Source organism: Lycium barbarum, chromosome 8, assembly GCF_019175385.1.
Source record: "Lycium barbarum isolate Lr01 chromosome 8, ASM1917538v2, whole genome shotgun sequence".
NCBI classification, from domain to species: domain Eukaryota; kingdom Viridiplantae; phylum Streptophyta; class Magnoliopsida; order Solanales; family Solanaceae; genus Lycium; species Lycium barbarum.
In genome coordinates, this window is record NC_083344.1 from 53,799,236 (window position 1) to 53,943,414 (window position 144,179).

At 40.7% G+C, this 144,179-nt stretch overlaps 1 pseudogene; it reads left to right on the forward strand.

Moving 5' to 3' along the window:
- Window positions 1-1,215: 1,215 nt before the first annotated feature.
- Window positions 1,216-6,880, forward strand: LOC132607822 (uncharacterized; annotated as a pseudogene).
- Window positions 6,881-144,179: the final 137,299 nt, after the last annotated feature.

Sequence of the window (144,179 nt, forward strand, 5' to 3'; positions counted from 1 at the left end):
TCTGAACAAGTTACATGAGAAGACAAGTTTCATAGGCTATGGAATGCCAAAGTGGAGTCCTCAAATCAATCATTTATCTTATGCTGATGATACAATCTTATTCTGTTCTGGGGATGGATATTCTTTAAAGAAAAGGATGAGGAGATTGAGGAATTATGAGAAGGCTTCAGGACAGCTGGTCAATACTGATAAAAGCTGTTACTATATCCATCACAAGGTTTCTGCCAAAGTTAATAGCAGGATTAAAAGACATACTAAGATGAGAAATGGATCCTTTCTTTTCACATATTTAGGCTGTCCAGTGTTTTATGGAAGAAGGAAACTGATATATTATGAGGATTTGATCAAAAAAATGATGAAAAGGATTATGTCTTGGCAAAACAGACTGTTATCTTTTGGGGGTAGATATGTGCTGGTCAATCATGTGTTGCAAACCATGCCAGTAAATTTACTGTCAGCCATGAATCCTCCTTCTGGGGTGATAAGGCAGCTGCATAAGATTTTTGCAAAATTCTTTTGGAGCAATACAGTGGGGGTGAAAAGCAAACATTGGGTGGCATGGGACAAATTATGTCTACCAAAGGATGAAGGAGGGATTGGTCTTAGATCACTAACTGATATATCTAATGCATTATTTGCTAAGTTGTGGTGGAATTTCAGATGTGGAAGAAGCTTATGGGGTAGCTACATGTGGAACAAATACTGCAAGAAATGGCATCCTACTGTGGCAGTAGATAGAGGAGGATCTCACACTTGGAAGAAGATGGTGAATATAAGAGATGCAGTTGAGCCACAAATCTTTTGGTATCTGAGAAATGGAACTTCAAGTTTCTGGTATGAGAACTGGACAAGACTTGGGGCATTATATTATATCATTTCTGATGCTGCTAGAGAAGAAGAAATAGAGGTTAGACAGTTTGTGAAGAATAGGGAATGGAACATGGAACTGTTAATAGTCACTCTAGATCAGGAATTGGCTCAACATATCAAGGAAAATATCAAAGTACCAGTTGAGGATGAAGATGATGAACCATGTTGGATGTTGAAACAAATGGCATATTCTCAGTTAAATCTGCATGGGAGTTTCTCAGACACAGAGAGAGTAAACAAACAAGTTATAAGTTCATGTGGGAGAAAGGTTTTACAATCAAGATAAGTTTTTTCATGTGGAGAGTGTGGAAAGGGAGAATATCTACAGATGATATGTTGAAAAGGATGATGATCAATATACCATCAAGATGCTGGTGCTGTGAGGAGCATAAGGAGGAAACTGTGGGTCATTTATTTCTAACATCTTCCATAGCTATCAAGTTATGGAAGTTCTTTGCTTCTTGTGCAGGTATTCCCACAGATGGAGTTGGTTTACATCAAATGATAATGGCATGGTGGTCTGCTGAGACAAAGCCAAAATTGCAGCCTATGTATAGAGCAATGCCTGCAGTGATCATGTGGTCATTATGGAAGAGAAGAAACTCCATTAAACATGGAGGATCAGTTACTTTCTACAGACTGAAACAACAAGTACAACACATACTACATCAACTGACAAGGAAGAGATTCCCATGGCTGCAGAATATATCTGGTGATTGGGAAAATATGCATCAGCACCTTAGTAGATATAAACCAAAAGTTTATTATGCTAAGGTGGTGTTATACCCCGTATTTTTGTACGTCGAATTATTTGTAAGCTAATCGACGTAAGTTTAAGGACGAGATTAATTTTTGGGATATGAGACAAGGGCTTTTAACCCCCGATTTTTTTTATTACGAGTGCACGATTGCTTGTAAATTTAATTGGTGTAGAAATATTAGTGGAGATTAGGAATTAATTAACCATTATTAGATTATTAAGTGAAGATTAGTTATTAATTAAGATTAATTAAGTTAATTAATTATACCACTAAGTGGGCCCCACAACACATGGCTGAATTTGATTGGTGATTAAATTAAAAGTGGACACATGTCATAAGAGTGGACATGATACAATTCGGGCGGCATCAAGACCCTTTACAAGGAGCCAAGCGAGGGAACTTCAAGCTATGCAAGCATTGTTCATGAGGAGGGACATACTTGAATACACTCTAGCACCTTTCCGGGGATTTCAAGTGTTCATGATAGCATGGGAGGATGGTTTGGAGAAGAGGGTTGAAGATGGTCATACTTGCAATGTGGCTATTACTTGACGATTTGCAAATTCAAGCTTTGTTCCCAAAAGAAGACACCCAAACAAGGCCCTTACTTCATTAAGGGTAAAAGTGTAATAGTGTAGTTGTCTCCTTTTGAGCCTTAGTATAAGTAGTAGTTTCTTTCATTTTAGAAGACTTAGATTATTTTGATTATTATTACTTGATATTTGGATATTGTAACTCTTGAGAGTTGAGTGATTGTTAGCCTTGGATTGGGTGTTTGTTGAGAGGATAGGTTATTAGGGATTTTAATCCCTCTTGGTCATCCTAAGAATTTGGTTGCTTCTTGTTCTTCAATTTAGAGGTCTTAGTTTTCTATAACTTGAGTTGCTAAATTAAGTCTAAGTTGTGTCAAATTATCTATCTCTTTTATTTCTTGCATTTTCCTTGTTGTTTCGTTTCCAATATTGTATCAATTGGTATCAGAGCTTAGTTTAAGTTTGTTCCACCAAATCTAATCTTGGGTTTTGATTCAAAAAAAAAAATCGAAATTCAAAAAAAAAATCGAATTTTCTTATTGATTTTGTTGAACCTAGTGTTAGATTAGAGTTTCCTAGTGTTTCTAGAGTCTAAATCTTCAATTTCGAGTCAATTTGGAGTTAGGGTTTGTGTTCCACCATTGTTGAGCTTCAAAGCTTCAAGAACTTGAAAGTGGGTCTTGTTGAAGAAGGTGAAATTGAAGGTTGAAACCTATTGGGCTTTGTTCTCTACATTAAAGAGAACTTAAATCCGAAATTTGAGCCAATTTGGAGTTGATTTGAGGGTAGTTGAATTTTTGAATTGTGCTTGTGTTCTTGAAGACCTTCAAATCTTCATGAGGAAGAAGACTCTCCAAAGGGCCATTTGATCCAAAAGTTGTCAAATAAAGTTGTGAAAAAGTGTTTGTGGGCCCAACAAAAAAAAAATAAAATCAGAAATACTTAGTCTAAATTTCTGATTTTGCAAAAAAAAAAAAAAAAAAAAGAAGCATCGAATTGGCCCATATGCGACACTACATGCGACACATGCGAGTCGCAGGTGGTGTCGCACCTTGTGACAGAGAGTTGAACACTTTGAGAGCATCATCCGCGAGACGCAGATCACCATCGCAGGTAGAACCTACTAGTCGCGGGTGGTGTCGCACCTTGTGACAGAGAGTTGAACATTTTGGGGTGCATCATCTGCGAGACGCAGATCACCATCGCAGGCAGAACCTGCTAGTCGCAGGTGGTGTCGCACCCTGTGACAGAGAGTTGACATTTTGGCTGCATAATCCGCGAGCCGCGGATCACCTTCGCAGGTTGCACCCGCGAGTAGCATGTGCTGCACAGGCATAGCATGTTGCGCAGTTCAGGTTTTTCAACTCTAATTCTCTTTGATTCCATTCCTAATCCTTTTCTTTGATTCTTACAACTAATTAACAACTAGTAATCAACCTTATTAGTTGCTAATTAGTTCTTGTGTCCGCATTTCTTTCGTGCCAATTCTTTCGTGCTTTTCGTCGTTTTGCTTCGTTGTTAATTTCTTGGTTCAAGTCCGTTAGATTGAATTGAGTCGTCCGTCTTTCTTAGTCTAACAAGAATCTATTCCGACCAAGAGTAGAATTTGAACCCTTGTGACTAGTCGACATTAACAAGTACACAATCTTTGGCGGAAGCAATTTGTAAGGCAATCAAAGGTGCGCATACTTGAGCGATTGTGAGTTGATTTTACTAATCTAACGTGTTTTCTTGTTTTGTTGAGTGTCTTAATAGGTCCCATGGCTACGGAGGATGAAACTCGAGTTCCCACCGGGGAACTCACACTAGCTGATGTAATGAGGGCCTTACAAGCCTTGAACGATAAGGTGGATAGTATGGGTGGTCGAATGGAAAACATGGATGGTCGAATGGAAAACATGGGTGGTCGAATGGAAAACTTGGGAAGTAGGGTGGAAGCAATTGAGGGAGGTAGTAGGGAGGTCTCATATTCGCCCCGAGTGCAATACCAAGGTGGCACAAGTGGAGCTACTCGAAGCACTTCACTTACATTGTCACCCGGCACCTTCCATCATCTATATAACCCCACTCCCCAGAACACTCCTCAAAACACAACTCTCACCCCACCAAACAACATTCCCATAGGCCAACGGAACAACCCACCCCCACAAGATCAAACTCCAAATGACCCACCCCTAAATGCACCAATGCCACCCCAAAACCGTCCAAACATCCAACAACCAAATGAGGACGAGATAGAGGAAGCTATACTTGAGCACGAACATTATGGTGACCAAGGTTGGAGGCCACGAGGGCAAGCACAAGGAGTTTATCGAGGGAGGGGTGGAAGGCATGGTCCTAACCCTCACATGGGTAGGCAAAGAGGGTACCAAGCTCGTGAAGGGTACCAAGGTCGTGACCATCAAGGTTATGATGACGATGGAGATTTCAATGGGAATTATGGTTATGGAGGAGGGCGAGACACGGGTCTCAATTCCATCAAGGTTACTCTCCCAACCTTCAAAGGAAGTAGTGATCCCGACACATTCCTAGATTGGGTGATGCATTGTGATAGAATCTTCTTGACGAATTACATGTCCGAGGTGAAAAAGGCGTCTTACGCCATTGCTCAATTCGAAGGTTATGCCTCCACATGGTGGGAAACTCAAGTGAAAGCAAGAAGAATTATTGGACTCCCGCCCACACCTACTTGGGATGAATTGAAGGAGGCCATGCGGCGTAAGTATGTCACCGAACGCTACAAACAAGAACAACTCAAGAAGGTGTATACCTTAAGGCAAAACAAAAAGAGTGTGGAAGAATACTATGATGAGTTCCAAATTGTCAAGATGAGAATCGACTTTGACGAGGATGAGTTAAATGCTATGACTCGGTTCCGAGCCGGGTTAAATGGTGACATTGTCTCCCAAATGAGAATCCACAACTATGGGCGCATTGAAGAAACCCTTCAAGCGGCTATTGAAATAGAGGAGGGTCTCAAGGAAGACAAAATCAATAAGTCAAGGGGCTATGTGAGTTCATGAAACAATAACAAAGAATGAGGAGCCTTCTCCTCCAATTGGCAAAAGAATAAGGGCCCCATGCAAGAAGCCAAGAAACCATTTGTGAAGAATGCTCAAGTTGAGAAGCAAGTTGACAAACAACCTCTGAAATTTGCTCTAAAAGAAGGAGGTACGAAAACTCCTATTCAATGTTTTAAATGTCATGGCTTCGGTCATAGAGCAAGCGAGTGCCCTAATCGTAGAGTGTTTATTTTGAGAGACACTTATAGTGAGGATGAGGAAGAATGTGAGGAAGGGGATGATGAGGGCAATCATGAGAATTAACTTCATGATAGTGAAGGGGATGGAGTTGAAGGTGATGATGAGCCTATTGTACCTCTCTATGTGGTGCGACGGACCATGCTAAGCAAAGCAATGGATGACCCAAGTCAACGGGAAAATCTCTTCCATTCCAAGTGCATCATTAACCAAAAACACTAGCATCATGATCATTAATAGTGGGAGTTGTGCCAATGTTGCTAGTACCACCCTTGTTGATTTCTTGAAACTTCCCACCACCCGCCATGAAAACTCGTACAAACTTCAATGGCTCAATGAATGTGGTGAGTTGAAGGTGACTAGGCAAGCTATCATCAAATTCGCGGTTGGGAAGTATCACGATGAGGTGTTATGTGATGTTGTTCCCATGCAAGCGTGTCATCTTCTACTTGGCTGACCATGGCAATATGATAGGTCCGTCAACCATAATGGGAGAACTAACCAATACACCCTTGTTCACAATGGTGTCAAACATGTCTTGAATCCCATGACCCCCTCCCAAGTGGGTGAGATCTATAACAAAATGAGGGACTTAAAGGAGAAGGGACATGGTGCATTGCAAAAGAAGAATGTGGGGGACGAGAGAGTAGAGGAGAGTAGTTCTCAAGAGTTGAGTGGAAAGAAAGGAGAGCTTAGAGGAAAAACTAAGGTGTCGCTTTTGGCGAATTGTTGGGAAATTAGGGAGGAATTAGGGGAGCGTCAACCGGTGATTCTCCTCATGCATAGGGACTATGCATTGCACACTAATGAGCTAATCCCTTCTTTTCCTAGTTCTATTTCTTCTCTTTTGCAGGAATTTGATGACGTGTTCCCAACGGAACTCCCAAAGGGGTTACCACCCTTGAGGGGAATTGAACACGAAATTGACTTTGTTCCGGGGTCTCAATTGCCAAACAAACCGGCTTATAGAGCCAACCCGGATGACACTAAGGAGCTTCAAAGGCAAGTGGATGAGCTCCTTGAAAAGGGAGTTGTGCGAGAAAGCATGAGTCCGTGTGCCGTGCCCGTGATCTTGGTGCCAAAGAAAGATGGATCATGGCGCATGTGTGTTGATTGCCGGGCCATCAACAAGATAAAGGTAAAGTATCGCCATCCCATACCTCGTCTTGACAACATGCTTGATGAGTTGAATGGTTCATGCATATTCTCTAAGGTAGATCTTAGGAGTGGGTATCATCAAATCCGGATGAAACCCGGAGATGAGTGGAAAACCGAATTCAAGACCAAGTTTGGTCTATATGAATGGTTGGTGATGCCTTTTGGTCTCACTAACGCTCCTAGTACTTTCATGCGTTTGATGAATCATGTCATGAAACCTTTTATTGGCAAATTCGTGGTTGTGTACTTTGATGATATTTTGGTGTATAGTAAAACCATGGATGAGCATGTTATTCACTTGAAATGTGTGTTTGAAGTGCTTAGACAAGAACAACTTTATGCTAATGTTGTTTAAATGCTCTTTTTGTGTTGATGAAGTTGTTTTCTTGGGTTTTGTTGTGAGTTCAAGGGGCGTTGAGGTTGATGAATCCAAAATAGACGCTATTAAGAATTGGCCAACTCCTAAATCCATTGGTGATATTAGAAGTTTTCATGGATTGGCTAGTTTTTATAGGCGGTTTGTTAAGGGGTTTAGTACCATAGCCGCTCCTTTGACCGAGGTAATCCGAAAGGATAAACCTTTTTCTTGGGGTGTGGAGCAAGCAAAGGCTTTTGAAACTCTAACAAAAATGCTTAGCTCCGCCCCGTTGTTGCAATTACCCGATTTTGACAAAATCTTTGAAATTGAATGTGATGCTAGCAAAGTAGGTATTGGTGCCGTTTTGATGCAAGACCAAAAACCCATTGCCTATTTTAGTGAAAAGCTTAAGGGTGCGACGTTGAACTACTCCACCTATGATCTTGAATTGTATGCTTTGATTAGAGCTTTGGGTAATTGGAAACACTACTTGTGGCCTAAAGAGTTTGTGATTAGGACCGATCATGAGTCCTTAAAGCATCTTAAGGCCCAAGGAAAGTTGAACAAAAGGCATGCTAAATGGGTTGAATTCCTTGAAACCTTCCCTTATGTAATCCAATACAAAAAGGGAAAGGAGAATGTAGTGGCGGATGCCCTATCAAGGAAACATGTTTTGATTAATACCTTGTCTTCCAAATTGATGGGTTTTGAAAGCTTGAAGACATTGTATCTCGATGACCCCATCTTTGCAAAAATCTTTCTAGATTATGAAGAGTGGGAAAGGGAGAGGTAGATTAAGGATAGGTCTTCTACTCCCTATTCTAGGTTTGATGGTTTCTTGTTCAAAAACAAGCGTTTGTGTGTGCCCATGAGCTCTTGGAGAGAATTATTTGTGAGGGAGGCACACAATGGGGGATTGATGGGACATTTTGGGATTGATAAAACTTTGGGAATTCTTGAGGAACAATTTTATTGGCCTCATATGCAGAGGGATGTGGCTAAGATTTGTGGCCAATGCATTGAATGTCGCGGCGCCAAGTCTAGACTCCTTCCCCATGGTTTGTATACCCCTCTCCCCACCCCTCAACAACCTTGGGTTGATATTTCGATGGATTTTGTGTTGGGTTTGCCTAGAACCAAAAGGGGTAAAGATAGCATCTTTGTTGTGGTTCATCGATTTTCTAAAATGGCTCATTTCATTGCTTGTCATAAAGTTGATGATGCTCCTCATGTTGCCTCTTTGTTTGTTGAACATGTGGTAAAGTTGCATGGTATTCCCAAAACCATTGTGAGCGATAGGGATCCAAAATTCCTTAGCCACTTTTGGAAAGAATTGTGGGGACGACTTGGTACCAAATTGTTGTTTTCTACCTCTTGTCACCCACAAACCGATGGCCAAACTGAAGTTGTCAATAGGACCTTGGGTTCTATGCTTAGGGCCATGGTTAAAGGAAAATTAGCATCTTGGGAAGATCAATTGCCTTTGGTTGAATTTGCTTACAATAGAGTCATTCATAGCACTATTGGCATGTCACCTTTTGAAGTGGTTTATGGTTTTAACCCCTAACTCGTTTAGATCTAACCCCTTTATCTCAAGATGTTGTGTTGAGTTTAGATGGCAACAAACGAGCCGAGGCCATAAAGAAGTTGCATGAGAAGGTGAGGCTTCACCTTGAGAAAAAGAATCAAGAAACGGCCAAGAGAGCAAACAAGAGTCGCAAACGAGTTCTGCTTGAACCGGGTGATTGGGTTTGGGTACATTTCCGAAAAGAGAGGTTTCCCAACAAAATAAAGACCAAGTTGATACCTAGAGGAGAAGGTCCATTTGAAGTACTTGAACGACTCAATGATAATGCATACAAAATTGATCTCCCACCCGAATACCAAGTTCATAACACCTTCAATGTGTGTGATCTCTCTCCTATGGTGGTGCAAGATGATGACCCCTTAAATTTGAGGACAAATTCTTTTCAAGAAGGGGAGAATGATACAATTCGAGTGGCATCAAGACCTTTTACAAGGAGCCAAGCGAGGGAACTTCAAGCTATGCAAGCATTGTTCATGAGGAGGGACATACTTGAATACACTCTAGCACCTTTCCGAGGATTTCAAGTGTTCGTGATAGCATGGGAGGATGGTTTGGAGAAGAGGGTTGAAGATGGTCATACTTGCAATGTGGCTATTACTTGAAGATTTGCAAATTCAAGCTTTGTTCCCAAAAGAAGACACCCAAACAAGGCCCTTACTTCATTAAGGGTAAAAGTGTAATAGTGTAGTTGTCTCCTTTTGAGCCTTAGTATAAGTAGTAGTTTCTTTCATTTTAGAAGACTTAGATTATTTTGATTATTATTACTTGATATTTGGATATTGTAACTCTTGAGAGTTGAGTGATTGTTAGCCTTGGATTGGGTGTTTGTTGAGAGGATAGGTTATTAGGGATTTTAATCCCTCTTGGTCATCCTAAGAATTTGGTTGCTTCTTGTTCTTCAATTTAGAGGTCTTAGTTTTCTATAACTTGAGTTGGTAAATTAAGTCTAAGTTGTGTCAAATTATCTATCTATTTTATTTCTTGCATTTTCCTTGTTGTTTCGTTTCCAATAATGTATCAGGACACATGTCCACTTTATAGGCAATGTAGAAAGCCATGTCTTGATGACTAATGCATCATTTATGTAATTCATTTCAACTCCAAAGTGAATTTAGAGAGAGGAAATCCTAAGCTCTTGAGAGAGAAAGAAGTCACGGCCATGGTTGCCAAGAGAAAGGCCATACGGCCAGCCCCATTTTTATGTAATTTCTTTGCAAATTTTCCTTCTTGATCATGAAGGTGATGTTGTGGAAGTGTTGGGGAGACTCCCTTTCCTCTAATAGTTAAGGTAAGAATTTAGCAATTTTTTTTCTTATGAATTCATCTTCACTTTGGAAGACTTCACCTTGAGTTCTTTTGATGTAAAGATAAAGGTCCATGTAGTGTATTTGAGGGTAAATTGTTATTGTTGGAGGGCTGGAAATATAGCTATAGATTAGTATAGGTGCTGCTATTCACGACAATATTATGCTATTTTCCGTGTGTTGTAATTTTGCGAAGTAAAGATTGAAAATCGTATTTTAATGTCGCAGTTTTGGTGGGCTGTTTCGAGCTTGTATTAGAGTGATTTTGAAACAGTTTTTTTATACATGGATGGTAGTTGATGTTGTTGTTGTGTTGCTGTTAAGGTGGCTCATAAATTTGGAAGAAAACAAGTGCATAATGTATCGTATACAAAGCGTATAATGGTCCGCTTATTGTATAATTTTAGATGTCAATGACCTAAGTTGAAAAATAATTAAGAAAAGTTATTTGGTTGCTATTGTGGTTGTTGGTATTGCTGTGCTAATCGGAGGTTGATTGGAAGTCCGGGATAGGCAAGATATATAAAGGAAATGCTGCCTAATTTCCGTCAGGTTCTTAACTAATCAAAATACTAATCAAGAAGTGTGAATTAAAGAATGATTCCTATAAGTGATTGGTTACAGATTTATAAGTTAGAAAGTACAGTTTACTAACGATAGCGTTACTTTCATATTAAAAAGGCTAAAGAGGCGACGAAGCGAACTTGATTACAATTAACCTTTAACAGGTATGTAAAGTTATCCCTTCTTTCTTTTTGGCATGATCTTTATGAAACAAACAGACGACGTATATATATATATATATATATATATATATGTGATTCCAAAGAAGCTCCTATTCTTAGAGCCACTAGAATGGCTAATGTTTTTGATTTCCAGAAGCTATTTCATTATGTCTTGATATATGTCTATCATTCAAGAAGTTCTCTTTTGATATAATCCATAGTGACATTCAAAGGGCACTTGATATGGCTGTTGTCTTGATTTTCAAATGATGGTTCATTTTGAATATTCTATTGAGTCTCAAATATGATTTAACTTGCATATGGTTGCTCACTACTCTACTCGTGCATGCCTTAATACATCTTTCACTGAGTCCCGGGCCAGGATACGTTCTCGTGCACAGTTTCGCTCCATTGTTCACCGAGTCCCTCACTAGAGGGCCAGGTATGGTATATATATATATATATATATATATACGTGTCCAGTCCATGCTTAGCATATATAAGATTAGTTGATGACTAATAAGTCATTCATTCACTACAACTCACAAGTTGAAGTAGAGAGAAGTGTTCATCTACCTTGTTGAGCTAGAGAGAGAAGGAGCACGGCAGCCATGGCAGCTTCACCAAGCCACGGCCAGCCATGGCAGCTCCACCAACTCACAACCAACCCTTTATCCATTGCATCATCTTCACACTTGGTGAATTATAAGAGTTAGAGAGAGAGAGAGTCCAGCCATGGCAGCTCACGGCCATGGCTATGCAAGTTGAGCTCGTGAATTTTGATGCCAAAAATTATTTTCCATGGTGTCCCAACCAATTGGAGGTCATATCAATATGAATTAATCATTAAAGAGGCAGCAAAAACGTTGGTGATTAAATTAATCAATTTCAGCAAATTAATGAGCCAACTTGTTAAGGTAAGGTTAAATCTTCTTTTGCATGCGTTAGGATGAATTTGGACGTGTTGTGGATGTGTAAATGTGAATTGCATGTATGAAATTATGTATGTTGGTGTTGGAGTGTTGTTGAAGCCGTAGGGGCTGTTTCAAGATGATTTGGACGTGTTTTGAATGTATAAATGTGCATTGCATGTATGAAATTATGTATGTTGATGTTGAAACATTGTGGAAGCTGTAGGGGGCTGTTTGGTGTGGAAATTGGTGAACTGATTGTAATAAATATTTTGATTGTTGTTGTCATGGATTATATGATGAGAATGAAGGAATTAAATGGTTAAAGTTGAGGTTGAATTGGTTTTGTGGGCTGTTGTAAGGATCATTGTGATATTAGTGTAGTTTCATGGCTATGAATAAGTGATGTTGTTAACGTGTGGTTGCTGTTACATTTTGCTGAAAATAGATGAAAAGATTATATGAAATAATGTGTAAGAATCGTATGTGGTTCACTTGGTATGTTCGTAAGTGTTCGCAAGATTTCCGAGCATCGTTTGTGTGATAGTTAGGGGCTATTTTGGATATGTCGTTGTTGTTATTATTGAGCTTGGGAAATTAATGATAATTAATATTATGCGTTGTGTTGTATGTTGGTTGGGCTGTTATAAAGTTAATTACATGAAAACGTTAAGGCTGCGGACTATTAGGAATAACTTGAAGACGTAGTAGTCGTATGTGGATCGTTATTGAATATTGTGAATGTGGGCTGTGTGGAATATTGCGTGGACTGTTTGGAATGTTGTGCGGGCTGTTCGGAGTGATTCTCGCATCTTGTCTTGAATAGCCTCGATATAGTACTTGAACGTATAATTATTGGCGCTAGCTTGAATATTATGTAATTAGTTGGGATGTAAGGAATCCATCGTCTAAATTGTCTAGAAAGGAGTTGCTAACGTTGGGAAACGTTTTGAATCTCCCCGTAACTTAACCATAATTCTTGACGTCTTAATACAGGTTGAGACTTTGGGCAGCGTATACGTGTTGTGTTACGAATAAACGCCGAAGGTATGTAAAGCCTATCCCTTCTTTCTTTTGGCATGATCTTTGTGAGATGAATAGACGATATATATATGATTCCAAAGAAATTCCTATTCCTAGAGCCACTAGGATGGCTAATGATCTTGATTCCCACAACTTATATTTCCTTTATGTTTTGATATGTACATATGATTCCAAATTTCTATTTTGATATAATTCACAGTGATATTCAAAAGGTATTTGATATGACTATTATCTTGAATTGCAAATGGTGGATCGTTTTGATTATTCCATTGAGTCTCAGATATGATTTAAATTGCATATAGTTTCTCACTACTCTGCTCGTGCATGCCTCAATATATCTTTCACCAAGTCCCGGGCCAGGTATGTTATCGTGCACAGTTTCACTGCATTGTTCACCGAGTCCCTCACTAGAGGGCCGGGTACGGTATATATATCTATATATATATATATATATATATGATATGATGATATGATGATATGATGATATGACGATATGATGATATGATGACATGTTATGGCGGCCAGGAGGGCATATGATGACTTTATTCACCGAGTCCCTCACTAGAGGGCCGAGTACGAAATATATGTATATGGGTTATGATATTGACAAGCATGATTATGTTTCAAAGGCAAGTGTTTTGGTATTCTGAACATTGTACTTGTTTCCTGTACTCCTTATTTCAGTTATGATTCTTTTACTGTATTTCACGCTTTACATGCTCAGTACATATTCCGTACTGACCCCCTTTCCTCGGGGGGCTGCGTTTCATGCCCGCAGGTACAGATATTCGCTTTGGTGATCCGCTAGCTTAGGATTTCCCTTCTGATATCTTGGAGAGCTCCGTTGTTCCGGAGCCTAGATTTTGGTACAGAGACTTCCTGATATGTATATATATATATATATATGTATGTTTTGTTCAGGGGTACGACGAGGCCCTGTCCCGTCATGTGTTACTGTTGATACTCTTAGGGGTCTGTAGACAAGTATGTGGGTTGTGTTCAGATGTGGTCAGTTGTGCCTGTATGGTCATTATGGATGTTCTAGCGCTGTAGCAGCCTTGCCGGCTTACATATATATTGTGATATTGCTTTATTGTGGCAGCCTTGCCGGCTTGCATATATTGTTGTTCTGTTGTAGCAGCCTTGCCGGCTTGCATATATTATCGTTTCGTAGTGGCGGCCTTGTCGGCTTGCGTAGAAGAATAATATATATACAGTGGCAGCCTCGTCGGCTTGCGTATGTCCTTATGTTGTGATTAATTTAGGACCTATAGTATCAGTCCAATTATGTTGACAAGTACATATGGGTGTCCAGCTTGGGCACTAGTCACGGCCTACGGGGTTGGGTCGTGACATTTGGTTTATGCAGAAGCACTACAAATGGGAATGGCAATACATATGGAAGCTGAAGCTGAGGCTATAAAACAGGCACTGAAGTTCTGTAAAGATCACAACATTCAACAGGTGCAACTGGAGACTGACTCACTTGTCCTTCTAAACATCTTACAAGATACATGGATCATTCTATGGGAACTGAGAAATCAGATTGAAGAGATCAAACAGGACATGAGAGCAATACAGGTACAGATTAATCATATTTTCAGAGAAGGCAACATGTTGGCAGATTTTCTGGCAAATCATGCTTTGGATCATGCAGAGATCAAAGTACATGACTTTCTACTCATGCCACCAGAAGGAAGAAGAATTCTCAATATGGACAAATCACAACTGCCTCAACTGAGGATTATAACAAGGAGGATTCAGCAGCTTGATCATCAACAATGATATTACATGTATGGATCATACTATGGTGAGTGCACAGTTTTGGACTATCATCAAAGCTGACTCAAAATGATCACAAAGTGCATACTAGCTTAGGCACACAGGATAGATATAGAGGACAGTCTCTTATGTTTTTAATTTTAGCTAGTTCATATTATAGGCATGATGTAATAGACTATTTTTTACATTATACATTTATTAATAAAAATTTCTAACAGGCCTGGCCTGCTAGAACACAATTTATTTTTAAAAAAAAAAACTCATTCTAGTTCCTTTAATTACGAATCATTTTTTCCTTCAAGGTACTTCCCTTAAATTAAATTGAAATTAGTCTAAAACTACTTTTTCAAAGAATCTCATAATTGTTCATTTAATCATGACTTACCAAACATTCGATTGTCACATTTTTCCTTCATTCTTTCTCTATAGCATAGACACTCAAACAATTCAATTTGTAAAAATTTCGGCAGAGTTTCCCCTAGACTTCTTACTGCCTCATTCTTGCACACAGCCCAGAAAACACATCCAATGCCTCACAGGGCGATCACAAATACCCATAACATCAGGCTCAAGTTCTTATATCAAAGTCAATCAATATCAATGAGGCAGAAAACAAACCTTTCTGAGTAACGACTTCAATTCTCATCAATTACCTCATAGCGGCATAATCAAATGCATATCTACAATCAAAACAATTAGGGTTAGAATCAGGACATCACATCCTATAATTTAGCTCTACGGTACAATCTAAGATGAGAAGGAAGGGACAATAGTTCCTAAATGCCCTGCAGCCTCTTGTTTATAAGTGTGGCATGCTTCACACCCATAAACAAGACTCTACTAGACACGACTCATAGACATACCCTAGGACGAACTGCTCTGATACCACTTTTGTCACGACCCAACAAGAGGGCCATGACGGGCACCCGGAGCTAACACAACGAGCATGTTACACCTTGAAATGTTGAGCTGCTGAGCGGTGAATAGACTAAGGTTAGGTAAGGTGTATATCGTGTCCCCACAAGTAAGAAGGGACACTTAATGGTTCTAATTAAGATTCCAAAGACATTTGAGGCAAGAGAAGAAAGTTCGTCAAAATGAAACTTCATTGTAGTTCTGCGAAAGGGGGGTTTGACGGTGGTTCTTTGCACCGTCGGAAGGGTCGACGCTTCGTCGCTTGTGCCATAGTATTGATTTAGCGGAAAGACCATTTGACGGAGTAGATCGACGCTCCATCGATCAATTCGACGGACCGTTCTTCTCACCGTAGAATGAAAGGAAACGAAAGATGCTCACTGGAAATTTTACGACTTCAACGGTCAGGTCGATGCCTTGTCGATCTGATCGGCGCTTCGTCGTTCGTACCGTATAACACCCGACAGGCAGCTTTTAAATTTTATATAAGGAAGACCCCAAGTTCTTGTTTTTCATTTTATTCATTATCCACACATCAATAGGGCTCCAGAACATTCTCCATGCCATCTTAACATATAGCCAAGAGAAATCAAGGGTTAAACATCAAGAGTTGGTAGAATCAAGTATTTGGATATTCACAGGGTTGCTAGAAGCTAAGCATCCCTTCGGAATTGAAGTTGGGTTTCTCTCCAAGTAAAGTATTGCCATCCAAAGCTCATTTCTACATCATCAAAGGTGAGTTTTATGTTCATTCCATGCCATTAAGAATATTGAGTGGTTGAAAGACTTGGATTATGGAAGAAAGTCTAGTATGGAGCTCAAATGTGAAAATAATGATATTTTTTTAATAGTGACTTGACTTAAATGGTAGTTCTTGACATATCATGGGTATAATCTTGTTATTAATGATATTAAGGATGTTAAAGAAGCATTATATGTGAATGAATATGACGTTGGGTGACAATTATGGTTCTGGGTGGCTTTGAGAGAGAATTTTGAGAGTTGAATAATGGCTAGCTTAGCAAAGTTTATTGATTATGATATTATGGATGTTGTTATTGATGCTGGGAGTTGTTATATTATATGGAGAAAATTGTAGAAACAGAGGAAGTGCTACCCAATTTTCGTTAGCCCTTAGTCGCCTTAGCTTAGCTTTAAGTATGTTTCTGGTTATCTAATCTTAGTACGAATTCTCTGGAATGTAGAATCGTGAACTCGGAGGGAAGCGTTTAGTCAGCAAAGTTAAAGAGACGTAAAGGTATGTAAGGATTGTCCCCCTTTTTTTCAAAGGCATGGCTCCTATGTTGTGATTTCTCTTCTATACTTCCATGACCTTCTTACATCCCAAAGGATGAAAGCTAAAGATTCTTAAGAGCTTTTTATGAGATAAAGATGAGGTATGTTCCAAGATAATGATGACGATAATGATGCTATGATGAGCTTGGTATCCTTATCTTTATGATTGCATTGATGTCACTTCTTGTTGTTGCCTCACCTCATGATATTAGTTCCTTCAAGGTGAGACACAGTGATAAGGATTATTCCATAAAATGATTGGAGGTCCCCGACCTTACGTCACTCCGATAGAATTATAACCTTTGCTTGAGTTCTCATGCATGCTTTACATTATGTATATATAAGACTACACCGTGCCTAGTTGGCCGGGCAGACACCACTACGATAGGCATAGTGGGTAGCTATGATTATGGTTACACCATCAAGATGGCATGGGCAGACACCACTAGTGGGCGGCATGAGATGTTTACCCCGAATGCTGGAGGCCCAGATGCGGGCTAATGCTGATCACACCGTACCTATATAGTCGGGAAGTTATATATGCTTATATGATATGATGTTGTTTATTATATAAGTTAGCATGCGTGACTCCGCCTTCAGGGGCAATCAGTTACAGGTTACCCCTTTATCTCATATTTCTGCATCTCTTTATCATGTTATTGTGTATGCCTTACACACTCAGCACATTATTCGTAGTGACGTCCTTTCTTTTTTGGATGATGTGTTCATGCCCACAGGTAGGCAGGGTGGCGGTACAGATTCATAGGACTCCATCAGCAGCTACACAGGAGCACTCCACTACTCCGGAGGTGCCAGTCGTTGATGCATTCTTTTGTGTACATATTTGGGTATGATGGGGTCCTGTCCCGTACTTATGTCTCAGTTGTCCAGTAGAGGCTAGTAGGTACGTATGCGTGGGTAGTATATGTTTCATGAATACACCAGTGTATATTTTGTATATTATATTTGCAGCCGTGAGGGCTTATGCATATATATATATATATATATATATATATATATTGCCTAGGAGATTATGTGTATACAGGTTGGGTGATTGTTAGCATGATGAGTGGTGCTCGGTAGACTGCTCCGGGTACCCGTCATGGCCCACTAGTTGGGTCATGACAAAAGTGGTATCAGAGCAGTTCCGTCCTAGGGTGTGTCTACGAGCCGTGTCCAGTAGGGTCTTATTTATGGGTGTGAAGTGCACTACACTTATAAACAAGAGGCTGCGGAGCATTTAGGAAAAATGACCGTCTTTCTTCTTATTAGATCGTGTGATAGAGCCATGTTATAAGATTTCCTTCTTCCTTAATTATGTGTTATGATTTCAGCAATGCCGGTAAAGAGGAAAGTCACAGCAGCACAGAAGAGAAAGGCTACGACAGCAAGACTGACGGAAAGGGAGTCACCAACGAATCTAGAAGAAGGTGAATCCCATAATGAGGCTCCATTCCATACCTCCCATACTCAGCCTATTCTAGAAGAACAACAAGGGGTCTCTACTCCAGGTCCTGTGCCTCCAGTTCCTCCGCCGGGTGCTTCGGGTCAACAGATGACCGAGGCTATTCAGCTATTGATTCAATTGGTTGCCGCTCAGGCTCAACGACAGAGTACGGGCCCAAGTGAGCAGGCGGTTAGTGCCAGGGCTCGTGATTTTATGAGCTTAAATCCTCCAGAATTTTTTGGTTCAAAGCCAGATGAAGACCCGCAAGGCTTTATAGATGAGATATTGAGGACGTTAAGGATTATCCATGCATCAGATACCAAGTCAGTGGAGCTGGTATCTTATAGGTTGCGGGATGTTGTTGTTCTATAGTATAACAATTTGATTTCTTCAAGAGGGGAAAATGCACCTCCCCCGGTTTGGCAAGAATTTGTAGATGCGTTCTTTCGTCATTATTTGCCACCCGAGGTTCGAAGGGCCCGAGCTGATAGGTTTCTGAATCTAAAGCAAGGAAATATGAGCGCTTGGGAGTATAGTCTCCGCTTTAACTCATTGGCTAGATACGCTCCCACTATGGTAGCCGATATGGGAGACAAAGTACGTAGATTTGTTAGTGGCTTAAGGCCACATTTGTTCAAAGATTGCTTGGCAACTTCACTACAGGAGGGGATGGACATCTCCCGTATTCAAGCCCACGCCCAGAATTTAGAAGAGCAGAAACAACCACAAAGGGGTGAGCGCGATATTGATAGAGGGCAGAGTAAGAGGGCCAGATCTGTCGATGCTAGTATTCCAGATATTCGGTCCAGTCCGCGACTATTGTACCTCCTCAGTTTGTAGGCAGGAGATTTGGTTGCCCCATTTATTCCGGTCCGATTCAAAGTTCGAAGGTTTTAGGTCCTCAGTTTGGAGGTGATCCTAGTCAGAGGAGACCACCGGTGCCGCGATATAGTCAGTGCGGTAGATTACATTCAAGCCAGTGTCGCCGAGGTTCATATGCTTGCAATGCCTGTGGTCAGGTTTGGCATATGATGCATGATTATCCATCAATGGGTGGTATAGTTGAGGCCCAGCCCACAGGATCAGTAGCCGATTCTTCCTCGTCCGTGCGCTCGGTAGGGCAGACTCCCCAGACTCCAGTAGGCCGTGGTAGGGGCAGAGGAGGAACATGCAGTTCAGGTGGCACCCAGCCCCGTATTTATGCTTGAGCCGGATGTTAGGATCTTGTGTCCTCCCTTATCGTATATTACCCTGTATATCGCTGATCTTATTTGGGTGAAACCTGAGCTAATAAAGCCTTTTGAGGTATCCACTCCTGTTGTGTGATTGTGGTATGTAATCATCAAACTATAGCTCATTTGGATGAGCTGGAAATGCTAGATTTTTATGGGATCATGGGCATGGATTGGTTGGCCTCTTGTTAAGTCTAATGTGGATTGCCGAACAAAGATGGTTTGATTCCAATTTCCAGAAGAACCAGTACTTGAATGGAAAGGTAACACAACATCTCCAAGGGGTAAGTTTATTTCCTACCTCAAAGCGAGGAAAATGATCGCTAAAGGCTAAATTTATCATTTAGACCGAGTTCATGACACCGAAGCAAAGCCGCCAACTCTTCAATCTATCCCGGTAATAAATGAGTTTCCGCATGGATTTCTTGATGAACTTCCAGGCCTTCCACCAGAGTGGGAGATTGATTTTGCTGTTTTATGTGCTGCCGGATACCAAACCTATATCTATTCCTCTTGACAGAATGGCTCCTGCGGAATTGAAAGAGTTAAAGGCACATCTAAAGGATTTTCTTGAGAAGGGATTCACTAGACCCAATTCATCGCCATAGGGAGCACCTGTCTTGTTCGTAAGAAAGAAACATGGATCTTTACAAATGTGCATCGACTATAGGCAGCTGAACAAGGTGACAATAAAGAACAAATATCCGCTCCCGAGAATAAATGATTTGTTCAATCAATTACATGGTGCCAAGTGGTTTTCCAAGGTAAATCTGAGATCAGGGTACCATCAAGTCTGGGTTAGAGAAAAAGACATTCCGAAAATGGCTTTCAGAACTAGATATGACCATTATGAATTTCGGGTGATGTCATTTGGGTTAACTAACGCACCGGCAGTGTTCATGAATTTGATGAATAATATTTTTAGGCCTTTTCTAGATCTATTTGTGATCGTGTTTATCGACGATATTCTAGTATATTCTCGATCGAAAGCGGAGCATGCAGACCATTTGCGTACCGTCCTTGGCATTCTTCGGGCTCGTGAATTGTATGCTAAATTTTTGAAATGTGAGTTCTGGCTGAATTCTATAACTTTTCTAGGCCATATTATCTCAGCTGATAACATTCGAGTAGATATTCAGAAAATTGAGGCTGTGAAGACTTGGCCAAGGCCTACAACCCCTGCAGAGGTTCGAAGCTTTCTGGGTTTAGCAGGCTATTATAGAAGAGTTGTGGAAGGGTTTTCTTCTATTTCAGAACCATTAACGAAGCTAACTCAGAAATTAACACAATTTCAGTGGACCGATGGTTATGTTGTTTATTGTGATGCCTCCGGTGTCGAATTGAGCCGTGTGTTGATGCAGCACAGTAAAGTCATTGTCTATGCTTCCCGGCAGTTGCAGAAATATGAAAAGAGCTATCCGACCCGTGACCTTGAATTAGCTGCGGTTATCCATGCGCTAAAAATGTGGAGACATTACTTGTACGGTGTATATGTTGATATTTATACAGGTCACAAGAGTCTCCAATATATTTTCAAGTAGAAGGAGTTAAATCTACGACAGAGACGGATTAAAAGACTATGGTGTGAGTATTTTATATCATCCTAGAAAAATGAATATGGTGGCTGATGCACTTAGCCGCAAATCAAAGGATAGCCTACGTGATGTCCACCTGGAGGAGAAAGAATTAGTCCATGAACTCCGCCAGCTAGCTAGCCTAGGAGTTTGCTTAATGGAGTCGGGCAATACAGGAATCACTGTCCATAACCCAGCTGTTTCATCCTTAGATAGGGAGGTGCGGGAGCACCAATACGAAGATCCCCAATTGATTCATTATAGAGATACATTTCCTAAGAAAGAAAAGTCACCACTTGAGGTTTCCGCAGATAGAGTTCTCAGGTATTGAGGCAGGCTGTGTGTGCCAGATGTGGCAGGACTACGTCATCAGATTCTGGAAGAAGCTCATTACTCTCGTTATTCTTTTCATCCAGGAGAAAAAAAGATGTATCACGATCTCAAGTTAATGTATTGGTGGGATGGAATGAAAAAGGATATAGCAGAATTTGTAGCCCAGTGTCCCAATTGTTAACAAGTGAAGGTTGAACATCAGAAGATAGGAGGGTTATTACAAGCGATGAAAATTCCAACTTGGAAATGGGATGTAATTAACATGGATTTCATTGTAGGCTTGCCTCGTTCTTAGCACAGATATGACTCCATATGGGTAATTGTTGATAGACTCACGCAGTCGGCTCATTTTCTACCAGTCAGGACTACCTATGCAGCAGAAGATTATGCAAAGCTGTACCTTAAAGAAGTAGTGCAGCTTCATGGTGTCCCTTTGTCTATTATTACTGACAGAGGAGCACAATTTACGGCTAAATTCTGGAAGTCCTTTCAAGAAGGTTTGGGTACTCAAGTGAGGCTTAGCATAACATTTCACCCTCAGATAGATGGGCAAGTTGAATGCACCGTCCAGACCTTGGATGATATGCTACGGTCATGTGTGCTAGATTTCAGAAGTAGTTGGGTTAATCACTTACCTTTTATTGAGTTTGCATACAAAAACAGCTACCATTCCAGTATCCAGATGCCCCCGTATGAATCCCTATATGGAAGGAAGTGTAGATCGCCAATTGGGTGGTTTGAAGTAGGAGAGGTACAACTACTAGGTCCGGAGTTGATTCAACAAGCGGTGGAAAAGATCAAGGTTATCCGAGATCGACTGTTGACAACTCAAAGTCGCCAGAAATCTTTTGCGGACAACCGCCAGCGAGACTTAGAATTCCAAATTAATGATTGGGTATTCCTGAAGGTATCACCGATGAAGGGCGTGATGAGATTTGGCAAGAAGGGAAAATTGAGTCCTCGATATATTGGACCTTATAAGGTAGTCCACATGATAGGCCAAGTAGCTTATGAACTGGACTTACCCCCAGAACTTGAATCAGTCCACCCAGTTTTTCATGTGTCGATGCTCCGCAAATGTGTCGGAGATCCAGATAGAATCGTGCCAGTGAATGATGTTCAAGTCACCGAGAAGTTGGCTTATGAAGAGGTACCTATTACCATACTAGACAGGCAGGTACGAAAACTCAGAACTAAAGATGTAGCTTCAGTAAAGGTTCTGTGGAGGAACAATAATAGAGAAATTATGACTTGGGAAGCGGAAGAAGATATGAAGTCCAAATATCCGCATTTGTTTCTACCCCCGGAAGAGGCTCAAGATGAGCCACCATTGTCCCCAGGTATGAGATGCTTTCTTTATTCATTTTCGTGACGTGTCTGGCCATGTTTCTTGCTGTGATATTGTAGCCCTGTGTGGTAATTTTATTTTAGGTAGCTGTGATAGTATGGTAGTACCATATTATAGGGGAAACTATGGCAAAATTTTCATAGGATTCCCGAGAACTTAACATTCGAGGACGAATGTTCCTAAGGGGGGAGAGTGTTACACCTTGGAATTTCGGGTTGCTGAGCGGTGAATAGACTAACGTAAGTTAAGGTATACATGGTGTCCCTACAAGTAACAAGGGATACTTAATGGTTCTAATTAAGACTCCAAAGACATTTGAGGCAAGAGAGGAAAGTTCGTCAAAATTAAACTTCATTGCAGTTCAGTGAAAAAGGGGTTCAACGGTCGTTCTTTGCACCGTTGGAAGGGTCGACGCTTCGTCTCTTGTATTGTAGAATTGATTTAGCGCAAAGACCATTCGACGGAGCATATCGACGCTCCATCAATCAGTTCGACGGACTATCCTCCTCACCGTAGAATGAAAGGAAACGAAAGCTGCTCACTGGAAATTTTACGACTTCGATGGTCAGATCGATGCCCCGTCGATCTGAGCGACACTTCGTCGTTCGTACAGTATACCACCCGACGGGCAGCTTTTAAATTTTATATAAGGATGACCCTAAGTTCTTATTTTTTCATTATATTCATTATCCACACTTTAAGTAGGCTCTAGAATATTCTCCATACCATCTTAACAGATAGCCAAGAGAAATCAAGGGTTAAACATCAAGAGTTGGCAGAATCAAGTGTTTGGATATTCATTAGGGTTGCTAGAAGCCAAGCATCCCTTTGGAATTGAAGTTGGGTTTCTCTCCAAGTAAAGTATTGCCATCCAAAGCTCATTTCTACATCATCAAAGGTCATTCCATGCCATTAATATTATTGAGTGGTTGAAAGACTTGGAATATATGGAAGAATGTAGAGTATGGAGCTCAAATGTGAAAATAATGGTATTTTTGAATAGTGACTTGACTTGAATGATAGTTCTTGACATATCATGGGTATAATCTTATTATGAATGATATTAAGGATGTTAAAGAAGCATTATATGTGAATGAATATGACGTTGGGTGACAATTATGGTTATGGGTGGCTTTGAGAGGGAATTTTGAGAATTGAATAATGGCTAGCTTAGCAAAGTTTATTGATTATGATATTATGGATGTTTTTATTGATGTTGGGAGTTGTTATATTATATAGAGAAAATTGTAGAAATAAAGGAAGTGTTACCCAATTTTCGTTAGCCCTTAGTCGCCTTAGCTTAGCTTTAAGTATGTTTCCGGTTATCTAATCTTAGTACGAATTCTCTGGAATGTAGAATCGTGAACTCGGAGGGAAGCGTTTAGTCAGCAAAGTTAAAGAGACGTAAAGGTATGTAAGGCTAGTTCCCTTTTTTTTTTCAAAGGCATGGCTCCTATGTTGTGATTTCTCTTCTATACTTCCATGACCTTCTTACATCCCAAAGGATGAAAGCTAAAGATTCTTAAGAGCTTCTTATAAGATAGAGATGAGGTATGTTCCAAGATAATGATGACGATAATGATGCTATGATGAGCTTGGTATCCTTATCTTTATGATTGCATTGATGTCACTTCTTGTTGTTGCCTCACCTCATGATATTAGTTCCTTCAAGGTGAGACACAGTGATAAGGATTATTCCATAAAATGATTGGAGGTCCCCGACCTTACGTCACTCCGATAGAATTATAACCTTTGCTTGAGTTCTCATGCATGCTTTACATTATGTATATATAAGACTACACCGTGCCTAGTTGGCCGGGCAGACACCACTACGATAGGCATAGTGGGCAGCTATGATGATGGCTACACCATGTCTAGACGGCATGGGCAGACACCACTAGTGGGCGGCATGAGATGTTTACCCCGAATGCTGGAGGCCCAGATGCGGGCTAATGCTGATCACACCGTACCTATATAGTCGGGAAGTTATATATGCTTATATGATATGATGTTGTTTATTATATAAGTTAGCATGCGTGACTCCGCCTTCAGGGGCAATCAGTTACAGGTTACCCCTTTATCTCATATTTCTGCATCTCTTTATCATGTTATTGTGTATGCCTTACACACTCAGCACATTGTTCGTACTGATGTCCTTTCTTTTATGGACATCGTGTTCATGCCCATAGGTAGGCAGGAAGGCCGTACAGATTCGTAGGACTCAATCCGTATAGATTAGTGGAGTACACAGGAGCACTCCACTACTTCGGAGGTGCCAGTCGTTGATGCATTCTTTTGTGTACATATTTGGGTATAACGGGATCTTGTCCTGTCCTTATGTCTCAGTACTCCAGTAGAGGCTCATAGATACGTATGCGCGGGTAGTAGATGTTTCATCAATACACCAGTGTATATTTTGTATATCATTTTTGCAGCCGTGAGGGCTTATGCATATATATATATATATATATTGCCTAGGAGATTATGTGTATACAGGTTGGGTGATTGTTAGTATGATGAGTGGTGCTCGATAGTCAGCTCCGGGTACCTGTCATAGCCCACTGGTTGGGTCGTGACAAAAGTGGTATCAGACCAGTTCCGTCCTAGTATGTGTCTACGAGCCGTGTCCAGTAGAGTCTTATTTATGGGTGTGAAGCGCTCCAGACTTATAAACAAGAGGTTGCGGGGCATTTAGGAAAAATGACCATCTTTCTTCTTATTAGATCGTGCGATAGAGCCATGTTATAAGATTTCCTTCTTCCTTAATTGCGTGTTATGATTTCAGCGATTGCCGGTAAAAAGGAAAGCCACAGCCTCCCAGAAGGGAAAGGCTACGACAGCAAGGCGGACGGAAAGGGAGTCACCAACGAATCTAGAAGAAGGTGAATCCCATAATGAGGCTCCATCCCATACCTCCCACACTCAGCCTATTCTAGAAGAACAAGAAGGGGTCTCTACTCTAGCTCCTGTGCCTCCAGTTCCTCCACCGGGTGCTTCGGGTCAACAGATGACCGAGGCTATTTAGCTATTGACTCAGTTGGTTACCGCTAAGGCTCAATGACTGAGTATAGAGGGGGTGAGCGCGATATTGATAGAGGGCAGAGCAAGAGGGCCAGATCTACCGGTGCTAGTAGTGAGTACAGAGGGGGTCAGCGGCAACAATATTCCAGCTATTCGAGCCAGTCCGCTACTAGTGTACCTCTTCGATTTGCGGGTAGGAGATTTGATAGCCCCATTTATTCCGGTCTGAGTCAGAGTTCGAGGGTCTGAGGTCCTCAGTTTGGAGGTGATCCTAGTTAGAGGAGACCAGCGGTGCCGCGATGTAGTCAGTGCGGTAGATTACATTCAAGCCAGTGTCGCCGAGGTTCATATGCTTGCTATGCCTGTGGTCAGGTTGGGCATATGATACGTGATTATCCATCGATGGGTGGTAGATTTGGGGCCCAGCCCACAGGATCAGTAGCTGGTTCTTCCTCATCCGTGCGCTCGGTATGGCAAACTCCCCAGACTTCAGCAGGTTGTGGTAGGGGCAGAGGAGGAACATCCAATTCAGGTGGCACCCAGCCCCGTATTTATGCTTTAGCTGGACGTCAGGTTAGAGAAAAAGACATTCCGAAAACGGCTTTCAGAACCAGATATGGCCATTATGAATTTCGGGTGATGTTATTTAGGTTAACTAATGCACCAGCAGTGTTCATGAATTTGATGAATAATGTATTTAGGCCTTTCCTAGATCTATTTGTGATCGTGTTTATCGACGATATTCTAGTATATTCTTGGTCGGAAGCGGATCATGCAGACTATTTGTTAGACCCCGTATTTTATACGTCGAGTTATTCGCAAAAGAATCGACGTGAGATAGAAACCTCGGATTTTTAATTTCTAAACTAGAACTAATCGGTTATAAATTTTACTTAGTATAAGAATGTTGTTGGAAATTAGGAACTACTTAATTGTGGTGTTAAGTAAAAAATTAGTGGCAACAATGAGCCAATATGAACATTAACATGCCATGTCCAAAAGACGACTCAAAGTCATCTAAAATAAGACTATTATGGAAGACATACAAATATGCATTTAAATGTTGATTCACCCACTACATTTTCATCATATTGTGGACAACTAAATTGGAAGAAAAATACATGTGAATTTCGGCCAAGGTGGCTAAAAAAAAAAGAAGACATCCATGTGAGGCATGCATTTGAATATGGAAGGCATCTATTACTTTATAAAAGCATGCATTATTTTATGAAGACACACATGTTAGGAAGAATCCCTGCACACTTAAATATTGACATTCATCTTTGTATGATTGCAATGGACAAAGGTTAGTGTATGAATCATCCACTACACATGCAATTGTCTTGTAAACAATAAAAAGGAAAGGAAGAAGGAGAGACAAGGGGTAGGGGGGGGGGGGGGGGGTTCGGCCAAGGCATATAGCCGAAAGTGAGGGAGAAAAATATTGAATTTTGGTGTAAAGTTAATGGAGTGACTCATTGTCATGAGTGGAGCATGTGTCCACCTTGTAGGCATCATAATTTAACCAAATAATGACTAAGGAATCAGCCATTACAATTCATTTCAACTTCACAACACAAAGAAAGTAAACTAGAAAACCCTAGAGAGAGAGAGAGAAAGCTCACGGCCAAAGGGCTGATTCTGGAGCTCCTTGTGTGTTGATCAAAAAAATATTTATTCAATCATATCAACCCTTTAGAAGGTCCCTAGAAATGTGAAGATAGTCTTTGGAGCAACAAGAACCATTATCATTTCAATTCACAAACTCTAGCCAAGTTGAGAAGTCGGATTGTCAAGGTAAGATCTAACGTTCTTTTACATGTGTTAAGGGTGATGTAGATGTGTGAATATAAGTTTCATGCATGAAATGATGTGTGTTGATGTTGGAACATGATAGTAGACATGAACTCATATATGTTGATGTTGAAGTATGGTTGTAACTTGATGAACATGAATTGCATGCATAAGATCATGAATGTTGGTGTTGGAATGTTAATGTGGCCGTAGGGACTGTTTTAGTGGCCATGGTGGACTGATTTTCTTTAGTAATTATGGATGATGCTATCATATATTGCATGGTAAAAGGAATGAAAGTAATTGGAAGGTTAAAGGTGAAGTTGTGTTAGTATGAAAATAATTGAATCCATGATTTTATGTGTGTGATGTTGAAGCATGGTTAAGCCATGTAGTGGACTGTTTTGTGTGGAAGTTAGTGAACTGATTTTACTTGATATTTTTATTGTTATTGTCATGAATTTTATGATGGAAATAAAGGTGTTTAATGGTTGGAGTTGGAACTAAAGTCGTTTGTGAGTTGTTGTAAGGATTATAGAGATGACGATGTAGCTTAGTTGCGTATGAATTGATGATGTAGTTGTCATGTGATTGCTGGTCATAACTTACTGAAATTATATGAAAAGAAGACATGAAATAATGTGTAAGAATCATATGTGATTTGCTTAGTATGTTCGTAAATGTTTGCAAGAATTCCGAACATTGTTATGTTGTCGGTTAGGGACTGTTTTGGACGTGTTGTTGGTTAGGGACTGTTTTGGACGTGTTATTTTGGCTAAGTTGGAAAAACTAATTATAATTAAGAATACACATCATGTTGTCATAGTGGTTGGGATGTTATAGAATCGTTTCGACGAAATTTTATGACTATAGACTAACAAGAATAAATTGGACGTGTCATAATCGCATGTAGACTATTATTGGGTGTTGTAATGTACGGACTGTTTTGACACATTGTTGTGGTTCTTATTGAGCTTGGAAGATTAATGATAATTAAGGTAATGCATTATGTTGTATGTTGGATGGGCTGTTATAAAGTTGTTACATGCAAACGTTAAGGCTACAAACTATTACGAATAACTTGAGAATGTAGTAGCCGTATGTGAATCGCGATTGAATGTTGTGAATGCGGACTGTTTGGAATGTTATGTGGGCTGTCCGGATTGGTATTGAACGTATAATTATTGATGTGGGATTGGTTGTATGTAGTTGGTTTGACTACAAGAGAAAATGTCGTCTAAACATCTAGAAAGGAGTTACTAACGTTAGAATACATTTTAAATCTTCCCGTAGCTTAACCGTAGTTGTTGGCATCTTAATATAGGTTGAAGTATTATTGGGCAGCGTATAAATATTGTGTGAAAAATAAGCGCTAAAGGTATGTGAAGCTAACCCTTCTTTCTTTTTGGCATGATCGTTGTGAAATGAATATACGACTCCAAAGGAAATTCCTATTCCTAGAGCCACTAGGATGGCTATTGACCTTGATTCACATAATTTATGTTTTGCTTCATATATATTGATATGTACATATGATTTTAAAGTTCCATTTTGATATAATCCACAGGGACATCCGAAAGGTAAATGATATGACTATTATTGAAATTGCGAACGATGATTCGCATTGACTATTCTATTGAGTTCTTAAAAACGTTTTTAATTGCATATGGTTCTCACTACTCTACTCGTGCATACCTCGATGTATCTTTCACCGAGTCCCGGGCCGGGTATGTTAATGTGCACAACTTCAATGCATTGTTCACCGAGTCCCTCACTAAAGGGTCGGGTACGGTATATATGTATATGATGATATAATGACATGATGATTTGACGATAGACGATATGATGATATAATGATATGATGATATGTTATGGCGGCCAGGAGGGCATATCATGATCTTATTCACCGAGTCCCTCATTAAAGGGCCGGGTACGTTATATATAAACATGCATACGATATATGATATTGACAAGTATGACTATGTTACAAAGGCAAGTGTTTTGACATTCTGGATATTGTACACATTTACTGTACTCCATGTTTCAGTTATGATCCTTTTACTGTATTTCATGCTTTACATGCTTAGTACATATTCCGTACTGACCTCCTTTCTTCGGGGGGCTGCGTTTCATGCCCGCAGGTACAGATACACGTTTTGGTGAATCGCCAGTTTAAGACTTCCTTTCTGCTATCTTGGAGAGTTCCGTTGTTCCGGAGCCCAGACTTTGGTATAGATCCTTCTTGATCTAAATATATGCATATGTTGTTTAAGGGTACGGCGGGGCCCTGTCCCGTCATATTTCACTATTGAAAACTCTTAGGGGTCTGTGGACATGTGTGTGGGTCGTGTTCAGACGTTATCAGTATGTGTGTTCTATCGTTGTAGCAGCCTCACCGGCTTGCAGATATTATCATGTTGTGGTAGTAGCCTTGTCGGCTTGCCTTTTTATGAATATTTATGCAACAGTTCTGAGACCAAGGTTTGGTCGTTATAAGTTACATATGGTGTTTATTGTGGACTGAACATGTTGCTAACGGGATTGTATATGAGTACCCAGTTCGGGTACTTAGTCACGGCCTATGGGATTGGGTCGTGACACTATTTGCGTACTATCCTTGGGATTCTTCGGGCTCGTATTGTATGCTAAATTTTCGAAATGTTAGTTCTGGCTGAATTCTTTAACTTTTCTAGGCCATATTATCTCATTTGATGGCATTCGAGTAGATATTCAGAAAATTGAGGCTGTGAAGACTTGGTCAAGGCCTACAACCCCTACCGAGGTTCGAAGTTTTCTGGGTTTAGCAGGCTATTATAGAAGAGTTGTGGAAGGGTTTTCTTCTATTTCAGCACCATTAACGAAGTTAACTCATAAAACAGCACAATTTCAGTGGACCGATGCTTGTGAACGCAACTTCCAGGAATTGAAGGACAAATTAACTTAAGCCCCAGTCCTGACACTTCTAGAAGGACCAGATGTTTATGTTGTTTATTGTGATCCCTCCGGTGTCGAATTGGGCTGTGTGTTGATGCAACACGTGTCACGACCCCACCGGAGGGCTATGACGGGTGCCCGGTGCTAACCCACCCGGGCACCTCTTATCATACATTTACATTTACATCTAGGTGAGCCACACAGCTAAATCATACTTTATATCCATCATTCATACTAATCCCATTGGGCAACAATACATTTATATCACCATCAATTATGCCCATATCAATGTACATAAGCCGACGAGGCTAACAAATGATATACAAAAGATAAGCCGACAAGGCTAAATACATCTAACCATATACACATGTCCACGAGCCTCTAAGGAGAGTATGTCACATCATATAGGCGGGATAGGACCCCGCCATTCCCATAAGTATGTACACAAAAGATTAGATACCAAAAGTTGTAGCTCCGAATGAAATGGAGCTCTTCAACGTATTCCCTGAGTAATAAAGCTATGGATCAAGCCTATCTCCTTGGCCACCTGCGGGCATGACGCAGTGTCCACAAACAAAAAGGACGTCAGTACGAAGAATGTATTGAGTATGTAAAGCATAATCAACATCATTATAGGAGCATAAGAGACAACATAAGAATTAGCATAAGATGGGAGGTAGTAGAACCATCGTTATAAACACTTACTTGCCTTTCATAGGGACCTTCCATTTCTAATGCTTGCTTGTGTACATACACGCGAACATATCCATACATCCATATCCGTATCCATATTCGTATCCGTATTTATGTACATTTTCATATCCATATTCATATTCATAATCGTATTCATATTCACATTCATAATCGCATTCATATTCGTATCCATAGTCGTATTCATACTCGTATTCATATTCGTATTCATAGCATATCCTACCATGAAGGTTCGTTATTTCACATACCCGGCCATGGCAAGGCTCGGTGATTATACATACTTGGCCCTACCAAGGCTCAGGGTTATCCGTACCCAACTGCAGTTGTGCGCGTGCAATACATATCATACCCGGCCATATGAGCTCGGTGTTACATAATAGTCATACATAAACGCATATACATAAGAGCTCCTAAGCATCTTCGTCATCATTACTATCGCTGTCTGATTACATCTATCCTTAGAGGATCACCCATCATATAAGGAATTTAGTAGAATCGTAACCATAACGAGAATCATGAGCTTTAGTAGCTTTAAAGGTAGAATAATTTGGAGGTCAATATAGACTCATGAAAGAATTGATATATAGCTAAAGAACCATGCTTTATTGAAAGAAGGGTTAACCTTACATACCTTTTCGTTTAGCTATTCTATCACTTTAACGTTCTCCTTCAATGCTCATGTTTCTACCTTCAATAGAATTTATACTAACATTAGATAATCTATCACTTAGAATACTTGACTAAAGCTAGAGAAAATTGAGTAGCATCTCCTTTGTATAGTTACACCTTGGAAAATTCCCCGTTAACGTACAGTGAATACGCTAGCGAAGAGCGCGACGTATACGACATTCTAATAAGAAAGGAATGACGTTTGACGACCCAAATTAAGATTTCAAAGGTATTTGAGATAAGAGAAGAAAGTTTACCGAGAGAAGGCAAGGCATACGATGTGTATCAGAAAGAAATTACGAGTAACGAGTTAATGACAACCAGATAGCGCTTTAGAGAAGAGTTATAACGTCCCTTAGATGGTTAACGAGGTGATAAAAAAGTGCTAGGAAGGTTCCCTATGGGTTGGAGATCAAATGAAGTGACAAGAAAAAGATCAGTGAAAAGATGGGTTATACGGTCGATTATACGGATCGTATAATGGACCGTAGAAGTGTCACAGAATGAAGTTGCTGAAGGGTCAATTTCACGGTCAAATTATACGGACAGTATAAAATTTACAGCCCGTATAATGTGCCATCAAATTGACTCAGAGAGAGATGGTCACTGGAGCAGTTTTACGGTCAATTATACGGATCGTATAAATTTATACGGACCGCATAATGGACCGTATAATAGCGTCGGGATAGAATTCAAGTTTTAAATAAGAGACCCAAGTTCATTTATTTCATTTCCATTTTTCGTTCTCCACAACTAAAGTCTTCTCTAGAAGCTTCAACACATTTCATATACAAGAACTCATGAAAAATTGATGATCAATCTCATCAAATCAACAAAACTAAGTGTGAGAAACACATCAAAGTTCATCTAAGACAAGAAATTTCAAGAGAAGTGAACTAGGGTTTTGGTGCAAGAAGAATAACACCACTTAAGGCTTATTCCTACCATATCTAAGGTAAGTTTTATGATGTTTTCTTGATGTTTAAGATATTGAGAGGTTGAAACACTTGGATTGTAAAAGAATATAGAAAGTGGGTCATAAATGTGGGAATAGTGCTATTGTTGAGTAGTAGTTTGGCATGAAGTATGAATATTGGTATGTTATGATTGTAAATATGTTATGAATGACATTTAGAACATGGAATAAGTACTATCTGTGAGGAAATGCAGTAATGAGCTATGACCATGATTATGGAAAAATTGGAATGTAATGGCGAAATGCGGACAATGTACATGAATGACGATTGTTACATATTATATGGTGAATGTTGTTATGGTTGTTTGGGAGTTGATATGGGGTATGGGAATGGTAGTAAAAACGAAGGAAATGCTTCCTAATTTCCCTTAGCTTTAGTAGGTACGTTTAAGTAATTGGCTAGCTAATGTTAATGCGAATTCTCTTGAAGGTAGAGACGTGAATATTGAAGAGGAGGGTTCAAGCGATAGAGTAGCTAGACAAAAAGGTATGTAAGACTAATCCTTTCTTTCTAAGGCATGAATCTTTCAAATTTTCCATAATCTTCCTATTCGATGGAGACTATGAGTCCGTGAACATACCAAACTACATACGTACATGAATAAGAAAGGAAATATGATACGAGCATGATAATGATGATGATGAGATAAAGTATAGAAATTTTAGAGTTCAAGATATGATGATCCTATAACGTTAACGATGCCGTTATCGCTAACACTCACCTTATAAACTATTTCCTTCAAGGTGAGGCAGAATACTCATAGATGTTCATAATATAATCAGGGGTTCACGACCTTATGTCACCCCGACGTGGCCATAGCTTCCTTCAAAGTCTAATGTATACTCTTAATGATAGATGTATAATAATGTAAGATTATGTTATGCTTACGAGATGTGTAAAATTGATGAATGTATAATTGATAGTATAATGATATGATTCCACCGCGCCAAAATGGCCGGACATGTCACTGCTAAGACGGGCTGCATATGATTCCACCGTACCTAGATGGCCGGGCATGTCACCGCGCCTAGATGCGGGCTGCTATGTTTACACCGAGCCTAAAGGGCCGGGCATGATCACCACTAGTGGGCGGCATATGATGGTTACCCGGACGCGGGTTAACGATGAGGATTATAATGTGATGATATATGTGATGGGATGATATATGTACCATGATTATATAAATATGCGATATGTGTACAAAATGTATCCACCTATGAAACTCATGCAGGTTACAGCTTTTTCTTATGGTTCACGATCCTCTATTATATTTATTTTATTCTTGTCTTACATACTCAGTACAATGTTCGTACTGATGTCCGTTTTCTTTGGACGTTGTGTTCATGCCCACAGGTAGACAGGGAGGTGAGCTTGATCCAGACTCGTAGGAGTTGTTAGCTGATTGGAAGCACTCCTTTGTTCTGGAGGTGCTTGATTATTCTTTTGTGTACACTTGTATATGTTGGGCACAACGACTGTCCCATCCATAGAAGAAGGCGAATCACATAATTATGCCTTATCTAATACTTCCTCCACCCCGCCTAATGTGGAAAAACAAGGAGGAGCTCCAGCTCCAATTTCTCCACCGGTTGCTTCGGGTCAACAAGTGACCAAGGCCGTACATTTATTGACACAGTTGGTTGCCGCTCAGGCACAACGGCAGAATGCGGGCCCAAGTAATCGGTCAGCTAGTACCCGAGCCCGTGACTTTATGAGTTTGAATCCTCAGGAGTTTTTCGGGTCAAAGCCGGATGAAGACCCACAAGGTTTCATTGATGAGATGTTGAGGACATCCTATAGGCTCCGAGATGTGGCGGTATTATGGTATAACAATTGGATAGCATCAAGGAGAGAAAATACGCCTCCTCCCGTGTGGCAAGAATTCGTCATTATTTGCCACCTGAGGTCCGCCGAGCTAGAGCGGATAGATTTTTAAATTTGAGGCAAGGGAACATGAGTGCCCGGGAGTATAGCCTGCAATTTAATTATTTGGCTAGATATGCCCCGACTATGGTGGCCGACATGGGAGATCGGGTACATAGATTTGTGAGTGGTTTAGGGCCACACTTATTTAAAGATTGGTTGACGGCTTTGTTGCAAGACGGGATGGATATTTCCCGAATACAAGCCCATGCCCAGAATTTAGAAGGGCGACAACAACCACAAAGGGGTGACCGTGATATCAATAGAAGGCAAAGCAAGAGGGCTAGATCTATGGGGGCAGGTAGCGACAATAGTGGGGGATCGAGGCAGACTTATTTCCGACATTCAGGCGTGTCGGTGACTAGTGCGCCTCCACGATTTGCAGATAGGAGATTTGATCGCTCCTTTCCTTCGGGACAGGATCAGAGTTCAAGAGCTTCGGGTTCTCAGTTTGGGGATGATTATAGTCAGAGGAGACCAACAGTTCCACGATGTAGTAGGTGCAGGAAATTACACTCAGGGCCATGTCGCCAGGACACAGATGCTTGTTATGTTTGTGGACAGACTAGGCATTTGATGCGAGATTGTCCCTCGCGGTATAGTAGAGGTGGGGTTCAACCCACAGGTTCAGCAGCTGGTTCTTCCTCAGTGCGCCCGGTAGGGCAGACTCCCCAGATGTCAACAGGTCAAGGTAGAGGCAGAGGGGTAGCATCTACTTCAGGTACCACTCAGCCCCGTGTGTATTCTTTAGCCGGACGATAGGATCTTGAGTCCTCCCCGGATGTGGTTACAGGTACATTGTCCATATTTTCCCATGATGTGTACGCATTGATAGATCCGGGTTCTACTTTCTCTTATGTTATTCCATATGTTGCTAGTCGTATTGGGGTGAAACCTGAGCCAATCAAACCTTTTGAGCTATCGACTCCGGTTGGTGATCCCGTGATAGCTAGACAAGTATATAAAAATTATGTAATTGTGATATGTGATCGCCAGACCAAAGCTGATTTAATTGAGCTGGAAATGTTAGATTTCGATGTAATTGTGGGTATGGATTGGTTGGCATCATGTCATGCTAATGTCGATTGCCGAATGAAAGTGGTGCGATTTCAATTTTCCGGGAGAGCCCGTGCTTGAATGGAAGGGTAATACAACATCTCCAAAGGGTAGGTTTATTTCCTACCTCAAGGCAAGAGAGATAATAGCTAAAGGCTATATTTATCATCTAGTCCGAGTTCATGACACAGAAGCAAAGTCGCCAACTTTCCAATCAGTTCCGGTAGTGAATGAATTTCTGGATGTATACCCAGATGAACTTCCAGGTTTTCCTCCAGAAAGAGAAATTGACTTCTCCATTGATGTGTTGCCAGACACCAAGCCTATTTCTATTCCTCCGTATTGAATGGCTCTGGCAGAATTGAAAGAGCTAAAAGCACAGTTGAAAGATTTGCTTGAAAAGGGGTTTATTAGACCCAGTTCATAACCGTGGGGAGCACCAGCCTTGTTCGTGAGAAAGAAAGATGGCTCCTTATGGATGTGCATCGATTATATACAACTGAATAAGGTGACAATAAAGAACAAATATCCTGTTCCAAGAATTGATGATTTATTTGATCAACTACAGGGTGCCAAGTGGTTTTCTAAAATAGACTTGAGGTCGGGTTATCATCAAGTGAGGGTTAGAGAAGGAGATATTCCCAAAACAACCTTCAGAACGAGATATGGCCATTATGAATTCCGGGAGATGTTGTTTGGGTTGACTAATGCTCCGACAGTGTTCATGAATTTGATGAATAATGTATTCAGACCACTCTTTGATTTGTTCGTGATCGTATTTATTGATGACATCTTGGTATACTCTCGCACATAATCGGAACATGCATATCATTTACGTATTGTTCTTGGAATTCTTCGAGCCCGAGGATTATATGCAAAATTTTCAAAGTGTGAGTTTTGGTTGAATTCTGTAACCTTTCTGGCCATGTCATTTCAGATGATGGAATTCGAGTCGACACTCAGAAAATTGAAGCTGTGAAGACTTGCCCAAGGCCTACAATACCTACAGAAGTTCGTAGTTTTCTGGGATTGGCAGGTTATTATAGAAGATTTGTAGAGGGATTTTCCTCTATTTCAGCTCCATTAACGAAGCTAAGCTAGAAGTCAGCTAAGTTTCAATGAAATGATGCCTGTGAACGCAGCTTCCAAGAGTTGAAGGACAGGTTCACCTCAGCTCCGGTCTTAACACTCCCAGAAGGGCCAGATGGTTATGCCATGTGTTGTGATGCTTCTGGCGTTGGGCTAGGGTGTGTATTGATGCAGCATGGTAGAGTTATTGCTTATGCTTCAAGACAGCTGCGGAAACATGTAAAGAACTATCCAACTCATGATCTCGAATTGGCCGCAGTCATTCACGCCTTAAAGATGTGGAGACATTACTTGTATGGTGTACATGTTGATATCTATACAGACCACAAGAGTCTTCAATACATTTTCAAGCGAAAGGAGTTGAATCTGCGACAACGGCGGTGGTTAGAACTACTAAAAGATTATGATGTGAGTATTTTATACCACCCCGGAAAACAAATGTAATGGCTGATGCGTTTAGCCGCCGATCAATGGGCAGCCTATGCGAAGTTCCTCCGGGAAAGAAAGAGATGGTTCATGAGCTTCACCAATTAGCTAATCTCGAAGTACGAGTAATCGATTCGGGTAGTGCAGGGATTGGTATTAATGATCCCACAGTTTCATCTCTGAATATAGAAGTGAAAGAGTGTCAGTATGAAGACCCACATTTGTGTCATTACAGAGGCACATCTCATGGGAAAGAGAAGTCCCCGTTTGAAGTTTCCACAGATGGAATTCTTAGATACCGAGGCAGGCTATGTGTGCCGAATGTGGCAGAATTACGCCGGTGAATTCTAGAAGAAGCCCATTATTCTCGGTATTCTATTCACCCAGGTGCAACTAAGATGTATCATGATCTTAAATTAATATATTGGTGGGATGGCGTGAAGAGAGACATAGCAGAATTCGTATCCCAATGTCCGAATTGCCAGCAAGTAAAGATCGAACATCAAAAACCAGGGGGATTATTGCAGGCAATGGAAATCCCTACTTGAAAATGGGAAGTGATCAATATGGATTTTTTTGTGGGGTTACCTCGTTCCCGAGGAAAGTATGATTCTATATGGGTAATTGTGGACAGACTCACGAAATCAGACCATTTTTTTCCGGTTAGAACTACCTACTCAGCAGAAGGTTATGCGAGGCTATATCTCAAAGAAATCGTGCGACTCCATGGTATTCCACTATCCATTATCACAGACAGAGGAGCGCAATTTACAGCCAAGTTCTGGAAATCTTTTCAAGAAGGTCTAGGTACTCAAGTGAAGCTTAGCACGGCATTTCATCCGCAGACGGATGGACAAGCTGAGCGTACTATTCAGACCTTGGAGGATATGCTAAGAGCATGTGTTTTAGACTTTGGTGGTAGTTGGGATGATCATTTACCTTTGATTGAGTTTGCATATAACAACAACTACCATTCCATTATCCAGATGGCTCTGTATAAAGCATTATATCGGAGGAAATGCAGATCCCCAATCGGATGGTTTGAAATAGGAGAAGTACAGCTAACAGACCCTGAATTGGTTCAGCAAGCAGTAGAAAAAGACAAGGTGATTCGAGAATGATTGTTGACAGCCCAAAGTCGCCAAAAATCTTATGCGGACAATCGCCGACGAGACTTAGAATTCCAGGTTAATGACTGGGTATTTTTGAAGGTGTCGCCAATGAAGGGGGTGATAAGATTTGGCAATAAAGGGAAGTTAAGTCCTCAATACATTGGACCTTATAAAAGTTTCCGCAAGGTGGGTCATGTAGCCTACAAATTGAACTTGCCTTCGGAGCTTGAATCAATCCATCCAGTATTCCATGTTTCGATGCTCCGTAAGTGTGTTGGAGATCCCACGAGAATTGTCCCAATAGATGATGTGCAAGTGACAGAAAAGCTAGCATATGAAGAAGTGCCCATTGCCATCTTAGACAGGCAAGTACGAAGACTTCAAAATAAGGAAGTAGCTTCAGTTAAAGTTCTGTGGCGAAACAACAACCGAGAATAAATGACTTGGGTGGCGGAAGAGAAAAGGAAATCCACATATCCGCACTTATTCCAACCCTAAGGAGAGATTCGAGATGAAATCTAAACATTATAAGGTATGTATGCTTTCATTTCATGCTTTTGGTCATGTGTGGACAATTTATGTTGCTATTATGTTGTGGCCCTGTGAGGCAATTATATTATGAGTTGTTGTGACAGGAGGGTAGTGCCATATTACAGGGGAAACTCTGGCGATTTTTTTTTAGAATTCCCGAGTGTTTAACATTCGAGGACGAATGTTCCAAAAGGGGGGAAGAATGTTACACCTTGGAAAATTCCCCGTAACCGTACAGTGAATAGGCTAGCGAAGAGCGCGACGTATACGACATTCTAATAAGAAAGGAATGACATTTGACGACCCAAATTAAGATTTCAAAGGTATTTGAGATAAGAGAAGAAAGTTTGCCTAGAGAAGGCAAGGCATACGATGTGTATCGGAAAGAAATTATGAGTAACGAGTTAATGACAACAAGATAGCGCTTTAGAGAAGAGTTATAACGTCCCTTAGATGGTTAACGAGGTGATAAACAAGCCCTAGGAAGGTTCCCTATGGGTTGGAGATCAAATGAAGTGACAAGAAAAAGACCAGTTAAAAGATGGGTTATACGGTCGATTATACGGACCGTATAATGTTATACGGACCGTATAATGGACCGTAGAAGTGTCACAAAATGAAGTTGCTGAAGGGTCAATTTCACGGTCAAATTATACAGACCGTATAAAATTTATGGCCTGTATAATGTGTCGTCAAATTGACACAGAGAGGGATGGTCACTGGAGCAGTTTTACGGTCAATTATACGGACCGTATCATGGACAGTATAATGGCGTCGGGACAGATTTCAAGTTTTAACTAAGAGACCCAAGTTCATTTATTTCATTTCCATTTTTCATTCTCCACAACTCAAGACTTCTCTAGAAGCTTCCACACATTTCATATACAAGAACTCATGAAAAATTGATGACCAATCTCATCAAATCAACAAAACTAAGTGTGAGAAACACATCAAAGTTCATCTAAGCCAAGAAATTTCAAGAGAAGTGAACTAGGGTTTTGGTGCAAGAAGAATAATACCACTCAAGGCTTATTCCTACAATATCTAAGGTAAGGTTTATGATGTTTTCATGATGTTTAAGATATTGAGAGGTTGAAACACTTGGATTGTAAAAGAATATAGAAAGTGGGTCATAAATGTGGGAATAGTGCTATTGTTGAGTAGTAGTTTGGCATGAAGTATGAATATTGGTATGTTATGATTGTAAATATGTTATGAATGACATTTAGAACATGGAATAAGTACTATCTGTGAGGAAATGCAGTAATGAGCTATGACCATGATTATGGAAAAATTGGAATGTAATGGCGAAATGCGGACAATGTACATGAATGACGATTGTTACATATTATATGGTGAATGTTGTTATGGTTGTTTGGGAGTTGATATGGGGTATGGGAATGGTAGTAAAAACGAAGGAAATGCTTCCTAATTTCCCTTAGCTTTAGTAGGTACGTTTAAGTAATTGGCTAGCTAATGTTAATGCGAATTCTCTTGAAGGTAGAGACGTGAATATTGAAGAGGAGGGTTCAAGCGATAGAGTAGCTAGACAAAAAGGTATGTAAGACTAATCCTTTCTTTCTAAGGCATGAATCTTTCAAATTTTCCATAATCTTCCTATTCGATGGAGACTATGAGTCCGTGAACATACCAAACTACATACGTACATGAATAAGAAAGGAAATATGATACGAGCATGATAATGATGATGATGAGATAAAGTATAGAAATTCTAGAGGTCATGATATGATGATCCTATAACGTTAACGATGCCGTTATCGCTAACACTCACCTTATATACTATTTCCTTCAAGGTGAGGCAGAATACTCATACATGTTCATAAGATAATCGGGGGTTCACGACCTTATGTCACCTCGACATGGCCATAGCTTCCTTCGAAGTCTAACGTATACTCTTAATGGCAGATGTATAATAATGTAAGATTATGTTATGCTTATGAGATGTGTAAAAATGATGAATGTATAATTGATTATATGATGATCTGATTCCACCGCGCCAAAATGGCCGGGCATGTCACCGCTAAGACGGGCTGCATATGATTCCACCATGCCTAGATGGCCGGGCATGTCACCGCTAATGCGGGCTGCTATGTTTACACCGAGCCTAAAGGGCCGGGCATGATCACTACTAGTGGGCGGCATATGATGGTTACCCGGATGCGGGTTAACAATGAGGATTAGGATGTGATGATACATGTGATGGGATGATATAAGTACCATGATTATAGAAATATGCGATATGTGTACAAAATGTATCCACCTATGAAACTCATGCAGAATACATCTTTTTCTTATGGCTCACGATCCTCTATTATATTTATTTCATTCTTGTCTTACATACTCAGTACAATGTTCGTACTGACGTCCGTTTTCTTTGGACGCTGTGTTCATGCCCACAGGTAGACAGGGAGGTGAGCTTGATCCAGACTCGTAGGAGTTGTTAGCTGATTGGAAGCACTCCTTTGTTCCGGAGGTGCTTGATTATTCTTTTGTGTACACTTGTATATGTTGGGCACGACGGGGTCCTGTCCCGTCCATTTGTCTAGTACTCTAGTAGAGGCTCGTAGATACGCAGTGTGGGTTATATGGTCTCGCGAGGTTGCTACTAGGTATATACATTATTTTGATAGCCGCGAGGTGTTATGTCCCGTATTTTCATACGTCAGGACGTTTTAAAATAAGCGCGACAAGTTAAAGGCAAGACTATCTTAAGATATGAAGTAGAGATTTTAACTTCCGGTTTCGTGTCGAGTCACAATTTATCCACAATTTTCGTGTGGCATTAAACAATTAATGGAAAATTGGGATTAAACTAACCTTAATTGGATTAATAAGTGGGATTGGAAAGACCAAAAATCAGTCCACTTTTGGACCATGTTTGGCCGTGCCTTTCAAGGTTGTGGTCAAGGAATCTTGACTCAATTTAGTGTGATCCACATGTCCAAGTCAAGGAGGGGGGACATATAGACACAAAATTCTGATTCACTCCACTTTAGCAATTCATTTCAACACCCAAAGTTAGAGAAAGAAGAGTGTAGAGAGAGGTGCTCTCGGCTAAGAGCTAGCCGAGAGAGTGAGGTGAAATTGTGCCCAAAAATTCCAGTTTTTCTCCATCAAATTTACTCCTCATCTAGTGTATACGAAGGTGTGTTAGTTGTTGAAGATAAACAAGAAAGTGAAGAACCCAAATAGATTGAAGTTTCGGCCAAGTGAAGCACAAGATTGAAAGGTAAGAATGTTTGTTGTTTCTTGTGTTGCATGATGATTTGAATGTATAGTTCATGCAAGTTGTTGTTGGATTGTGGTTGTAGTTGAAGTAGGGAGTGCGCCGTGTGTGAGGTGAGTTCATGACTGATTTCATTGTGCATGTATTGTTGGTGAATTGAATATGTATCAACATATGTAAATGAACAAAGATTGTAGGAGTTTGGTTGTGATGTTGCATGTTGGATATTGGACTGTTTTTGCTCGAATTTAAAATGAATCATGTGTTGAAGATTCTAATGAAGTCATGCTTAATCTTGTTGAACATGTATTGGAAATGGATTGAATGCATTGTAGTTGGATAAACGGATGAAAATCATGAAATGGTGGAAGGGTGTTGTAGCCGTGTAGTAGGGACTGTTTTAGGGAGAATTAGGGACTGTTTTGGGTCACATTTCGATTGTTGTTGTTATGGACATTGTGGTGTATTGTATGCATGTTGAATATGTGAATTGGGGTGTTAAAGAAATGAATTATATTGAGGTGTAAAGGCAGTCCAAAACCGTGGACAGTTTTTGGAAGTTAGAAGTAAACAATTGTGTGTGTTGAATGTTGATTCTTGTTGCAAACATTTAGCGAATGTAAAATTCCATGATTCAAGTTAAAACTGAAATGATTGTGGGCTGTTGTAAGAATGAAAATGATGCTAAAACAGTTCCAAGATTCATGAAAGTAAAGTCATTAAAAGTGTTGTGTTGTTGCAAGTGAAAACTGGAAATTTGCTAAGTAAGAATGGAAATGCGATGTGTGTTGATTAGCCGTGTGTATGAAACTGTTTTGGATGGTGTATGGACTGCCCAAGTTCCCTAAGTCATGCTTAAACAAGTTTTGATCAATATATGAAAGAACGATTAGCAATGGTAGCTTGTAACGCTAGTTGGTCCGAATGCGAACGAAACGTCGTTTAATTGTTAGAAAGGAAGTGTGAATGTCACAAGACGTATTGAATGCCCTTGTAGACTAATTGTAGTTCTTCACATCTTGATATAGGATAAGTGTTTTTGGGCAGCAAGTACAAGTTAGAATACAACTAAACGCAAAAGGTATGTAAAGCCTATTCCTTCTTTCTTTTGGCATGTCCTAGACGTAAGAATGAAACGATATCAACCTTGGGGTAAATTCTATTCTCTAGTTTCATGTATGACTTATGATTCTATATTTCATTAAGGTTATTGTCATGTGCCTACAATATGATTGACTAATGAATAATGCATGAAAGTTCCTATACTTAAAGAATTGCACAACTAGAGACATACTTGACTTTCAAAAGCTATACCTTGTTAAAGTGATACATGTACATGAAATCTGAAATGTTTCTTGAATAGTTGTTATGAGACTTAAAATGAACTGAATATGAATATTATTTTGACACTTTAGAGCTGGTTAGTTGCTTATCCATTGAGTCTCAAAAAAGATGAATTGCGTATATGTGGTTGCCTATTATTCTGCTCGTGCTTACCGCTATATCCTTCACTGAGTCCCGGGCCAGGATACGTTTTCATGCGCATGTTTACTATATTATTCACCGAGTCCCTCATTAAAAGGCCGGGACACGTTATATATATATATATATGATGGTATGATGATGATATAATGACATAATGATATGATGATGATATGACGATATGATAATATGATGATGTGGAGATGGTGGCCAGGAGGGCATATATATATCCATTATTACCGAGTCCCTCATTAAAGGGCCGGGACACGTACATGTTTATGTTTATGATGCCATGATTATAAATACCGAGTCCCTCATAAAAAGGTCCGGGACACGTTATATATGTTATATACAGAATGACTATGCAGCTTTGATTACGAAACTATATAATGACATTGATATGAGAACGATACAGATGAAATATATTCAAAGGCAAATTTTATGAAAGTCTGGTTGTTGCATTGAATCCTATACACCTTGTCTCAATATAAGTCTATTACTATGTTTCAAGCTTTACATATTCAGTACATATTCCGTACTGACCCCCTTTCTTCGGGGGGCTGCGTTCATGCCCGCAGGTACAGACGCTCGTTTCGGAGATCCGCCAACTTAGGTCATCATTCAGCTATTTTGGACTGCTCCTTTGTTCCGGAGCTAGCTTGTGGTATAATCTCCTTATGTTGTGCTCGTATGTGTTTGTTTGGGTACGGCGGGGCCCTGTCCCGCCACATAATACGGTCATTACTCTTAGAGGTCTGTGGACATGTGTGGGTCTATTTACAGTTGTTGATGCGTTTTATGTTTTTGACTTATGTTTGGGGCGTACCCATTCCTAATGGCAGCCTTGTCGGCTTGCATATGTGTGTATGTTTGGTATTTTGTATATCGTGGCAGCCTTATCGGCTTGCTTAGGATTATATATATATATATATGTTGTTGTTTGAAAAGTGCAACTCCTCGGGAGACAGGTGACTAAGACATACAAAACTTGACGAATTTAAAATAACTCCCTATCTTTTTATATACAAATGAGATCATGACATGCTAATTGTAAATGACTATAGTTAACATATAATATGAGTGTCCAATTCGGGCACGAGTCACTGCCTACGGGGTTGGGTCGTGACACGAGGCTTATGTTTATAAACGTATTTATGGTTTCCAAATGAATGATGAGTTTCTTATAATCTGACTATGAATTTGATAAAAGAAGTGTATAATGAGCATGATGAGTAATAGAGCGAGTGGTGCTCGGTGGTTAGCCCCGGGTACCTGTCGCGGCCCCTAGTCGGGTCATGACAAAAGTGGTATCAGAGCAGTTCAATCCTAGGAAGTGTCTACGACCGTGTCTAGTAGAGTCTTGTTTATGGTGTGTTGCGCGCCACTCTAATAAACAGCAGGCTACAGGGGCATTTAGGAAAAATGACCATCTTTCTTCTTATGAGATCGTGCGTTAGAGCTGGGTATAAGATTTTATCCTCCCTAATAGTGTGTTGTGATTTCAGAAATGCCGCCAAAAGGAAAGGCTACAGCCGCACAGAAGGGCAAGACTACAGCAAAGAGGTGGGTAGAAAGAGAGCTTCCGATGAACATAGAAGAAGGCGAATCACATAATGAGGCCTTATCTAATACTTTCTCCACCCCGCCTAATATGGAAGAACAAGGAGGAGCTCCAGCTCCAATTCCTCCACCGGTTGCTTCGGGTCAACAAGTGACCGAGGCCATACATTTATTGACACAGTTGGTGCCCGCTCAGGCACAACGATAGAATGCGGGCCCAAGTGATTGGTCAGCTAGTACTCGAGCCCGTGACTTTATGAGTTTGAATCCTCCGGATTTTTTCGGCTCAAAACGGGATGAAGACCCGCAAGGTTTCATTGATGAGATGTTGAGGACATTGAAAATTATTCATGCCTCCGAGACTGAATCTGTGGAGTTGGCATCCTATAGGCTCCGAGATGTGGCTGTATTGTGGTATAACAATTGGATAGCATCAAGGAGAGAAAATGCGCCTCCTCCCGTGTGGCAAGAATTTGTAGATGCTTTCATTCGTCATTATTTTCCACCCGAGGTCCGCCGAGCTAGAGCGGATAGATTTTTAAATTTGAGGCAAGGGAATATGAGTGCCCCGGAGTATAGCCTGCAATTTAATTATTTGGCTAGATATGCCCCGACTATGGTGGCCGACATGGGAGATCGGGTACATAGGTTTGTGAGTGGCTTGGGGCCACATTTGTTCAAGGATTGTTTGACGACTTCACTACAAGAAGGGATGGATATTTCCCGAATACAAGCCCATGCCCAGAATTTAGAAGGGCGACAACAACCACAAAGGGGTGACCGTGATATTAATAGAAGGCAAAGCAAGAGGGCTAGATCTATGAGGGCAGGTAGCGACAATAGTGGGGGATCGAGGCAGACTTATTTCTGACATTCAGGCGAGTCGGTGACTAGTGCGCCTCCACGATTTGCAGATAGGAGATTTGATCACTCCTTTCCTTCGGGATAGGGTCATAGTTCGAGAGCTTCGGGTTCTCAGTTTTGGGGTGATTATAGTCAGAAGAGACCACCAGTTCCACGGTGTAGCCGGTGCAGGAAGTTACACTCAGGGCCTTGTCGCCAGGACACAGATGCTTGTTATGTTTGTGGACAGACTGGGCATTTGATAAGAGATTGTGCCTCGCGGTATTGTAGAGGTGGGGTTCAGCCCACATGTTCAGCAGCTGGTTCTTCCTCAGTGCGCCCGGTAGGGCAGACTCCCCAGATGTCAGCAGGTCGAGGTAGAGGCAGAGGGGCAGCATCTACTTCAGGTGCCTTTCAGCCTCGTGTGTATGCTTTAGCCGGACGACAGGATCTTGAGTCCTCCCCCGATGTGGTTACAGGTACATTATCCATATTTTCCCATGATATGTATGCATTGATAGATCCGGGTTCTACTTTCTCTTATATTATTCCATATGTTGCTGGTCGTATTGGGGTGAAACTTGAGCCAATCAAATCTTTTGAGGTATTTACTCCGATTGGTGATCCCGTGATAGCAAGACAAGTGTATAAAAAATATGTAATTGTGATATGTGATCGCCAGACCAAAGCTGATTTAATTGAGCTGGAAATGCTAGATTTCGATGTAATTGTGGGTATGGATTGGTTGGCATCATGTTATGCTAATGTCCATTGCCGAATGAAAGTGGTGCGATTTCAATTTTCGGGAGAGCCCGTGCTTGAATGGAAGGGTAATACAGCATCTCCAAAGGGTAGGTTTATTTCCTACCTCAAGGCAAGAAAGATGATAGCTAAAGGCTATATTTATCATCTAGTCCGAGTTCATGACACAGAAGCAAAGTCGCCAACTTTCTAATCAGTTCCGGTAGTGAATGAATTTCCGGATGTATTCCCAGATGAACTTTCAGGTCTTCCTCCAGAAAAAGAAATTGACTTCGCCATTGATGTGTTGCCGGACACCAAGCCTATTTCTATTCCTCCGTATCGAATGGCTCCGGCAGAATTGAAATAGCGAAAAGCACAGTTGAAAGATTTGCTTTAAAAGGGGTTTATTAGACCTATTTTATCATCGTGGGGAGCACCAGTCCTGTTCATGAGAAAGAAAGAGGGCTCCTTATGGATGTGCATCGATTATAGACAGCTGAATAAGGTGACAATAAAGAACAAATATCCTCTTCCAAGAGTTGATGATTTATTTGATCAACTACAGGGTGGGAAGTTGTTTTCTAAAATAGATTTGAGGTCGGGTTATCATCAAGTGAGGGTTAGAGAAGGAGATATTCCCAAAACAACCTTCAGAACGAGATATGGCCATTATGAATTACGGGTGATGTTGTTTGGGTTGACTAATGCTCCGGAAGTGTTCATGAATTTGATGAATAATGTATTCAGACCACTCTTGGATTTGTTCGTGATCGTATTTATTGATGACATCTTGGTATACTCTCGCACAGAATCGGAACATGCAGATCATTTACGTATTGTTCTTGGAATTCTTCGAGCCCGAGAATTATATGCAAAATTTTCAAATTGCGAGTTTTGGTTGAATTCTATAACCTTTCTGGGCCATGTCATTTAAGATGATGGCATTCGAGTCGACACTCAGAAAATTGAAGCTGTGAAGACTTGCCCAAGGCCTACAATGCCTACAGAAGTTCGTAGTTTTCTGGGATTGGCAGGTTATTAGAGAAGATTTGTAGAGGGATTTTCCTCTATTTCAGCTCCATTAACGAAGCTAAGCCAAAAGTCAGCTAAGTTTCAATGGAATGATGCCTGTGAACGCAGCTTCCAAGAGTTGAAGGACAGGTTCACCTCAGCTCCGGTCTTAACACTCCTAGAAATGCCAGATGGTTATTCCGTGTATTTTGATGCTTCTAGCGTTGGTCTAGGGTGTGTATTGATGCAGCATGGTAGAGTTATTGCTTATGCTTCGAGACAGCTGCGGAAACATGAAAAGAACTATCCAACTCATGATCTCGAATTGGCCGCAGTCATTCACGCCTTAAAGATATGGGGACATTACTTGTATGGTGTACATGTTGATATCTATACAGACCACAAGAGTCTTCAATATATTTTCAAGAAAAAGGAGTTGAATCTGCGGCAGAGGCGGTGGTTAGAACTACTAAAAGATTATGATGTTAGTATTTTATACCACCCCGGAAAAGCAAATGTAGTGGCTGATGCGCTTAGCCATCGATCAATGGGCAGCCTATGCGAAGTTCCTCTGGAAAAGAAAGAGATGGTTCATGAGCTTCACCAATTAGCTAATCTCGGAGTACATGTAATCGATTCGGGTAGTGTAGGGATTGGTATTAATGATCCCATAGTTTCTTCTCTGAATATAGAAGTGAAAGAGTGTCAGTATGAAGACCCTCATTTGTGTCATTACAGAGACACATCTCATGGGAAAGAGAAGTCCCCGTTTGAAGTTTCCACAGATGGAATTCTTAGATACCGAGGCAGGCTATGTGTGCCGAATGTGGCAGAATTATGCCGGCGAATTCTAGAAGAAACCAATTATTCTCGGTATTCTATTCACCCAGGTGCAACTAAGATGTATCATGATCTTAAATTAATATATTGGTGGGATGGCGTGAAGAGAGGCATAGCAGAATTTGTAGCCCAATGTCCGAATTGCCAGCAAGTAAAGATCGAACATCAAAAGCCAGGGGGATTATTGCAGGCAATGGAAATCCCTACTTGGAAATGGGAAGTGATCAATATGGATTTTATTGTGGGGTTACCTCGTTCCCGAGGCAAGTATGATTCTATATGGGTGATTGTGGACAGACTCATGAAATCAGCCCATTTTTTCCCGGTTAGAACTACCTACTCAGCAGAAGGTTATGCGAGGCTATATCTCAAAGAAATCATGTGACTCCATGGTATTCCACTATCCATTATCACAGATAGAGGAGCGCATTTTACAACCAAGTTCTGGAAATCTTTTCAAGAAGGTCTAGGTACTCAAGTGAAGCTTAGCACGACATTTAATCCGCAGACGGATGGACAAGCCAAGCGTACTATTCAGACCTTGGAGGATATGCTAAGAGCATGTGTTTTAGACTTTGGTGGTAGTTGGGATGATCATTTACCTTTGATTGAGTTTGCATATAACAACAACTACCATTCCAGTATCCAGATGGCTCCGTATGAAGCATTATATCGGTGGAAATGCAGGTCCCCAATTGGATGGTTTGAAATAGGAGAAGTACAGCTAACAGGCCCTGAATTAGTTCAGCAAGCAGTAGAAAAAGAAAAGGTGATTAGAGAACGATTGTTGACAGCCCAAAGTCGCCAAAAATCTTATGCGGACAATCGCCGACGAGACTTAGAATTCCAGGTTAATGACTGGGTATTTTTGAAGGTGTCACCAATGAAAGGGGTGATGAGATTTGGCAATAAAAGGAAGTTAATTCCTCAATACATTGGACCTTAAAATTTTTTTCGCAAGGTGGGTCATTTAGCCTATAAACTGAACTTGCCTTCGGAGCTTGAATCAGTCCATCCAGTCTTCCACGTTTCGATGCTCCGCAAGTGTGTTGGAGATTCCACAAGAATTGTCCCAATAGATGATGTGCAAGTGACAGAAAAGCTAGCATATGAAGAAGTGCCCATTGCCATCTTAGACAGGCAAGTACGAAGACTTCGAAATAAGAAAGTAGCTTCAGTCAAAGTTCTGTGGCGAAACAACAACCGAGATGTAATGACATGGGAGGCGGAAGAGAAAATAAAATCCACATATCCGCACTTATTCCAACCCTGAGGAGAGATTTGAGATAAAATGTAAATATTATAAGGTATGTATGCTTTCATTTCATGCTTTTGGTCGTGTGTGGCCAATTTATGTTGCTATTATGTTGTGGCCCTGTGAGGCAATTATATTATGAGTTGTTGTGACAGGAGGGTAGTGCCATATTACAGGGGAAACTCTGGCGAAATTTTCGTTGAATTCTCGAGTGTTTAACATTCGAGGACGAATGTTCCAAAAGGGGGGAAGAATGTTACACCTTGGAAAATTCCCCGTTAACGTACAGTGAATAGGCTAGCGAAGAGTGCGACGTATACGAAATTCTAATAAGAAAGGAATGACGTTTGACGACCCAAATTAAGATTTCAAAGGTATTTGAGATAAGAGAAGAAAGTTTGCCGAGAGAAGACAAGGCATACGATGTGTATCGGAAAGAAATTACGAGTAACGAGTTAATGACAACCAAATAGCGCTTTAGAGAAGAGTTATAACGTCCCTTAGATGGTTAACGAGGTGATAAACAAGTCCTAGGTTGGAGATCAAACGAAGTGACAAGAAAAAGATCAGTGAAAACACCCATTCGGTCGATTATACGGACCGTATAATGTTATACGGACCGTATAATGGACCGTAGAAGTGTCACAGAATGAAGTTGCTGAAGGGTCAATTTCACGGTCAAATTATACGGGCCGTATAAAATTTACGGCTCGTATAATGTGCCGTCAAATTGACACAGAGAGGGATGGTCACTGGAGCAGTTTTACGGTCAATTATATGGACCGTATAAATTTATACGGACCGTATAATGGCGTCAGGATAGATTTCAAGTTTTAAATAAGAGACCCAAGTTCATTTATTTGTCACGACCCAACAAGAGGGCCATGACAGTTGCCCAGTTTTAGCTACCGAGCACCCCTTATCATACTATCTATCGCTCTATCCGTTCAACTATAATTCCCAACATACTTGTGGTGAAATGGTCGCTAAATATTTTCACAAAACATGCATATGTGTATAAGCTCTCGAGGTGTCAAAAGTGATATACAAAAATATACACAAAGGTGATCATGAGACATCTATTACCCACACATATGTATCTACGAGCCTCTATCTAGAATACTGAACATTAGGACGGGACAGGACCCCGCCATGCCCCAAAACATGTACACAAAAAGAAGTACCAATAAGCGGTACCTCCGGAGTAGTGGAGTGCTTCTGCAAAGCTGCTGACAAGGCTCCTAGGGATCTGTACCGTCTCCTCGTCTACCTGTGGGCATGAACACAGCGTCCGTAAGAAGGGACGTCAGTACGAGTAATGTACCGAGTATATAAGGCATGAACTATCATATAATAAGGGATACAAGTATGGATGATAACAAAATGGAAATATAGAGCATATCGTAAGATAAAAGAGTAACCTGTACATATGAGTGTCTTTTAGGACGGATGCCATGCGTGCTTAGCTTTCTTTGAAAACATTTCTTGTTCATATATACAGAAAATAGAACATATCATATTGCCGAGGCATCGGCTCCGCTCCATTTAACCCCATATATCCCGCGTCCGGGCATCCCGCGTCCGGGATGATATCATGTCATTTTATACCAACTGATCAGGTGGTTACGCGTATATAACGCTCCTCCCTTTTCCCCATATTCCCCATTTACATATACATATATCATATAAGCAGCATGCAGGTGAGCCCAGAGAAAGTTATGTCTCTATCGGAGTGACGTAAGGTCGGTAACCTCCGATTACATTATGTAATAATCATCATCGCTTTGTCTCACCTTGAAGGAACAATTATTATAAGGTGAGACTATCAATGAATAATAGCATCAAGAGAAAACATAGAATAAGATCGTAAATCTCATAAGGCATCAATTCATATACTTTGGAATCTTTAAAAATAGTCGTCATCAATGAATAAAATTGGGAAATCAAGAAATAGCTCAACATTCTTATACCGTCATCGAAATCGTAAACTTGGAACCTTTAAACATGAAATCGTTCTCATAATAATTACCATAGAAAAATATTTTCATCTTTGGCATAATTGCCATCATGATAAAAACATGTCCATCCTTGTTGTCTTAAGAGCTTACAAAATCATAAACCTCTGTTTCGGAAAAATACGAATATTTTGGAAAAACATTTACGGGTTATCGGGAAAGGAATCATGCCTTGGAATCCTAGACTTTTAACTTTTGATAACAATGAGGATATGGAAACATTTATAAAATCATAACGTAGGAATCATGCCTTTGAAAGAAAGGGACGAGCCTTAACATACCTGTTCGACCTCCTATTAGCTACGCTTATTCGTCCGAGCTCGCAAGTCTACATTTAAGAGGAGTTATACTAACGTTAGACTCTTTATTGCACACTTGTTCCAGGTTTAAAATCAAACTATTCTATATTCTGCCGAAAATCGGGCAGCATCTCCCCTATTTATATGCCTAGCCCAAAATTACAATTCAGCAACCAATCAACAACAACAACAATACCAACATCAACAACACTATTATCTATACCAATATATACCATAAACGTCCTACACGATGTTTTTCAACATACAACAACAATATATACTTCCTTTCATCCCGATCAAGGAGTATAATCTCATCAAAACACCAACAATGTTAGATACTCGTATAAATCAGCCCAGCCACACGGCTACAACATGTTCAATACAACCCATAAACACAACAAATACAACACAACACTTTATGACCTTTCCTCCATAACTATTTTCACCTTTCTGGCTTGCTAAACCCTCAAATAAGTTCCACATAAGAGATAGGATGAATAACATACCTTACACTTGAAGAAACTCAGCCACATCAACTTTCTCCAATACCAAGCTTAAGTAGAAGCAAGAATAATCACCTTTCGTGGGCTAGTTTTTTGTAATCTTGTTAAATTCTTGATTTATCGGACTATAATGTTTGGGGGAGGTGTGGAGAAATTTCTAGGACTCTTTAGAATGTTTTTTGCTGAAATAAAAGGGGGTTGATGGGGGTATTTATACCCCTCCTAGGTCGGTTTCACCGACTTCCTCAAGTGGGGCCCGCGGGGCCATTTGGCATCGTAGAGTCCTGATCTTAAAACGACCGTAACTTTTGATCCCGCTATTGTGTGGGGGCCCACGACCTACGGTTGGAAAGATCTTTCAATTATCTACAACTTTCATTCTTGGAGTTTTTCCAAATTCCAAACTTATAATAGCGTTTTGTCCCCTCCAAGTCAGGTCATCCGAAAATGAACCTTTACATCATCCTTTTGGAGGCTTATGCCCATATTTGACTTAAGGGTCCTTCTTAAGATTTTCTCAATGTCCTTTACAAAATCCCGAAATGTGGGCCTCACCATAACTTATGGTTACGAGGGCTATCATCGAGTAATCGTGTTAACTGATTTACTCCATACAATATCCAAATGTCATATATATATATATATTCTTATGCTCAGATAATATAATCTTCCTCCCTAGTCCTTGTGTAACCTTTCTCCCCCTTGAGCTCATACTAAGCCGTCCACGGTCTTGATAACGCGAAATTTTCCAGGGTGTAACATCCTTCCCCCCTTAGAAACATTCGTCCTCGAATGTTGTGGTTTACAACCCACGACATCTTTTTATTTGTTAGAATAATCATTCTTCCCTTAGGGACTGATTACTGTTCACTTGGACTATAACTTGGTTCAGTCTCTTCTCATCTTCCCTTAACTTTTTCATTGCCTTCAGTCAACTTCTTTCGCTTCATCACCTTCGCGTGCATGGTTGGAAATTAACTAGCGTTTCGCTATCATTTTGCCTCCATTGTTTTGATCTTGACTTATCGCGCCATAACTATTCGTCAACCCGTGAGTATTTTTCTTTTTCCTCGTTCCTTGTTCCTTTGTTAGTGAGCTGCTACCTTTCTCTCTCAACGGCGCCCTCTTTGCGTTTACTCCTTCAGTGTCATCTCGGGCTATCCTTTTTGTACCCGTTGATCTTAGATATACGTCGTACTGATTCAAATCATTGTCTAAAAATATCGTAGTTCATCTTGGCGGAAAGTGCTCTCTTGAGTCATGTTCCATACTTTCTCCCTATGTCTACCTCATGGTACACTTATTGTCAATTCGTTTCCACGTCTTTCCGTTACCTTCTCGATATGCCAATATGCCTCAACTCTAGCCCGAGCTAATAAATCTCCTTGTTTGGGGCTTGAAACGTCATGGCTCCTTTCAAGTCTAGTATGTTCTTCCCTCCTTATTAAGAAGGTCCTTATACGCCCATAGCCTTCGAGTAACCGTCGCCTTCGATAATTATATGCCGTCCTTCACGATCTTCTTGGGGTCGGGGTTCCATCATCGTATGGTCGAACTTGTCTATCTTCTTGCTAGTTACAGTCTTGTATCCAATCAGAATACTTATAAGGGTTAGATCCAATTCTGATGCCTTCTTTTCCGTCTTTTCGCACCTCTGTCTTTTATGACTAACGGTTTTCCGGACCTGCAAGTTGATGGGGACATCGAGATTCACCACGTCCTTTATGAAGTCTCCGATTATACCTTACTCCTTGTTTTGCTATTCCCGACTTTGCTTATGACATCTCTAAAACTCCTTACCCTGAGTTCTTCTTCCATTTATGCCTATATCCTCATTTTGTCAATATTTCCGTACCCTTCCTTCCACTACTAGTCCTTCCGTCCATTTAGCCAACTTACTCATAATTCTTGTTAACTACGTGTTTGTGTTGCAACTATACATTCGAGTTTCCCGAGTGTCCTGCTACTTCTTACTTTTGGCACAGAATCCTTACAATGTACTCTCTCTCCATCCTCATTCATCGAGCCTTTATCTCTATCCTCGTTCATCGAACCTTCATCTATCTTTTTGATGCTACGGCCAGGTGGTCTTCCATATACGTTCCTTACATTTAATTCCATTTCCTCTATGATTGAATCTCTCGGCCTTCTCGTGAATTCTTATTCCATGTCATTAATTTTCTAATCAATTGTGTTGACTCATCATCATCGTCCTTTCCTCGATAAGTAATCGGTTTCCTACTGCCAACTCGTTAAAATATCCCTCTTACTCCCATGCTTAAAGTTTTCCAGTTACTTTGCTGCTAAATGCTCTCCCCCTTTTTTTCTTTGATCAATACCTTCCCTATTTTCAACCTTAACCTTCCTTAGGCTCCTTCCTCCTTGAGCGCCTTTCTTCCCTCGTTATTTACAGTATCAACCCTGAAGTTCGTGAAATATTCCCTAAAATGTGCAAATCCGTTCTATTTTTAAGTCATCTTTTAGGAAAGCTTCTCCATGTCCGAGGAAACCATACCAATATGGCTACACCTTTATCCCTTCGTAAATATATTTTTCCGAGAGTTGGAAATCTCTTAACATCGTCGAAAGGCCTAACCATTCTTTCTCTTACTTCTCATTCCTCGTCGTGGTCACTATCCTCTTAGCTTCACTCATCGAATTTTGTTCTCGAACCCCACACATTCCTCTTTTGTTCCCTAGTACCACACCTTATCCCCTTCACTCGCCTACCTTCGGATTCTTACCCAAATAGTCTCGCGTTTTACCCGTCGTCTCTCCCGAAGGCTTCGCTCACTCATGTTTCTTACTTTTTACTTTCTCAACACTTTGATCTCCTTACCTTCCATATTTTCACTTTCTTTCCTTTCCAAATGTTATTGCATTAGAGCTCTCCAAACCTATCCGGTAGTGAAAGTAAATCAGCTTACCTGGTAACGTTCTTTTGTCACTTGAACTTTATTACCCTGTTCGATTAATGCCTTCAATATGCCGCAAAGCCGGTTGCCGAGATACACGTACCGGCTGATATCACCATAAATGGGATATCATATGCATACATATGTACATTTTCTAATGCCTCGCTTGCAGGGTATTTCCAAGCGCTACTTAAACTCATCCTAATTCTAGAGCTGTAATGCACTTTCTTTCCCCTCACCGATCTAGTCTGCCTCGTTCTTTGCGATCTCTTAAGGTTTCCAACTACTCCGCATACTCTAATTTCCCTTGGGCTACTTTAGCTTCTTATTCCTGTCTTATGTCTAAATTTATAGGACTTTTAGTACACTTCCCAGGGGGTCACCCATCCTAACATTTCTCTTACCCCAGCACGCTTAACCTTGAAACTCTGATGAAATTCGGTGCGTTAATGCTGGCATGATCACATCTACCTCACCGCGTGACCTTCACCTCATAATCTAGAGCAAACTGAAGTCTTGACAGATTCCAAAACATTCTCGTACTGCCTCTCCCTCCAAATTAGAAAGGATCTCTTACTCTTCCGATCACATAATTACTATTTTTCCCTTTTCGATCCTCAATATTCACTTTTCACCTATGTGTACGACTACCTTTCATCCAGGATTTCCAGATTCCCAATAGTGGCGAAAACACCTTGGTCGCCAACAGGCATAGACATCTCAAATCGTTCGATTTGGCTCGAGTTTCAACCCAATACGTACAACAATATAAGGAGCGATATATGATAGAGTAGAACCTAGATCAATCAACGCATACACATTATAAGAGAATACCGATAGTGTACCTGTAACCGCGTTTGGGGAAGGTTCAAGATCCTGCCGTCCCGCCAGTGCATATATACGGTTCTGAGGACCACCTGAACTGGGTGCCCTTCCGCTGCCTTGGCCACGGCTTGCTGTAGCCTGGGAAGTTTGTCCAGGAGGGCGCATGGACGATGATGAACCAATTTCTGACCCGGCGGGCTGAGTTTTGTCCCCCTCATTCCTCAGTGGGCAATCACGCATCAAATGGCCAACTCGACCACAAGTAAAACAAGCACGTGTACCTAGGGGACACTGTCCAGAGTGTGGCCTGCCACACCGAGCACACCGTGGTGGGGGTGGCCTCGTCCTGCTAGAATCAGCTCTATACTGGGACCCTGAAGCTTTGGAACTCTGGTCCGGTCCTGAATAGATAGGACGATCAAATCTTTTACTCGTGAATTGAGGAGGTGCGCTGGCCGCTGATTGGCCTGAATACCTGGAATATTGCTGTGTTTGTCCCCCTCTATACTCACTTCTAGTTCCGAAAGACCTGTCCCTTTTTCTGGGCCCCCAATCAGAATAACGTTCACCTCTCTGCGGCTGCTGCTGTTCCTCCAGATTTTAGGCATGGGCCTGAATACGAGCGATATCCATTCCATCCTGGAGTGAGGCCGTCAAGCAATCCTTGACTAGATGTGGTCCCAACCCACTCACGAATCGATGCACACGATCCCCCATGTCAGCCACTATGGCTGGGGCATACCTGGCTAAAGAATTAAAACGGAGACTATATTCCCGAGCGCTCATATTCCCCTGTTTGAGATTCAGGAACTTATCAGCTCGGGCCCGTCGAACCTCTGGTGGTAAGTAATATCGAAGAATGCTTCGGTGAACTCTTGTAAAAACTGGGGCAGGTGCATTTGCTTCCCTCGAAGATATCCAAGCATTATACCACTGGACGGCTACATCCCGCAACCTATACGAAGCCAACTCTACTGACTCCGTATCCGAAGCATGTATTATCCGCAGCGTTCTCAGCATCTCATCTATGAAGCCTTGCGGGTTTTCATCGGGTTTCTATCCATAAAACTCCGGAGGATTCACAGTGATAAATCACGGGCTCTTGCACTAACCGTCCTGTCACCTTGGCCCGCACCTTGCTGCTGAGCTTGCACGGCAACCAACTAGGTCAGCAACTGAATAGCTTTTATTATCTATTGGCCCGAAGCTGCTGGCGGTGGAACTGGAGGTACTGGGGTTGGAGCTGGAACTCTTTCCTGCTCCGCCGACACGGGTGGAGTACGAGAAGTCTGAGAAGGGACTTCGTTATGAGACTCACCCTCTTCTACCTCCACTGGTGGCTCCCGTTTAACTCTTCTCCCAGCCACCATCTTGCCCTTTTGGGCCGCCGTAGATTTTCTCTTCACAGGCATCGTTGAAATCATAACACACGATTAAAAAAAAGGGAGAACCTGATAACATGGCTCTATCGCACGATCTAAGATAGGAAAGAAGGTCAGTTATTCCTAAAATGCCCAGCAGCCTCCTGCTTATGAATGTGGCGCGCTTCACACCCATAAACAGGACTCTACTGGACACGGCTCGTAGACACACCCTAGGACAGAACTGCTCTGATACCGCTTTAGTCACGACCCAACAAGAGGGCCTTGACAGGTACCCAGCTTTAGCTACCGAGCACCCCTTATCATACTATCTATCGCTCTACCTGTGCAACTATAATTCCCAACATACTTGCGGTGAAATGGTCGCTAAATATTTTCACAAGACATGCATATTTGTATAAGCTCTCGAGGTGTCAAAAGTGATATACAAAAATATACACTGAGGTGATCATGAGACATCTATTACCCACACATATGTATCTATGAGCCTCTATCTGGAATACTGAACATTAGGATGGGACAGGACCCTGCCATGCCCCAAAACATGTACACAAAACGAAGTACCAATAAGCGGCAACTCCGGAGTAGTGGAGTGCTTCTGCAAAGCTACTGACAAGGCTCCTAGGGATCTGTACTGTCTCCTCGTCCACCTGTGGGCATGAACACAACGTCCGCAAGAAGGGACGTCAGTACGTTTAATGTACTGAGTATGTAAGGCATGAACGATAATATAATAAGGGATACAAGTATGGATGATAACAAAATGGAAATATCGAGCATATCGTAAGATAAAAGACTAACCTGTACATATGAGTGCCTTTTAGGACGGATGCCATGCATGCTTAGCTTTCTTTGAAAAACATTTCTTGTTCATATATACAGAAAATAGAACATATCATATTGCCGAGGCGTCGGCTCCGCTCCATTTAACCCCATATATCCCGCGTCCGGCATGATATCATGTCATTTTATACCAAATGATCAGGTGGTTACCCGTATATAACGCTCCTCCCTTTTTCCCATATTCCCCATTTACGTATACATATATCATATAAGCAGCATGCAGGTGAGCCCAGAGAAAGTTATGTCTCTATCGGAGTGATGTAAGGTCGGTAACCTCCGATTACATTATGTAATAATCATCATCGCTTTGTCTCATCTTGAAGGAACAATTATTATAAGGTTAGACTATCAATGAATAATAGCATCAAGAGAAAACATAGAATAAGATCGTAAATCTCATAAGGCATCAATTCATATACTTTGGAATCTTTAAAAATAGTCGTCATCCATGAATAAAATTGGGAAATCAAGAAATAGCTCAACATTCTTATACCGTCATCGAAATCGTAAACTTGGAACCTTTAAACATGAAATCGTTCTCATAATAATTACCATAGAAAAATATTCTCATCTTTGGCATCATTGCCATCATGATAAAAACATGTCCATCCTTGTTGTCATAAGAGCTTACAAAATCATAAACCTCTGTTTTGGAAAAATACGAATATTTTGGAAAAACATTTACGGGTTATCGGGAAAGGAATCATGCCTTGGAATCTTAGACTTTTAACTTTTGATAACAAGGAGGATATGGAAACATTTATAAAATCATAACGTAGGAATCATGCCTTCGAAAGAAAGGGACGAGCCTTAACATACCTGTTCGACCTCCTATTAGCTACGCTTATTCGTCCGAGCTCGCAAGTCTACATTTAAGAGGAGTTATACTAACGTTAGACTCTTTATTGCACACTTGTTCCCAGTTTCAAATCAAACTATTCTATATTCTGCCGAAAATCGGGCAGCATCTCCCCTGTTTATATGCCTAGACCAAAATTACAATTCAGCAACAAATCAACAACAACAACAATACCAACATCAACAACACTATTATCTATACCAATATATACCATAAACATCCCACACGATGTTTTTCAACATACAACAACAATATACACTTCCTTTCATCCCGATCAAGGAGTATAATCTCATCAACACACCAACAATGTGAGATACCATTTCTACACGTCTAAATCAGCATAGCCACACGGCTACAACATGTTCAATACAGCCCATAAACACAACAACTACATCACAACACTTTATGACCTTTCCTCCATAACTATTTTCCCTTTTCCGGCTTGCTAAACCCTCAAATAAGTTCAACATAAGAGATAGGATGAATAACATACCTTACACTTGAAGAAACTCAGCCACATCAACTTTCTCCAATACCAAGCTTAAGTAGAAGCAAGAACAATCACCTTTCGTGGGCTAGTTTTGTGTAATCTTGTTAAATTCTTGATTTATCGGACTATAATGTTTGGGGGAGGTGTGGAGAAATTTCTAGGACTCTTTAGAATGTTGTTTGCTGAAAAAAATGGGGTTGATGGGGGTATTTATATGTCACGACCCAACCCCGTGGGCCGCGACTGGTGCCCTACTTAGGCACCCCAAACAAACTCACAACCAGATCGTCGTATTCAGACTCGTTCAAACTCAACATACGTTATCCAACTGAAAATGAACAACAGACGCCAGACACAAACATTTATCGAACACTTATCTTAAGCGGTCGCCCGTTCAGATTAGTCAAATCAAAATCAGAAACGTGGCAGAATATACGTCGCCCAAATGCACAAACACACACATCAGGAAGGGGGCGGAATGTACATCGCCCAAATGCACACACACACATACAAACTCAGAGGCCGACTTGGCCATAGTAGCGTACGGGCCGCTTAAGAACGCAAAACAGGCTCACATACAAACACACCGGACCCACGACCCACAAATGTGACTACAGGCCTCTAGACAAAACAGAACAGATGAACATATGACGGGACAGGGCCCCGCCGTACCCACACATCCACAAATGTACCGAACACATACACAACAGAAGGTATGTACCAAAAGTAGGCTCCGGATCAAGGGGAGCTCTCCAACACAGCATAATGAGTAGCCTAAACTGGAGGACCACCCAAACGAGCTTCTGTACCTGCGGGCATGAAACACAGCCCCCGAAGAAACGGGGGTCAGTACGGGAGAAGTACTGAGTATGCAAAGCAGAAGGTACAGAAATCACAAACACAGCTGGAGTCAGAAAGAACAACACAACGTCAACGTAACAAAGCAAACCTGTGCGGAAGGCAAACGTACAAATGCAAATCAAATCATGTATAGGGTTTAGGAACGTGGTCACCCCCGACGCTGGTGCCACAACACATCATAATTCAAGAAGTTTTCAAATCTCCGTACAGTCTCCAGACACATCATATCACACACACATCACATCATCAGAACATATCAAATGCCATATCACATCATAACTCCATGAACGGTAACCGGCCCTATGGCGAGGCCTCGGAAACCGTAACACATCATAACTCCCGAATATGTATAGCGCGCACGATCACAAAGTCGGCCCGGGTACCAACGAACGAAAGGATAGCAAATAGCACGAATGGAGTAGTGCAGAAACCATATGCATATCAAAAGTACATTAACGGACTCAACATATAGTTACAAATGAGCACATATCGACGCCAGAGGGCTCGGAGTAGGAATCAGATTGATCAAATTTGTGTATAACAGTTACGAAGTTCCAAACTGCCAGATTTTTAGAAAGCCGTTGATAGGTCATTTTCTGAAAATTTCACATTACTCGAAGTGCAAAACGTTCACTAACGGCATAGGAAGTTTCAAACGCACCATTAAGTCATAAACAAACGATCGCTGATCATAGCGGACACAAACGAACCAAACAAACTGAAGAAGGAAAGCCTCAGGGCTTGCGGGCCCACCTCGGGTCAAATTGAGGCGGCGAACACGAATCACAGACTTTAGGCTCCCTAGAGCTATCTACGAAAGTTTCGGAGAGTTTCGGACACAACGGCAAAAGTTATGAAGGTTCGAACATTCTTTCAACCAAATACAACGAATAGGGTTCAATTGCGCTGAATGAATAGTATCCAAACTTGAATCTAAATTTCCAAGAGGAGAGTTATCCCCGAGGGTCCGATCTTAACCTAGTACGACTAGGACATGCCAAAAGAAGGATAGGTAGGCTTTACATACCTGGTTGGCGCCTTACGCTCGTCAAATCACAATTCCCGTTTCGTCCGAAAACTGCAAATGGTCACTTTTACCAGTTACTATTCATGAGAGTTAACATTTTCATCTTTGGGGCTATACTTGGCTACCGAAATTTCGGCAGCACTTCCCCTATAACTCTAACACCCCCGAGACTTAGCTCGGCTCAAAATACAACAACAACAACAACCCAAACATCATTACACAATACAAACCACACTAGCTTCAAAATTTCACCTTAATACATAAGTTGGTAATCCTATATTCAAACTTCACAATTCCACTCATGTCCACATTATTGTATTCATTCATTCAAGATTATTCCACCACATAACATACAAGTTCCAAACCATATACAAAGTTTCTCAAAATCCATTACTTTCCCTATTTCATTCAAAACACCAAAAGTTACGACGAATATTCTAACTTGCGTCGTTTCATTCCAAATCCATCAACATCAATTATAACTCATATTTAAAGTCCTTAGTATCATAAATATACTATGATATATACAAATATACCAAAGGTATACACTTTCCGATAACGTCCGAAATCATTTTCTAATGCCAACTCAATTCTTTAATCAATCATTTACAACATAAAGATCACAACAACACAACTAACAAGCTTAAACGAAATCAATTCACATGTCCTTCCACCCCATATAGCTCACGGCCAAACACACCCCTCACACACATACACGCCATGCACACACCCACCACACTTCCATAATCTTCATGCTAATCCAATCACTAACACATATATATCCATTTCATAACATAAAAACATAGAAATCTTACCTTGATCTTAAGATTCCGATTCGCCGTAAACGTCGCCCTTTCGTCAAACTAGTTGTACCACAACGAAGAGCACCTCGAACTCATCAATCATTCCAAAAGAAACTAGGTGTTTGGATTAGAAACAAAGCCAAGATAATTTTTTTTTCTCCAATGGGGTTCTCGGCCGAGAGCTATATTGGCTCAAAGTTGAATTGTGATATATTTTCTTGATAATTCCAAAGGCTACTTAGTATATATCCATTATAGAGAGTCATGTGCATAGCACATGACATTTAAAAGATGGGTTTGGGCCACCCCCAAAGACTTGGGCCTAAATTCTAGTTCAACTTTCTTGGCCCAACTCATTAAAAGTCCCGTTTTGTAATTCCCAAAATTAATTTCCGAAATTCCAAATTTACCCTCGGCCTTCCCCGAGGTCTTAACATTAATGATTCCATAACCAACATTGTCATATTCACCAAAATCAACAATATTTCCTTATAACACACAAATCTTAATTATTTGCCGAATTCCACTTATACAAAACACGGGACATAACATTCTCCCCCCCTTAAGAACATTCGTCCTCGAATGTTGAATCGACCTTATGGGGCGCCATGCTACTTCGGGAGGGTCCTCTTCATGGTTGCCTTTCGTGGATTTTCCGACACGGCTTCTTTACCAACTTTAGGGGGCAAATTTTTCACATCACCGATTCAAATGCCTTCATAATCCCTTTTCTCATACCCTACGTAATCACCGCACCATACGCTATATTCTTGTAATGGACGAACGCTTTCCAGACATCATAGTCAATATCATTTTCTTGTCACACTCCTGAGTTTCCTTACCGCATCGTCGTAATCTCACTTTACTTCATATCAGACACTTCATGCCAAACAGATTCAGAACTAAAGCCGGACGCACATAAGCATATCGGACGGATCCATAATCGGAGGCAGACATACTCTACCATGGCGGACGGATTCGTAGTCGAAGTCAGGGGTACAAAAGTGTGTCAAACAAATCTGAGATCAGGGTCAGACGTACGAAATCACATCGGACAGATTCGAAATCAGAATCAAATATACAGAATTGTTTCATACAGAGCGGTGATCAGACAAACCGAAATGTATCAAACACACGCGCGGTCAAAATCAAACGCACAGAAGCATATCAGACGGATTTATATCCAGAGTCAGACATACAGAGGTGTGCCAAACAGAAACGGATTCAGAATCAAACGCACAAAAGGTTCATCGGACGGGGACATAATCGAGCTCAGAAATACAGAGGCGTACTAGGCAGAGCCTCATCAGAATCGGAAGTGCAGAAGCACCACAGATAGAATGTCAATTTAGAATCGAATCGTTCATATTCAGGCTCCAAGGCTTCATGGGAATTCCTCTTTACTTGCAAATTTATTTACCAAGTTGTCACACAAATTACCTTGCGTCTCGCGTATCGATTCTTTCAAAGATTCTATTTATTCACACTGCTTACCTTTCATCTTTCACAACATTAGTTGCCGGGGCTCGGCTCTTGACCCACATGGCACCAAATGAAAATCATACACACACATACACATACACATACACATACACATACACACGCTTATTCAGACCTTACTGGCGAACATCTCTGGCTGTTATTCAAGTTCGTTCAATTTCCCAAGCGGTGTTGTACCCTTTTCTTTTTGCCTATTTAGTCCGCCTCGTTCCGCGCGACTCCCGAAAGGGCACTAATTACTCCACACACATTCTATTTGCCTTTTGGTTACCCCAAATTCCCATCTACATTAATCATACTTACACTTGCGCAAAATTTTGCATTACTTCCTAGGAGGTCACCCATCCCAGAATTATTCTGGCTTGAGCACGCTTAACCCCGAAACTTTCACGCATTTTGACGCGTTAGGACTGATGTAATTTCGTCAATTGCTCCGCACGACCTTTGTCACATAATTTTAGGGCCAAACGGGGTCTTAGCAAATTTTTTTTGGAAGTTTTCGTAGCGGGTCCCACTCTGACCCAAAGAGGTCGTTTGCTTTTCTGGCTGTGTGGTTTATCGTTCTAGCCTTCCAAATTCCATATATTCGCCTCCCACATGTACAGATGCAAAAACCGATCAGCTCGCTCCCGTCGTAACTCTGGGGGCAGAAAGTGGCGGGTGAAAGCAGTCACAAACTGATCCCACGTAGCTAGAGGAGCACCCTCACCCCTGGATAACTCCCAAGTCTCATACCAGTGAGCGTGTTATGTCCCGTATTTTCGTATAACGGGAAATCAAGAAATAAATAAGACTTTGTGTGTTGAGGAAATAATTTGATTCAAGTTGCTATGCTCATGTTGATTATGAAATCATTGATGTCAAGACCTCGGGGAAGGCCGAGGGTAAATTTGGAATTTTAGAAATTAGTTTCGGGAATTACAAAACGGGACATTTCACGAATTGGGCCAAGTTTGGACAACAAGGAATTAGGCCCAAGTCTTTGGGGGTGGCCGGCCCCTAGGGAGGCCCAAACCCAGTTTTAAAGGTCATGTGCTATGCACATGACCTCTACATATGGATATATATCAATTCTCCCCTTGGACTTAGCAAGAAAAATCACAATTCAACTTGACTCCAACCAAAACCCCTCTCGGCCGTGTAGAGAAAAAGGAAAAAAAAAAAATCCCAAGCCTTGTGCTTGCTCTAAAAATCTTGAGTTTTACATAGTTGTGGAGTACTCAAGACGCTCTCCGACGTAATACAAGTAGTTTGGAGAAAGAGCGACGTTTGCGACAAGTCGGAAATTCAAGAAAAAGGTAAGATTTTTATGTTTTAATGTTATGAAATGGATATATATGTGTTAGTGATTGGATTAGTGTGAAGATTGTGGGATGAGGTTGTGTTTGTGCATGGTGTGTGTGTGTAAAAAGGGTGTGTTTGGCCGTGAGTTCCATGTGGTGCAAGCCATACGAATTTTATCTTGTTTAGTTTGAATAATGTGTTGTTGTGATCTTTATGTCGTAAAGGATCGATTAAAGAATTGAGTTGGTGCTAGCAAATAATTTCGGACGTTATCGGAAAGCGTATACATTTGGTATATTTGTGTATATCATAGTATATTTATGACACTAAAGACCTTAAATAAGATTTATGGTTGATGATAACGAATTTGGAACGAAACGACGCAAGTTAGAACATTCGTCGTAACCTTTGGTGTTTTGAATGAAAATTGGAAAGTAGTGAACTTTGGGGATGTTTGTATGTGGTTTGGAACTTGTATGTAGTGTGTTTGAATAATTGGGAATGAGTGAATGAATGGACTAAGGTGGAAATAGATTTGGAATTTTGAAGTTGAATCAAGAATTTGCCAACTTATGTATTAAAGTGAAATTTTGAAGTTAATGTAGTATGATTGTGGGTTGTATGGTTTAATGATGTTTGGGCTGTTGTTGTCGTTGTATTTTGAGCCGAGCTAAGTCTCGGGGGTGTTAGATTTATAGGGGAAGTGCTGCCGAAATTTCGGTAGCCAAATTTAGCCCAAAGACTAAAATGTTAATTCTCATGAATAGTAACTGGTAAAGGTGACCATTTGCAGTTTCTGGACGAAACGGGAATTGCGATTTGAGGAGCGTAAGGCGCCAACCAGGTATGTAAAGCCTACCTATCGTTCTTTTGGCATGTCCTAGTCATACTAGGTTAATATCGGAATCTCGGGGGTAACTCTGCTCTTGGAAATTTAGGTTCAAGTTTGGGTACTATTCATCCAGCGCAATTGAACCCTTTTGTTGCATTTGGTCCAAAGAATGTTCGAATCGTCATAACTTTTGTTGTTGTGTCCGAAACTCTCCGAAACTTTCGTAGATGGCTCTAGGGAGCCTAAAGTCTGTGATTTGCGTCCGCCGCCTCAATTTGACTCGAGGTGGGCCCGCGAGCCCCAAGGCTCCCCTTATTCGGTTTGTTTGGTTCGTTTGCGTCCGCTATGATCAGCGATCGTTTGTTTATGACCCAATGCTGCGTTTGAAACTTCCTATGCCATTAGTGAACGTTTTGTACTTTGAATAATGTGAGGTTTTCGGAACATGACCTATAAACAGTTTTCTCTAAAGATTTGGCAGTTGGAACTTCGTACCTTTTACCCGCAAAGTTTGCTTAATCTGATTCCTACTCCGAGCCTTCTGGCGTCGGTATATACCTATATGTAAACTATATGTTGAGTCCGGTAAATTATTTTTGATATGCATATGGTTTCTGCACTACTCTGTTCGTGCTGTCTGCTATGATTTCGTTCGTCGGTACTCGGGCCGACTTTGTGATCGTGCGCGCCATAACATATTCGGGAGTCATGATGTGTTACGGTTTCCGAGGCCTCGCCATAGGGCCGGTTACCGTTTATGGAGTTATGATGTGATATGGCATATGATATGTTCTGATGATGTGATGTGTGTGTGATATGATGTGTCTGGAGACTGTACGGAGATTTGAAAACTTCTGGAGTTATGATGTGTTGTGGCACCAGCGTCGGGGGGTGACCACGTTCCTAAACCCTATACATGATTTGATTGCATTTGTACGTTCGCCTCTCGCACAGGTTTGCTTTGTTTACGTTGATGGTGTGTTTGTTCTTTCTGACTCCAGCTGTGTTGTGATTTCTGTACCTTCTGCTTTACATACTCAGTACTTCTCCCGTACTGACCCCCGTTTCTTCGGGGGCTGTGTTTCATGCCCGCAGGTACAGAAGCTCGTTTGGGTGGTCCTCCAGTTTAGGCTACTCATTCTGCTGTGTTGGAGAGCTCCCCTTGATTCGGAGCCTACTTTTGGTACATATCTTCTGTTGTATGTGTGTGTTCGGTACATTTGTGGATGTGTGGGTACGGCGGGGCCCTGTCCCGTCATATGTTCATATGTTCTGTTTTGTTTAGAGGCCTGTAGTCAGATTTGTGGGTCGTGGGTCCGGTGTGTTTGCATGTGAGTCTGTTTTGCGTTCTTAAGCGGCCCGTACGCTGCTATGGCCAAGTCGGCCTCTGAGTTTGTATGTATGTGTATGTACTTGGGGGCGATGTGCCTTCCGCCACCCTTCTGATGTGTGTGTGTGAAATTTGGCGATGTATATTCCGCCTCCTTTCTGATTTGTGTTTTGTCTGATCTGTACGGGCGACTGCTTAGGATAAGTGTTCGGTAGATGTCTGATTACGATGTTGAGTTCGAATAACGTACGTGAGTTTGGGCGAGTCTGATTACGATGATCTGGGTGTGAGTTCGTTTGGGGTGTCCCAAAAGGGCACCAGTCGCGGCCCATGGGGCTGGGTCGTGACAAAAGTGGTATCAGAGCGGTTTGTCCTCGGAATGTCTACAGGCCGTGTCTAGTAGAGTCTTGTTTATCGATGTGTTGTGCACCACATCTATAAACAGGGAGCTACAGGACATCTAGGATGTTGTGTTGCTCTTTCTTTGGAATCTTAGATCGTGCGATAGAGCTGTGTTATTAGGGTCATTCTGATCTGACCCGTTGTTGTGTTTGCAGTGATGCCTCCGAAGAAGGCAACGACGGCCCAGAACGGCAAGGCGAAGGTGGGAGAGACCAGTCAGGCACAACGGGATACTCGGGCTCGTGTTTATGATTTGCCTGAGGTTACACCTCATTCTGAGGGGTCTGCTACACCCCCATTAGTACAGCCTGGAGCGGGACCTTCAGCAGCTCCAGAGGTCCGTGTACCCGCTCCTGAGACTCCAGCTCCTCAGCCAGGAGCGGAGGATAGGACCCTGAGGGACGCTGTACAGTTGTTGACCACGATTGTAGCCGGACAGGCTCGCAGGCGCGGGCGGAGGGACGATGATGATGAGGACAGACGGGAAAGCCAAAGAGTTCGGGAGTTCTTGTTATGCGGCCCTCCAGAGTTTTTCGGGTCTAAGCCCGACGAGGACCCCCATGACTTCATTCGGGGGATGCGGCGTGCATTAGACTTGGTCAGGGCGTCAGAGACCGAGTCGGTTGAGCTAGCTTCGCATAGACTTCGGGATGTTGCCGCGCATTGGTATGAGACTTGGGAGCTATCCCGGGGTGAGGGTGCTCCTCCAGCTATGTGGGATCAGTTTGTGACTGCTTTCACCCGCCACTTTCTGCCCCCAGAGTTACGACAGGAGCGAGCTGATCGGTTTTTGCATCTGCAGCAGAGGGGTCGGAGCGTCCGTGAATATAATTTGGAGTTTGATTCCCTGGCCCGGTATGCCCCTGCCGTGGTGGCAGATATGACAGATCGGATGCATAGATATGTTATGGGGCTGGATCGTTACTTGATTGACGGGTGTATGGCGGTGTCATTGCAGACAGATATGGACATTGCCCGTCTACAGGCCTACGCCCAGGGGATGGAGAACCGGCACCGAGCAGATCGGCCCAGCCGAGAGTATGATGGGAGACGGCCCAAGAGGGCCAGATCAGCGGGGTATTCTGGAGATTCCCGGGGCGGGCAGCCTCAGTATCAGTCCAGCGGGCACTTTCCGCCGTCAGGCCGGGACACACAGTCTATTGGTAAGAGGTTTGATGGAGCAGGACCGTCCAGGGCAGACCAGAGTTCCAGAGCCCCAGGTCCTCAGTCGAGCAGGGGTCCCAGTCAGTCTAGGCCACCCATACCCCAGTGTTCGTACTGCGGAAGATCGCACCCAGGGGAGTGCTTCAGGGCCACGGGGGCCTGTTTTGCTTGCGGCCGCCAGGGACATATCATGCGGGATTGTCCGTGGGCAGGCGGTTCCGGCAGCGCAGCACCGCCGATGAGGTCCGTTGCTGGTTCGTCATCTACCCCTTCGGCCACGCGCTCTACGGGGCGAGGTATGCCAGCACCAGCGGGCCGCGGTAGAGGCCGTGGTGGGGCTTCAGATTCTAGCGGTCCCTCGAACCGCATCTATGCTCTGACTGGTCGTCGGGACCCAGAGGCACCCCCAGACGCAGACCCAGGTAAACTACTAACCCTTTTGTTTAATGAATATGTGCAATGGTAGGTTTGTACCTCAGTATTATGCGATATTCTTTTTGTGTGTGTCAGTAAAGGTAGGGTAAGAATCCGAATTAATGAAAATATCCGAGGCAGTTATCTGTACATGTGGGAGGAAAATATATGGGATTTGGAAGACTAGAACGATAGACCTCACAGTCAGAAAAGCAAACGACCTCTTTGGGTCAGAGTGGGACCCGCTACGGAAAATTTCCGAAAAAATTTGCTAAGACCCCGTTTGGCCTAAAATTACGTGACAAAGGTCGTGCGAGGCAATTGGCGAAATTATATCAGCCCTAACGCGTCAAAATGTGTAAAAGTTTCAGGGTTAAGCGTGCTCAAGCCAGAGCAATTCTGGGATGGGTGACCCCCTGGGAAGTAACGCAAAATTTTGCACGAGTGTAAGTATGATTAAGGTAAATGAAAACTTGGGGTAACCAAAGGCAAGTAGGATGTGTGTGAAGTAGTTAGTGCCCTTTCGAGAGCCGCGCGGAACGAGGCGGACTAAATGGGCAAAAAGGAAAGGGTACAACACCTCTTGGGAAATTGAACGAATTTGAATAATAGTCAGAGATGTTCGCCAGTAAGGTGTGAGTAAACGTGTGTATGTGTATAGGTATGTGTATGTGTGTGTATGATTCTCATTTGCTGCCTATGAGGGCTAAGAGCCGAGCCCCGGAAACTAATGTTGTGATAAACAAAGGATAAGCAGTGTGAGTGATTGGAATTTTTGAAGGAGTCGATACGTAAGACGCAAGGTAAATTGTGTGACGACTGGATGAGTGAGTTTGCAAATAAAAAGGAAATTCCCATGAATTATTGGAGCCTTAATATGAATGATTTGATCCTAAAGTGACAATCTACCTCTGGTGCTTCTGCACTTCCAATTCCGATGAGGCTCTACCTAGTACGCCTCTGTAATTCTGAGTTCGACTATGTTCCCGTCCGATGAACCTTTTGTGCGTTTGATTCCGAATCCGTTTCTGTCTGGCACACCTCTGTATGTCTGACTCTGGATATAAATCCGTCTGATATACTTCTGTGCGTTTGATTTTGACCGCGCGTGTGTTTGATACCTTTTGATTTGTCTGATCACGGTTCGGTATGAAACAATTCTGTATATTTGCTTCTGATTTCGGATTTGTTCGATATAATTCCGTACGTCTGGCTTTGATCGTGAATCTGTTTAGTATATCTTCGTGTGTCTGATTCTGCTTACAAATTCGTCTGATACGCCTTTGTACGTCTGACTCCGATCTCAGATGTGTCTGATATGCTTCCGTACCTTTGATGTTGACTACGAATCCGTCCGCCATAGTTGAGTATGTCTGCCTCCGATTATGAATCCGTCCGGTTTTAGTTCTGAATCTGTTTGGTATGAAGTGTCTGATATGAAGTAAAGTGAGATTACGACTATGTGGTAAGGGAACTCAGGAGTGTGAAAAGAAGATGATATTGACGATGACGTCTGGAAAGCGTTCGTCTGTTACAAGAATATGGCGTATGGTTCGGTGATTACGTAGAATATGAGAAAATGTATTATGAAGGCATTTGGATCGGTGATGCGAAAAATCTACCCTAGTATTGGTAAAGAAGCCATGTCGGAGAAATCAATAAAGGAAAACTATCAAGAGAACCCTCCCGGAGTAGTACGACACCCATGAGTTCGATTCAACATTCGAGGACGAATGTTCTTAAGGGGGGGAGAATGTTATGTCCCGTATTTTCGTATAACGGGAAATCAAGAAATAAATAAGACTTGTGTGTGTTGAGGAAATAATTTGATTCAAGTTGCTATGCTCATGTTGATTATGAAATCATTGATGTCAAGACCTCGGGGAAGGCCGAGGGTAAATTTGGAATTTTAGAAATTAGTTTCGGGAATTACAAAACGGGACATTTCACGAATTGGGCCAAGTTTGGACAACAAGGAATTAGGCCCAAGTCTTTGGGGGTGGCCGGCCCCTAGGGAGGCCCAAACCCAATTTTAAAGGTCATGTGCTATGCACATGACCTCTACATATGGATATATATCAATTCTCCCCTTGGACTTAGCAAGAAAAATCACAATTCAACTTGACTCCAACCAAAACCCCTCTCGGCCGTGTAGAGAAAAAGGAAAAAAAAAATAAAATCCCAAGCCTTTGGCTTGCTCTAAAAATCTTGAGTTTTACATAGTTGTGGAGTACTCAAGACGCTCTCCGACGTGATACAAGTAGTTTGGAGAAAGAGCGACGTTTGCGACAAGTCGGAAATTCACGAAAAAGGTAAGATTTTTATGTTTTAATGTTATGAAATGGATATATATGTGTTAGTGATTGGATTAGTGTGAAGATTGTGGGATGAGGTTGTGTTTGTGCATGGTGTGTGTGTGTAAAAAGGGTGTGTTTGGCCGTGAGTTCCATGTGGTGCAAGCCATAAGAATTTTATCTTGTTTAGTTTGAATAATGTGTTGTTGTGATCTTTATGTCGTAAAGGATCGATTAAAGAATTGAGTTGGTGCTAGCAAATAATTTCGGACGTTATCGGAAAGCGTATACATTTGGTATATTTGTGTATATCATAGTATATTTATGACACTAAAGACCTTAAATAAGATTTATGGTTGATGATAACGAATTTGGAACGAAACGACGCAAGTTAGAACATTCGTCGTAACTTTTGGTGTTTTGAATGAAAATTGGAAAGTAGTGAACTTTGGGGATGTTTGTATGTGGTTTGGAACTTGTATGTAGTGTGTTTGAATAATTGGGAATGAGTGAATGAATGGACTAAGGTGGAAATAGATTTGGAATTTTGAAGTTGAATCAAGAATTTGCCAACTTATGTATTAAAGTGAAATTTTGAAGTTAATGTAGTATGATTGTGGGTTGTATGGTTTAATGATGTTTGGGCTGTTGTTGTCGTTGTATTTTGAGCCGAGCTAAGTCTCGGGGGTGTTAGATTTATAGGGGAAGTGCTGCCGAAATTTCGGTAGCCAAATTTAGCCCAAAGACTAAAATGTTAATTCTCATGAATAGTAACTGGTAAAGGTGACCATTTGCAGTTTCTGGACGAAACGGGAATTGCGATTTGAGGAGCGTAAGGCGCCAACCACGTATGTAAAGCCTACCTATCGTTCTTTTGGCATGTCCTAGTCATACTAGGTTAATATCGGAATCTCGGGGGTAACTCTGCTCTTGGAAATTTAGGTTCAAGTTTGGGTACTATTCATCCAGCGCAATTGAACCCTTTTGTTGCATTTGGTCCAAAGAATGTTCGAATCGTCATAACTTTTGTTGTTGTGTCCGAAACTCTCCGAAACTTTCGTAGATGGCTCTAGGGAGCCTAAAGTCTGTGATTTGCGTCCGCCGCCTCAATTTGACTCGAGGTGGGCCCGCGAGCCCCAAGGCTCCCCTTATTCGGTTTGTTTGGTTCGTTTGCGTCCGCTATGATCAGCGATCGTTTGTTTATGACCCAATGCTGCGTTTGAAACTTCCTATGCCATTAGTGAACGTTTTGTACTTTGAATAATGTGAGGTTTTCGGAACATGACCTATAAACAGTTTTCTCTAAAGATTTGGCAGTTGGAACTTCGTACCTTTTACCCGCAAAGTTTGCTTAATCTGATTCCTACTCCGAGCCTTCTGGCGTCGGTATATACCTATATGTAAACTATATGTTGAGTCCGGTAAATTAGTTTTGATATGCATATGGTTTCTGCACTACTCTGTTCGTGCTGTCTGCTATGATTTCGTTCGTCGGTACTCGGGCCGACTTTGTGATCGTGCGCGCCATAACATATTCGGGAGTCATGATGTGTTACGGTTTCCGAGGCCTCGCCATAGGGCCGGTTACCGTTTATGGAGTTATGATGTGATATGGCATATGATATGTTCTGATGATGTGATGTGTGTGTGATATGATGTGTCTGGAGACTGTACGGAGATTTGAAAACTTCTGGAGTTATGATGTGTTGTGGCACCAGCGTCGGGGGGTGACCACGTTCCTAAACCCTATACATGATTTGATTGCATTTGTACGTTCGCCTCTCACACAGGTTTGCTTTGTTTACGTTGATGGTGTGTTTGTTCTTTCTGACTCCAGCTGTGTTGTGATTTCTGTACCTTCTGCTTTACATACTCAGTACTTCTCCCGTACTGACCCCCGTTTCTTCGGGGGCTGTGTTTCATGCCCGCAGGTACAGAAGCTCGTTTGGGTGGTCCTCCAGTTTAGGCTACTCATTCTGCTGTGTTGGAGAGCTCCCCTTGATAAAACACAGCCCCCGAAGAAACGGGGGTCAGTACGGGAGAATACTGAGTATGTAAAGCAGAAGGTACAGAAATCACAAACACAGCTGGAGTCAGAAAGAACAACACAACGTCAACGTAACAAAGCAAACCTGTTTGGAAGGCAAACGTACAAATGCAAATCAAATCATGTATAGGGTTTAGGAACGTGGTCACCCCCGACGCTGGTGCCACAACACATCATAACGCCAGAAGTTTTCAAATCTCCGTACAGTCTCCAGACACATCATATCACACACACATCACATCATCAGAACATATCAAATGCCATATCACATCATAACTCCATGAACGGTAACCGGCCCTATGGCGAGGCCTCGGAAACCGTAACACATCATAACTCCCGAATATGTATAGCGCACACGATCACAAAGTCGGCCCGGGTACCGACGAACGAAAGGATAGCAAATAGCACGAATGGAGTAGTGCAGAAACCATATGCATATCAAAAGTACATTAACGGACTCAACATATAGTTACAAATGAGCACATACCGACGCCAGAGGGCTCGGACTAGGAATCAGATTGATCAAATTTGTGTATAACAGTTATGAAGTTCCAAACTGCCAGATTTTTAGAAAGCCGTTCATAGGTCATTTTCTGAAAATTTCACATTACTCGAAGTGCAAAACGTTCACTAACGGCATAGGAAGTTTCAAACGCACCATTAAGTCATAAAGAAACGATCGCTGATCATAGCGGACACAAACGAACCAAACAAACTGAAGAAGGGAAACCTCAGGGCTTGCGGGCCCACCTCGGGTCAAATTGAGGCGGCGAACACGAATCACAGACTTTAGGCTCCCTAGAGCCATCTACGAAAGTTTCGGAGAGTTTCGGACACAACGGCAAAAGTTATGAAGGTTCGAACATTCTTTCAACCAAATACAACGAATAGGGTTCAATTGCGCTGAATGAATAGTATCCAAACTTGAATCTAAATTTCCAAGAGGAGAGTTATCCCCGAGGGTCCGATCTTAACCTAGTACGACTAGGACATGCCAAAAGAAGGATAGGTAGGCTTTACATACCTGGTTGGCGCCTTACGCTCGTCAAATCGCAATTCCCGTTTCGTCCGAAAACTGCAAATGGTCACTTTTACCAGTTACTATTCATGAGAGTTAACATTTTCATCTTTGGGGCTATACTTGGCTACCGAAATTTCGGCAGCACTTCCCCTATAACTCTAACACCCCCGAGACTTAGCTCGGCTCAAAATACAACAACAACAACAACCCAAACATCATTACACAATACAAACCACACTAGCTTCAAAATTTCACCTTAATACATAAGTTGGTAATCCTATATTCAAACTTCACAATTCCACTCATGTCCACATTATTGTATTCATTCATTTAAGATTATTCCACCACATAACATACAAGTTCCAAACCATATACAAAGTTTCTCAAAATCCATTACTTTCCCTATTTCATTCAAAACACCAAAGGTTACGACGAATATTCTAACTTGCGTCGTTTCATTCCAAATCCATCAACATCAATTATAACTCATATTTAAAGTCCTTAGTATCATAAATATACTATGATATATACAAATATACCAAAGGTATACACTTTCCGATAACGTCCGAAATCATTTTCTAATGCCAACTCAATTCTTTAATCAATCATTTACAACATAAAGATCACAACAACACAACTAACAAGCTTAAACGAAATCAATTCACATGTCCTTCCACCCCATATAGCTCACGGCCAAACACACCCCTCACACACATACACGCCATGCACACACCCACCACACTTCCATAATCTTCATGCTAATCCAATCACTAACACATATATATCCATTTCATAACATAAAAACATAGAAATCTTACCTTGATCTTAAGATTCCGATTCGCCGCAAACGTCGCCCTTTCGTCAAACTAGTTGTACCACAACGAAGAGCACCTCGAACTCATCAATCATTCCAAAAGAAACTAGGTGTTTGGATTAGAAACAAAGCCAAGATAATTTTTTTTTCTCCAATGGGGTTCTCGGCCGAGAGCTATCTTGGCTCAAAGTTGAATTGTGATATATTTTCTTGATAATTCCAAAGGCTACTTAGTATATATCCATTATAGAGAGTCATGTTCATAGCACATGACATTTAAAAGATGGGTTTGGGCCACCCTAGTGGCCGGCCACCCCCAAAGACTTGGGCCTAAATTCTAGTTCAACTTTCTTGGCCCAACTCATTAAAAGTCCCGTTTTGTAATTCCCAAAACTAATTTCCGAAATTCCAAATTTACCCGCGGCCTTCCCCGAGGTCTTAACATTAATGATTCCATAACCAACATAGTCATATTCACCAAAATCAACAATATTTCCTTATAACACACAAATCTTAATTATTTGCCGAATTCCACTTATACAAAACACGGGACATAACATTATACCCCTCCTAGGTCGGTTTCACTGACTTCCTCAAGTGGGGCCCGCGGGGCCATTTTGCATCTTAGAGTCCTGATCTTATAACGGCCATAACTTTTGATCCCGCTATTGTGTGGGGGCCCACGACCTACGATTGGAAAGATCTTTCAATTATCTACAACTTTCATTCTTGGAGTTTTTCCAAATTCCAAACTTATAATAGCGTTTTAGCCCCTCCAAGTCAGGTCATCCGAAAACGTACCTTTAAATCATCCTTTTGGAGGGCTTATGCCCATATTTGACTTAAGGGTCCTTCTTAAGATTTTCTCAAATTTCCATGTATTACTCGTATCACTTTTCATATGTCCTTTACAAAATCCCGAAATGTGGGCCCCACCATAACTTATGGTTACGAGGGCTATCATCGAGTAATCATGTTAACTGATTTACTCCATACAATCTCCAAATGTCATATATATATTCTTATGCTCAGATAATATAATCTTCCTCCCTAATCCTTGTGTAACTCTACTGTCACACCCTAATCTCCCTAGGGTGTGATGGGCACCCGACCCTTACTTAGGGCCGAGCGAACCCTCTGACTCTTAGTACACACATAATCTCTTTGGACTTTTAAATCAAACACAAATGAAATTCACAGTAAATGCTTTCAGAATATTCTTTTCATCTTTCTCAAATCAAATAAAATCTGTAATCATATGGAATTTATTTCATAACACAAAATGACACATCGGCTGATGGAGCCGCTTACAGACTGACTTCCAATACCCACGACTCTGTCTGCAAAGTTTCTAACATCAATCCAGAAATCAGAACATACATATACTCTGACTCGGCAACACTCCAGGAGCAAATGGAGCTCGCCAATCCTGCTGAAACATCTTCTGACAAATCTTCTACTCATCTGTAAGTACCTGCGTGGCATGAAACGCAGCCCCCGAAGAATGGGGGTCAGTACGGAATATGTACTGAGCATATAAGACATGGAATACGGAGAACAAAACCATAACCGGAACAAGCAGCACAAAAGTAATTACATTTTTCAAGATACCGAATACTTATTTTCCAAACACAATTCATGTATGCTAAAGTCATATGTCAGAGGAAATACAGAAGGTAAGTAGCTTATCCAGAATGTCAGAATGCTTATCTAGAATGTCATCATACTTTCATATCGTCATGCATGCATATACATATACATATATAAATACCGTACCCGGCCCTCTAGTGAGGGACTCGGTGAATGAAGTCATGTCGTACCCGGCCCATTAAGGGACTCGGTGGATAGGATCATGCACGTGCACATCATATACCATATACATACCGTACCCGACCCTCTAGTGAGGGACTCGGTGAATCAAATCATCATATGCCCTCCTGGCCACCACCATAACATATCATTGTCTCATCATATCATCATATACATATACCGTACCCGGCCCTCTAGTGAGGGACTCGGTGAACAATGCAGTGGAGTGCGCACGATAACATACCCGACCCGGGACTCGGTGAAAGACATATTGAGGCGTGCACGAGCAGAGTTGTGAGAAATTATATGCATATAAATCAAGACTCGATAGATAGACACGCAAATTGATACTTGAGGTTCAGAAACACGTTTCAAGTCAATCGGAGTTCATATGAAAAAGTTATGGTCGTTTTAGTACAGAACTTTCTTCAAACGTTTTAGAAGCCATTTTTGGAAAATCAAAGCAACAATCATGTTAAGTACCCTTCGAATATTGTTATGGATCAAATCAATATGCCGACATCATATATCATATATACATATAACAGATTCATGCATGCATACTCATAGAACATCAAACAGTGTATTGCTGCGGAACGTGCAGCCCGATCCATACAATATATTGCTGCGGAACGTGCAGCCCGATCCATAATATAATATATTACTGTCGAGGAACGTTCGGCCCGATCCATAAATACAATATGTTACTGCCGAGGAATGTTCGGCCCGATCCAAGACTATATGCAAAAGTTAGGAACATTAATACTTACAGAACCATTTTAAGGACATGAACTCTTATACTTGACTCATTATCCGATTATGCATTAATCTCAACCATACTAAGTATACTCATATCAATAGGCCAATAAGAATCGTAGACGAACTCGGAAACTTATCAAATAGAGCTTCGGAATCATGGATACGTATCGAAACCATATGAAGTGACTTATGGAGATCAAAACTATTAGCCATCCTAGTGGCTCTAAGAATAGAAATTTCTTTGAAATCATACATATACGTCATTTGCTTGTCTCATAAGGATCATGCCAACAGGAAGAAAGGGTAAGCCTTACATACCTGTCCCACGTCCAGTTAGCTACGCTTATTCGTCCAAGCTTGCTAGTCTACAGTCAAGAGAATTGACATAATCATTAGACTCGTCGACATACACTTGTCTTAGTCTTTCAAATGAATTCATTTATATTCTGCCGAAATTTCGACAGCATTTCCCCTGTAAATACACCATCCCCGAGAATCTAACTCGGCCAATTTATCAACAATCAACAATCCGAGAATTCAACTCGGCCAAACTATCAACAACATTACCAACAGTCACACTTAACAATATCAACAATCAATTCAAGACGCATTCTAACATTAACAATCTTTGTTATACAATTCAACGACATTTTCATTTATATTCAACTCAATCACATATATTCAAGCTAACACCAATGATCCCACATTCAAGTATTAACCCGAAATCCTTCTTACGTGATTCAAGAACACTTTAAACAATTCTCATAATATTCCAAACAACCCAATCAACATATTTCCTTCTCTCAAATTCAAACACAACAACCCACTTACAATCTTCCAACCACATGTCTCAATTCCAAATTCATGAATTACACCAACAATTCATACACTAACAACATTGTCTTCCATAATTACAAGAAGACTATATTCAAATCACATTAACTTCTAAAGTAACTCTCCAATTATTACAACTTCACTAGAATCATTAAACTTTCACTTTCATCATAGAATTCATTACAACAACAACCAAAATGCTAGATAAAATTAGTTCATCATCTCTATACAACACCACACACACACACGGCCAAACATAGCATATACACGGCCAAACACCAACACACCAAATCTCATGAATTTCATTCCTTTGTACATACTACAACATACACAACCATCTATAACATATAAAAGAAGATTGAATCTTACTTTTTTCCCTTAACTTCTCACTTGGATAGAATTTGTAGCTTGCAAGAATAAATGTTCTACTTGCTCCAATGACCACTTCACCTTGCTAGGGACCTTCCAATTGGTAGAAAATAATTTTTGAACAATTTTTTTTCCAAGGTTCTTGTTTGGTTGCCCTTGGCCGAATGGCCCTTTAATTCTTGCCTTCTCCAAATTTCTTGAATCTTCTAAGTGGAAGTGATAATATGATGACTTAGTCATCTTTTGGGTCTTATTTATTTTGCTTCCACATGGGCCTTGGCCCAATTGTTTTGAACGGCCAAATGGCCCCTTTAATTTCCAAGCCCACTTTTTTTTTTTTTTGGTCTTGCAATTCATGAAAAACTATTTTCCAAATTCTGAATTTGCCCTTAGCTTTCTTCAATATTACCATGAACCATCTTGTGAAATTCCCTTTTTGCCCCTAGCCTTTCTTAATTTTCCATACCAATAATACTTACAAGCAACTTGTGCGTTAAGTCAAAACCGGAATATAGCCTTGCCTTCAACTTATCGTAGTTGTCTTGAAATAATCCAAATGTACAAAATGCGGGATATAACATCTGCTCCCCCTTGAGCTCATACTAAGCCGTCGATGGTCTTGATAACGCGAAATTTTCCAGGGTGTAACATTATTTCATTTCAATTTTTCATTCTCTAAACTCAAGACTTCTTTAGAAGCTTCCACACATTTCATATACAAGAACTCATGAAAAATTGAGGATCAATCTCATCAAATCAACAAAACTAAGTGTGAGAAACACATCAAAGTTCATCTAAGCCAAGAAATTTCAAGAGAAGTAAACTAGGGTTTTGGTGCCAGAAGAATAATACCACTTAAGGCTTATTCCAACAATATCTAAGGTAAGTTTTATGATGTTTTCATAATGTTTAAGATATTGAGAGGTTGAAACACTTGGATTGTAAAAGAATATAGAAAGTGGGTCATAAATGTGGGAATAGTGTTGTTGTTGAGTAGTAGTTTGGGATGAAGTATGAATATTGGTATGTTATGATTGTAAATATGTTATGAATGACATTTAGAACATGGAATAAGTATTATCTGTGAGGAAATGCAATAATGAACTATGACCATGATTATGAAGAAATTGGAATGTAATGGCGAAATGCGGACAATGTAGATGAATGACGATTGTTACCTATTATATGGTGAATGTTGTTATGGTTGTTTGGGAGTTGATATAGAGTATGGGAAAGGTAGTATAAACGAAGGAAATGCTTCCCAATTTCCCTTAGCTTTAGTAGGTACATTTAAGTAATTGGCTAGCTAATGTTAATGCGAATTCTCTTGAAGGTAGAGACGTGAATACTGAAGAGGAGCGTTAAAGCGATAAAGTAGCTAGACAAAAAGGTATGTAAGACTAATCCTTTCTTTCTAAGGCATGAATCTTTCAAATTTTCCATAATCTTCCTATTCGATGGACACTATGAGTCCGTGAACATACCAAACTACATACGTACATGATTAAGAAAGGAAATATGATACTAGCGTGATAATGATGATGATGAGATAAAGTATAGAAATTCTAGAGTTCATGATATGATGATCCTGTAACGTTAACGATGCCGTTATCGCTAACACTCACCTTATGTACTATTTCCTTCAAGGTGAGGCAGAATACTTATAAATGTTCATAATATAATCAGGGGTTCACGACCTTATGTCACCCCGACGTGGCCATAGCTGCCTTCAAAGCCTAATGTATACTCTTAATGATAGATGTATAATAATGTAAGATTATGTTATGCTTATGAGATGTGTAAAAATGATGAATATATAATTGATTATATGATGATATGATTCCACCGCGCCAAAATGGCTGGGCATGTCACCACTAAGACCTGGCTGCATATGATTCCACCGTGCCTAGATGGTCGGGCATGTCACCGCTAATACGGGCTGCTATGTTTACACCGAGCCTAAAGGGCCGGGCATGATCACCACTAGTGGGCGGCATATGATGGTTACCCGGACGCAGATTAACAATGAGGATTAGGATGTGATGATATATGTGATGGGATGATATATGTACCATGATTATATAAATATGCGATATGTGTACAAAATGTATCCACCTAAGAAACTCATGCAGGTTACATCTTTTTCTTATGGCTCACGATCCTCTATTATATTTATTTCATTCTTGTCTTACATACTCAGTACAATATTCGTACTGACGTCCGTTTTCTTTTGACGCTGTGTTCATGCCCACAGGTAGACAGGGAGGTGAGCTTGATCCAGACTCGTAGAAGTTGTTAGCTGATTGGAAGCACTCCTTTGTTCCGGAGGTGCTTGATTATTCTTTTGTGTACACTTGTATATGTTGGGCACGACGGGGTCATGTCCCGTCCATATGTCTAGTACTCTAGTAGAGGCTCGTAGATACGCAATGTGGGTTATATGGTCTCACGAGGTTGCTACTAGGAATATACATTATTTTGATAGCCGCGAGGCTTATGTATTATTTTGATAGCCGCGAGACTATGAATTTGATAAAAGAAGTGTATAATGAGCATGATGAGTAATAGAGCGAGTGGTTCTCGGTGGTTATCCCCGGGTACCCGTCGCGGCCCCTAGTCGGGTCGTGACATTTATACGACTTCCAAACATCTATACTAGCATTCACGACATCATAATCAATGGTCTTTATTCACCTACATTATTCGTATTTCCCAATTCACTTCAAAACATCCATATCCATGGTCATAGCACACTATTACATTCACTCATATACAATGTATATCCCATGTTCTTAATATCGTTTATAACATAACTATAATGACAACATATCAAGAATCATGACTCACTCCAAACTACTACTCAAAATGCCACTATTCTCACATTCACGACCCATTTTCTATCTCCTTTTACAATCCAAGTCTTTCCACCTCTCAATACCTTAACAATGTGTAATGACCATAAAACTTACCTTAGATGGTTTAGGAATAGACATTGGGTGGAAAAACTTTGTTACACCTCGGAAATTTCCCCGTGAACGTACAACGAATAGATTAGCGAAGGACGTTTGACGACCCTAAGTAAGATTTCAAAGGCAATGGGAACAAGAGATAGGTTATGCTCCACAATGACTAATTATAGGTATTAAAGACTTCAAAGTTACAGATTTGCACTTTGGCCCAGTTGGTCGTAAATTGAAATACGGCCCGTAAACTGCGATCATAAATCACTATGATCCTCAGCATACCTTTCTGGTTTTGATATGCTTAAATACGACCGCGAAATATGGCCCGTAAACTGGGTTTACGACCACTGTGCACTTCAGTCACGGTTCATTCCGGATTAGATTTTAAGTCATTAAAAGGAGACCTATCCTCATTCAATTCATTTCAACTCCACGATATTTTTCACTAGAAACCTCTAGAATACTCTTTACTCTTCAACTACAAGAATTCAAAGGAAATTAGTGATCAACTACAGAAATTGACGAAATCAAGTGTAAGAATCATACTAAAGTTCATCTTTCTCAAGAAAACCCAAAAGAAGTGAAGTAGGATTCTGGTGCTAAAAGAGTAATTCCATTCAAGGCTTGTTCAACCATCATCTAAGGTAAGTTTCATGACTAAACCATGTTGTTTAAGGTATTGGAAGGTTAAGATACTTGAATCGTAGAAAGACCAAGGAAATGGGTCATTAATGAGTGAATAGTGTCATGGTTGGGTGGTAGTTGGGTTGAACCATGAATGTTGGAGTGTTGTGATTATGAATACGTTATAAATGACATTTAGGCCATGAAATAAGTATTATATACGAGGAAACGTGATAATAAGCTATAACCATAAATGTGGAGAAATTGAAGAGAAATGGTGGATTGTGGTCAATGTATATAAATGATGATTGGTGATTGCGATATTGTGAATGTTGTTGTGAGCGTGTGGGAGTTGATATAGCATATGGGAAATGTAGTATAAACCAAGGAAGTGTCGCCCAACTTTCCCTAGAAATAGTAGCGCGTTCTTATTGTCGATTAACTAACATAAATGCGAATTCTCTTTTGAAGGTAGAAACGTGATATCGAAGGAGAACAAGCAAGCGATAGCTTAGTTAAACGTCAAAGTTATGTGAGGCTAGTCCCTTCTTTCTAATGGCATAGATCTCATAGCATAATTTTTCTTCCTCTTCATGAGTTCCTATATTCCGAAAAGCTAAAAGCCTATATCTATGAATGGTAATATAAGATAAGAGATATGATATGATGATCCTAAAATGGCATGATGTTATTTATTGCTCACACTCACCTTATATGTTAGTTCCTTCAAGGTGAGGCAGAATGTCAATAATTGCTCCATAATGAAATCGGGGGATCACGACCTTACGTCACCCCGATAAAGTAAAGTTGTTTTTAAGCCTTATGCATGTATTATGATAAGTATGTCACGATAAGCATATTATGATGAGCATGTATTATAATGATATAACACCGCTCCTATTTGGCCGGGCAGTCACCGCCAAGGTAGGCACCTATACGATACACCATGGCCAAATGGCATGGGCAGACACCGCTAGTGGGTGGCATGAGATGATACCCCGGATGCGGGAGGCCTGGACGCAGGCTAATGTTATGATTATCTCACCGATCTGATATGGATGGGCAGCTTATACATTACTATACCACACCTATATGGGCGGGCAGCTTATACATTATGCATACATGATATGATGTCGAGTATGAGTAAGACAGCATGACTTAATTCTTTTATACAGCCAGAGATAGATGTTCCATATTGATATTTCCTTTATGTCATTGTTCTATTTCATTGTTTATGCCTCTCATACTCAGTACAATGTTCGTACTGACGTCCGTTTTCTTTGGATGCTGTGATCATGCCCACAGGTAGACAGGGAGGAGAGCTCGACCCAGACCAGCATTAGCTGTCAGCTGATTGAAAGCACTCCTTTGTTCGGAGGTGCTTATGACGATTCTTTTGTGTATATTCATGTATATGTAATTTTGGGCATGACGGGGTCTTGTCCCGTCCTTATGTTTAGCACTCCAGTATAGGCTCGTAGATGCGCAATGTAGGTTAGATGGTCTCACGAGATGCTGTTATATGTATATATTATTTTTATGGCCGAGAGGCAAATGTATATAAAGTATTTATGTTTCCATACAAAATATGATTTTCCTGAAATTTGAGTATAAAGTGATAAAAGAGCATTAAATGAGTAAGATGAGTAGTAGAACGAGTGGTGCTCGGTGGCTAGCCCCGGGTACCCGTCACGGCCCCTAGCTGGGTCGTGATACACTTCACTTGAGCAAAACCCTAGTTCCACTTCCACTTGGATTTCTTATCTTGGATGAACCTTAATGAGTTTCTTACACTTGATTCTCTTGGTTTGATAAAGTTGATCATCAATTTCTCTTGAGTTCTTGTGGAAAGGTATGGAGAAATATTCTAGAGAGTCCTTGAGAGAAGGGGAGTGAAAATGAAATGAAATGAACTTGGTCCCATTTTTAATAACTTCCAATCTGTCCCGACGCAGTTCTACGGACTAACATACGGTCCATATAATTTATACGGACCGTATGTGTGGCCGTAGATTTGGTCCAGAGAGGATGCCATTCTAGGCAGAATATATGGCCTAACATACGGCTAGTATGTTGGGCGGTATGATGCCCAGCTTTTCCTAACTCGTTCTTGTCGACTCGTTTGATCTCCAATCCTTATGGAACCTTCTTAACACTTTTTTAGCACCCCATTAACAATCTAAGGGACGTTATAACTCTCCTCCAAAGCATCATTAAGTCATCATTAATTTGGTAGTCGTAAATCCCTTCCGATACATAACGTATACCCTTCCTTTCTTGGCAACCTTTCTTCTCTTACCTCAAATGTCTTTGAAATCTCAATTAGGTCGTCAAATGCTATTTCGTATTATTGAAATATCATATGCTTCGTGCTCCTCATTATTCTATTCACTATGCATCAACGAAGAATTTTTCGAGGTGTAACATTCCTCCCCCCTTAAGAACATTCGTCCTCGAATGTTAGGTTCTCGGGGTTTCTATAAAAATTTTGCCAGAGTTTCCCCTGTAATATGGCACTACCGTCCTGTCACAACAACCTATAATAACAATGCCTCACAGGTCCACAACATTATAGCAATAGAGTTTGGCCACACACGACCCAAACGCATAATAAGGAAAACATACATACCTCATGATCTTGATGTCTCATCTTGAATATCTTCCGGGGGTTGAAATAATTGCGGGTACTTGGACTTCATATTTTTTTCCGCTTCCCAAGTCATTTCTTCTTGGTTGTTGTTTCTCCACAAAACCTTAACCGAGGCCACTTCTTTGTTTCTAAGCCTCCGTACTTGCCTATCTAATATGGCAATAGGTACCTCTTCATAAGTCAACTTTTCTGTCACTTGAACATCATCTACTAGCACGATCCTAGTAGGATCTCCGACACACTTACGGAGCAATGGGACATGGAAAACCGGATGGACTGAGTCCAAATCAGGAGGTAGATCTAATTTGTAAGCCACCTCGCCTACTTTGCGTATAATCTCATAAGGCCCAATGTACCGGGGACTAAGCTTCCCCTTCTTGCCAAATCTCATAACGCCCTTCATTGGCGACATCTTTAAGAATACCCAATCTTTCACTTGGAACTCTAAGTCCCTTCGACGATTATCCGAATAGGACTTTTGACGACTTTGAGCCGCTAATAACTGATCTTGTATGAGCTTAACTTTCTCTATGGCTTGCTGGACCAAGTCCGGTCCTATCAGTTTAGTCTCTCCTAGCTCAAACTGTTATACCTCGAGTTATTCGCAAGAGAATCGACTCAAGTTAAAGACAGGACCATTTTCGGATACGAAATAGGAACCATTAATTTTCAATTTTAATTAGAACATAAATTGTTTATAAATTTTATTTAGTGTAGAAATATTATTGGAGATTAGGGATTAATTAATTATGATTAGATTATTAAGTGGGGATTATTTGTTAATTAAGATTAATTAGGATTTTAATTAGAGAGTTAGGTGGGGCCCACCCGATTTAAATAATAAAAAAAAAAGAAAGAGAGATGAGTCATTAAAGAGCAGCAAGTGTCAAGTTGAGGTACAAGATATATATGGGTCATTGGATGAGCAATTTAGGAGCAAAAATTTCATTTCATAAAAGATCAACTTGAAAAACAAAAGAGAAAGATTCAATTCATCCATGGCTGCTCTCGGCCAGTCATGGAGTTGAAAAAAATTTGATCCTTGCATATTTTAACCAAGTTTCAAGTGCAATACAAGTTCAAGGAGGTGATAGCAACATTGAATTTTAAGTTGGAAGAGAAGAAATTGCGAAATTGGAACAATTAAGAGTAGAAATTCCTCCGAGAAAATTAAGGTAAGATTTTCTTGTTTTATGGTATAATTATGTTAATAGTATTGTAATGGAATTATTAAAATTGGATTGGATGAAATTGGAATTTAGAAAATGCCTGAAATCGGTGTTATAGGAAATTGTGGGTTGAAATGGATTCAAAAAGGTTGTTTGGGTTGTTAGAATTGTTATGGGCTGAATTGTGAGGATTTTATATGTATACCTCTGTTGTTGGTATTTCTCTGCTAACAGGAGAATAATTGGAAATTTGGGTTAGGCGAATATATAGGGGAAATGCTGCCCGATTTTCATTAAGTCCTTAAATAATGAAAAACCCTAAACGAGAAGTATAAGTTAAAGAATAAGTTCTATAAGCGACGGCTTATGGATTTACGAACTAGAAAGTATAGTTACTAACGATAACGTTACTCTTATATTAAATAGGCTAAAAGAGCGACGAGGCGAACGGGTTTACGAATAGTCGCTAACAGGTATGTAAAGTTAACCCTTCCTTCTTTTTGGCATGATCTTTATGAAATAAACAGACGACGTATATATGACTCCAAAGAAGCTCCTATTCTTAGAGACACTAGGATGGCTAATGTTCTTGATTCTCAGAACTTATTTTATTATGTCTTGATACGTGTCTATGATTTCAAGCGTCCTATTCTGATATAATCCATAGTGACATTTGAAGGGTACTTGATATAACTATTGTCTTGATTTTCAAATGATAGTTCATTTTGATTAATCTATTGAGTCTTAGATATGCCTTAGTTTGCATATGGTTGCTCACTACTCTGCTCGTGCATGCCTCAATATATCTTTCACCTAGTCCCGGGCCGGGTATGTTATCGTGCACAGTTTCACTGCATTGTTCACTGAGTCCCTCACTAGAGGGCCGGGACACGTTATATATATATATATATATGATGACATGATGATGTGATGATATGATGATATGATGATATGTTATGGCGGCCAGGAGGGCATATGATGACTTTATTCACCGAGTCCCTCACTAGAGGGCCGGGTATGGTATATATGTATATGATATATGATATTGACATGCATGATTTATGTTTTAAAGGCAAGCATTTTGGTATTCTGGTTATTGTACTCGTTTTCTGTACTCCTTATTTCAGTTATGATCCTGTTTACTGTATTTCATGCTTTATATGCTCAGTACATATTCCGTACTGACCCCCTTTCTTCGGGGGGCTGCGTTTCATGCCCACAGGTGCAGATACTCGCTTTGGTGATCCGCCGGCTTAAGACTCCCTTTCTGCTGTCTTGGAGAGCTCTGTTGTTCCGGAATTTAGACTTTTGGTACAGATCTTATGATATATATATATATATATATATATATATATATATGTATGTTTATCCAGGGGTACGACGGGGCCCTGTCCCGCCATGTTTCGCTATTCACACTCTTAGAGGTCTGTAGACATATGTGTCGGTTGTGTATGGGCTCTGTTCAGCTGTGTCTATACGATGTGCTGTGGTATGATGTTCATCTCTAGTAGCAGCCTTGTCGGCTTGCATACGATATTGATATGTGATGGCAGCCTTGTCGGCTTGCGTATCATTTCATGATATGATTAGTTGTGACTCCTCAGGAGACTGTTGATCTGGAAGTATATATATATATATATATATATATATATATATGATGTTACGAACTTTGGAGTTCCTTTATAAGTTTCCGTATTGTCGTAGTTTCAGTTTGATGTTATATGTAACAGGTTGGTATACGGGTGCCCAGTTCGGGCACCAGTCACGGCCTATAGGGTTGGGTCGTGACACAAACCACCCAATTGGGGATCTACACTTTCGCCCATAAAAAGCCTCATATGGTGCAATTTGGATGCTAGAATGATAACTATTGTTATAAGCAAATTCAATAAGTGGTAAATGATCATTCCAATTACCTCCAAATTCCAACATACATTCCCGTAGCATATCCTCGAGAGTCTGAATGGTACGTTCAGCTTGTCCATCAGTCTGTGGGTGAAATGTCGTGCTAAGGCTCACATGAGACCCCAAACCCTCTTGGAAGGATTTCCAAAAACTAGCTGTAAACTGAGTTCCTCTATCAGAGATAATAGATACTGGAACACCGTGAAGTCGCACTATCTCTTTAACATAAAGCCTTGCATAATCTTCTACCACATATATAGTTCTGGCTGGTAAGAAATGAGCTGACTTCGTGAGTCTATCCACGATCACCTATATAGAATCATACTTACGTCGAGAACGGGGTAAGCCTGTAATGAAGTCCATGTTAATTACTTCCCACTTCCAAGTTGGAATTTCTATAGCTTGCAACAATCCACCGGACTTTTGGTGCTCGATTTTCACTTGTTGACAGTTGGGACATTGACCTACAAATTTCGCTATATCCTTCTTCATTCCATTCCACAAATATATAGATTCAAGATCATGATACATTTTTGTTGCTCCTGGGTGGACAAAATAAGGGGTACAATGAGCTTCTCTCAATATTTGGCGGCGTAATCCTGCCACATCGGGTACATATAATCTTCCTCGGCATCAGAGAACTCTATTTCCTGAGATCTCAAATAATGACTTCTCCTTCTGAGGGAGTGTATCTCTGTAATGAATTATCATGGGATCTTTGTATTGTCGCTTCTTCACTTCCACTACTAGCGATGAGACCGCTAAATTCTGAATGGTAGCTCCCATGCTACCTGAGTCCACTACTCGAACTCCTAGGCTAGCAAACTACTGGAGCTCACGAGCCACTCTTTTCTCTAGCCGAACATCATGCAAACTTCCCATAGATCTACGGCTAAGAGCATCAGCCACAACATTCGCCTTTCCGGGGTGATATAGGATATCAACATCATAATCTTTTAGCAATTCCAACCATCGTCGTTACCGCAAATTCAACTCTTTCTGCTTGAAGATATACTGAAGGCTCTTATGATCTGTGTAAATATCCATATGGACACCATACAAATAATGTCTCCACATCTTTAATGTATGAATCACTGCAGCCAATTCAAGGTCATGGGTTGGATAATTTTTCTCATGTTTCCGTAATTGCCTTGAAGCATACGCAATCACCTTACCATGTTGCATCAATACACAGCCTAGCCCAATGCCTGAAGCATCGCAATAAACAACATGACCTTCCCATCCCTTTGGAAGTGTCAGGGCTGGGGCAGAAGTTAACCTATCCTTTAGCTCTAGGAAACCACGTTCGCAAGCATCTGTCCATTGAAACTTTGCTTATTTCTGGGTCAGCTTTGTGAGCGGTGCAGAAATAGAAGAAAAACCTTTTACAAATCTCCTGTAGTGACCTGCTAAGCCCAGAAAACTACGAACGTCTGTAGGAGTCGTGGGCCTTGGCCAAGTCTTCACGGCCTCAATCTGTTGGCTATCTACCCGAATACCATCGGCTAAAACAATGTGCCCCAAAAATATCACTGAGTTCAACTAAAACTCATACTTAGAAAATTTGGCAAATAATTCTCGAGTTTGAAGAACTCTAAGGATAGTACGCAAATGATCCGCATGTTCTGCCTCGGATCTAGAATACATATGGATATCGTCGATGAATACAATCACAAATAAATCTAGGAAGGGCCTAAACACATTGTTCATCAAATCCATAAATACTATCGGTGCATTAGCTAGCCCAAATGACATTACCCGGAACTCAAAATGGCCATATCTCATTCTGAAGGTTGACTTAGGGATATCTTTCTCCCTAACTCTCACTTAGTGATACCCGAATCTCAAATCTATCTTTGAAAACCATTTGGCGTCTTGTAATTGGTCAAATAAGTCATCAATCCTCAGAGAGGATATTTATTCTTAATCGTCACCTTATTCAGTTGTCGATAGTAAATGCATATTTGCAAGGAGCCATCTTTCTTTCGGACAAACTACACGGGTGTTTCCCACGGGGATGAACTAGGCCTAATAAAGCCTGTCTTAAGCAAGTCCTTCAACTGCTCCTTCAATTCTTTCAACTCTATGGGAGCCATTTTATAAGGTGGAATAGATACAGGCTTGGTGTCCGGTAGCACATCTATAGCAAAATCAATCTCCCGCTCTGGAGGGAGGCCTGGAAGTTCATCTGGAAATATATCCGAAAATTCATTCACCATGGAAACATACTGAAGAGTTGGTGATTCAGCTTCTACATCTTGAACTCGAACTAGGTGGTAATACAACCCTTTGTGATCCTTTTTGTTGCCTTTAGATAGGAAATAAACCAACATTTTGGTGACGCAGTATTTCCTTTCCATTCTAAAACTGGTTCTCCCGGAAATTGGAAGTGAACCATTTTCATTCTACAATCAACATTGGCATAGCAAGAAGCTAACTAATCCATGCCCATAATAACATCAAAATCCACCATTTTTAACTCATGTAAGTCAACCATAGTACGGTGGTAACAAATCACAATTTCACAATTTCTATATACTCGGCTAGCTATTACCGATTCACCAACGGGTGTAGACACCTCAAAAGGTTTGACCGACTCCGGCTTGGCTCCAAACTGACCCGCAATATATGGAGTAACATATGACAATGGGGAGCCCGGATCTATCAAAGCATATACATCATGAGAAAATACCGATAATATACCTGTAACAACATCAGGAGAAGACTCAAGATCTTGGCATCCAGCCAAAGCATAAATACGGTGCTGAGGACCGTTAGAACTGGGGACTCTCCCTCTGCCTCTACCATGGCCGATTGGCGCATGTGAACCTGGCCCCATAGGGCGTATAGATGACGAATATCCGGCTACCGACCCTGAAGGCTGGGTTCTACCTCTACCACCAACTGAGGGGCAATCACGCCTAATATGGCCTGGCCGATCACATGTATAGCAAACCTCCGAACCTAATCGGAATTTTCCCCAATGTAACTTCCCGCACTGGGAACATCGTGGCACAGGTGGCCTTTCCTGACCCGAATCACCCCTGAACTGAGAACCTAAAAAACTCTGATTCGGCCCGAAATGAGTAAATCTATCAAATCTCTGGCCTGTAAATAGCGGAGGCGCACTAGTCATAGAATCGCCTGAGTGCCTAGAATACTGCTATCTGTGACTGCCTTTAAACTCACTCATCGGACCCGAAGATCTAGCCCTCTTGTTATACCCTCTATCATGCTCACGCTCACTTCTTTGTTGCTGTTAGCTTTCCTCTAAATTTTGGGCATGGGCCTGAATGCGTGAATATATCCATGTTGTCCTGAAAGGACGCAGTCAAGCACCTAGCCATTAAATATGACCCTAGGCCTCTCACAAATCGGTGCACTCGGTCACCCATATCCGCTACCATGGCCGAAGCATAGCTAGCCAAGGAATTGAAGCGAAGACTATACTATAAAGCACTCAAACTTCCTTGCCTCAAATTCAAGAACTTATCGGCTCTACCTCGCCGAACCTCTGGAGGAAAGTAATGTCAGATAAAGGAATCTACAAATTCCTGCCATACCGGGGGAGGCGCATTGGCTCCCCGTGAAGCTATCCAAACTGTGTACCAATGAACCACAACATCTCTCAATCTATAGGATGCTAACTCCACCGATTCGATGTCCGAAGCATGTATCAACCGAAGTGTCCTCAACATCCCACCAATAAAATTCTGAGGGTCCTCATCCGGCTTTGATCAGAAGAATTCCAGAGGGTTCAAGCTAATAAAATCACGGGCCCTTGCACTAACAGCCTTATCACCTTGCCCTGTACCTTGCAGCTGAGTCTGGGCGGCAACTAACTGAATAAGCAAAGGAATGGCCTCTTTTACATCGTGGCCTGAAGCATCCGATGGAGGGGCTGAAGGTGCTGGACGTGGGGCTGAGGCTCCCTTATGCTCCTCAGAAATAGGCACTGAATGAGAGGACTAAGATTGAGCCACATTCTGGGACTCACTATCCTCTACAACCGTTGGAGGTGCTCTTTCAGCCTGCTTTCTGGCCACTGCCTTGCCCTTTTTGGGCTGCCGTAGCCTTTCCCTTCACAGGCATCTCTGAAATACATAATAGACGGTTAAGGAAAAGAGAGATCCTTATATTATGGCTCTATCACACGATTTTTTGAAGAAAGAAGGTCATTCATTCCTAAAATGCCCGCAACCTTTTCTTTATAAGTGTGGGGCGCAACACACCCATAACCAATACTCTACTGGACACTGCTCGTAGACACACCCTAGGATAGAACTGCTCTGATACCACTTTTGTCACGAACCAACCGGAGGGCCATGACAGGTACCCGGTGCTAACCCACCTGGGCACCTCTTATCATACATTCACATTTACATCTAGGTGAGCCACATAGCTAAATCATACTTTCTATCCATCATTCATACTAATCCCATTGGGCAACAATACATTTATATCACCATCAACAACTATGCCCATATCAATGTACATAAGCCGACGAGGCTAACCAAATGATATACAAAATATAACCCGACAAGGCTAAATACATCTAACCATATACACATGTCCACGAGCCTCTAAGGAGAGTATGTCACATCATATAGGCGGGACAGGACCCCACCATTCCCATAAGTATGTACAAAAAAGAATAGATACCAAAAGTTGTAGCTCCGAATGAAATAGAGCTCTTCTACGTAGTCCTTGAGTAATAATGCTATGGATCAAGCCTGTCTTCCTGGCCACCTGCGGGCATGGCGCAGCGTCCACAAAAAAGAAAGATGTCAGTACAAAGAATGTACTGAGTATGTAAATCATAATCAACATCATTATAGGAGCATAAGAGACAACATAAGAAATAGCATAAGATGGGAGGTAGTAGAACCATCGTCATAAACACTTACTTGCCTTTCATAGGGACCTTCCATTTCTAATGCTTGCTTGTGTACATACATGTGTACATATCCATAAATCCATATCCGTATCCGTATTTATGTACATTTTCATATCCATATTCATATTCATAATCGTATTCATATTCGCATTCATAACCGTATTTATATTCGTATTCATAGTCATATTCATGTTCATATTCATAGTCGTATTCATATTTGTATTCATATTCGTATTCATAGCATACCCGACCATGAAGGTTTGGTGTTTCACATACCCGGATTTGGCAAGGCTCGGTGATTATACATACTTGGCCCTACCAAGGCTCAGGGTTATCCCAAATGCAGTGGTGTGCGCGCAATACATATCATACCCGGCCATATGAGCTCGGTGTTACATAATAGTCATACATAAACGCATATACATAAGAGCTTATAAGCGTCTTCGTCATCATTACTATCGTCGTCTCATTACATCTATCCTTAGAGGATCACTCATCATATAAGGAATTTAGTAGAATCGTAACCGTAACGAGAATCATGAGCTTTAGTAGCTTTAAAGGTAGAATCATTTGGAGGTCAATATAGACTTATGAAAGAATAGATATATAGCCTAGGAACCATGCCTTACTGAAAGAAGGGTTAACCTTACATACCTTTTCGTTTAGCTATTCTATCACTTAAACGTTCTTCTTCAATGCTCACGTTTCTACCTTCATTCGAGTTTATACTAACATTAGATAATGATAACTTAGCATACTTGACTAAAGCTAGAGAAAATTGAGCAGCATCTCCTTTGTTTATACAACTTCCAAACATCTATACTAACATTCACGACATCATAAGCAATGGTCTTTATTCACCTACAATATTCGTATTTCCCTGTTCACTTCAACTCATCCAAATCCATGGTCATAGCACACTATTACATTCACTCATATTCAATGTCTATCCCATGTTATTAATATCATTTAAAACATAATTATAATCACAACATATCAAGAATCATGACTCATTCAAAACTACTACTCAAAATATTCTCACATTCATGACCCATTTTCTATATCCTTTTACAATCCAAGTCTTTCAACCTCTCAATACCTTAAACAACGTAGAATGACCATAAAACATACCTTAAATGGTGTAGGAATGGACTTTGGGTGGAAACACTTCACTTGAGCAAAACCCTAGTTCCACTTCCACTTGGATGTTTTTGTCTTGGATGAACCTTAATGAGTTTCTTACACTTGATTCTCTTGGTTTGATGAAGTTGATCATCAATTTCTCTTGAGTTCTTGTGCAAAGGGTGTGGAGAAATATTCTAGAGAGTTCTTGAGAAAAGGGGGGTGAAAATGAAATGAAATGAAATGAACTTGGTCCCCTTTTTAATAATTCCCAATCTATCCCAACGCAGTTCTACGGACCAACATACGGTCCGTATAATTTGTATGGACCGTATGTCTGGCCGTAGATTTGGTCCAGAGAGGCTGCAATTATGGGATGAATATACAGCCTAACATACGGCCAGTATATTTTTACGGCCAGTATGTTGGGCCGTATAATGCCTAGCTTTTCCGAACTTGTTCTCGTCGACTCGTTTGATCTCCAATCCTTATGGAACCTTCTTAACACTTGTTTAGCACCTCATTAACAATCTAAGAGACATTATAACTCTTCTCCAAAATATCATTAAGTCATCATTAATTAGGTATTCATAAATCCCTTCCGATACATAACATATACCTTGTCTTTCTTGGTAACCTTTCTTCTCTTACCTCAAATGTCTTTGAAATCTTAATTAGGGTCTTCAAATGCTATTTCTTACTTATTGAAATATCGTATACTTCATGCCCTTCATTTGTCGATTCAATGTGCCTACATGGCCGGGCAGACACCACTAGTGGGCAGCGTGAGATGATTACCCCAGACGCGGGAGGCCCGGACACGGGAGGCCAGGACGCGGGCTAATGATGATAACATCGCGCCTATATTTTAGAGGGAAAGATAACACCGTACCTACATGGCTAGGCAGACACCACTAGTGGGCAGCGTGAGATGATTACCCCGGACGCTAGCCAATGATGATAACACCGCGCCTATATTGTCGGGCAGCATAACACCATACCTATATGGTCGGTCAGTTTACTTATAGATATATTACTAATGTTGATTTAAAAAGTTAAAGTAAGCAAGCATGGTATCCACCTTAAGAGGCAATCAGATGTACATGTTCGTACTTAGTATCAAATCCATAGGTGATTTATTAGCGGATTCTCAGGAGCACTTCACTTACTTCGGAGCTGCAGTCTATTGGTATTGGTCCTTATGGTCACTTGTATTCTATGTAGTGGCTCGTAGACATATGTGTACAGTTAGACGTTTCATATCCTTACTGGTTCATATCGTTGTATAAGATTTTAGTAGCCTTGTCGGCTGGTGATGATGTACATAATTGTTGAAGATCATATAGAGATGTGTCGTTATGTTGTGATATATGTCTTTACAGATTATGATATCCATGAGCTATCTTTATGGTCCACCCAGAAAGGATTATGAGACGTATGTTCAGAGGGGCTCGGTGGGTTATTGTCACGACCCAACCCCGTGGGCCGCGACTGGTATCCTAACTGGATACCCATACGTACCTACCTGACAGAATCGTACCATACAGATAATTCACACTACCTATATACAGAATTAAGCCAATACAAATGCAGCGCGCGCTATAATATACACATATCCGAACATACTGAAATTACATATAAGCCGAGAAGGCTAACATAACGGACAGAGTCACAAAATCGTGCACGCCTACCTGAATAGATGTAACCCGTAACCCACATACATATCTACAGTCCTCTAACAGACACACAGAATCAGATGACGGGACAGGGCCCCGTCGTACCCAGAATTATCATACATACAGAATATACAGATGTCAGAAGATATATACCAAAAGTATTCGCTCCGGATCAAAGGAGCTCTTCAAAATAGCAGAATCTGATCCCTAGACTGGCGGTGTATCTCCAGGTGCGTCTGTACTTGCGGGCATGTAACGCAGCCCCCGAAGAACCGAGGGTCAGTACGAAAAATGTACCGAGTATGTAAAGCAGAAACATAACAAACATAACCATAGCCCGAACCAGAAGCATAGAAATATAGTGGACAGAACCATAAATCAAATGGACGGACAGTATCATAATCCAGACGGACGGACAGAATCATGGTCCAGACAGACAGACAGAATCATAATCCGAACGGACAGACAGAGTCAGAATCCATACGGACAGACAAAATCAGAATCCATACGGACAGACAAAATCAGAATCCAATCAAACAGACAGAATCATAATAGGGCACAGGAACGTGGTCGCCACTCCTGCCTTTGGCGCCACAACATATCATATTTCAGAAGATTTCATATCTTCGAACATCTCCGTCACATAACACATCATATTATAACCACGGTAACCCCGGGGACAGATCACACGCCGGGAAACCGGACACATCATACTTCGTAACATATACACGGTAACCGGGGACGGACATATACCACAGTACCCCGGAACCGGACACATCATACTTCGGAATACATACATGGGACCCGGCCCCCGACAAGGGACTCGGCGGCCCATCCGCACGATATAAACCGGCCCGGGATCCGGTGAAAGGAAGCATTGAGACATCCACGAACAGATTAATGAGAAACCACACACATACAGACCGTTATACCGACCCAATCAAACTGAAGTAGGCCAAATGGCGGGTCAAATCAGAGTATTCGGATAGCGTTCATAATATGCGCCTATATCCTGCTTGGGGAGGCACGACAGATTATTACCAGAATCAGATGTCAAAGCCATTTTGTAAAATTTATATAAAAAGTAGTCATATCATGATCAGAATAATAGTCCAGATGTTACTTGTGAGAATCAGATAGAAATGAGACAATTTAGATCATACAATAGGTATCGGGGCTCCGTGGGCCCACCTCGAACCAACCCGAGGCGACATACGTAAATTACTGATAATGGACCTTATGAGGTCATCCATAATCATTTGGAAGTATTCCGACTCCGTTTAGAAAAGTTTCGTACAAAAGTTCACTTTAAAGGCATTTTATAAGGAAATGGTTTCAATCGTACTGAAGGAATTGGAGCGGATTTCCATCTCGAATTCCGAGGAACGAAGTCGTATTCAAGGCCCGCGGCCGAGCCTATTACATTCAGAACATGCCTAAGAATAAAGGGGAAGGCTTTACATACCTCGATTGCGTCTTACGCTCGCTTGGCTTCGATTCCAATTTCGTCCAGAATCTACAAATGGTCAAGTTTACCAATTGTCAATTTCAAACCTTAAGACTCCAAACTTAAGCACATATTAGCCTACCGAAATTTCGGCAGCATTTCCCCTATACATATAACATCTTCGAGACTTAGCTCGGCTTAATATGTCAACACAGCAACCCCACAACAACATCAATAACAACAACAAGCATTACAAACACATAATATGGCATAACTAGTCATCTTTCCTGCATAACATAACTTCTTCCATTCCGACCTTACACTTCCAAACCAATCTTATCATTTTCATATTCATCACTCATCAAGATCACTACAACATAATTCGGAGGCATATCATATCGTTTTCACCAAATATACATAAGGTATACACAATATACAAGTTTCCTACCAAAGGCATAATTCACCCACAACTTCCAATCTTTTAGCAAACATATTCATGACATATTTCTATATTCCAACTTCATCAATGATAATCATAATTTGCATCTTCCTACTTTCATTTCCACATTTACATAAGTTACAATAAACTTGCATGTTTTCCCACAACAACTTAGTAACCATTTTTTCCATAACAACAAAAGCCATTATTCTTCCATTCATTTCACAATAACACAATTAACATACTAACAAGATTTAATTCACATTCCATTATCAACATAGCACCTCACGGCCCTAACACTACACCCATAGTTTCATGTATTTTTCTTCCACTTTCCATATTAAAATGACAAGCAACCTACTACACAAAATTAATCCATCAACCTTTCATACCATAATATATATACACGGCCACACCACCTATATTCATGCTTCCATGAATTTCATAACTTTCACTTCCAACACAATTTCTACCACAACAACAACTAGATTTCATCATGAATTCAAGTCATCATGAATATGCAACACATGCATACATACGGCCAATATACATACACACCCAACACACAAAATTTTCATGGTTTTCATTCATTTTCACACACAACATCATCCATACATCTTCCATAACATAACAAAGGCATAAAATTCTTACCTTTCCTTCAAGTTCTTAACTTGACCCAAGTTGGTAGCTAGAGAAAACGAACCACCGATTGTCCGAAACAACGACTCCACGTTACTTAGCACCCTTGAATTGGCAAGTTTACTTGAAGAATTTAATTTCTTGGTGGCTAAATCTTGGTCTTGATTTTTGCAAGGAAGGGCCGAATGGTCTCTTATTTTTTTGCTCTTCTTTTGGTTTGTTCTTTCTTCTAGTTTCTTGAAAGCTCTAAAGGATAATGATGCATATATATAATATGGTTCCTTATCTTAATTCATCACATGGAAAAATTGATTAGGGGCCATGGCTTGGGCCTCACCATGGCCGGCCACCCCTCTCAAAATGGGCCTTGTTTTCTATTTTTTTTTTAGCCCAATTGTTGGCTAAAAAATTGTAATTCATGGAACAAGTTTCCAAAATTCCGATTTTTGCCCTTGGCCTCCTTTCGTAATTCCACACCAATGCATTCATAGCCGACACATTCATACCAAGTAAAGTCCAAGTATGGCCTTATTCATTACAAGTCAAGTTATCTCAAATTTTTCGAATATGCAAAAATGCCGGATGTAACAGTTATCCCTGGGTGCCCGTCATTGCACTCTAGTTGGGTCATAACATGACCGTCCAAGATAATATCAAAGTCCACCATATCAAGGAGCATCAAATCTACCCAAGTGTCATACCTCATAAAAGCCAGGTCATACCCAAGATAATATGAAAGTCCACCATATCAAGGAGCATCAAATCTACCCAAGTGTCATACCTCATAAAAGTAACCAAACACGACTGATAAACTCGATCCAAGACAACAAAATCTCCAACCAGAATGGACACATGAATAGGTATATCTATGCTATCACCAGACAAATCCTAATCAACGACATGATATGCAAACACAGACGAATAAGTGGATCCAGGATCAAATAACACAGATGCTGCTCTATGATCGACAGAAATGGTACCTGAAATAACAGCATCTGAGGCCTCTGCCTCGCGCCTACCTGAAAATGTGTATCAATGGGCCCCACCACGTCTAGTATGAGATCCCCCTCTCGCACTCTGGGACCCATCTCTAAATGACTGGGATCCACCTTTAGAACCCTGAGACCCACCGTGGCCTAACTGAGCACCGCCCCTCTGAGAAGCACTACCTGACCACCAGATGATATCGGAGTCCTCGGTGGCTGATAATCCCGCCTGGGTTGGAGACATCTCCTAGCAACATGCCCAACCTCTCCACATGAAAAATAGGTTAGAGTGGTCAGAGGCTGATAAATTGAAGCTGAGGACCAGGATAAAACAACCCTATCTACCGGTCAAGAAAATGAACACTGAGGAGCTCTCTGCTTGGGTAGCTCACTGGATGAAGCTTGCAAAGCTGAATGCACAGGGCGGCCGAAATATGATTGATACGGCCTAGAAGAATGACTGGCGCCCCTCGAACTAGAACCACCATAACTCCTAATATGTCGCTGCCTCTTCTCACCACCACCTCTAACTGCACGGGCCTTAGCAGCCTCAACCAATGAAGCATGCTCAAAGTGGACTGGAAGGAAGCCCCCATAGCTTCCATCTGAAGGCAAGGAATCTGAAGTGAACCGACTAGCCCACCAATAAAACGCCTAATCCTATCAGACTCAATAGGGATCAAAGGTGTAGAATAAGGTGCTAGATACAGATGACGGGTCACATAGGCCTCCACAGACATACACCTCTGCTGAAGATGTAGAAACTCCTCCCTACGCGCTTCTCTTAAAGACCGGGGCACATACTTCTCAAAAAAGGCCCAGTAGAACTGAGTCCAAGTTAGGGGAGGAGAACCCTCGGGGCCGTAAGCAACAAAATACCTCAACCAAGTCCTCGCGTAGCTGTGAAATTGGTAGGACACATAGTTAACTCCACGGGCCTCCACGATCCCCATCCTATGTAGCACCTCATGCATATCTAAGATGAACTCATAAGCATCCTCAGGAGAAGTACCCAAAAACCTCGGTGGCTCCAATTTCCTAAGCGTCCCAACAAGATCCTAATCAAATGCGGTCATGACCGCGCCCTCCACGAGCCTTAGATCATCACCCAGGGATGGAACTGCATCAATATGGGGAGCCATAGATACAGCGGGATGTGCTACCCGAGTAGGTCTCTGTTCAGGGGTCTGCTCCCCAACTCTGGTATGTGAACCTCCGTCAAGAGTAGTAAAACTAGGGGCAGCCTACTGGGAATCTAGATGGAGTAAGACACTAGCCATAGTATCCTGGATAGTCTGGTCAGAAGTAATCACAGGTTGTGTCCGCGCTGGGGCCACACCATCCTCGACAGCCTGGTCTCGATCCTGCTGATCCTCAGGCTCTGGAGACGGAGATCTCTCACACTACTGTCCTATCGCAGGAGCCCTACCCCTGGTTGGGGTAGCTCCGTGGCCTCTAGCTCTGCCGCGCCATCTATCAGTCGCTCGCCCTCAGGTGCCAGCCATAGCTGCTGGCTCTAGCACTTGACCTCGGGCTATAGCAGCTCGAGTCCTCACCATCTATGAGAGAAGAGATAAGAGTCAGATACCAATTTGATTATTCCAGATACCAATTAGAATAAAGTAGCACGAAAGAATGAAAGAAAGTGAGATTTCCTAAATGTCCTATAGCCTATCGCATATACACAGAGCTCATCGTATCGATTAAGGAGACTCTACTAGACACGCTCTTGTATTATACACCAGGAAACCTAAGGCTCTGATACCACCTTGTCATGATAAAATTTAGCTAATTCATGCGGGCACTTACCTTCCCCCACCTTGGTAGGCTAACCCTCAACCCAACGATAATAACAACATAAATAAATAGCTAAATAAGCGGAAGAGAATAAATCACGTAAGTTAGGTCTAATCCATACAAGAGCATCTAGTTAGATATTTACAAGTCTGGATATATAATAATACATCAAGTCTGAATATGTCTCAGAATGGAAAATAAGACATAGATAAGAGGCGTCTTCAAGGCAGCGAACGTCTCATGCTCACCTTGTAAACTCTAAGCTGTACTGATAGCGACTATCAGCCACGGAGACGGAAGCAGATGCAACTTGGAACTCTACATTCATAAAAGAATGCAGCAAGTGTAGGTCAGTACAAAACCACAGTACTGGTAGGTATCATAGGCTGACTAAGTATAGCTAGCATAATTAAGATAATAAAGCAAGATAGGCAGATAAATCAACAAGTATAAGTCAAATACAAGTCAGAACCAAGTATCCGTCATCACCTAGGTTGAAACATCTAAACCTAAGTGCGCCCAGTCTTAGTACGTTCAATCCGAAACCAACAACATAAGTAAATCACCAAATCATCACAATATAAGCCATAATGCACAATATAAGCCATAATGCAATGCAATGCAATGATGTAAGAATGAAAATGCAATGCAATGTTGTGTACACATGTACTCCAGATGGAAGTATCGACGTCTCGGTAGCATAACCCATGGGGGACCCGTGAAGTCTATGTACCTCACGATTTCGACACTAACCTCAACAATCATGTCGCTTAATCAATGATTTTGGGAAAACCATCATCGAACTCTCACGTGACTCTTATGCAACTGAGCGCAGCTCACTCCAGTGTTTCCTGCAGTATCATCAATGTATCAACAGTATACCATGAAGGATAAGAATGCGTGCAATGTATGAGTCAACATCAATAACAAGATCAATATCACAAGTACCAAGCATGAATTCACCAACCGTATCATGAAAGAATACACAAGTCATAGAGAATACTATCCTGGTATCAACATCAACAAGCGAGGCACCACAATAGCATTAAAAAGATATATCAATAGTCTCCAATATCTACTATTACAACGCTGCATAAAGCCAAATAACAATAAAGAATCAAGTCACAACACCACGGGGTGACTAGCCCCAATCAGACAACAGGGCCCAACCTAAGACAATATCTAACCCAACTTCATACCCGAAGGTTTAGATGCTTTCTCCAACAATAAAATCTAAATATGCTTCACTAAATGAAGTCTCACTAAGGGTAAGCCATAACCTACCTGGATGGCTAAAAAACAAAAATACCAATAATCACTCCTTAGCCTTCCCTTTCCGCTGAGCCTCAAGATCAAGAAATCTAGGCATATTCGAAATCTAAGTTAGAAATCATGAAGATCGATACCTATATCGTTACCTATATTGCTATCATTTAAATTAGGTCAAAACCCAACCCTAGAATTTGGGATAAAGGGGCCCAGAAGGTCAAGATGGGAAATTCGGGGGTTAATAATCCAATTAAGCACTAGGTGATCAAACCCCATCAACCAATTGCTAAATTAACTCAAGGATTCATCCAACATCGAAATTCAAGCAAAACCCCCAATTTTGGGCATAAATCCTAACTTTTAAATTCAAGAATCCTACATTAATAATGGAAGATATATGATTAACAACCTTAGATACGTCGTAATCTTTCCTAAACCCAATCAATTTTGTCATTTAGAAGCCTAGATAGAACATTCATTAAACCCACTTTAATCTTCACCACTTAATGAACTAATAAGGGAAGAAATTCTAAGATGATTAGGAATAATGAATTAGCAAGGATATTATAAGGACTTACCATTAAGAATTTTCTCCAAGAATCCTCTAGAGTTTCTCCCCAAAGCTCAATTTTTGGAATAGTAATAATGTGTTACATCTCGGAAATTTTGGATTGTTGCCTTGCGAGTAGTCTAACGTGAGCTTAAGGTGATTATGAAATCCTTACGAGATTAAGGAAAGTATTACATAGCTTAAAGCGCATACTATAATATTTTGAAGTTATATGAATATATGAGCCTAAGTTAGTTGAAGAAAGTGAAATGTAAGTTATGTTCGGTACGATTTTCGCTATAATTGAGCTAATACTTATTTGGTAATGTCTTGAGGGGATGATATAGGGCCTATTTTATGGTTAATGAAGTGTTATATAAGTTGCAAGAAGGTTACACAAGGATTGGAAGTCAAACGAATCAACGAGAGAAAGTTTTGGATAACTGTGAGTTATACGACCACTTATACGGTCCGTATAAGGGGGGTCCTTATAATATGACCCTTACATAGAGGGATATTTTCTTTGTGGTGTTATACGGTCCACTTATACGGACCGTATAATATTATACGGACCATATAAGTGGTCCGCATAAGTCTACCAGTCAACCTTTTTTTTTTTTGTATAAATAGATGACCCTTGTTCTTTTATTTCATTTTTCCACATTTCCTCAAGTCTTGAGAGCTCCAAATCCTTCTCCAAGAATATTCCACTCCAACCCAAGAAAAAACAAAGATCAAGAGGCAAGAATCAAGATACCTATGTGTTAGAAGTCTTGCTAGGGTTAGTAGACTACAAGAAATTCTTGGGTATTGAAGCTAGGGTTTTCATATAAGTTGATAGCTGCTCCAAAGCTCATTCCTATGAGATAAAAGGTTAGTTTTGTGCTTATTTCATGTTATCATGAATGTTTGGTTGTTGAACAACTTGGGTAGAAGAAGAAAGTAGAAAGTGAGGTCTAAATGTAGCTTTTATGATGTTTTTGAGTAGTAAGCTAACTTGAGTCATGATTCTTTGTCTGATATGGGTATAATCTTGCTATGGAAGGTAATAATAGTGATGACGAAGCATTGTATGAAAATGTGCTAAGGATGGGTGTGAAGTTGTTAGTATAAGTTGAACATGAGAATGAATTTTGAAGACTTAATGGAATGTAACTACTTGATTATGATATTGTGGTTGTTTTGGAGTTGTTTTATAATATGGTGGAAGTTGATGAAATAGGGGAAATGCTGCCCAATTTTCATTAGATCATGAATTATTCTAGTTTGCATCTAAGTGTATCAATAAGGCTTAACTATGGTATGAATCCTTCTAAATGTAGATTGTCCAAGCTTTGACAATGAACGTTAAGTAGTTAAGAAGACGAAGAGCTATGTAAGGCTAACCCTTCTTTCATAAAGCCATGATTCCATTGCTATGTAACTTCTCATGAGTTCCAAAATGTCTTCCAAATGACTCCATCCCAAGAATTACTAAAGCTCATGATTCTCGATATTTTCACGATGCTAGTACCTCTTTTTATGTGATAGTTGATCCTCTAAGGGAAAAGGTAATGAAAACGATAACGATGATGATGTTGATGATACTTACGGACTCCTATGTATACATGTATATCTATGTATGGCCATTATGGAACACCGAGCTTATATGGCCAGGTATGATATCTATCGCACGCGCACCACTACGGTTGGGTACGGATGACACTGAGCCTTGGTAGGGCCAGGTATCTATAACACTGAACCTTATCATGGTCGGGTATGTAAGACACCGAAACTCTATGGTCGGGTATGATACTTCTAAAAGTATATATGTTTGAAATGGAAGTTTCCCATTAGAAAGAGGGTAAGTAAATATGATGAACCTCGCTAGAAGTATGCATGGCTCTTTCATTCCATGACTTCTCTATCTTATGTTATTTCCTATTCCTCCCTTATATTATTGATCATGCTTTACATACTCAGTACATTATTCGTACTGAAGTCCTTTTGTTTGTGGATGCTATGTCATGCCGGCAGGTGGACAGGGAGACCGACTTGATCCATAGATTACTTGCTCAGGGACTGCATAGAGGAGCTCCATTTGATCTGAAGCTGCAGCTATTGGTATTATTCTTTTGTGTACATACATATGGGCATGCCGGGGTCCTGTCCCATCTATATGATGTTACATACTCTCTTTAGAGGCTCGTAGACAGTTGTGTATAGTTAGATGCCTTTTAGCCTTGTCATCTCATATTTTGTATATCTCTTTGTTAGCCGTGTCGGCTTGCGTATATGGTTATGGGCACAGTTGTTGATGATGATATAAATGTGTCATTTCCCAATGAGATTAGTATTATTGATGTATAGAAATCATGAGTTGGCCATGTGGCCCACCTAGACGTGAATATGAACGTACAATAAGATGTGCCCGTGTGGGCTAGCACCAGATGCCCGTCATGTCCCTCCGGTTGGGTCGTGACATAATGATAGACTAAGGGCTTTTAATACACAATTAATGAATATAAAAGGCCCGATACCGATATAGCGGCATCGGGACCGCTACGACGGCACAGCCCGGACGTCCACTCAGACCGCGGGATGGTCAGGCCACAAAAGCGCTTGGCTATCCCACCGCTATGGCGGTGCTGCTGGGACGGTACTAGTGCCGCCCTAGCCGACACTAGTACCAGAAATCCCTAAAAATTATCTCAATCTCAACCGAAATCCCGACTAACTGCCAAGGCCATCTGCTCACAAACCACATACACAGACCCACATAAAAATGGGCTACGAATGTACCCGTGGCCTCGGAATTCACAACGAAGGTCTCGTTGACTGAGTCAACCCCCGATACATCAATTCGAACTTCCCAACCCAAGTCCCAAAATGTATCCGAGTGCATTGGGAACCGAACCAAATATACACACAAGTTTTAAAAGACCCTCTGAACCTCTCGGAATTGACGGATTTCCAAAAAAGGTGTGTTTACCCAAAAGTCAACTTTTTTTCCCTTTAAGCCCAAATTTCACAAAAAGTCACCCGAATCAAATCTACACACCTCGTGAAGCATGTCAGCGGTCCTCTCGGGTCAAAAGTGAGCTAACCAAGCTCAGAAAGGAGCGAAAGTACCGAAAAGACTATAACGACCAAGCAGCTCGTTACACAACTTTCTTGTTAGTACATCTAATTGTTTATACTTTTTTGTCAAATCATCAAAACGAAATAAGTGACGACATAACTATCAAAATAAGTTATAGCATAACTATGAATTCACCTTTTTTTGATGATGACAAACTTAGTGCAAAAGTTCCCTTTGAGAGCCAAATCTCACTTGTTCCCCTGCAAAGCCGACTATTCATTTCATGGTACTCACAGTATGTTAGAGAACACACAATTATTTTTGTAAACTGGAAGGCCAGGTTACCGAAGTAGCAAACGGCACAAATCAGACTTCAAGTTGTCCCCCCTGAATCTTTGCGCTTTAATTTCATAGAGTAACTAACTTATCACACACTTCCCCCTTTTCGCATCATTAAAAAGAGAAAACACAGTGCAGGACGGAGACAGGATGTGTAGCAGAGCTAGAGAACCAACACATTATAATCATACTCAAAATTAGTGAACCAATATATAACTATGCATTGCATAATTTTAGTGAAATCCCAAGATCAAACTGACCATCATAAAAAATTAAGTAGTCTTATCAGCATAAACAGAATGTAAAGAGTAACAACGTCATTTGGAAAAGAGTAATTAGGGGAAAGCTTGGAGAGAAAGAGGATGATCTAAAGGATTAGGGACAAGCAGAGTTGAATGTATTAATATTTCTTGAAGGCTTGGAGAATCAGATCAAGTCGGTCATCTGCAGCCTCCTGATCTTGGGCAATTTTATCTCGTAGCTTCCCATTTTATTTCTTTGGGCTGCCATTTTCAGCCTGCAGTGTTGCTATCAGCTCATCGTTTGGATTAGGTTCTCCTGCTTGCTTTACTAGCTACGCTTTGAGCAAGGCATTCTCAGCTTGTAGGTGTGCAATGTATGTAGTAGCCCTTTTCTAGCTTCAATCAAACTGGAGACAATGGATTTATTTCCCATTCCATCCTTCTTTAGTACACATTCACACTCCTCCAACATGGTCATTGTAAACATTCTCTTGCGATCTCCTTTGGTTCCCTCACTTGCAGTTATCTTGAAGTGTTTGAACACTTTTGTTAGGAAGAACCCATACGGTAGACCATGCTTACCTTCCCTGGCATACTCCACCTTATTTGTGTGATTGATCATTATAGAAAGCAAGCTAATGGAAGAGAATCCGGCCAACAACACTAAAAGAACTAGGTCCTTGATAGAAGCAAAACTCCTCCCCTCTGTCCTTGGGCGCATCACTTTATTTACAAACTCAACCAGAAGCTGCTATTGACCTTTGAGTTGTTTCTTGTATAGATTCTCACTTATCTCAGAGCTCGCAGTCCTCACTATGGTACTCTTTAACCCAACATAGGCCTTCCCTTCAATTTCTTTTACTCCTTCTGTGGGAACATCAAGAATCTTCCCAAGTATTTCCTCATTCAATTCGAATATCACCTCATTCACAGAGCATACTGGGTTGAGTTATCTAAGCATGTGAGATTGTAATAGACTCCGTTACCTCCTTTTTAAAGACACTGGGGCCCTGAGAGACAAATAGATGCTCCCATTGTTGGAATTCTATGATTTCCATCAATTCCTTCATTTTTGCTATTTCAATGATTTCAGGGTCAAAAACCTTTCCAAACAGCACTTTCTGATTTCTCAAGTTGTCGTTCCAGTCCCTTTTCATATATTTGCATTGTTTTATTTTCTTATACGAACCAGGCTCCTTCTTAGTACCTCCTTTTCTTTTCTTAGTGAGGTGAGACACATTTACCTCTTCCTGAACCTCTTCACCTTAAGATGATTCAACATCCTCCTCGGCCAACTTCTTCTCGTTTTCTTGAAAACCTAATCTAGTTCATGGAAGAGGTGTGTTCTTGCTTCTAGTTGGATTGGTGGTGAATTAAATCTTGGAGCAAGTTGTGTGTGGCTAAAGATCTTTAAGAAAAAGGTATTTTATTCATCTTATTACTTATGTTGGGTTGATTTTGAGGTTAGTAAGTCTTAGAAGTGAAGAGAATCATGGTAGAGAAATCATAAGGTATTAAGTGGAAGTTGATGGCTATGGATTAGTATTGGAAGGGAGTTTTGGATTGATTTGAGTGTAATTTGAATGTAATCTCGTGGCTATGGTATAGTTGATGTTGTTATTGTTGTTTGGGAGTTGTTGTGAAGTTTGAGGAAGTAGGTGATACAAGGGAAATGCTGGCCAAATTTCTCTAACTCACTTAATAGTTTAGTGTAATCTTATAAGAATTTCGACGACTTAACCTTTGTGTGATCAGCTTGAATGTAGATTTGCACACTCAGGAGAATAGACGTTGGGTGTTTAAGTAAGACGACAAGGGATGTGAGGCCATTTCTTTCTTTTTATGGCATGATCATATTGAAACAAAATCCACACAAATGATATCCATAATGTCCCTATTCCTAGAAATTCTAGAAGCTTATGGTTCTTGAGTTCTTATGATATTGTTAATCTCTGTCTTATGGTTATTGATTTTATTTATTATTGTTGATTTCATCTTATGGTCATTGATTCCTTCAAGGTGAGATATGATGATGATATATCCATAATGATAATCGGAGGCTAGAAACCTTATGTCACTCCGATAGAGTTGTAATGTTTCATTGGGCTCTCATGCATGCTTTATATATATGTATTTATTTTCTGACACCGAGCCACGTTATAGTATGCCGGGTACGGCACCTATTGTGCACACCACTGAAGTTGGGTACGGATAACACCGAGCCTATTATGGTCGGGTACGGTATTATGATATATGTATATGTATGAAAATATTTTTTAAAGGAAAGCATGCATGTCATCCTCCTTAAGGGGCTTTCAAATGTACATGTTATTTCCCTTATCTCTTGTTACTTTCATATCTTTATTATGTTTTTTTCTGTGCCTTACATACTCAGTAAATTATTCGTACTGACGTCCTTTCGTTTGTGGACGTTGTATTCATGCCCGCAGGTAGATAGGGAGACGGATCAGATCCTTAGGCTGCTTTCTTAGCGATTGTATAGGAGCACTCCACTTGTTCTGGAGTAGCAGATTATCTTGGTATATTTCTTTTGTGTACATTTAGGCATGGCGGGGTCCAGTCCCGTCCTTATTACGTTATGCACTCCATATAGAAGCTCGTAGATAGATATGTACAGTTAGATGTTCTATGACCTTCTCAGTCCATACCTTGTTATATCATTTTGACAGCCTTGTCGGCTTGTATACATGGGTACAGTTTGATGTTTATTAGTTAGCATAATGACCCACTTAGGTATGATTATGTGATGCATGTATGTCATGGGGTGCTAGGTTGGTTAGCTCCAGGTGCCCGTCATGGCCTTCGAGTTGGGTCGTGACAGGCTATGGCTTGGATTTCATTCACTAATCTATTTCCTACTCTCTTTCTTTTCCAAGAAGTTATTATTTACTCTTGTTTCTGCAGTTGGAAAACCACTGCACTTAGACATGGCTACAATACAGAAGACTTGACCTAGTTGTGTGAGGGTCAAAGTGTGGGCGGATTTATTGGATGATTTGCCTAATTATGTTAAGGTGGAGATTGAGGATTAATATTCAGGAGAAATAAAGATTGAACAGGTGAAAATCAAATATGATTTCTTACCAAAATATTATTCAGAATGTAAGTTACAAGGCTATGTAGATGATGAATGTTGGAATTTGCATCTGGAACGTGCCCTTTGTAATAAAGTTAAATGAAAGGCTGCAACTATTTAAAGCATCGCAACCCACATAGAAAAACTGATGATCAATACAAGGGTTGTCAAAAGAAGCAGGGAAGATTTTCTGCAAGAATTCTGTCAAGTGGTAAAATAGCAAGAGATCCTGGTAACTGGAATATTGAAAATGACATTAGAGTTTTTGGTAATGTATAAAAATCTCAGACTTTAAATAGTGGAGGAGGAGATAAGGAAGTTCTAACACACAATAATTTTGATGCACTTAAGAATGTCGAGGAAAATCAAGGAACTTAGGAGAGTAATGAATTGTGCTTAGAGAGAAGACAAAGAAAATCAGCAGTAATGCTAACAAAGAGGTGGAAGTTGTTTCTTATTGTAACACTACTGAAAGTAATACAAGCAATGTGGCATTGGATTTTACTATCATTACTAGTTGCCATTCAGACCAATTGAAAGTTGCATATGAGAAAAGTGATATACAGAAGAATATTGATGAAGCAGAGAAAAGTGAACATAAGATGAATATTGATGATGAGGAGGACAATGCAAAAGGGGAAAAATCACAGCAGAGATCATTGGTTCCAGAGGATCGACCAATAAAGACATGGGAGCATGGAACAATTGAAAGAAATAAGGCTATATCCCCCTCAAAATGAGGAGATAGGATAGATGACGAAGGAAATTGGGAGATTGAAGAGGGAGATATTAATGCTGAAGTTTCACTCAATCAGTCTTCATCTGCTGATGCAATAGCAATGGACAAGGGTGATGATCATCAGATAACTAAAGTTGTATCCGCAGCGAATCCAAATGCAGTGGAGGGGAATAAAAAAGTTTATAATGGAGATATGCTAACAAGAGAAGAGGTGATAGTATAGGAGAATCTAATTCATGAATATGAATCAGCATCATACATTGGTACATATCTCAATGGTGATAATGTTGTACAAGCATTGGCTCTGAATAATAGTGATTTAGAGCCATATGTTCAAAAATATCCAAATGCTACAAGTAAGAAAAGGAAATGAGAACTTTGCTCTTGTAGTAAAAAATCCCAACCCAAGCTTACACCAATTTTATGTGGTAACAAAGGACTCACCTAACAAGGTTTTGCATGACATTATTTCTTATAATATTGAAGCAACACAAGCTAGAAATAAGGCTATTGATAACAACTCTTTGATTTTGGAGGAAGAACGATATGGAGGAACAATTGAATAAAAACTTTAATCAGATAGCTAAACAGGGAGGTATATCACAAAAATAAGACAAGAAAGAAAGTAGAAAAGGAAAATCCAAAGGGATACATGAGATACAACAACCTATAAGGGTGAATTAGCTATTGCAGGACTGGTTTTCTCATATTGAATTGGAGCATCTATCAAGGACTGGATGAAATCATGCCCTTCTATTTATTACCTTTGGAGATAAAGATCAATGCATTACAAAACCTTTTAAGTTTTTAAAATTCTGCACTGATCAAGAGACATTTAAAGGAAAAGTGGAGCAACACTGTAAAGTAGATAGAAATAGTAATCCATTCCTGGTATTCAAGATAAAAATAAAAAATGTGAAGAAGGATCTTTCAAAATGGAGCAAGGATACTTTTGGTAATATTTTCAAGCAATTAATTAACAGAGAGGAAATTGTGAAGTTAAAAGTGCAATTATTTGAGAAAGATCCTTCTAAGATTAACAGAATGGTGATGCAACATACACATTCTGAAATAAAAAGATATCTATATTTTAAAGAGGAATTCTAGAAGCGGACAGCAAATATTACATGGTTTGCTGAAGAGGACTGAAATACTAGATTCTTCCACAGTATTGTAAATGGAAGAAAGAAAAAAAACTTCAAATCAAAAGGATTCAAAACTCGGATAGTGATAGGTTAGAAGATAATAAGAAAATAGATGATGAAGCAGTGAAGTTTTATGAAAACAAGTTCACACAGGAAAATGAAGGGTTAGGTTTTGAGTTATTGAATCATGTTCCATAAATTGTGACAATTAAAGAGAATGATTTCTATATGCTTCTCCATCTCGGGATAAAGTAAGAAAGGAAGTTTTTGACTTAAATGGAGCAAGTGCTGGTGGTCCTGATGGTCTATAAGGATTGTGTTTTAAATCTTGTTGGGATGTTGTTAAACAAGATCTCTTTAACATTTTTAAGCTTTTTATGATGGTTATACATTATATAAATCCATAACTCATACTAGATTGGTCCTACTTCCTAATAGAGCAATTGTCCAAATATGTCACGCACCAAACCTAGAGAGCTTGGTCGGCACCCCGTAACTTACTTGACCCCGAGTGTACCACTCTGTGACTCATGAACTCTGAGTACATACCAGTAGTCTGGGCCGACAAGGCCAATTTTTAACGCAATCAATAACATCTAAGGCCAACTACGTCGTACTCATAGTAAGTGGTAACTGACAATTGTCCCAACCCGAATTGGAGCATCCCAAATAGATATATATAAACCTATATGGGCTTACAAGGCCACCATGGGTGTCTACAGACAACAAATGCAAAACAAATATATACAGGGGCCAAAAAGGCTACAATGTGAGCTACTGACAACAAACGATCCGGCTAGGCCACAAAGCATCCTGTACTTAATGAACTTGTGTCTACAAAGCCTCTAGGGGTATCCGATATCCTAGCATGATCAGGAGAGGGCCTCAACCGACCCATGAAATCCATGAAAAAGATCTAGCCACATAACCTCTAGACTCGACTGCACTCCAGATGAAATGGAGTCTTACAGATCATCCACTAAATGTCAAACCTTTCTACTATGAGGGTTTGTCAAACTGGCTACCTGAACATGTAGGCATGAAATGCAGTGCCCCCGTCAAAGGGACGTTTGTACAAATAGATGTACCAAGTATGTAAGGCAAATGATAACATATATGTATATTTTGAAACTCAGGAACATAAATAAGGTATAATGGAAACTCTGCTAGAAATATAAAGGTGAATATACCAAGCACTCTAAAAGTGGCTTACCGACTAACTGGTCACTCTATCTACATCATAGAATTATTTATGTAATAGTACTCTGAGCGACATATGTTGTATCTGATTACTTACCTCAACTAAGTCATAAATCATAAGACTATACTGGCATAAAAGTTGCACTTAAGCAATGAAAAGTTAACCATCCGTAAGGCTAACTTACAAATATACTATAACATGAAGAACTAGTGGCATTTATGTATAGCAAAGCAGACTGTCCATAAGGCTTACACACTCGAGTCGGACTATGCGTGTTGCTGGCTATCCATAACCAACCCTTACTGTGCACCTATATATGCGTACACTAATGACTGTCTATAGGGCTCCTATCTTATGCATAGGCAATGTCATGATAAAATACAAATAGCAAGCTAAAGGCTCATATCATTTAACGTGTAAACTCATTAAGTACTCGTTGTGACTCTTAACTCCTGCTATCAATCAGAATCTCTTTGTGGATCTGGTAGACACAAATGAAAGGCAACTCATGCTACTAACCGATATGCTATAAAAATTCTTACGAGGGAGCCGATATGGCTCAAACACACATACTAATGAATATATGAAGCCCGGGTCACTAGTACAACATCAAATAAGAGGCTCGCCAAATTATTAGATACATGAATGGAGCATCTCAACTACTCTATTTTGGGACTCACAACTTATATCCTCTTTAGGCGACATACTTACATTGCTTACCTTATATTCCACTCTCCTTAGCATTATGGATTGCCATCGTTATCCTTGGAAACATGTAACTGTTTCATTAGAACTTTACGAACTGATTCTAGTGTTAATACAATACTACCTTCTACAACTATGTGATATCTCTAGCTAATTAGACTATTATTAAATAACCATTGATTAAATACTAAGCTCATCGTCACACTTAACATATAAATTTCTTAAAGGCTCTATTAGTTTCTAGGGAGCGTTCAGGGGATAAAAATAATGACAACCATAACTGTCACGACCCGACTAGGGGCCGTGACGAGTACCCGATACTTGTACCGAGCACCCCTTGTCTATCATATTACCTTTACCTCTTAGCAAGCCGAGTAAACAGAGCCACTTTTTTTTTTTGAACATTAACATTAGAAGCGTCATTCTGAACATGAACTAGTAAACTTCGTTATTACTTTATACAACAATCATGCCGAGACACCATACATATACCTGTACCTGACTGACTGTACATATCTGCCTACGAGCCTCTAGACATAGTACATTTATACATAGAAAGGGCCGAGTACTGTCGTGCCCGAGAATACATACACAAAATAGTACCACTGAAGTGAGGCTCCGGGATGACTGGAGCGCTGTAGAGTACCGCTGGTAGAGCTCCTAAGGATCAAGTCCACCTGTCTGCTGACCTGCGCGGCATGAAACGCAGCGTCCACAAGAAGGGACGTCAGTACGAATAGTGTACCGAGTATGTAAGGCATAGAAAATGATACAAGCGGTAACATAGAGTACAATTAATAATATCATGGAGTCACAGGGCATATAACGAGGCGAGAGAGTAACCTGTGCATATGAAGGCCCCTTTTTAGGCCGGCTGTCATGTAGGCTTGTCCTTTCGTCTTTGAAACGTTTCTTTTCATAAGCATAGGAATTAACATTTATATATTACTTATTCCCGTGTACAGAAAACAGTACATTTCAGTAACGGTACCCTTTGCTCACATTTACAGACGCCGAATACAATCGGCTCCACCCCCACGGTGTCCCTTATTCTCGTAAACAGAAAACAGTACAATTCAGTAAACAGTATCTTTTATTCACATTTACAGACGCCGAATACATCGGCTCTCCCAAGCCCCCTCCCCAACGGTGTCCCAACACATTACATCATATATAGGTATCATACATTATATATATATATATATATATATATATATATATATATATATATATATATATATATATACAGACGCCGCGTACGGATCTCCCATATCCCGCGTCCGGGCATCCCGCGTCAAGGATGGAATCCAGCTGAATCAGGTGGTGATATAACAGTGGTCCTTCCCCTTTCCCCATACACATATACATATACATTTGTTTATCTTTTATACATATACACGTCTCATATACAATTACTTATCTTATTTATATATACATATCCATACACATATTCTTGTTTTATATACATATATCATATAAGCACACAAGAGCCAAGGAAAATCAGGTATCCATCGGAGTGACGTAAGGTCGGTGACCTCCGATTACGTTATGGAATGCTAGTTATAGCTTTGTCTCACCTTGAAGGAACAAGTATTTTAAGGCGAGACTATCAACGGAGAATAGTATTACAGTAACCGTAGAATGAAATCGTGGGCATCATAGATGACCGCCATAGGCTTTGGAGCCAGAGAAAATAAAGATATAGCTAGGAAATATAAATACGATTCAAAAATTAGTGTATCACTTTCATATTTACATAAGATACTTAGCTTAGTCATCCTAGTCATAGAGTCGTTCCGGTCGTACTTATCAAAGACACATTCTCTTGTCTAACATTGCCATTATCATTATCCTCGTAGAAACATTCTCGTTAGAGTAGTCATAGTACTTATCATTCGGTAACGAGATTGGGATCAAAAGTCCCCTTTGGATTTACTTCAAGTAAGTCAACCATGACTATAGGAAAATCCGAGAGTAACGGGCCCACCTCGGGCCGGATGAGGTAGCGTATACGATTTACGTATGTTACGTGTCATAGCGTTACTTGTGAGGGTCTTGGGGTAATCGGGTCCCATTTATACAAGTTCTAAGGGTGTAGGAGGTTTTTCCAACAATTGGCACACTTTCTAGTTCAATTCTATTGAACAAAAGGTAGAAAACTTTAGGTGCGGATTCCGGGGAACCGGGTTGTCCCCGAGGCTCGTACCCAACTTATTACAACTAAGACATGCCATAGAAAGAAGGGTGAAGCCTTACATACCTCTTTCCGCTCCTTTTGCTATTCCAAATTCACGATGCAATCTCGTCAAAATCTGCAAATTGGTCATGTTTACCAAAACTCTTATTAGGATACTTAGAGTTAGAATCTTAAGGAAACACTTGGCTACCGAAATTTCGGCAGCATTTCCTCTGTAAATACTCCATCCCACCAAGTTTAACTTGGCCAATTTCAATCAACAACCATCCGGGAATTCAACCCGGCCAAACTAACAACACAATATCAACGACCATACTAACAATTTCCATATTCATTCCAAATTACATTATAACAACTCAATCGATATACTACTTCCTTCAAAACCTTCCAAATCTCATAGGAACATTAACAACATTATAATTCATGCGCCGACAACACCATACTATCAATATTATCTTCCATGCATGCAAGACATTATATTAAATTTTTACATAAACTTCTAAAACAAGTCTCCAACTACTACCATTTTACTAAAGTCATCCAACCTTCATTTTTCAACATAGTATCCACAACAACGCAATTTCACTCCTTAACCATTGAATCCTTATTTTACATTATGGAACTTACCATAACAACAATTACAATGCTAAGTAAAATTAATTCACCACACCTTTCCATAACCTACACCATTCGGCCAACACACCCCATATACATATTTTCATGAATTTCCATATTTTCTATACTTTACAACAATAACCAACACACAACATAACATGTCACACCCTAATTCCGCTAGGGTGTGATGGGCACCCGACCCTTACCGAGGGCCGAGCGAACCCTCAGACTCTTGCTGCACATAAAATCATGTCAAACTTTTCAAATCAAATGAGATGAAATACATCGTATATTTTTTTTTTTCCAGAAATATTCTTTCACGTAGCTTCCAAGCATAACGAATCAATAATCATACAAAATTCAGTACATAACACAGATCGACATTTTGGCAGACGGAGCCGCTTATAGACTGACAACCAATACCCACGACGCTGTCTGCAAAGTCTCTAACGTAATCCAGAAAGCATAACATACCAACTCTGACTCGGAAGCACTCCGGGAACAAATGGAGCTTGCCATCTACACTGGAACATCTTCTATACTGTCTTCAACTCACCTGGGAGTACCTGCGCGGCATGAAACGCAGCCCTTAAAAGAGGGGGTCAGTACGAAATATGTACTGAGTGTGTAAAGCATACAACACAGAAAGCAAAGTCACAACTGAAATACGATATATAGAAAGCAAGCACAATAGCCAGCATACTAAGGAGTCGTATCCGGCGTACAACAGGCAAAAGAAGTTCCGAAGAAATCAACACGGCAATCGGGATGACAAAATGTTTGCTTTCTTTTGGAAAACATCTTTGTTTCACACACATAGAAGAATCAACGCACAATTTCCGCGGACATAAGTCCAGCGGTCACAATCACACATACCGCGGTCAAGTATCCAGCGGTTTTCTATCACAAGTTCGACATACCGCGATCAACGGTCCAGCGGTCTATGTCGGCATAATCACAAGTGCGGCAGACGCAGTCAAGGGTCCAGCAGTCAATGCCACACGTCCGGCATGACGCGGTCAACGGTCCAGCAGTCAATGTCGGGCACGCCGCGGTCGAGGTTCCAGCGGCCAATATCACATATGCGCATATTCACATAACCGGCTCGGGACTCGGTAACACAGAAGATAACCAGACAAAATGCCAAAATATCACTTTCCAAACATAATCACACATGCCAGGATCATGCATCACGCAGGACTCAGGTATACCAAAATCGTATATCGGAAAATAAAGAAAATAAGTAGTTTGTCCAGAATCTCAGGGTAAGATTTTTAAAAACGCTTTAGATGTCAAAAACATTTTATAATGCTCATCAAGGTGGTCATAACACCTATCATATAGTGAACAACATAATAACCAGGAGTTACCTGCGAACTCCGGACAAGAGTACATTGGCTAAAGCCGTACATCACATGTCAAGGTTTTGGTCCCCACAATTGGGTCAATAATCATTAAAATCCGTCTCGGGATAGATAAAATATCTCTCGTTTAGTAGTCGGAACAATAACCATGAGTTCCCTTGACTTACCGTACGGGAATAAGACAAACAGAACAATAAGAGAGGCATCGGGGATAGCGGGCCCACCTCGAGCCAAGTCGAGGCGGCGGACGAGAATCACGCCCATTAGACTTTACGGAGTCATCCAAGAAAGTTTTAGAACGATCGGGTTACATTTGTAAACGTTTTGGAAGTCCAACCACTTTTCTAGTAAAATGCACCTTTGATAATTCAATTCTATTGAATGAATAGTAATGAAAACTAATCTCGGGTTACGATGAGCAGGATGGTCCTCGAGGCCGAAATCTCAACCTAGTAGACCTAGGGCATGCCAAAGAAGGAAAGGATAAGCTTTACATACCTTTCGCGCTACTCACGCTTGTCCAAACTCAATCTCCGTTTCGCCCAAAACCTACAAATGGTCATTTTTACCAATTGTTAACTATAAGGCTTTTGGTATTCAATCTTTAACTCATCACTTGTCTACAAAAATTTGGGCAGCATTTCCCCTATAAACTCGTCTATCCGAATTTCCAATTGCTCTCCTGTTGACACAGAAATACCAACAATAACATATGGACACAACCATATCTTCAATTCTTTTATTTCAACAAGAACAACAACATATCAAAACAGCCCCCAACTGTAACATAACGATGCCCGAAATTCTAACGAACACTTGCAATACACCAAGCAGCCCATATGCACTTCTTACACCTTATTTCATGCAATATTTTCAGAAAATTTCAGGGAAATACAACAGCAGCCACTCGACACCACATCATCTACTCATGTGCAATAAAACCACATTATTATCTCTATAATCCTTACAACAACCCACAACAATTTAACTCCAACTCTAACCATTAAATTCCTTCACTCTCCTCACATATCCATGATTACAACAACTAAAATATTAATTCAAATCAGTCCATCAATTTCAATTAAAACAGCCCCTCACCCATAAATTTCAACAAAACAACAAACGAGTTTATAATGTTGTTTTCTCCGTTCTAATTCGTTAAAACTCTAAATAAACACTTTAATAACATAAAATGAATTTTATAAATACCTTATCAGAAGCTCCACCACGAAAATATCATCCCCCAAGACCAATATTTATCTCAAATTGAAGGCAACGCAACGTACAACGTTTTTCTCTTCATGAGCTTCGGGATTCGGAGCTCAGATTTTGATCTAAATGGATTCCTTAGCCTAGGATCTCTCTCTCTCTCTCTCTCTCTCTCTCTAATGTTTTTGGAGGATATTAGCTGAAAATGATCAGCCCTCAAGTGAATTTGCCATATATATTAACGTTAATGGGCCTCATGGGCCGAAACATTAGTGTTTGGGTCGGGTCCAAACTTGCTGCCCTGCCAGCCCAAATTGCATCGTCCATATTTCCTTATCCAAATATCATTTTGACTAGAGGTTTGTTGAGTTGGAAACTAGACTCGATGAACTTCATTTTAGGCTTTTGAAACACCTTAAAACTCCTCATATACTAGGAGCTATGCCCCCAACAATATGGGCTAAAAATCTGGTCCGAGATTTTACTGAAGTTGTTCCGATTCATTTTGTTTAGATTCGTTTATCTTCTAATCCTCTTCCAACTCTCATGTAACCTCTTATACATACATATACATACCCATATACATACATAACAATCCATACACGTCTCGAAGGGTCCGGAGAATCACCATAACCTTAAACGTAACTGGAGAACTTACGAAGCTTCGACGAAACTCCAATCGCAAAAATATATTCATATCTTTTATCCATCTTCTATATCATTACTAATAATCTCAAATACTTTAAAAGGGCACTCACATTACCTCATATACGCTCATAACGCGATTTCAAATCCTTTAGGTTACGATGTCACCTCGGGATACTTAAGGCAACCATATATATAACGATATTCTTACTAACTCGATTAACTTTCCTTGAACTTTCTTAACTCATTCTTTCTTGTCTTAATTAAAATAGCACAGACTCTTACGGAGTGTAACATCTTCCCCCCCTTAGGAACATTCGTCCCCGAATGTCAAATTAGTCCTACATAATTATACTGCTTCTGGTGATCTTATAACGATTCACTTGTAACTTGAACTCATCTATCATGTTGTGCCTTTCTTTACTTAGACTAATGCCATTCTCCACCTGACATCTGTTAATATTGATCTTCCAAATATAGTAGACACGATTTAGCTACCTCCGTAATCGACTGCAACTTACCATATCCATCTATACTTGAAGCTTAAGTCGAGTTCTTCTTGCTCGTTCTCTTTAAATTCACTGTCTTCTAGTAACTAGCTCGTTCTGACCATCTCACTTAAACCATTTCGCAATTTCCCTTAATCCTACTTATAACACTTCAAGCATATTATCTCGTGCCGTTTCTCTATTTTTGACTCAACTCTTCTATCGCCCCTTTACTCAGATTCACCTGGGTCCCCAATCCCTCCTGAAATGATCTCCAGAAATTTGCTGATCATATATGCTTTCCCAAAATAAGATTTCCCAAGTAAGGATGATGCTTCTTACGAATGACATGGAGGGTATCTCTTAGAATTTAATCCAACATAATAGATTTTCCCTATCGGTATCGACTTTCAAAACATGCTAAGAACTTATATCTCATTTTCCTATTCATATTTTTGGAAAAATTTGGGCAGAGGTTCCTCTGTATTTCTTACTATCCCAAAACCTGCACGCAGGAAATACCGACCATGCCTCACAGGGCCAACACACATATGTATATACACATCATATCACATCATATCATAGCCACACAGGGCTAACAATTTCAAATAAAAGTATAAAGGTGTCGGGACTTACCTCACATATGGCACCTCGAGACGTACCTGATCCTTTAACTATCTGTTCTGTTGTACTTTTCTATCCACCTTCTCTTTCATCCTCAAATCTCACATTTCAATCAAATTCCAATATTCTTACCTTACCCGACACGCCTCTTTCGTACCATAACTTACTTGCGTATTGTGTAGCTTCCAATATCATCGGTCACTTTCTTTTGTCGATATCATTCTTCAGCTGCAATCAAAGGTTAGTAAGAGGAATTTCATTTCTTATGGCTGGTTCTATCGCACGATCTAAGATCCAAAAAAAGGTAACACCCTAAATGCCCTGTAGCCTCCTGTTTAACGATGTGGTGCACAACACACCGATAAACAAGACTCTACTAGACACGGCTTTGCAGACAACCCCTAGGACAGACCTGCTCTGATACCACTTTGTCACACCCTAATTCCGCTAGGGTGTGATGGGCACCCGACCCTTACCTAGGACCGAGCGAACCCTCAGACTCTTGCTGCACATAAAATCATGTCAAACTTTTCAAATCAAATGAGATGAAATACATCGTAAATTTTTTTTTCCAGAAATATTCTTTCACGTAGCTTCCAAGCATAACGAATCAATAATCATACAAAATTCAGTACATAACACAGACCGACATTTTGGCTGACGGAGCCGCTTACAGACTGACAACCAATACCCACGACGCTGTCTGCAAAGTCTCTAACGTAATCCAGAAAGCATAACATACCAACTCTGACTCGGCAGCACTCCGGGAACAAATGGAGCTTGCCATCTACACTGGAACATCTTCTATACTGTCTTCAACTCACCTGGGAGTACCTGCGCGGCATGAAACGCAGCCCTTAAAAGAGGGGGTCAGTACGAAATATGTACTGAGTATGTAAAGCATACAACACAGAAAGCAAAGTCACAACTGAAATACGATATATAGAAAGCGAGCACAATAGCCAGCATACTAAGGAGTCGTATCCGGCGTACAACAGGCAAAAGAAGTTCCGGAGAAATCAACACAGCAATCGGGATGACAAAATGTTTGCTTTCTTTTGGAAAACAGCTTTGTTTCACACACATAGAAGAATCAACGCACAATTTCCGCGGCCATAAGTCCAGCGGTCACAATCACACATACCGCGGTCAAGTATCCAGCAGTTTTCTATCACAAGTTCGACATATCGCGGTCAAGGGTCCAGCGGTCTATGTCGGCATAATCACAAGTGCAGCAGACGCAGTCAAGGGTCCAGCAGTCAATGCCACACGTCCGGCATGACGCGGTCAAGGGTCCAGCAGTCAATGTCGGGCACGCCGCGGTCGAGGGTCCAGCGGCGAATATCACATATGCGCATATTCACATAACCGGCCCGGGACTCGGTAACACAGAAGATAACCAGACAAAATGCCAAATTATCACTTTCCAAACATAATCACACATGCCAGGATCATGCATCACGCAGGACTCAGGTATACCAAAATCGTATATCGGAAAATAAAGAAAATAAGTAGTTTGTCCAGAATCTCACGGTACGATTTTTAAAAACGCTTTAGATGTCAAAAACATTTTATAATGCTCATGAAGGTGGTCATAACACCTATCATATAGTGAACAACATAATAACCAGGAGTTACCTGCGAACTCCGGACAAGAGTACATTGGCTAAAGCCGTACATCACATGTCAGGGTTTCGGTCCCCACAATTGGGTCAATAATCATTAAAATCCGTCTCGGGATAGATAAAATATCTCCCGTTTAGTAGTCGGAACAATAACCATGAGTTCCCTTGACTTACCGTACGGGAATAAGACAAACAGAACAATAAGAGAGGCATCGGGGATAGCGGGCCCACCTCGAGCCAAGTCGAGGCGGCGGACGAGAATCACGCCCATTAGACTCTACGGAGTCATCCAAGAAAGTTTTAGAACGATCGGGTTACATTTGTAAACGTTTTGGAAGTCGAACCACTTTTCTAGTAAAATGCACCTTTGATAATTCAATTCTATTGAATGAATAGTAACGAAAACTAATCTCGGGTTACGATGAGCAGGATGGTCCCCGAGGCCGAAATCTAAACCTAGTAGACCTAGGGCATGCCAAAGAAGGAAAGGATAAGCTTTACATACCTTTCGCGCTACTCACGCTTGTCCAACGTCAATCTCCGTTTCGCCCAAAACCTACAAATGGTCATTTTTACCAATTGTTAACTATAATGCTTTTGGTATTCAATCTTTAACTCATCACTTGTCTACAAAAATTTGGGCAGCATTTCCCCTATAAACTCGTCTATCCGAATTTCCAATTGCTCTCCTGTTGACACAGAAATACCAACAATAACATATGGACACAACCATATCTTCAATTCTTTTATTTCAACAAGAACAACAACATATCAAAACAGCCCCCAACTGTAACATAACGATGCCCGAAATTCTAACGAACACTTGCAATACACCAAGCAGCCCATATGCACTTCTTATACCTTATTTCATGCTGACGGGCCACCTCGGGCCGGATGAGGTAGCGTATACGATTTACGTATGTTACGTGTCATAGCGTTACTTGTGAGGGTCTAGGGGTAATCGGGTCCCATTTATACAAGTTCTAAGGGTGTAGGAGGTTTTTCCAACAATTGGCACACTTTCTAGTTCAATTCTATTGAACAAAAGGTAGAAAACTTTAGGTGCGGATTCCGGGGAACCGGGTTGTCCCCGAGGCTCGTACCCAACTTATTACAACTAAGACATGCCATAGAAAGAAGGGTGAAGCCTTACATACCTCTTTCCGCTCCTTTTGCTATTCCAAATTCACGATGCAATCTCGTCAAAATCTGCAAATTGGTCATGTTTACCAAAACTCTTATTAGGATACTTAGAGTTAGAATCTTAAGGAAACACTTGGCTACCGAAATTTCGGCAGCATTTCCTCTGTAAATACTCCATCCCACCAAGTTTAACTTGGCCAATTTCAATCAACAACCATCCGGGAATTCAACCCGGCCAAACTAACAACACAATATATCAACGACCATACTAACAATTTCCATATTCATTCCAAATTACATTATAACAACTCAATCGATATACTACTTCCTTCAAAACCTTCCAAATCTCATAGGAACATTAACAACATTATAATTCATGCGCCGACAACACCATACTATCAATATTATCTTCCATGCATGCAAGACATTATATTAAATTTTTACATAAACTTCTAAAACAAGTCTCCAACTACTACCATTTTACTAAAGTCATCCAACCTTCATTTTTCAACATAGTATCCACAACAACGCAATTTCACTCCTTAACCATTGAATCCTTATTTTACATTATGGAACTTACCATAACAACAATTACAATGCTAAGTAAAATTAATTCACCACACCTTTCCATAACCTACACCATTCGGCCAACACACCCCATATACATATTTTCATGAATTTCCATATTTTCTATACTTTACAACAATAACCAACACACAACATAACATGTCACACCCTAATTCCGCTAGGGTGTGATGGGCACCCGACACTTACCTAGGGCCGAGCGAACCCTCAGACTCTTGCTGCACATAAAATCATGTCAAACTTTTCAAATCAAATGAGATGAAATACATCGTAAATTTTGTTTTTTCCAGAAATATTCTTTCACGTAGCTTCCAAGCATAACGAATCAATAATCATACAAAATTCAGTACATAACACAGACCGACATTTTGGCTGACGGAGCCGCTTATAGACTGACAACCAATACCCACGACGCTGTCTGCAAAGTCTCTAACGTAATCCAGAAAGCATAACATACCAACTCTGACTCGGCCGCACTCCGGGATCAAATGGAACTTGCCATCTACACTGGAACATCTTCTATACTGTCTTCAACTCACCTGGGAGTACCTGCGCGGCATGAAACGCAGCCTTTAAAAGAGGGGGTCAGTACGAAATATGTACTGAGTGTGTAAAGCATACAACACAGAAAGCAAAGTCACAACTGAAATACGATATATAGAAAGCGAGCACAATAGCCAGCATACTAAGGAGTCGTATCCGGCGTACAACAGGCAAAAGAAGTTCCGAAGAAATCAACATGGTAATCGGGATGACAAAATGTTTGCTTTCTTTTGGAAAACATCTTTGTTTCACACACATAGAAGAATCAACGCACAATTTCCGCGGACATAAGTCCAGCGGTCACAATCACACATACCGCGGTCAAGTATCCAGCGGTTTTCTATCACAAGTTCGACATACCGCGATCAAGGGTCCAGCGGTCTATGTCGGCATAATCACAAGTGCGGAAGACGCAGTCAAGGGTCCAGCAGTCAATGCCACACGTCCGGCATGACGCGGTCAAGGGTCCAGCAGTCAATGTCAGGCACGCCGCGGTCGAGGGTCCAGCGGCCAATATCACATATGCGCATATTCACATAACCGGCCCGGGACTCGGTAACACAGAAGATAACCAGACAAAATGCCAAATTATCACTTTCCAAACATAATCACACATGCCAGGATCATGCATCACACAGGACTCAGGTATACCAAAATCGTATATCGGAAAATAAAGAAAATAAGTAGTTTGTCCAGAATCTCACGGTACGATTTTTAAAAACGCTTTAGATGTCAAAAACATTTTATAATGCTCATGAAGGTGGTCATAACACCTATCATATAGTGAACAACATAATAACCAGGAGTTACCTGCGAACTCCGGACAAGAGTACATTGGCTAAAGCCGTACATCACATGTCAGGGTTTCGGTCCCCACAATTGGGTCAATAATCATTAAAATCCGTCTCGGGATAGATAAAATATCTCCCGTTTAGTAGTCGGAACAATAACCATGAGTTCCCTTGACTTACCGTACGGGAATAAGACAAACAGAACAATAAGAGAGGCATCGGGGATAGCGGGCCCACCTCGAGCCAAGTCGAGGCGGCGGACGAGAATCACGCCCATTAGACTCTACGGAGTCATCCAAGAAAGTTTTAGAACGATCGGGTTACATTTGTAAACGTTTTGGAAGTCCAACCACTTTTCTAGTAAAATGCACCTTTGATAATTCAATTCTATTGAATGAATAGTAACGAAAACTAATCTCGGGTTACGATGAGCAGGATGGTCCCCGAGGCCGAAATCTCAACCTAGTAGACCTAGGGCATGCCAAAGAAGGAAAGGATAAGCTTTACATACCTTTCGCGCTACTCACGCTTGTCCAAACTCAATCTCCGTTTCGCCCAAAACCTACAAATGGTCATTTTTACCAATTGTTAACTATAATGCTTTTGGTATTCAATCTTTAACTCATCACTTGTCTACAAAAATTTGGGCAGCATTTCCCCTATAAACTCGTCTATCCGAATTTCCAATTGCTCTCCTGTTGACACAGAAATACCAACAATAACATATGGACACAACCATATCTTCAATTCTTTTATTTCAACAAGAACAACAACATATCAAAACAGCCCCCAACTGTAACATAACGATGCCCGAAATTCTAACGAACACTTGCAATACACCAAGCAGCCCATATGCACATCTTATACCTTATTTCATGCAATATTTTCAGAAAATTTCAGGGAAATACAACAGCAGCCACTCGACACCACATCATCTACTCATGTGCAATGAAACCACATTATTATCTCTATACTCCTTACAACAACCCACAACAATTTAACTCCAACTCTAACCATTAAATTCCTTCACTCTCCTCACATATCCATGATTACAACAACCAAAATATTAATTCAAATCAGTCCATCAATTTCAATTAAAACAGCCTCTCACCCATAAATTTCAACAAAACAACAAACGAGTTTATAATGTTGTTTTCTCCGTTCTAATTCGTTAAAACTCTAAATAAACACTTTAATAACATAAAAGGAATTTTATAAATACCTTATCAGAAGCTCCACCACGAAAATTTCATCCCCCAAGACCAATATTTATCTCAAATTGAAGGCAACGCAACGTACAACGTTTTTCTCTTCATGAGCTTCGGGATTCGGAGCTCAGATTTTGATCAAAATGGCTTCCTTAGCCTAGGATCTCTCTCTCTCTCTCTCTCTAATGTTTTTGGAGGATATTATCTGAAAATGATCAGCCCTCAAGTGAATTTGCCATATATATTAACGTTAATGGGCCTCATGGGCCGAAACATTAGTGTTTGGGTCGGGTCCAAACTTGCTGCCCTGCCAGCCAAATTTGCGTCGTCCATATTTCCTTATCCAAATATCATTTTGACGAGAGGTTTGTTGCGTTGGAAACTAGACTCGATGAACTTCATTTTAGGCTTTTGAAACACCTTAAAATTCCTCATATACTAGGAGATATGCCCCCAACAATATGGGCTAAAACTCTGGTCCGAGATTTTACTGAAGTTGTTCCGATTCATTTTGTTTAGATTCGTTTATCTTCTAATCCTCTTCCAACTCTCATGTAACCTCTTATACATACATATACATACCCATATACATAAATAACAATCCATACACGTCTCGAAGGGTCCGGAGAATCACCATAACCTTAAACGTAACTGGAGAACTTACGAAGCTTCAACGAAACTCCAATCGCAAAAATATATTCATATCTTTTATCCATCTTCTATATCATTACTAATAATCTCAAATACTTTAAAAGGGCACTCACATTACCTCATATACGCTCATAACGCGATTTCAAATCCTTTAGGTTACGATGTCACCTCGGGATACTTAAGGCAACCATATATATAACGATATTCTTACTAACTCGATTAACTTTCCTTGAACTTTCTTAACTCATTCTTTCTTGTCTTAATTAAAATAGCACAGACTCTTACGGGGTGTAACATAACACAACACAACACACAACACACACACATATTATACCTCACGGCCTCCACCCCTACTTCCCTATTCTTCACAAATTTCATTCATTTTTATACACTACAACATGCATAAACATCCATAAAACATAAAGAGAGGATTAAACCTTACCTCTTTCCTTGTTTCTTCACTTGACTACAACTTCCAACTTGTAAGTATTTGTGTTGTTCTTGCTCTAATAACCACTCCAACTTGGTGAGGACCCTTTTATTAGTTGGAAATAATTTTTGAAGGAATTTTTACCAATTTTTCTTGGCACTCTTGCTCTTGGCCGAATGGCCTCTTAAATTTTGCTCAACTTTCTCTTGTTTTTATCTTCTTGAATTCTCTAGAAAATTTGATGGATTAAGATGAATTCCTACATATATATCCACAAGTCTTCCACAAATTTTCATTATTTATAGATAGGTCCCCCAAAATGAAAGTATGGTCACATGATCCCTCTCTTTCCTTTTCTAGAAAATCGTTCCATTTTCTTGGATTTTCTTAAAATAATTAAAGAAGACTAAATGTCTTCCTTTGTAAGATTTAGTCCACATTTCCTTATAGTATGTAATTAGCCCCACTAATTAATAAAAATGTGGGCATATGCCACACATGCCACACGGCCAACTTGGAATTTTTCCAAGAATTCTTCTTGAACACTTGTGAAATTACCATTTTACCCTTCGTCTTCCTCCATAGTTCCACGAGTCATATTGCGCATTTCCCTTCTCGCCCCTAGCCTTTCTTAATATTCCCACTTCTAAATTCTTCATAAGCAACTCATATGCCAACTATAAATAAAATTATAGTCTTGCTTGTTATCTTCCCGCAATTGCCTTGAATTGTCCTAACGCACAAAAATGCGGGGTATAACATCCTCCCCCCCCCCCCCTTTAGAACATTCGTCCTCGAATGTTAAACTTGCCTCATAGCGTAGTATAATATTTCGGGGAGGTCTCCTTTGTAAATACCTCATGTCGCTTAGCATACTCATCTTAGAAGCTTAGGTTGCCCCTTCTTTTTTGTTAGTTTAGTCCGTCTCGGCTTATAGGACTCGTGTGGGGTTTCTAACCGCTTTCCACACCCCAGTTTACTCTAGGCTGCCTAATTTTACACTCGTCTCTTATTTCCGCATTTATGAAATTTTCAGTATATTTCCCAGGGGGTCACCCATCATGGAATTACTCCCACCTGAGCACGCTTAACCTTGTAACTTTAATACATTTCAGTGTCTCGGTGTTAGTATTTTTACCTCCGCTTCCCCGTACTACCTATATCACATAATATGGGGCAAGTTGGGGTCTCGGCAATGTTCGAACGCGCTCATAGCACATATTTCTCTTTTAATGACTATTTTAGCCTTCGCGGTCACTACTATTCACCCTTTTTCTTGTGTGCACGGCTACCCTTATCCTAAATTTTCCCGAATTTCTTACATGTTCCGCAACACACGGGACGGTGCAAGATAAAGTAAAATCCAGTTCAATTTAACATCCATATATTATAGAAAAGATGCCGGAAGTGTACCTGTGGCCGCGTCGGCGGAAGGTTCAGGGTCTTGTCGTCCCGTCAGTGCATATAAGCGGCACGGAGGACCGGCTGAACTAGATGCCCCTCCTCTACCTCGGCCGCGGCCCGCTGGAGCCTGGGAAGTCTGTCCAAGAGGGCGCACGGTCGACGATGAACCGATTGCTGATCCGGTTGGCTGAGTTCGGCCTCCTTCATCCTTTAGTAGGCAGTCACGCACCAAATGGTCAGTTCGACCGCAAGCAAAACAACCACCTGTTTCCAGGTAACACTGCCCAGAGTGTGGCTTGCCACACCGAGCACATCGTGGTGGGGGCAGCCCCGTCCTGCTAAAATCAGCTCTGTACTGGGATCCTGAAGCTCTAGTACCCTGATCTGGTCCCGAATAGGCAGAGCGGTCAAATCTCCTATCCGCAAATCGAGGTGGTGCACTGGCCACTGATTGGCCTGAATGCCTAGACTGCTCTTGTGCCAGCCCTCCTCTATACTCGCTTCTAGCCCCAGAAGATCTGCCTCTTTTTCTGGAACCCCTATCTGGATTACGCTCCTCTCTCCGTGACTGGTACTGTTCTTCCAGATTTTGGGCATGGGCCTGGATGCGGGTAATAGTCATCCCGTCCTGGAGTGAAGCCGTCAAACATTCCTTAACCAAATGTGGCCCTAGCCCACTCACAAATCGGTGCACATGATCTCCCCTATCAGCTATCATGGCTGGGGCATACCTGGCTAACGAATTAAAACGGAGGTTGTATTCTCGGACACTTATATTTCCCTGTCTCAGGTTCAAGAACATATCGGCTCGAGCCCGTCGAACCTCTGGCGGTAGGAAATGTCGTAGGAAAGCCTCAGTGAATTCCTGCCAAACCGGAGGGGGTGCATTTGCTCCCCTCGATGATATCCAGTTACCGTACCACAGAACTTCCACATCCCGCAGCCTATATGAAGCCAACTCTACGGACTCCGTATCCGAAACATGTATAATCCTCAGAGTCCTCAGCATCTCATCTATAAAGCTCTGCGGGTCTTCCTCTGGTTTTGACCCATAAAACTCTGGCGGCTTCAGGGTAATAAAGTCACGGGCTCTTGCACTTACCGCCCTGTCTCCCAAGTCTACATCTTGCCGCTGAGGCTGTGCGGCAACTAACTGGGTCAATAACTGGATGGCCTCTGCCATCTGCTGGCCCGGAGCTGCTGGCGGTGGAACTGGAGGTGCGGGGGCTGGAGCTGGAACTCTTCCCTGCTCTGTCGGTGCAGGGGGAGCAGGAACAGTCTGAGGGGGAGCCTCATTATGAGATTCTTCTTCTTCTAGCTCCTGTTCAACTCTGCTGGCCGCCACCCTCTTGGCTTTCTCGGCCATCGTAGCCTTTCTCTTCGGCGGCATTACTGAAACCATAACATAGGTTTAGGAAAAGGAATATGGAAGCCTGGCAACTTAGCTCTATCGCACGATTTCAGAATGCAAAGAAGGTCACATTTCCAAAATGCCCTGTAGCCTCCTGTTTATAAGCGTGGCGCGCTACACACTCATAAACAAGACTCTACTGGACACGGCTCGTAGACAAACCCCTAGGACCGAACTGCTCTGATACCACTTCTGTCACGACCCGACTAGGGGCCGTGACGAGTACCCGATACTTGTACCGAGCACCCCTTGTCTATCATATTACCTTTACCTCTTAACAAGCCGAGTAAACAGAGCCACCTTTTTTTTTTTTTTTTGAACATTAACATTAGCAGCGTCATTCTGAACATGAACTAGTAAACTTCGTTATTACTTTATACAACAATCATGCCGAGACACCATACATATACCTGTACCTGACTGACTGTACATATCTGCCTACGAGCCTCTAGACATAGTACATTTATACATAGAAAGGGTCGAGTACTGTCATGCCCGAGAATACATACACAAAATAGTACCACTGAAGTGAGGCTCCAGGACGACTGGAGCGCTGTAGAGTACCGCTGGTAGAGCTCCTAAGGATCAAGTCCACCTGTCTGCTGACCTGCGTGGCATGAAACGCAGCGTCCACAAGAAGGGACGTCAGTACGAATAGTGTACCGAGTATGTAAGGCATAGAAAATGATACAAGCGGTAACATAGAGTACGATTAATAATATCATGGAGTCACAGGGCATATAACGAGGCGAGAGAGTAACCTGTGCATATGAAGGCCCCTTTTTAGGCCGGCTGTCATGTAGCCTTGTCCTTTCGTCTTTGAAACGTTTCTTTTCATAAGCATAGGAATTAACATTTATATATTACTTATTCCCGTGTACAGAAAACAGTACATTTCAGTAACGGTACCCTTTGCTCACATTTACAGACGCCGAATACAATCGGCTCCACCCCCACGGTGTCCCTTATTCTCGTAAATAGAAAACAGTACAATTCAGTAAACAGTATCTTTTATTCACATTTACAGACGCCGAATACATCGGCTCTCCCAAGCCCCCTCCCCAACGGTGTCCCAACACATTACATCATATATAGGTATCATACATTATATATATATATATATATACAGACGCCGCGTACGGCTCTCCCATATCCCGCGTCCGGGCATCCCGCGTCAAGGATGGAATCCAGCTGAATCAGGTGGTGATATAACAGTGGCCCTTCCCCTTTCCCCATACACATATACATATACATTTGTTTATCTTTTATACATATACACGTCTCATATACAATTACTTATCTTATTTATATATACATATCCATACACATATTCTTGTTTTATATACATATATCATATAAGCACACAAGAGCCAAGGAAAATCAGGTATCCATCGGAGTGACGTAAGGTCGGTGACCTCCGATTACGTTATGGAATGCTAGTTATAGCTTTGTCTCACCTTGAAGGAACAAGTATTTTAAGGCGAGACTATCAACGGAGAATAGTATTACAGTAACCGTAGAATGAAATCGTGGGCATCATAGATGACCGTCATAGGCTTTGGAGCCAGAGAAAATAAAGATATAGCTAGGAAATATAAATACGATTCAAAAATTAGTGTATTACTTTCATATTTACATAAGATACTTAGCTTAGTCATCCTAGTCATAGAGTCGTTCCGGTCGTACTTATCAAAGGTACATTCTCTTGTCTAACATTGCCATTATCATTATCCTCGTAGAAACATTCTCGTTAGAGTAGTCATAGTACTTATCATTCGGTAACGAGATTGGGATCAAAAGTCCCCTTTGGATTTACTTCAAGTAAGTCAACCATGACTATAGGAAAATCCGAGAGTAACGGGCCCACCTCGGGCCGGATGAGGTAGCGTATACGATTTACGTATGTTACGTGTCATAGCGTTACTTGTGAGGGTCTAGGGGTAATCGGGTCCCATTTATACAAGTTCTAAGGGTGTAGGAGGTTTTTCCAACAATTGGCAGACTTTCTAGTTCAATTCTATTGAACAAAAGGTAGAAAACTTTAGGTGCGGATTCCGGGGAACCGGGTTGTCCCCGAGGCTCGTACCCAACTTATTACAACTAAGACATGCCATAGAAAGAAGGGTGAAGCCTTACATACCTCTTTCCGCTCCTTTTGCTATTCCAAATTCACGATGCAATCTCGTCAAAATCTGCAAATTGGTCATGTTTACCAAAACTCTTATTAGGATACTTAGAGTTAGAATCTTAAGGAAACACTTGGCTACCGAAATTTCGGCAGCATTTCCTCTGTAAATACTCCATCCCACCAAGTTCAACTTGGCCAATTTCAATCAACAACCATCCGGGAATTCAACCCGGCCAAACTAACAACACAATATCAACGACCATACTAACAATTTCCATATTCATTCCAAATTACATTATAACAACTCAATCGATATACTACTTCCTTCAAAACCTTCCAAATCTCATAGGAACATTAACAACAATATAATTCATGCGCCGACAACACCATACTATCAATATTATCTTCCATGCATGCAAGACATTATATTAAATTTTTACATAAACTTCTAAAACAAGTCTCCAACTACTACCATTTTACTAAAGTCATCCAACCTTCATTTTTCAACATAGTATCCACAACAACGCAATTTCACTCCTTAACCATTGAATCCTTATTTTACATAATGGAACTTACCATAACAACAATTACAATGCTAAGTAAAATTAATTAACCACACCTTTCCATAACCTACACCATTCGGCCAACACACCCCATATACATATTTTCATGAATTTCCATATTTTCTATACTTTACAATAATAACCAACACACAACATAACACAACACAACACACAACACACACACATATTATACCTCACGGCCTCCACCCCTACTTCCCTATTCTTCACAAATTTCATTCATTTTTATACACTACAACATGCATAAATATCCATAAAACATAAAGAGAGGATTAAACCTGTTATATCCCGTATTTTTGAACCTCGGAGCATCTGCTGGGGTGGGGCCCACATACTGAGATTTTTTTTGGAACATCTGAAAAGTCATATGAATCACATATGTAAAGTTAAACACAACTCATGAAGTACCTTTGGACCAAATCAAAGTGGAAACCCTCCAAACGAATATTTTTAAGAAAACGTTTTCGGGTGACCTGACTTTGGGGGGCACAAACTGTATTGTAAGTTTGGAATTTCGAAAATACCTTGAAATAGAAGTTGTAGATAATTGAATTAGCTTTCCATCCATAGGTCGTGGGTTCCCAGGTGAAGTCGGTACAAGGAGATATGAATGTTTTAAGGTCGAAAGGTCAGTGGGCTAGGCCCAACTCGGGACCAACCGAGTTGGCCCAAAAAAAATGAAAACAAAATTCAAGCCCAAGTGAGGAGCCATTCGGCCATGGTCCATAAAAAGGATCCAAGCCCATGGAATTAAGTCATGTGGTCAATGAATAAAAGACCACTTAATCATCCAAATTCCATAGAACTTTCAAGAGAAAGAATAGGAGGAAAAACAAGAGAAAAACAAGAACAAAAAGAGGGCATTTCGGGTTTGGCCATAGAAAAATCACCCCTCAAAATCTTGCCTCTAAAATTATTTTCTTGTTGAATTCCTACTAAATTAAGTGTCCTCTACAACTTGGTGTAATTGTTTTGGAAGAAGGAGCACTTATTTCTTCAAGTTGACAACTTGTTCAAGTGAAGAAGTTTGTAGAAAAAGGTAAGAATCAATTCCTTTTTCTTATGTTATGAAGGTTTGTTTATGTTGTGGTATGTGGAAATGAGTAGAAATTATGGAAATAAGGAAGTTTGCAAAGTGGGTATGTATATATATATGTAGCCATGGGTGTATATATGTTGTATACATATATGAGTTGAATTTTATGTTGCATTCTAGTTGTGGTTATGATGGAAATTATATTGGGAATGAAAGTTGAATGAATTTTGGTTGAAGTTGGAATATAGATGATTATGTCACTTTAGAATAATTTTGTGATATTATGGAAATGAAGTTGTTAAGATGTGAATTATGATTATGGTTGATGAATTTGGAAGTTGGAAATTTGTTATGAAGTTGTATGCCAAAGATTTGATGTTTTGCATAAGTTATGATTTTGGCGGAAGATTGTATATCATGTATATCGAGTGTATATCTTAAGGAAAACGATATGAATTGTTTCTAGAACTATATGGTGATGATCATGATGGTTGTTGAATATGAAATTATTGATCTTAGTTGAAAGTTGGGTTGAATTGAAGACTATGTCAACTTGTGAGAAAAATGACTAGTTGAAGGATATTTGTGTTTTTAATGTTCATTGTTGATATTGTTGTTGTCGTTTGGGTTGTTGTTGATGATTTATAGCCGAGTTGAATTCTCGGGGTGTCATATGTATAGGGGAAGTGCTGCCGAAATTTCGGTAGCCAAATATGCTTAAAGTTGAAATAATGGCATTAATAATTCACAATTGGTAAACTTGACCAATTGCAGTTTTTCGACGAAACGGGAAGTGAGTTTGGAAAGGCTTAAGGAGCGCGAAAAGTATGTAAAGCAACCCCAATTCTTCCCTTGGCATGCCCCTAGTGTGTTAGGGTCGGATCCGGGCCTCGAAGGACCTCTTGTCCCTCGGAATCCGCAAGACAAAATTTCAGTTTTTCCTTCAGTAGAATTGAACCATTTTGATACGCTTTTTCTGAAATTATGCAATTTTGCTCTAAATTATTCAGAAAGTCATAGAATGTTTGTATAACCTTTTTAGGTGATACTATATGCTTAGAGGGCACAATTTGAGCCCGCCGCCTTGTTTGTCCCAAGGCGGGCCCGCTATTTACGGTTTTGCCCCTAATGTGTTAAAGCTTCCTTTTTAAGCGATTTTTGAAAGCAATATTTTAATTACCCTACTAATCGCTTAACGAATATTATTTTAAATATTCTGTTAAATATTATAAATTATTTTGACACTCGGAATGACTTCGGGAAAGTTATACTTCTGTAATTTATTATGATATCCGAAATACATTTATTATGATTCCGTCCGACCCCATTGGATTTGTTTGTCGTTGATACGCTTCATCGAGTCTTTGAAAACATTTATTATATTTTTAAATTGCATTAGTCTCTCACTACTCCATTCGTGGATGTCCCAATGTTTCCCACACTGAGCCCGGGCCAGGATATGTTGTCAAGCGTAATTCTCTGCATTGTTCGCCGCGCCCCGATGTGAGGGGGCAGGTATACGCGTACATGGGTCTGTGGAGTATGATGTGCCATGTCCGCCTATTCTGATCTGATCTGTTATGGCCATTCTGATATGACATTTTATGATACGGGGCCACGCCCCCTTTTCTGATTCCTCTGTATTGTGGCACCAGTGTCGGGAGGGTGACCACGTTCTGTCTGCCGAGTCCCGTGGCAGGGATCGGATATGATATGACATATGTTTCTGTACACATTCTGTCTGATTTGGAAATATGCATTTGACACTCTGGATTTTGTACCCATTTTCTGTAATCATTATGATTTGACTTCTGTGATTCCGCTTTACATATTCAGTACATATTTCGTACTGACCCCCTTTCTTCGGGGGCTGCGTTTTCATGCCGCGCAGGTACGGACGACAGGTTTGCTGATCCGCACGTTTAGGATCCCATTTCTGCTATTTTGGGGCGCTCTCTTCTACTGAGCCCATCTTTTGGTACAGTCTGTCACTGCTATCTGGATATGTACTTTGTTCAGGGTATGACGGGGCCCTGTCCCGTCTTATGATTATGATATGTTCTGTAGAGGTCTGTGGATACATCTGTGTGGGTTCTGTACATATGTTTGGGATACTTTGTTCTATGATGGCCTTATCGGCCTATGTGTGCCAAGTCTGCTTTTTCTGATAAATTCTGTGGCATCCACTAATATTATTATAATATTATTCTGATAATATGCTAATTTGGGTATCGGGTACGTATAGGTGCCCAGCTAGGGCACTGGTCGCGGCCCACGGGGTTGGGTCGTGACAAAACCTTACCTCTTTCCTTGTTTCTTCACTTGACTACATATTCCAACTTGTAAGTATTTGTGTTGTTCTTGCTCTAATAACCACTCCAACTTGGTGAGGACCCTTTAATTAGTTGGAAATAAATTTTGAAGGAATTTTTACCAATTTTTCTTGGCACTCTTGCTCTTGGCCGAATGGCCTCTTAAATTTTGCTCAAGTTTCTCTTGTTTTTATCTTCTTGAATTCTCCAGAAAATTTGATGGATTAAGATGACTTCCTACATATATATCCACAAGTCTTCCACCAATTTTCATTAGTTATAGATAGGTCCCCCAAAATGAAAGTATGGTCACATGATCCCTCTCTTTCCTTTTCTAGAAAATCGTTCCATTTTCTTGGATTTTCTTAAAATAATTAAAGAAGACTAAATGTCTTCCTTTGTAAGATTTAGTCCACATTTCCTTATAGTTTGTAATTAGCCCCCACTAATTAATAAAAATGTGGGCATATGCCACACATGCCACACGGCAAACTTGGAATTTTTCCAAGAATTCTTCTTGAACACTTGTGAAATTACCATTTTACCCTTCGTCTTCCTCCATAGTTCCACGAGTCATATTGCGCATTTCCCTTCTCGCCCCTAGCCTTTCTTAATATTCCCACTTCTAAATTCTTCATAAGCTACTCATATGCCAACTATAAATAAAATTATAGTCTTGCTTGTTATCTTCCCGCAATTGCCTTGAATTGTCCAAACGCATAAAAATGCGGGGTATAACAATAACTTTATATAGAACTACTCATGGACTTATAGACGGACCTTCACCATCAGAATGGAGCATACGTGATGACTCACCCCCTTGAGCTTCTTATAAGGGAACGTACTCACTGATTCATGCCGGAAAGAAAGAAGGATAGCCCTTACATACCTCGGTTGAAGACTTCTCCCACAATCGCCATGAGCAATCCGTCAATGTCAATCTATAAGAGATAACAACATAACTTCCATCAACATTAAGAAAACAACTACTAGCGATGAACGAGAAGCTCATCCTACAATCATTTGGACAATATCTCCCCGTCCCCTTTACTTCCTCAAAGACATGACAACATTCACAACTTATAAAATTTACCACTTTATACGTTTAACACCTCCATAATAAAAGAATAACCCTAACAATCCAACCCAACAACATTCAAAGCAAGTTTACAACTTCTAGGTGTTACTTCATATATTCCCATGGAAATAACACATATAAAGCTTCAACTAATCTCATATACATGAAAAGAAAGGAAGATCATACCTTAGATCTCAAGAATCAGTCCTCTTACTCTTTGCTTCAACTTAAAGGAACCTCAATCTTACCGCGCAAGAGGAAGAGCAAGTTTAAGCTTACATCCTATGGATTTCCAATGGAAGAATCACTTCAAACTCTTCAGGAACTTTACTTAGAGGGTGGGGAAATATTTTGAGAGCATTTGAGGAGCTTAAGTTTATGATATGAGTATTAAATGAAATGAAGAGGCGCTGCACCATTTTTAAAGCTCAAGAAAATTCTCCACCGCCTCACATTTCACTGTGGAATTGATGCCCCATAGAACTATTCTACGGCGGCTTTGCCACCATGAAATGGTTTCACGGGCCGTTAACTTGAACTGTGAAAAACCACCAAAAATACTGCTTTCTGCCTTACTTTTCTAAGTGGAGAACCACCAATTAACGTGTCGTACATCACTTCTACGGTCCATGAAACTTCCACACTTCCTCCGACATTCAACGAACTTAGTTTCTTTGATTCCACTAACCACTAGCCTTCACGGCACTTACCTAAAACCTGTTAAAACATAATATAAACACTTGTACCCTGGATTGATGACCTTACTTTCCTAGATTGCATTGATTAACTTACGATACAAGTTGACGTAAAAAAACACGGGATTTAACATCCTTCCCCCCTCGAAACATTCGTCCTCGAATGTTGAAATTCACAGTATTGCTACTATCATGACTCATAAGAACTACGACACTTGATCCTTTAGGTACTGCTGTTTATACTAATGCTTGCTACTTACAAGCTTTGTCAAACTTATGACTATCGGTACTAATGTGTATAATCCACTCTGACTCTATTTTACGGAAAGGCTGATCTACTACGATGTAGACAATTCAAACATTCTAATAGTACTTGATACTCTTAGAGCTCTACTTCTGTATGACTAATTCTCAATATGCAAATCAAGTAAGAGGTTTTTCGTAGGTTCTTTGGGATACAATCTCACACTAAGGCTTATTGCTTAAGGAATCATCAGCTTATGATCATTTCTATCGAGTAGTCTATTTACATCTAGGTAGTTCAATCTAAATCATAACTTAGGTCCTGTTCTTGAATTTCCAAGGTATCTAGGCTACTGACCGATTCATTGTCTTATATCTCAATCTATGTCCTTCAATGGTGCTTTGTTCTAGCTCATCATAGGTACGCACTTGAAATTCTAATCTCTACCTATATTGTTTGCTGCTAAGCAAAAAATATGAAATATATAAGGTCTACTAACACATATGCTTCTATATTAGAATAGGTAACATACCTAAATGCCTCTCAGTGGGATACTCAAGATCTCTGTGGTCTCTCAATATATATATATCTGATCTCGATTTTCCCTCGAGCTCGAGGCTGCCTTTTTACCTTTGCCATGACCTTGTAACTACCCCAAAGTACTACTTCCTTCTTGATCCAAGGTCGGCAGTTCCGCACAATAAGCCCCTGTTTTATATCCCGTATTTTCGTATGCTAAGTTGTGTTGTAAGTAATTCGATGTAAGCTCCGAGAACAAGATTATATTTATGGTCAGGAGTGTTTAAACCATGTTTAACAAGTGTTAAGTAACTTTCATCAATATTAAAGGCTAAACGAATTGAAACTATTAAGTGTCGTCGATGTCCTACGTTTGGTCATGAATTACGACCGGATTTGGCCTAACTATCTGTGGTTTTATCTCCAAGTATATGAGGATTTACGAGTTGCATTAATATATAAATTTAGGTTCATTGAGGTTATTTTCCAATGCACCAAATCATTCATCAATCGGAGCCCTGCACAAAACGTTACGTACATTTTAAGAAAGCGTTGCAGAGCAGACCTGAAAAACGGTGGAAAGTACGGACCCTTTTTATGAATTATGGTCTGTATTATAGGGACATGGAATTTTTAATTTAAGTATATATTCAGTGCTCTTTCGTTTGGATCTAATTTCTCGCATATCCCAGGTCCTAAACACATGAAACCCTCTCCTATGATTCCTATATGACCCAAGAGTGAAATCAAAGAGAAATAACGTGAATCAAATGTTTGGAATCCTGTTGTTCTTCTTCTTGTGGCTCAATGGGAGAATTCTTCATGGTGAGAGAATCGTAGATTGAGGGATATTCTTGTGTTTTAAGGCAAGTGTATTTGATCTTATTTATGTCTTAACTAGCTTGTTTAATGGAGAACTTGTAAAGTTAAGGTTGGAAATCATGTTGAAGTTGTTGTAGTGTTGTGGACTATTTTGGGGATGGTTCTTATGGTATTGTATGGCTTGAAAATATGACTATTGATTTGAGAATGTTGTAGTTGTAGTACTATCTGTATTAAGGAGATTGAAATCCATAGTAGTATGTTGGTTGTTGTTGTGAGACAAACTTGTTACTTGCTATATTGTACACCAGATTTTCCTTCGGTTGACGACAGTATTATTATCATTAATTGTAGATTGAGTTGCTATACTGCTTTAGCTAATTGTTGTTGATGACCACTTAACGAAGGTATGTAAGGGATGCTCCCTTTCTTTGGTTGGCATGAGTCCATAACAAGCAAGGGTTAAACATAACGTATACGAGAAGAGTGATTAGAGCTCCTATTTCTATGTTGTCCCATCATATTTGTATTGCAGTTATTCCTTGTTGAGCATCCAGAGTCAGTTAGAGCTATACTACATCTATTTGAGAAATAGAGAGCATATCATGCATATCAGTTACATCATCATCGTATACATTTTCCTTCGGGGCTATGCATTTGCCTTCAGGGCTATGCTGATATGTGCATTGCCTTCGGGGTTATTCAGAGGTACATTTGCCTTTGGCACAATGCACTGACTTCGGTTCATTCACGTCACCATGCACTTACACAGCGGACCCCACATGAGGCTAGGAAGTTTAGTTTCAGTTATTTCTGTTGACTTACATACTCGGTACATTGTTTCATTTTGACATCCCTTTTGTCAGGGGCACTGTATTTCATGACTGCAAGTCCTGACAGACAGGCCTCCCCAGTAGACGGCGCCGAGTATCAGCTAGATTGGTAAGCTTCACCTCATCCAGACTTACCAGGTCCAGAGATGGACTCATTTTGTATACATTGACATGATAGGTACGCTATGGCCCTATCCCAACCACAGTACAACCATCTTCTGTTTTTAGAGGCTTGTAGACTTGTCATGTATGTATAGTATATCAACATTGTGGCCTTATCAGCCCTTGTACAAGTGTTTTTTCGATTGTAGCTTGTAGATATAGGTGTATGTATATGTACATATATCTTTAAGGTTGTTCCCTTATTGGAGAGAGACAATTATTTCTTCTAGATTCTTCAGAATATGGCCTTTCCAGCCTAATATGGTATTGTTTGCTTTACAGTTTGGACTTATCGGCCCAGATTGCTTGTACGTATATCTAGGGTTTATAAGTTGCAGTTGGTACGCTCGGGGTCAAGTAGGGCACCGAGTGCTGGCCACGCCTCCCTAGGTTTGGGGGATGACACTCGGGGTCCCACAACAGAAGCATGCATCTGTGCCTTATAGACATGACCCAGTGTGTCTCCTCCTACATTGATCACAATGAGGTAGAGGCGGCCTCATCTGTATAGCACACTCATGATCTTATACCACTTGTGCTTTTAATCTCTGACATGCCCCTGATTGGCTACTCTGGCAAATTCTAGGTCCCTAATACATGGATGAACTACCCTCTGCCTGAGCTGCTGACTGACTCCACTTCGATGACCTATTTTGGGACCTACTGTCACCCTATGGGTCTTCATACTTATCAACTATCTTTCCTCCTTTACTTTGCTACATATCTCAGGTCTGAACTACCTATTTTTGTTGTTTATTGTCCTCTAAGTTATGAGCGAATGATAGAATCCGAGAGATGTCCATATTATCATTCAGGCGGTTGTGCTATAGGCCTTAACATACTCCGGTGCAAGTCCTGCTATAAGTCGGTGAATACTAGCCCGCATTGAGTCAACAAGAGATGGGGCATACCTGGCCAGAGAATCAAATCAAAGACTGTACTCTTGAACACCCATATTACCCTGTGAAAGGTCTAAGAGCTGATTAACTCGAGTCTCTCGAATCTCCAATCATAAATAATTGTCCAGGAAGGCCTCTGGGAAGTTCTTCCAATCTGATGGAAATTCATTGGATGAATATGTCTCACAGTCAGAGTGCTTCCAACTCTACCGCCACGATTTTCAAAGAGTGCATCACTCGAATGATCCTGCGAAGATGATCAATAAACTCACGGACTCTCAAACTACCGGGCCCCTCAGAAGGGCTAGCACTAGCTGGTGCTACCGGTTGTTGCTGTGCAGCCACCAACTGTGTCAATAAGTGCATTGCACTCCTGATATCCTGATAAGAAGGAACTGGTTGGTGGTGGAACTAGAGGTACTGGAGCTCTATGAAGCTGCTCAAGTGCTGGTGGAGAGGGGCATACTCGGAAAGGCGACTCACCCCAAACTTCAAACTGGCCCACATTAGTCAGCGGCGCACCACTAGTAACTTCCTCCTCAATTGTCTTTCCCTTTTTATTAGTTATAGCCTTTCTCGTCTGAGGCATCTCTGCACAACACATATCGAACATAAGTTAAACTCGACTCCTTTTAGCTCAACTCTACAGCACGATTTGAAGATGAAAGCAGGGTAACCATCCTTAAATGCCCTGTAGCATCTTCGTTATAAATGTGGTGCACAACACCATCATCCAAATGACTCTACTAGACACAGCTTTGAAGACTCCCTAAGAAACGACTTGTTTTAATACCAAGCTTCTCACGCCCTAAACTTGGGGAGGTGTGGCTGGCACCCGGTACCTTGTTTGACCCCGAGCGTACCACTCTATGACTCATGAACTCTAAGTATATAAAAGTAGTCTTGGCCGACAAGGCCAATCGGTGACACAATCAATAACATCTTACGCTAACTCGGCCCTACTCACAATAAGCTGTAACTGACAATTGTCCCTAATGGAATGGGAGCATCCCAATATATATATATATATATATATATATATATATATATATAAAACCATGCAGGCTTCCAAGGACACCATGGGTGTCTAACATACAGAAAACCCAAAACAAATATTTGTAGCCCGACAACGCCACCATGTGAGCTATTGACAACAAACGGGCCGGCTAGGCCAGAACATATTGTACATGCTGAACCTGTGTCTACAAAGCCTCGAGGAGTGTCTGATATCACAACATGGTTGGTACAGGGCCCCGGCCTACCCATAAAATCTCTTAACAAGATCCACATGACTGCTAGACTCAACTGCACTCCGGAAGAAATGGAGTCGTACTGATCGTCCAATGAATATCAACCCTGGTTACTGTGAGAGTTTATCAAACTGGCTACCTGAACCTACAGGCATGAAATGCAGTGACCCTAGCAAAAGAACATAAGTACAAATAAATGTACCAAGTATGTAAGGCAGATAATAACATATACGTAAACACTAAAACTCAGTAACATGAATAAGATATAATGGAAACTCTGTTGGAAAGATAAATGTGAACATACCAAGTACTCTAAATTGGCTTACCTAGTCACTAGTCACTCTGTCTATATCATAGAATTCTTTATGTAATAGTACTCTGAGCTACATAAGTTGTATTTGATTACTCACCTCTGCTAAGTCATAAATCATAAGACCATACTGGCATAAGAGTGGCATTTACATGTACCAAAGCAGACCATTTTTAAGGCTCATTTAAAAATATACTATAACATGACCAACTAGTGACACTTGCACGTTGCAAAGGAGACCGTCCATAAGGCTTACATACTTGGGCTGGCCTACGCGTGCTCTTGGCCGTCCATAACTAACCCCTACTGTGCACCTATGCATTCATTAGTTACCGTCCATAGGGCTCGTATAATAT